Source organism: Homo sapiens, chromosome 10 (assembly GCF_000001405.40).
Source record: "Homo sapiens chromosome 10, GRCh38.p14 Primary Assembly".
In the NCBI taxonomy this organism is placed as follows: Eukaryota; Metazoa; Chordata; class Mammalia; order Primates; family Hominidae; genus Homo; species Homo sapiens.
Window position 1 is genome coordinate 37,393,817 of NC_000010.11, and position 144,179 is coordinate 37,537,995.

General features: G+C 40.5%; 2 long non-coding RNA genes and 2 pseudogenes across 2 annotated transcripts, besides 2 other annotated features; 3 read left to right on the top strand and 1 right to left on the bottom strand.

Annotated features, from left to right (window-relative positions):
- The first annotated feature begins 1,223 nt into the window (after nt 1-1,223).
- LOC107984223 (uncharacterized) lies at nt 1,224-36,748 on the top strand. Its single transcript, XR_001747426.1, has 2 exons — nt 1,224-1,937; nt 36,229-36,748. It is a non-coding gene; the product is annotated as an uncharacterized LOC107984223 (long non-coding RNA).
- Nucleotides 36,749-43,756: 7,008 nt separating this feature from the next.
- Nucleotides 43,757-44,918, top strand: LOC105376497 (uncharacterized). The gene is made up of 2 exons (XR_930827.3): nt 43,757-43,848; nt 44,568-44,918. It is a non-coding gene; the product is annotated as an uncharacterized LOC105376497 (long non-coding RNA).
- Nucleotides 44,919-61,513: 16,595 nt separating this feature from the next.
- Nucleotides 61,514-69,770, bottom strand: LOC124902529 (protein GVQW1-like; annotated as a pseudogene).
- Nucleotides 66,481-66,661: a silencer, noted in NCBI's record as "fragment chr10:37749225-37749405 (GRCh37/hg19 assembly coordinates)". NCBI's record gives its function as "represses an EF-1alpha promoter that drives an FKBP-Casp9 reporter gene in an ReSE screen in K562 erythroleukemia cells {active_cell/tissue: K562}" and the evidence as "EXISTENCE:reporter gene assay evidence [ECO:0000049][PMID:32094911]".
- TACC1P1 (transforming acidic coiled-coil containing protein 1 pseudogene 1) lies at nt 129,194-136,942 on the top strand (annotated as a pseudogene).
- Nucleotides 142,029-142,579: an enhancer, noted in NCBI's record as "NANOG hESC enhancer chr10:37824773-37825323 (GRCh37/hg19 assembly coordinates)". NCBI's record gives its function as "activates a minimal SCP1, AML or CMV promoter by ChIP-STARR-seq in naive H9 embryonic stem cells {active_cell/tissue: H9 hESC(naive)}" and the evidence as "EXISTENCE:reporter gene assay evidence [ECO:0000049][PMID:30033119]".

The window sequence follows — 144,179 nt, forward strand, 5'->3', positions numbered from 1 at the left end:
AAGGCCATGCTGTTGGTTCTAAGTAAAATGATAAAGATGTTCAGCCAGGTGAATTTTAGATTTGTGAATGTTCTGCTGTGTTGGTATACTGTTTAGATTTGTCTTCTTATGTGTAAGGAAGAGTATAGCCTGTGGATGAGAATGCAGACTTTTGAGCTGGACTCTTTGAATTCTGACTCTGACTTAGTGGCTGTGTGATCTGGATCAGGTGAATCAACCTTTCTGTATTTCAGTTTCCTCATCTGTGAAATAGGTACAGAAATAGTGCCTACCTCATAGGGTTGTTGGAAAGATTAAATTACTGAATATATAAAAAGCCTCTTTTAATGCAATACACATTGGCTGCTGTTGTTGCTCCTTCCTGTAATATACAATAACCTTAGTGTTGTTTACATGGTGGAGACATCTAGGCTATCTTCTCTTGTGATTATCACCATATAGTAATCTGGATTTAGAATTTGGTGATCCAATGCTACATCAACAGTCTGTCTTCCTGACAATAATGAATCCAATCTCATTGTTGGTAATATTGATATTTGTAGATCTGGAGTGCATTAAGGTTTGCACCAAGATGAAGCACCTATTGATGGATTCACCCATTGCTTCAAGCTAAGCTCTTTATGATGGCTAAAAGAACCACAGACTATTCCCATTTAGTTCATTTTATATCATTCATGCACCTCTTATCATGCTAGATATAATGTATATTGATATAATTAAACAAAGAATAGTGGTGCTGTTTCTATGACTTAATTTTCTCTCATCCTATAAAGTGGATTTATCTTTTGATCATATGTTCTGGAGTGGAAGACACTCTTAGTGGAATAGGAGTTATGATAACATACATAACACGTTCAAGTCTGCTTTGAAGGAAGTAAGCAGTTTTTTAAGACAACACAATTTGAATGAGCTGCAACTTGACTCTCCTCTTTTGCTGTATCCTGGATGTGAATAGGAGGAGAAACTGGTGCAAGTTGTTGTTAAAAAAATTATTCTCCTTTTTCATTAAGTGCCATCTGCTCTATAATTTAAGGGGTTGTTATGCCCAGAGTGAATCTGGGGAATTCAACAGTCTTCTCCATAACAGCCTTATAATTAGCTGGATGATAAAAGTAAAGGTGTGCTGAGATTTACATACTTTATTCCAACTATCACAGGGAGGGAGGGAGGGAGGGAAAAAAGGGGAAACACTTCTGTTTTGCATTTTGATCAGCTCAGGGAGCTTTCCTTTAATTGGAGGATGGATATAGCAGGAGGGTTGAAGAACTTAGAGCGTAAATGCCTATTTTTGAAAGTCATCTTCAAAAATAAGACAGTTGTGTTGAATGATTTGGGGATCCTTTTTTCTAGCATCTGAAAATTAACCATGTGTTTAATTCCACAGGTTGATTTCTTTAGGTCCCCACCACCCACCATGAGATTGGACAAGTCTAGTGGGAAGTGGTCTAGAGGTGATGGATCTTCTAGGATTGCAATCAGAGCTGGCTTCATGAGTGTGCACAGGGGTCCCACACATGAATGAGTACTTTCCTTCACTGTCTTAAAATTCTTAATAGTGTTTGAACAAGGTATCCCAGATTCATTTTCATTTGCACTGGGCCCCACAAATTATGTAGCCAGATTAGGTTACAGTCAACATTTGGACAATGTTAACTCTATTTATTGCACACTATTTTTCTAAGATAACTAGTAGAAATGCTTGCATGTCAGAAATGTTGTTGTTAAAATATCTGATGACTTAAGCTGTCTTACATTTAGGCTGATATCTCTCCTTACATCTTTTCTGCCATTAACATTAGGGATTAGATAGATCAAACAAGGCAAGGAGAACTCAAGAAAGTCTGGTCACTTCAGTGAGTGTTGGTGTGTGAGGAGAATCAAGTGAGAAGTGCTTTTAGAAACATCCATGCAGGTATGAAGGAGCTCTAACATGCCAGGTGAGTGGACAAGGCTTGGGGAAGGTTGACGATACCTAGAGACATGTCAGCCTTTGGGTCAGAGCCTGCCTAATCTCATGGGGAACTGATGGGTGGAATAGGCACTCTAGGCTCCCCCTGGCATGGGCAGGGTTGCAGAGAATTCAGAAATTTGTGTGTGTTCACGGAGGGGAGGCCAAGCTTCTGACTGTTGAAGTTAGGGTCAGAATGGAGAGGCAAGCATGTGTGTGAGGGACTCTGAGATGGGAGGCTGACAATTAGGACAATGGGCTTTGCCCATGGAGCCAGAATGTTACCCTGCGAGGGTGAATGGCACTGGGCCACATATCTCAGTGGTCAGATCCAGGATCTCAGCAGTCACTCCTATCAATCAGAGATCGGACCATGGCAGGCACACTCAGCAAAGTCCCCCATGATCCAGAAGACATGTGCGAATTCTGCATCATCTTCCCCTCCATAATCCTGAGGACAGTGAGAGCCAAGGTAAGGACCTTGACACACAGATTCGTTACCAGGAGGAATTCTTTGCCTACTGAATCATTCTGAATATATCGGATTTGTCTAAATAGATCCCACCTGCCCTCCCATCTACTCTTCTCCAGTAAAGAGGCTTACGTGGAAGATTAGATCTGTTACCAAAAATAAATTTTAAATAAAAGCCAAACTCTTTTTGTATATTTTGTGACAAAATACCTCTGAAGTATTTGTTTCAAAGATAAAATAATAAATTTTGGCATCTGCTAGGTGTGTCTGGTAGACCTCTTATAATGTTCCCCATGATCCCATCTCCCCCTTTTCTCTCTTCCTCTCTCTTCCTTCTCCTTCTTCCTCCAATGCCCCTAATTCTGGGAATTACTCTGAAAATAAGTAGGAAATCTGTGATCTTCATTTACTCCTTATTTTATTTTATTTTATTTATTTTTATTTTTTGAGACAGAGTCTGGCTCAGTTGTCCAGGCAGGAGGGCAGTGGTATGATCTCGGCTCACTGCGATCTCCGCCTCTTGGGTTCAAACAATTCTCCTGCCTCAGCCTCCCAAGTAGCTGGGATTACAGATGCCCACCACCACGCTTGGCTAATTTTTTTTTTTTTTTTTTGTATTTTTAGTAGAGACGGGGATTCACCATGTTGGCCAGGCTGGTCTCGAACTCCTGACCTCAGGTGATCTGCCTGCCTCAGCCTCCCAGTGTTGGGATTACAGGCATGAGCCACCGTGCCCAACTATCACAGGGAAGGAGGGAAAAACGGGGAAACGATTCTGTTTTGCATTTTGATCAGCTCAGGGAGCTTTCTTTAACTGGAGGAAGGATATAGCAGGAGGGTTGAAGAACTTAGAGCGTAAATGCTCTAAGAGAGAAGGAAGAGAGAGGAAGAGAGAAAAGGGGGAGATGGGATCATGGGGAATATTATAAGAGGTCTACCAGACACACCTAGTAGATGCTGACTCCTTATTTTTGAAGAAAAATTGGCTTTGTTATATTTGTTTGCAGGCAGACTTATTAGGGCAAATATTTGCATAATAAGGGTTTTTGGTTTCTTCCAATTATATCCTCAGCTATGCCTGCAGTGTTTCTCCCATCTACATCTGGGACAATATTTGCATGAGGTTGCAGAAAACCAGTGGTTCTCAAACTCTGCTGCACATTAGGGTCACCTGGGGAGCCTTAAAAGTATAGATGTCCAGGACTTGTTCCTTTCCAATTAAGCCAGAACATGGGATGGGGAGCAGGCACCAGCATCAGGGGTTTTTTAAACTTCCCAAGAGATCCCAGTGTGCAACCAAGCTGAGAACAAGAGTTCAAGACAGCAGTGCTTTCCAAACCTGCTTGATTATAAGAATTACCCATGGTCTTTTTAAACTACGAAAATTACCTGGCCTCTTCCATAGAAATTTGGGTTCAGCAGGTCTAGGTTTGGGGCTAAGACTGTATATTTTTAACTAGCAGGCAAAAAGAACTGGAGGAAGCAGTTTTTGTCTAGTGCAGATGAGTTTTTGGGGGATTGGCGAGAATTTCAGAAGTTGTTTTTTAAGGGATACAAAATAAGAAAGTGAGAAAAGAGAAATGGATTAAGTGCAGCAGTAATTTATGTGTCTGGATTTCCTTCTCACCTTCTGAGAGAAACGCAAGTGAAGGACTGAAGTTATTTTACAATTACTTTTGGAGGTGTGCTGTGCTTTACTGAATAAGAAATTTCTCCCAACTGGACTATATGAGTCTAATGCAGTTTTAAGGAAAAAGGAGGCAGAGACATGTTTGGATGAAGAAGGCTATAGAGAGAGGGTTGGAAGTTTTAGGTACACCGGGAAAGTTTGAAGCAGCTCCCCAGGAGAATCAGGGAGGGACCTCATCACAGATATGGTACAGAGGTGCTCATCTGTGTGAGATAATGACTGAGCTAGAATATCCTCAGTTTCTAGTAGCCCCTGTCTGAATGGTTCTGTGATTTTTTTCACAGGATTGCTTAGCCACACAGGTGTAGCAGTGGGGGAAGCAGAAAGCTAGATGAATCCATGGATGGAATTTTTCAGGAGAGTAACATAGGGCATGAAGGTGAGAGAACCGAGTGTGCTGGAAAGAGGATGATTATTTGGGGATGGTAGTTGCTTTAGCTCTCTATTGCCACAGTGTTGCTGCATAGCAAACCACCACAATCCTCAACTGCATGCATTGGTAAGCTCTTTTGCTCATGGGTCTGGGATGTAGGAAAAGCTGTCATTGCTCATGTGTCTGTGATGCAGGTAGGTGACCCTGCTGGTCTTGGCTGGGTTTGTTCATATGTCATGGATTTGCTGGCTGCCTGCCGGCCCTGGAAGTCCTCAGCTAGGGTGATAGAATCAAAGTATGATGTTGAGACAAAGGTACATGGCAGAGTATGCACAAATGGCAGGTGGAACTTTGGGGCTATTTTTGCTGTCTACCACAGTAGCTGCCAATACATTTTAGCATCCTTTTGAAAACATTTCAACTTATGTTAAATTCTGGGGATACATGGGCAGGTTTGTAACACAAGTATATTACATGATGCTGAAGTTTGGGGTATGGGTGATTCTATCACCTGGGCGTGTGCATAGTACCCAATAGGTAGTTTTCCAGCCCACACCCCCTCCCTTTCTCCCTCCTCTGGTAGTCCCCACTGTCTATTGTTGCCATCTTTATGTCCACATGTACCCAATGTTTAGCTCCCACTTCTAAGTGAGAATATGCAGTGTTTGGTTTACTATTCCTGCATTAATTCACTTAGGATCACGGCCTCCGGCCACATTCATGTTGCTGCAAAGAACATGATTTTATTCTTTTTTAAGGCTGTGTAGTATTCCATGGTATATATGTATTACATTTTCTTTATCCAGTCCACCATTTATGGACATCTGTGTTGATCCCATGTCTTTGCTATTGTGAATAACACTTTTACCATCATTTGAAAGCATACTTTTATAAGGAACTATTTGTACAGATAAAACAAAATATGGAGAAAAGTCATTCAGATCTTTTCTGTTTAAAATGCTTGATATTACTACCTAATAAAACCTCAACCATCTAAAATAAAACCTCAACCATCTTAAGCAACTAAAGCAAGAAATACTATTTTTTCATTGTTCCTTTTTATCATGGGCCATGTGTGTATGTATCTCTTTTATGGATCTCAATCAGGATTCATTCACCATTTTCAAGATATAAAATGTGAGAGTTAAAATTAAATTCTGCCTCTCTCAAATCATTTCTGGTATTAAGTTTCCTTCAGGACATCCTTTTTTTTGAAAAATGAGTTAAGATATGCAAAAGAACTTTGTACTTTGTCTTCACTATAAAAGTGCCTGGAGTGAACTTCTCTACTCAAGCTAAATTGTTAATTAGTTCAAGGTACACCAGAGATGTGATCTTGGAATCTTCTGATAGCCAACATTTATTAAAACAGTAGTCATTGGTCTTGATTAGATTTATGTGTGTATGTGGGTGGGCGGTGGGCAGCTTAGAGTAATTTTAATTATAAAAAATTAAAATTACTTAGAGTAATTTTAATTATAAAAAATTATAAAATTTTTAGTGTTATAAAGACTAGTGTTGGACAGTTGCAGTGGCTCACACCTGTAATTCCAGCACTTTGGGAATCCAAGGAGGGCGGATCACCTGAGGTCAGGAGTTTGAGACCAGCCTGGCCAACATGGTGAAACCCCATCTGTACTAAAAAATACAAAAAACAAAACAAAACAAAAATCAGCCGGGCGTGGTGGCGGGTACCTGTAATCCCAGCTACTTGGGAGGCCGAGGCAGGAGAATTTCTTGAACCCAGGAGGAGGAGGTTGCAGTAAGCCGAGATCATGCAACTGCACTCCAGCCTGGGCAACAGAGTGAAACTGTGTCTTAAAAAAAGAAAGAAAAAAAAAAAAAAACTAGTGTGGAAGAATTTGACAATAGTTGGCTACCTAACAAAACCCACTAATACCACTTTAAATCAGAATTTCGTGAAGGGTACGGCCTCATCTTGAGACATATTCTTTTTCATCCTCATATGCACATTTGATTTCTCTACAATTGACACTGTTTATGAGACCTATTATATATTTTCGTAAGATCTTACCCTTCTTCTGTTATAGAAGTTGCTTGCAATTCTTGGTGTGATTAGACTGGGTTTCCTTCCCTAATGGATGGTGAGATTCATGGGGGCTAAGCTCTGTGAGCTTTGCTCGTGTTGCTGGAATCTCAGCCACTGACACAGTGCAGGGCCTCAGTGAACACTGTTGCATGAACAGGTGCATGAGATGCTTCTTCACAAGGACGAAACAGGTACCTCCTGCCTTGAGTGATTTAAAGCATTTTAAGATATGCTTTGCTGCCTCTAGATATTTCTCTGGTTAGATCCCCACAAAGATACTGTAACATTAAGTTCTGGGACCATTTGAGAGCAAACTAGCTGCTCACAGATTCCTGAAAGAAATGCAAAACCTTTTCTCTGGCCCCAGGTACTCAGCTTACTTTTTTCCCCTTCATCTCTTTTTGCCTTGCCAACCTGGAAACCCCATGGAATTATTTGTCCCAGCTCTTATCTCTGAGGGTAGAACTCAATCACCACCCACCCTTAGTTTCTGTTTCTGCAGAGCCAATCACAATAGAATAGCAATAATTTGCATCTCCAAGCTTCTGTGACCTGGATGCATGGCATTTTCTGAGACTCTGGCCTCAAGGGTGCACAGCTCCCCTGCAGGCTGCCCCTCTGAGTCCCTGCTGGGCTTCAGGCTGGACAGCTCTGCCTTCCTGGCCCTAGGGATATCCCTGTGATCGACATAGCTTGGCTTCAGTGAAAAAACACAAAGTGCCAGGTCTTTCACTTTGGTTTATTTTTTTCCCCTTCATTTGCAAACAGAAGAAAAACTATTTTACCCTTGCGTTTTATCAAAAGATACACATATATATGTTTTATTTGACATATTTAAAGCAAGAGAATAGGATCACTTCTTCCCATAGCCTCTTAGCTTGTAGACAGGGCCTTTTTAAAAATATTCATGCATTTATAGATATGTGGAAACACACAGCTACAACGACAGGTTTTTCAGTTCTCAGATTTTTTTTTTTTCTAATCTGCCTCCAGCACTGGCCTAAGCCTTCCCAGAACCCCAAGTGAATATTACTGGAAGCCTCAGGAGAGAGTCTCCAGCTAGATCTGCATTTGTACAACTGTTGGGATTCTGCCTCCTTTTAGGTCTTAAATCAGCCATTGACAGGTTTACAACATAAAGCCAAGAGGGAACTCTCTCAGGTATTCAAGCCTGGAAACAAGTAGAGATAAAAAAAGATAGTAGCATTTGAGGCAAACGCACTGTCTTTAAGCTAGACTAGAGTACGTTTGGGTGAGTACTTTTCCAGGAGTTCTGTTAGCGATATGGGGAAGGCCAAATACTTTCAGAACTGCATGTTTCCTTCTTTGACCTTTATAAATAGGGAATATCCAAACAGGATGTTAAGGAGATTTCCTGTCAGCTGCAAATAAGCAAAAGGAATGGGATGGAAGGTTTTTATTCCTTAGTCCTCAACTTGTTCTTAGTCAGATATCTCTGCCCCCGTGATAAAGGCCCAAAGGGAAATTTCATCTTCTTGGTGTCGGGTTGGGGCCTGTGGTCTAGAAGTAGGTGGTGAGGTTAAAGAGAAACAGCCTTAAACTGTTTTCCCTTTCCTTCCTTCCTTCCTTCTTCCTTCCTTCCTTCCCTTCCCTTCCTCCCTCCTTTATTTTCCTTCCTTCCTCCTTCCTTCCCTCCCTCCCTCCCTCCTTTCTTTTCCTTCCTTCCTTCCCTCCCTCCCTCCCTCCTTTCTTTCCCTTCCTTCCTTCCTTCCCTCCTTCCCTCCCTTTCTTTCCCTTCCTTCCTTCCTTCCTTCCTTCCTTCCTTCCTTCCTTCCTTCCTTCCCTCCCTCCCTCTCTCCCTCCTTCCTTCTTTCCCTCCCTCCTTCCTTCCTTCCTTTTTGGCCACTCCTTGTTGTCCCCCAAATCATCTTGTTCTTTTATTTTTGGAGGTGGTTGTTATTATTTATTGAAATCTGTAAGATCAAGAGCAGCATGTCAAAAGGGTTGCCTACTAGGTTATTTGATTGAGATGACTTCAATATCCTGAACTCCTGTGTATTATTTTAGGAGAATGCACTGTTAATTATCAGCTAATAACTTATTTATTATGTACTTACTGTAATGTTTGTTGAGCCCTGTAAGAAATATGTAAGTGAATAAAATCTAGTCCCTGCCTTCAAAAAACTTCAATTTAGGGAAGAAAAACAATACACATCTAAAAAGATAACTGTACCAAGACAATTAGTACCATGTGTGGCCTAGACAGGGAGGCGTTTAAGGGCAGTGCTGGCATAACATGGCCCCTCGCAGCTCTGCTGACTATTTTTTCTGTGCTTGTCATCACTGACAGTCTGTGGCCTGGAGCTTCTGTAGGAATGTTAATCATAAATACCAGGTTTCTGTTTGTAGCAAAGCTGTGAAATTCAGCACTAGCAAGGTATTTCAAAGTTCCAGATGAAATCCCTTGAGGTAGCATGTGAAAAGGACCCATATTTGCTAAAGCGACTTGGAGTGAAAATCAATGTCTGGCAAAAGATCCCCACTGGGTGAAGTATGGGAAGTGCTCTCTCGTCTCCCCTCTCTTTTATTCTCATTCCCTTTTTGTCTCATCTCTCCCTCATTTCCTCTGACCCTTTTGCTCATTTTAATAGCTTTCCCAGTCTAATTGGGATCCCCTGCAACAGAGGGGTCAGAAAAGGCTGGAAGAGAAAGGAGGGCTATTCTGAATGAGGAAGGCAGGATCCTATTACAGAGGCAATTTGCCCATAAGTGAAATTTCACGTCTAACAAATATACTTCCCTATTCCAAATTCACTCGATTAAAACTCAACTACATCATCTAACTGTACTCAGTGAAGTAGAGTAACTCTTGGGATATAATTTTGAGTGTTCTCATTATAATTGCTAAATCATAAAATGAGTCAATTCACACTGGGTCTGTAGAGCATTAATATCTAATAATGAAGTTCTACCATGGTGGGAATTCTACTCAGTTCTTCTTCTTCCAAGATATTTCCATTAACCCTTGATGAACAAAATATATAGAGTCTCAAGGAGTCAGATTTTCTGGTTCTTTTGGATGCTCAATTAGTTTGTACAAGGTCATATTTAAGATGATTGGGCAAGGCTTTTGTAGGAGTGGAAAAGGCTGAAAGAATCATAGCAAAGCACAAGACAGGATGGTTGTGGGTGTGTGAGTTGGTTTGTTTTTATTTTAGAACTTTGAAGACAACATCATGGAGCAGAAAAAAGGGGACACAGGATAGGTATATACCTGCTGGAAAGGTATGACCTCTTGGGTTGGCTTTCGATAGGCAATTACAAGTGATAGAATTACATTGTAGAACTTTGAAATCTAGTTATGAGGCTGAAATACGTGGAAGTGAAATGTAAAATGTGACTCTTTTGACACCACTGATTATTGTTGCAGCTAAAATCTAATCCTCTTTTTGTTGGTGATACTATTTACATAGAGGTTGCTTTTCCCTACACATCTTTTTCTTATCATAGCTGTGGGATGAGTGTGATATTTTTTATTTAATAGTATAAACTCAGTGGTGATGTAGCTCCCAAATCCCCCGGGAAGGAGGTAGAAGCCTTAATCTACTCTACCTAAGTGGGTGAGTCATTCTCTGTGTCTCTAGTAATAGTTGTTTCCAGAGCTCTGGGCGTGGGAGAATACATAGTGATCTCAGGACAGGAAATGGCTAGCCCTCAACTGAAGCCATCATCACTGAAGGTGAAAAATCTTAACTTTAACAGTAGAAACCATGTGGTTGTCAGGTTTTCAGGAAAACAAAGAGGAGATTAAATGTGTGGGTGGCATGGGAAGGGTGAGTTGGTATGGGTTGGGAAAGGCAGCAACAACTTCATTTCCCTGAGCAGTTTCCATTGTAATCAATGTATTGGGTCAGCACCAACCTCTACCTGAGGTAAAATATTTAACGCATGTTTCTGTCAGCCTTGGAATATGCTTTGCCCTCTTAGGTTTATATTTGTGAGTTTGGGGTCTGGGTTAGGCCCAAAACTAGTGGCCTAGCCTTAGGCCAACCTCTTCCATGAGGTGTGTTTTTTTTTTTTTTCTTTTGACTGAGTCTCCTCTGTTGCCCAGGCTGGAATGCAATGGTGCAATCTCAGCTCACTGCAACCTCTGCCTACCGGGTTCAAGCGATTCTCCTGCCTCAGCCTCCTGAGTAGCTGGAATTACAGGCACGCGCCACCATGCCCAGCTAATTTTTTTGTATTTTTAGTAGAGATGTCATTTCATCGCGTTAGCCAGGATGGTCTCAATCTCCTGACCTCGCAATCCGCCCACCTTGTCCTCCCAAAGTGCTGGGATTAAAGGCGTTGAGCCACTGCACCTGGCCCTTCCATGAGTTTTATATCCAGCTACAGCCTCTGAGGACCCAATTATATGAAGTTTTCTGAACTGAAACAAAATTCAGGAGCGTGACCAGAGAAAAGGCTCCATTTTCCCCCTCACTGTTGCCCTAGTCCTGGGGAAATTAACATGGTGGACAGTTATCTCTGACCTTCTCTCAGCAGTTGATTGTACAAAATGGGGGAGTAAGACATAACCACAGGTTCTCTTCCTGCAGAAAAGAAGCTGGAAATGGATCCTCTCTTTTATAAAAATATTCCACAATGACCAATGTGAAGCAGCATTATCGAGAGCATGCATTCTCAGCAGGGGCGACTTACCCCTAAGGAGCAACAACTGCTCCTTGAGGATGGGGCAAAAAAAATATCAAATACTCAATGGTGCGTAGGCTTCCAGGGGTCCACAACACACAGCACTGCTACAGAGCACATCACCAGCGTTCAAATGTTATGGATTGTGTGGGGTTGCAATTAGGAAAAACGAAATCTCTGAAAAGGCTCTTTAAGGGTACCATAATTAAAGTATGGTTAAAAATCATTGGTCCAGGGTAAGGTATGATTTTAGGAGCTGCAGGATTGATAGCTATTTGCGTACACTTCTCCATGGAGCATTGACACAATTCGTAACTTTTTCAAAAGAAAATAGAATCCAGGAATTTTTGATATGGAAAGAGTTCAGTATCTAAAACTAACAGTAAGAAAAACCTTTTAAAAAATAATATCATCCTTGAGGCACAGGAGTCTTACTCTCTCTGAAGTATTCCCTCAAGTACATTTAAAAAAAAAGGACAATGTTCAGATCCAAGAGGCTGGACAGAAACAAGTGCCTGTAATTATTCCTGATACGTTAATCCTGAAGATGAACGTGAGCTGTCTTGGTATCTATGGGAAAAAGATCCATTATCTAGTACATAGTTCTGTGTGGGTTTCTGAAAGTGGACACATTTTACTCTGGATCTAGTCTTTTAAACTACATACTGGTAAATGTTGACAATTGAGAACACTGCTTCTGTTTTGTAATGTAGTATAACCCAAGAGATTTGTCTGTATTTATAGAAGTTCTTTTCAGAGGTAACCAAATCAAACTCTTTAAAAATATTGCCATTTGCATTTCCGTGATTTTAATTAATTTAGTTTAGTATTATCTGTCTGTTTTTTATTGGATAATCTTGATATACAATATTCAGTTTTACTCACCATCTATTATTTTGATTGCACAGAATAATGAAATTATGTTATTTTTAAGTATATTCAAAAACCTTTGTTTAGAAATTATTATATTTTTATAAGAAGGTGTTAATTGTTTGGTTCTTATTAAAACCTAGTAGTCATTTATAGAAAAATTATCGATAATGTTGTAGGAGAATAGTATTAAAGATAGAAAGCTTATACCCCCTGATTTCACCATAGGAACTTAAACTTTGATAAATGAAGGCTTGGCTCTACTTCTGCAGAAATTGCAATATAGACAATTCTAGCCTAAAGTGAGGGGAAAGTTGTTTCTGTTTAGGTTTAAAAATTGTGAAGCAAAATCTTGTAGGCCTAAATAGGAGTTAAAATAGACCAGTATCTTTTGCCCAATGGATCTCAAAAATAAATGAACAGGTACTGAAAAGAATATTCTTTAATGTCAAATTTCAATCTTGATCTTTAATAAGGTTATAGCAGGAAAATTATGAAGGGCCTTAAGAAAAATCATTCTGAAAATAAATCAGACCTCTGATTTCCAGTCTGGTATATAAGCTTGGAAGTCATGCCATAGCCCCATCCTAATACCAAGTAGAAAGCAGAACAAACTGAAAATCAAAAACTCTTTGTAGAACCTTCAGACAAGGGAGGACGTAGGGCAAGCCTCTGCATCTTGGATTGGAGAGACAGACAGGAAAATACAGAGAATTACAACCTGCCAGAGTGGAGAGCCACAAGCAGAAACATCCGGGGAAACAAGCACAAGGGCATGGAAACCTGAACTGTAATTAGTGAATTGCTGAAGGCTCAGTGTGGACAAGTCTGAGAGTCAAGAACTCCAGGGGGCCCAGTCATAGGGGCACCCTCCAATCCTTGCAATTTTGTGAGCTTCACCTCTAGGAGCTCAGCTCTTCTAAGTTCTCACAGTGACTGTCTGAGAAAAATCCTCTCATTCTTCCAGCAGAGAAGAAAAAGTAACCATTTTGAAATATGTCAGAAATGTCTGTTCTTGAAAAGGCCTGCCCACAGGAGAAACTATCTTCCCAGTGCCTAACCAACCTGAGGGAAGGCAAATTCCTATTTCCAGCCCCTTCTAGCAATCCTGTCTCACATAAGTGGGGAGAAAACTGAGAAACACTGGTAAAACCCACAGACCAGGGGCACAGGCTCACCTTAACCTAATCATAAAACTACACAGCACTTTCCTTCCCTCTGCCCCTTACTACTACATCATTACATGCCTCATTACCAGACTTCCTTAAATAGGAATAAACTAGGTGTTGATGGAACGTATCTCAAAAAAATAAGAGCTATCTATGACAAACCCACAGCCAATATGATACTGAATGGGCAAAAACTGGAAGCATTCCCTTTGAAAACCAGCACAAGACAAAGATGCCCTCTCTCACCACTCCTATTCAATATTGTGTTGGAAGTTCTGGCCAGGGCAGTCAGGCAAGAGAAAGAAATAAAGAGTATTCAATTAGGAAAAGAGGAAGTCAAATTGTCCCTTTTTGCAGATGACATGATTGTATATTTACAAACCCCCATTCTCTCAGCCCAAAATCTCCTTAAGCTGATAAGCAACTTCAGCAAAGTCTCAGGATACAAAATCAATGTGCAAAAATCACAAGCATTCCTATACACCAATAACAGACAAACAGAGAGCCAAATCATGAGTGAACTCCCATTCACAATTGCTACAAAGAGAATAAAATACCTAGGAATCCAACTTACAAGGGATGTGAAGGGCCTCTTCAAGGAGAACTGCAAAGCACTGCTCAACAATATAAAAGAGGACACAAACAAATGGAGGAACATTCCATGTGCATGGGTAGGAAGAATCAATATCATGAAAATGGCCATACTGCCCAAGGTAATTTATAGATTCAATGCTATCGCCATCAAGCTACCAATGACTTTCTTCACAGAATTGGAGAAAACTACTTTAAAGTTTATATGGAACCAAAAAAGAGCCCACATTGCCAAGACAATCCTAAGCAAAAAGAACAAAGCTGGAGGCATCATGCTACCTGACTTCAAACTATACTACAAGGCTACAGTAACCAAAACAGCACGGTACTGGTACCAAAACAGAGATATAGACCAATGGAACAGAAAAGAGCCCTCAAAAATAACACCACACATCTACAACCATCTGATCTTTGAAAAACCTGACAAAAAAAAGCAATGGGGAAAGGATCCCCTATTTAATAAATGGTGCTGGGAAAACTGGCTAACAATATGTAAAAAGCTGAAACTGGATCCCTTCCTTACACCTTTTACAAAAATTAATTCAAGATGGATTAAGGACGTAAATGTTAGACCTAAAACCATAAAAACTCTAGAAGAAAACCTAGCCTCAATGCCATTCAGCAGGTAGGCATGGGCAAGGACTTCATGCCTAAAACACCAAAAGCAGTGGCACCAAAAGCCAAAATAGACAAATGGGATCTAATTAAACTAAAGAGCCTCTGCACAGCAACCATCAGAGTGAACAGGCAACCTACAGAATGGGAAAACATTTTTGCAATCTACTCATCTGACAAAGGGCTGATATCCAGAATCTGCAAAGAACTTAAACAAGTTTACAAGAAAAAAACAACCCCATCAAAAAGTGCACGAAGGATATGAACAGACACTTCTCAAAAAAAGACATTTATGTAGCCAACAGACACATGAAAAAATGCTTATCATCACTGGTCACCAGAGAAATGCAAATCAAAACCACAATGAGATACCATCTCACACCAGTTAGAATGGTGGTCATTAAAAAGTCAGGAAACAACAGATGCTGGAGAGGATATGGAGAAATAGGAATGTTTTTACACTGTTGGTGGGAGTGTAAATTAGTTCAACCATTGTGGAAGACAGTGTGGTGATTCCTCAAGGATCTAGAACTAGAAATGCCATTTGACCCAGCAATCTCATTACTGGGTATATACTCAAAGGATTGTAAATCATGCTACTATAAAGACACATGCACACGTATGTTTATTTTGGCACTATTCACAATAGCAAAGACTTGGAACCAACCAAAATGTCCATCAATGATAGACCAGATTAAGAAAATGTGGCACATATATATCACAGAATACCACGCAGCCATAAAAAAGGATAAGTTCATGTCCTTTGCAGGGACATGGATGAAGCTGGAAACCATCATTCTCAGCAAACTATCACAAGGACAGAAAACCAAACACCACATGTTCTCACTTATAGGTGGGAATTGAACAATGAGAACACTTGGACACATGGTGGGGAACATCACACACCAGGACAGGTTGGGAGGTGGGAGCTGTGGGAGGGATAGCATTAGGAGAAATACCTAATGTAAATAATGAGTTGAGGGTGCAGCAAACCAACATGGCACATGTATACCTATGTAACAAATCTGCACGTTGTGCACATGTACCCTGGAACTTAAAGTATAATAATTTTTAAAAAGTAAAGAAGAAAAGAAAGAAAAAAAATTGATAGGATCTTGCTTTGTCCCCCAGGCAGGAATGCAATGGCACTATCATAGCTTACTGCAGCCTTGAACTTCTGGACCCAAGTGATCCTCCTGCCTCAGTCCTCTTTGTAGCTGGAACCAGAAGTGTGTACCACTATGCCTGGCTAATATTTTTATTTTTTTATTTTTGTAGAGACAGGGTCTTGTTATGTTGCCCAGGCTGTTCTCAAACTCCTATCCTCAAGCCATCCTCCCATCTCAGCCACTCAACTTGCTGGAATTACCAGCGGAAGCCACTGTGCCCAGCCCAGACTCCCTTTTACCTAGTATATCATGTCTAATTTCTAACAAAAAATTAAAAAAACATTGTAAGAGGAAAAAAAGAAACCCTAAAACAAACAAGCAAACAAAAAACCCAAAACAACAAAAAGTTTCAAGAAACAGAGCTAGCTGACAGAACTATATTCAGATATGGCAGGTATATTAGAATTATCAGATTGGTAATTTTAAACAACTATGACTAATATGGTAAGAGTGATAATGGAAAAAATAGACAATTTGCAAGAACAGATCAGTAATATAAGCAGAGAAATGGAAAGTCTAAGAAAGAATCAAATAAAAATTCTAGAGGTCAAGAAACTAACAAAAATGAAGCATGGTGTTGAAGCCTCATTAGCAGACTGGATGTGGGTGAGGAAAGAATCTGGAGCTTCAGTATATTTCAAGAGAAACTTCCAAAAATGAAAGCAAAGGGAAAAAGACTGAATAAAAAAGGAACAGAATATCCAAGAACAGTGGGACAACTATAAAAGATGTAAGTATGCATAGTGGAACCCCAGAAGGAGAGGAAAGAGAGAAAGGAATAGAAGAAATATTCAAAGCAATAATGAATGAGATTTTTCTAAATTAATATGTGACACGAAACCACAGATTCAGGAAGCTCAGAGAACAACAAACAGGATAAAAGCCAAAAAAAAAAAAAAAAAAAAAAACCACATCTAAGGCATATCATATCTAAACTGCAGGAAACCAAGGATAAAAAAATAAATCTTTGAAAGAAACCAGAGGAGGGAAAAATAAACCTTACTTATAGAGGAATAAAGATGCAAACTGCAGCTGTCTTTTCAGAAACCACGCAAGCAAGAAGAGAGTGGAATAAAAAGTACTGAGAGGAAAATCCTTCAACCTAGAATTCTGTATCCTGTGAAATTATCCTTCAAAAGTTAGGGAGAAAGACTTTCTCAGACCAACAAAAATTAATGGAATCTGTTACCAGTAGACCTGTCTTACAAGAAATGTTAAAGAAAGTTCTTTAGAAAGAAGAAATGTGATGTAGGTCAAGGAATCTCAGATCTACATAAAGGAATGCACAATGTTAGAGAAGTAGTAAGTGATGGTAAAATGGAAGTTTTTACCTTTAAAAATTCTCAGTTTATCTAACAGATAACAGTTTGTTCAAAATCGTGATAGCAACACTGAATTTAGTGATTATAGCTTATGTATAAGTGCAGTGAATGACTGCAATGGTACAAGGGACAGGAGAGAGGAATTAGTAATATTTTGTTATACCCCTGAACCTAAAATCAAAGTTGTTTAACAAAGATATCTGCCCTACTTGTAAAGTCATATTGTACTATTTGAAAGTGGATTTGCGTTAGTTATAAGTATATGTTGGAAACTGCAGGGCAACCACAAAAAAATGTAAAAAAGAAGTGTAACCAATATGCTAAGAAAAGAGAGAAAATGGAATCATAGAAAATGGTCAGTTAAAGCCATGAAAGGAAGAAACAGTTGAAAGCAAAGATAGAAAGATATGGTAGATATATGGTAGATATAAATACAACTATAACAATAATCCCCAAATGCATGAAGATTAAGCAACATAATTCTAAATAACACATGGTTCAAAGACATTTCAAAAGAAATTTTAAAAATTGAACTACATAACCATACACCTGATTAAAATTTGTGGAATACAGCAAAAATACTGTTTAAAGGAAAAGCAGAGGAAATTTTTAGCATTGAATGCATATATTAGAAGACAAGAAAGATCTAAAATCAATAATCTAAGCTTCCACTTTAGAAACTAGAAAAAGAAGAGCAAATTAAATCCAAAGTAAGCTGAAGAAAATAAATAATAAAAATTGGAGAAGAAATCAATGAAATTGAAAACAGAAAATTGATAGAGAAAAATCAATGAAATAAAAAGCTATTTTGTTTTCTTTTAAAAAGACCTCTATGAGGTCAGCATCTATCTAAAATTAAACCAAAGACATTACAAGAAAAGGAAGCTAAAAACCAATATCTCTCATGAACATAGATGAGAAAATTCTCAACAAATTATTAGCAAATTTTATCCAACAATTATGAAAAGAATTATATACCATGACCAACTAGGATTTATCCCACATCGGTAAGGCTGGTTTAACAATCCAAAATCAATTTAAGTAATCCATCTCAACAGGCTAAACAAGAAAAACTGCATGATCATATAAATAGAACCAGAAAAAGCATTTGCAAAATTCTACATTCATTCATGGTAAATCTTCAACTTGGAAAAAGACATCTACAAAAAAACCTATAGCTAACAACACACTTAATGATGAGAAACTAGAAGCTTTCCTGCTAAGATCAGGTAAGAGGCAGGGATGTTCTTTTCTCATCACTCCTTTTCAACACTTTTGGGAAGTTGAGCTAATACAATAATAAAATAAAATAAGAGGTGTACTGATTGGGAAAAAATAAAACTGTCTTTGTTTGAAGAACACATGATAATCTAGGCAGAAAATCTGAAAGAATCAACAAAATACTCCTTGATTATAGCAAGGTTGTAGGATGCAAAGTTATATACAAAAGTTAATTATTTTCCTATATGCCATCAATGAACAAGTAAAATTTCAAATTGAAAACACAAAATCATTTTCATTAGCACTTCCAAATATAAAATACCTAGGTATAAATCTAACAAAATGTGTACAATATCTATATGAAGAAAATGATAAAAATCTGGAAGAAATAAATAAATTGAGAGATATTCCATGTTCATCGATTTAAAGGCTCAATATTGTCAAGCTGTCACTTTTCCCAACTTGAGGTATAGAGTCAACACAATCCCAATCAAAATCCCAGTAAAATGTTTTTTTGGGTATGTACAACTAATATTAAAGTTTATATGGGGAGTCGAAGATCTAGAATTAGCAACATGTTACTGAGGGAGAAGAACAATAGTGGAGGTCTGACAATGCTTGACTTCAAGACTTCCTATAAAGCTAAGTAATTATTGGGGGAAGTTCAGCCCCCGATATTTTAACATGAGTCCTTTTCTACTTTCCCTAAGTGTTGGCTGGTCTGAGAAATAAAGGGAAAGAGTACAAAAGAGAGAAATTTTAAAGGTGGGTGTCCAGGGGAGACATCACATGTCGGCAGTTTCCCTGATGCCCCCCAAGCCACAAAACCAGCAAGTTTTTATTAGTGATTTCAAAAGGGGAGGGAGTGTATGAATAGGGTGTGGGTCACAGAGATCCCACGCTTCACAAGGTAATAAAATATCACAAGGCAAATGGAGGCAGGGTGAGATCACAGGACCGAGGCAAAATTAAAATTGCTAATGAAGTTTTGGGCATGGATTGTCATTGATAACATCTTATCAGGAGACAGGGTTTGAGAGCAGACAACCGGTCTGACCAAAATTTATGAGGCGGGAATTTCCTTGTCCCAATAATCCTAGGAGCGCTTCGGGAGATGGGGGCTTATTTCGTCCCCTATTAACAACCGTAAAAGACAGACAGTCCCAAACTGGCCATTTTAGAGACCTCCCCTTGGGAACGCAGTCTCCTTCTCAGGGATGTTCCTTGCTGAGAAAAAGAATTCAGTGATATTTCTCCTATTTGCTTTTGAAAGAAGAGAAATATGGCTCTGTTCTGCCTGGCTCTCAGGCAGCCAGACCTAATGGTTATCTGCCTTGTTCCCTGAACATTGCTGTTATCCTGTTCTTTTTTCAAGGTGCCCAGATTTCATATTGTTTAAACAATTTGTGCAGTTAACACAATCATCACAGGGTCCTGAGGTGACATTCATCCTCAGCTTAGGAAGATGATGGGATTAAGAGATTAAAGGAAAGACAGGCATAGGAAATCACAAGAGTATTGATTGGGGAAGTGATAAGTGTCCATGATATCTTCACAATTTATGTTCAGAGATTGCAGTAAAGACAGGCATAAGAAATTATAAAAGTATTAATTTGGGGAACTAATAAATGTCCATGAAATCTTCACAATTTCTGTTCTTCTGCTATGGCTTCAGCCAGTCCCTCCATTCGGGGTCCCTGACTTCCCGCAACAGTAATCAAGACAAAGTGGTGTTGTTAAATGAATGACCAGTAAATCAGTGAAACAAAATAAAGATCTCAGAAATAGACCATAAATATCATCAACTGATCTTGGGTAAAGAAACAAAAGCAACATAATGGAGCAAAGATAGTCTTTTCAACAAACGGAACTGGAACACTTGGACATCCATATGCATAAAAATAAATCTAGATATAGGCTTTACGCTCTTCACAAAAAATGCACTCAAAATGGATTATAGACTTAAATGTAAAGAGCAAGCTTAATAAAACTCCTAGAAGATAACGGGAGAAAATCTAGGTGACCTACACTATGGCTATGAATTTTTAGATTCAACACCAAAAGCATGATCCTTGAAAGAAATAATCGATAGGCTGGACTTTATTTACAAACTTCTGCTCTGCTGAAGAGCCTGTCAAAAAAATAAGCCAAAGATTTGGAGTAAATAGTTGCAAAAGATCTATCTGATAAAGGACTTTATCCAAAATAAGCAAAGAACTCTTAAAATTCAACAATAAGAAAGTAAACACTGTGATTTAAAAATGGGCAAAACACTTGAACAGATACTACACCAAAGGAGATATACAGATGGCAAGTGAGCAATCAAGAAGATGCTCCACATCATATCCCATTAAGGAATTGTAAATTAAAACAACAGTGAGATGCCACAACACGCCTATTAGAATCACCAAAACTCTAAACACTGGCAACATCAGGTGCTGGGGAGGAAGTAGAATAACAGGGACTCTCATTCACTGCTGGTTGGAATGAAAATGGTACAGCTGTTTTGAAAGACGGTTTGGCAGTTTCTTACAAAACTACACACTCTTGCCATACGATGCAGTAATCTCTTTAGCATGTACTTGAATGAGTTGAAAACTTATGTCCATACAAAAACCTGCACATGGATGATTACAGCAGCTTTTTAAAGAATCGCCAAGTCTTAGAAGCGACTGAGATATCCTTCAGGAGGTGAGGGGATAAACACATTGTGGTACATCCAGAGATGGAATATTATTCAGTGATGCAAAGAAATTAGCCACAAAAAGACACGGAGGGAACCTAAATGCATAATACTAAGTGAAGGAAGCCAATCTGATAAGGCTGCGCACTGTGTGATTCCAAGTATGACATCCTGGAAAAGGCAAAACTGTAGAAGCAGTAAAAGAGTTGGTGATTGCCAGGGTTTAGTGAGGAAGGAGGCATGAATAGTCAGATCACAGGGGAGTTTTAGGGCGGAGGAAATGTTCCGTATGATATTGTAATGGTAGATACGTATCACTGCCCATTTATCAGAATCCATAGCATGTACACACCAAGAGTGAACCTAATGTAAACTATGGGTAAACCATGGACTCGGGGTGAGGACAATGTGTCAATGTAGGTACATCAGTTGTAACAAATGCACCACTCTGGTGGGGGATGTTGATAATGGAGGTTGGGCATGTTGGGGGAGGGGTAGAGGGTAGATGAGAATTCTCTGTACTTTTTTTCTCAGTGTTGCTGTGGGACTAAAACTACTTTTTTTTTAAAAAAAAAAATAAAGTTCATATAGACTGGTCATGGTGGCTCACACCTATAATCCCAGAACCTTGGGAGACTGAGGTGGGAAGATCTCTTGAGGCCAGGAGTTTGAGACCAGCTGGGCAAAATAGTGAGACTCCAACTCTACAAAAACAAAAATTTAGCCAGGCATGACAGGGTGCATGTGTAGTGCTAGCTATTCAGGAGGCTGAGGTGAGAGCCTAGGAGGTTGAGACTGCAGTGAGCTATGATTGTGCCACTACACTCCAGCCTGGGCAACAGAGTGAGATCCTATTAGAAAGAAAGGAAGAAAAAGAGATAAAGGAGGGAAAGGAGGAGAAGGAGGGGCAGGAAGGAAGACAGGCAAGCAGGCAGGCAGGATCTCTATATAAAGAAGTAAATCAGATGTCACTCTTTTACCGGAAATCTAACAGAACAAATGTCTGCACAGACTTATATGTAAATGATCACAGCCACTTTATTCATCATAGCCCAAAATTGGGGGGATAATTGATCTTTTGGATGACAGATCCCAAAAAACTGTAGAAAAAAGTGATAAAACAGTGATTTTAAATTCTGAGCAGACAGCACCCTTGGTAGATATCCAGCCTGAACCAGAATGATTGCTGAGGATGATCTGTGTGTTCCTGGGCTCATAGAGGTGCAAGGGCTGAATCAGGCTTGAGAAGTGGGGCCTGGATGGCTGTGGAGATGAGCTCTGTTGATGAAAGGCTGCAGCCCCGTGCTAGACATGAGGGTTTGCTGAACTTGCTGCATGAGGGCAGCTGAGGAGTGGCACTTTATACTTGGGGTACACCTTGTGCTCTTCCACATAAAGCATGATTTGATTTTGTATATTTTAATTGTTGGGCTAGCACCCGATGGTTAAAAACCTCACCTTGTCCCTTATCGAACGTGTCAAAGGGTTGTTTCAGTCTTTTAAACTTGGATTTATTTTTGGCCTCTTTCTTCTTATTCTTGTCCCTCACAGTTCATCTTTTATCAAACACTTCTCGACATTTTCTAGCTCATTCTCTCCCTCCTTCTCAGCCACAGCCACCTCAGGCCTAGCTGAAAGCACCATATTGCTCCTAGCTGCCCTCTGCCTTCCAATTTATTCTGCAAACAGAATCCAGGATCATATTGTTCATGCTGGTTTTGATCATGCCCCTGCAATCTGATAATTCCAGAGCACATCCCAAATGCCTTTGGAATCCAGTTAAACTTGAACATGTGACCTCTGTCAACTCTCTCTTCTCCTTCTCTCCATTCCTCTTTCCATATCCACAAAATTGATTTGGATGTCTATGTCACTGCTACTGTTCTGTGATCACAAAGATCCAGTCCTGATTATGCTTTAAACACGCTGCCTCTCAAATCCAGGGCACAGCAAACACCACTGCACATGCAGGCTGTCTGTATGCTGTGCTCTGATACCATATTTTTCTTTACTTCATTTGTCTTCATGGTGAAATAGAGGTATAATGGGATGCAGGGGGCAAGGAGGCTTTCCGGAAAAGGAGTGGTCCAAGCTGACATTCTGTTTTTGTTGCCTGTGAATTTTCCCTGAAGCAAGCTCTGTCTTTGTGGAAGTTTCAGCATAATGGGATATCTGAGCACAACACTCATGGACCTTCAGGATTTGATGCTTTGAGGCTACTCTCCAAGGCTACTTTTCCAGCTTCATTGCACACTCCTCCGGTTTTCTCCCCAAGTTTTGAGGTTCAGCTGCATACTGCAACAGTGTTTTCTTTCCAAGTTTTGAGGTTCAGCTGTACTGAAGTGCTTGTCATTTATTGAGCACTTCATGCTTTCATACATCTCCTTTGCATCTCACATTACGCATTTGACAATTTTGTTTGTTTAGTCTTTCCTGACCCCTCACCCTGCAACCCACCAGCAAGTTAGATGGTGGCCTATAGATGTTTTGCAAAAATCCTATCACTGGGAGTTCTCTGGTTTCTTGGTCCTACCCATTCTGTTCTCACCTGTTCAGATCTTGATCAAGCACCAGGTTTCAAAATCATCTTTCCCTTTAAATCTAGCCCCAGAATGTGTCCCTTCTCAATTATAGTAGCTGTTGTCTTGACTACACATGTAGCATTTAACCATAACACTGTTTCCTTGTTTAATGGTGATGTGCATACACCCTTTCTGGTGGCAGGGACTGTGGCTATATTGTATTTCCCTAAGACAAGGGGGTGGGGCTCTTGATAAACTAGGTACAACAAGCTTATTTTCCTTTCTTTGGGAGGGACATGTTGCTGGTTCCAGGAGCCCCCTTAACTCAGCATCTGATGTCTTAAACACTATCCCTCAGGGGTTCCAGGACTAGAGAACTCACACACTGCATACTCTACTGCTAATGGTTCCTATTGTCGGTCTGTCTCTATCAATTATAAGTTAATCTAATACATCAATGGTAACAATTTCCCATACAAATAATTATCCTATTTAAAATTGAACTCAATTGCATTTATCTACAGTTTCACTAGATCTCTCCATGACACCTGCAGTATTTTAGAAGTCATGGTGATTTACAAGTAGAAGATTCTGCATTTGATAGGCCAGGGTTTCCTGGAGTTTTAATCCAAGCCCTATTCACTACAGATCAAGCCACTGTACCTGCTTTTCCAGAAGGGTAGGGAACTCAAACTCAGTCTGATGTGGTTACACTCAAGTAAACAAACACACACCTTACCCAGGGGCCCAGAACAAATAACAAACAATCGGGGAAGAGGGCATGACCTCTCAGGTAGATTACCTCCTCATTGTCATTTCTATTTTCGGTAGAATGGCTGATTTAACAGGTCTCTATATCCACCGGGGACTCCCTGGTTGTGCTGATGTTTGCTGTAGTTACCAGCCTAATGGCTGCTTTGTAAATTGTTTGGATTTGCTAATAATTCCTAATAAGGATAATTAAGCAAACAAAGCAATGGGTAGAGAATAGAGTGTGTAAATACGGATACATTTAATGATGCACTGACTGATGATTTCTGTTCCTTGGTTGTTAACTGTGAGAATCTACCCCAAAGATGCTTGAGGTGTGAGCAGACACAGGGTGCTGCCACAGTTGCTTTTTCTGGATCTCTGTATTCTCCTCCCCTCCCTTAACACCCCTTCCACTCTCCTTTACTTCTTTCTTTCTCCTTCCCTCCCTCCTCACTCCCTCCTGCCCTCCATCTTCCTCCCTGTGGGAGGAGGAGTTAGGTCAGGTCAATACATTAGCAAGGATTTTAGGAAAAGGGTGGTTATTCTCTATGAATCTAACTAATTAGGCTTCTTGCACGGATGGAGAATTTTAGGGGGTTGGTGTGTTAGAAAGCAGTGTGACTTGGCAACTGCCAAGGGACTGGGGGACAAAACCACTGAGAAGACTGCTGGTCTGGCTGGCAAAGGCAGTGGAGTTGGGAGTCAAATATGGCGAGGTGACAGGACAGGTCTGTGATAGACACCCCCCCAGCAGAAGCACCTGGACCCAGGTAAATGGAGGCTGTTTTTTGGAAGCGATGAAACGGAACTTTGACAAAATGAAATGATTTTAATTTCAAGAACTTCACAGGGGAGTTTGGAAGAAAGCTCCTGTGGAGATGTGGGTTCAATCTACCTCTTCACTGTGGTCAGTGCATCTCACCTGCTAATGGGGTGTAATTTTGTGGAGTCAATGACATATATTAGAGTCCGGCTGCGTGTGGAGCAGGACCTACACATTGTGCAGTGGAGCGAGTGTGGGTTTGGGAAAGAACAGAGTGGAGTCCAGTCTGCGAAAAGAGCCACTGCAGTGCCTTAGGGCACTTCTACAATCATGAACAAAAAGTACACAGGAGTGCTGCCCAGACAGCAGGGGACATGTCTGGTCAGGTGGGTTACCTGAGCTTGTGTGTATGTGGGTCACAGTCATCTGTATTTAACATAGTATAAATTAACACAGAGAAAGATGTGAAGGATCAGAATTCACAAGCACATATTGCATTTGTCAAAGGAGAAACGATATCATCATACACCGTGGAGCTTCTGAAAAACTCCTCTGTGCCCTGGTGAGAGGATGAAGATGAGTGAGACAAGGCAAATAATGTCTTAGGATGATTACAAAAATTGTTTCAACTTTGTACATTCCTTGGAAAGATCTAACTATCCCTGTGGGTCCCCATCCTATGCTTTGAGAATTGTTCTCAGGAAAGAGAGGATGAGTGTAGATTTCCATATGAGACGAGTGATGAAGAAAGTAAGAACTGTTGTATATAGTTTAGCAGCTCAATTATAATTTCCTTCTTGCACCAGATGAGCCTTGAAAACAGAAACCACCACTAGCCTGTTTCTTCGCCCTTGTCACTTACCATCTCCCTTGCTCTAGGTGTCTGGGGCTCTGTCTTTGTCTGTGTCTTTCTCTTCCTCTGTGCTGCTTTTCCCTTTTTCTCACTTCCTTTCCCTCTTTGACTCCCTCTTCACCTACCCTCTCCTCTTTTTTCTCCTCCCTGCTTCTTCAACTCTCTCACTGAATGTCTCTATCTCTGTATTTTTTCTTTCTCCATAAGTAACCAGTATCCCCCTTTCACTCCCAATATTGTTCATTTGCCACTTCCCATATGTTTTCTTGATATACCTTGCCAAAGTTGACAACTGTGTTTGTCTGTTCAACAAACTAACTTTTCGCCATTAAAAATATCCTTTTCTATGACATTAATTTCTCCCCCTTATGCTTCTCTTTCTTCTAGCTTCTTTGGGTGTATTCCAATAGTTTTTTTTCTTCCTCTAAATTTTTAAGTGATACACTTAGCTTATTTTCAGTCCTTCTTTTCAAATATATATGTGTAAGGCTGTAACCCTCCAGGTATAATTTTACCTTTTAAAATTGTCATTTACATTTTAGACTCAGGGGCTATATGTGCAGGTTTCTTGCAAGGACATATTGCATGATGCTGAGGTTTGGGCTTCTGTTGAATCCGTCACCCAAATAGTGAGCCTAGTATTTAATAGAAAGTTCTTCAGCCCTTGCCATTCTCTCCCACTCACCATTCTTGTAGTCTCCAGTGTTTATTGCCTCCATCTTTATGTCTGTGTGTACTTAAGATTTAGCCCCTACTTATAAATGAAAATATGTGATATTTGGTTTTCTGTTTCTGTGTTAATTTGCTTAGGATAACGGTCTCCAGCTGCATCCATGTTGCTGCAAAGGACAGGATTTTATTCTATTTTATGGCTGCATGGTATTCCATGGTGTATATGTACCACATTTTCTTTATCCAGTCCACCATTGATGGGCACCTGGGTAGATTCCATGTCTCTGCTATTGTGAATAGGGCTGTGACAAACACATGAGTGCAGTTACCTTTTTTGGTAGAATGATTTATTTTTGTCTGGGTACAAATATAATTTTAAATGCATCTCACAGATTTCATAAATAGTATTTTTGTCATCATTCAGTTTTAAGCATTATATTTTTATTTCTTATTTGACCCACAAGATATTCTGTTGTGTTTAAAAATTCCTAAATATATATGTGTATATACACATTTTAATGTTATATTTTTAATAATGAATTTTATCCTAATTGTGTTCCAAGCAGACAGAAAATGCAATCTGTATGATACCAATTCTGTGGCATTTATTGAGACATCATTGTGGCTTATTACAGAGTCAACTTTCATAAATGTTTCATGGATGCTTGAAAAGGATGTATATTCTTTATTTATTGAGTGTACTTGTCATGTACATGTACATGAGCTCAAATTTACTAATTTTGTTGTTATGTTGTGTTCTGTATCTTTTCTGATTTTTACTTGCTTGATTTATCAAGTTCTAGGAGGGATATCCTGAAAGTTCTCATGTGACAGAGGATTTCTCTACATTCTGATAATTTTTGCTTAACATATTGTGAATGTTATTATATGTATAGAAGTTTAGGCTTTTTATATATTTCTGGTGAATTGAAACTTTGGTTGCATAAAATGACTTTTATCAAATGACTTGCCCCCATCTGAGGGTATTCTCCTTGAGGACTCCTGGCTATTTGAAAAATTCCTGACCTAGCCTCATATTATTCTTAGAGATCTAAGCATTGTTTCATATTTTTGGAGAAGCTGTGGCATATTTAAACATAGATCCCAGGGCTTCAGAGATTAACAATGTCCTAATGAAAGCTTCAGTCTTCAGACCTTATTCATTTCTCTAAATTCATGCTTGCTTTGTTTGCGTTTTCTTTATCTGTTCCTCCCCACTCCCCTGGCTGGCTTCTGATGATTCTCTTACTTCCCGTGTATTTGAAAAGTTTTAAAAATCATTCCTTGACTATTATATCTGTCATCTATGTGTCCTTTTTTGGAGGATTTCTCCACCCAAACATCTATCATGGTATTTTTTCAGGAATGGAAATCGCATTCTCAATTCTTCACACATATATGGTGTGTGTCTCTGTGACTCACCTTAATTCCTTTACTTTATCCTTTCTATTATTTTAACTACTATTACTAAGGCAATACTTTCTTTTGTATTACTGATTATAAAGTAATTCATATACATGGTAGAAAGTTTGAAAACCAATGCAAAGTATTGAGGAGAAAAAACTACTCATAATAATTATTAGAATCACATAGCATTTGGGGGGGTCAGATTTGTTAAGATACAATTTGTATATCTCAACTTGTATAAGATTTACCTCTTTTAACTGTACAAAGAGACCACTTTTGACAAATATTTACTGCAGTGTAATCAGCACAACAATCGTGATCTAGAACATTTCAGACACCTCAGATAGTTCTTTTATGCCCGTTTGCAATTAATTCTCTCCCTGCAACTCCTGACCCCTGAAAACCACTGATACACCACTGATATATTTTTGTCTGTTCTAGAATTTTACAAATACAGAGTCATATAGTATGAAGTCTTCTGTGTTTGTCTTCCTTCACTTACCATAATTCTTTTGAGAGGCAATGCTGTTGCATTTATTTAGTAGTCTTGTCTTCATTTTAAATTCTGAGTAGTATTACATTGTATGGATATTTTAAAAATTATTTTTCCATTTCCCATTTGGTAGAAATTTGGATTGCTTTCAGCTTTTGACCATTGTGAGTAAAAATACTACTGTGAAAATTCTGTACCATTTTGGATTTCCACCAGCACCAACACTTGGTATTGCAGTTGTCCCTTGGTATCCACCAGGGATTGGTTCCAAGACCCTATGCGTTCCAAAATAAATACTTGTTCAAATCTTGCAGTGGGCCCTGCACAACCAGCAGATACAAACATTCAGCCTCCCATATACACAAGTTTTGCATCCCATGAACACTATTTTTATGCCATGTTTAGTTGAAACAAATCCACATATAAATGGACCTGTGCAATTCAAACCTGTGTTGTTCAAGGGTCAGCTGTATTTTTAAATTTCAGCCATTCTACTGTATGTATATCAGTGTCTTACTTTAGTTTTTTAATTTCCATTCTCAATGAATAATAATTTAGAGCATGGTTTTCATATGGTTATTTTGCATCTGCATATTATTTTTGGTGAAGTATTCACATCTTTTGCCCATTAAAAACTGAGTTGTTTGTCTTCTTAGTATTGAGTTGTGTTTATACATTCTTATATATTTAGATATTTTGTAGGTTATCTCATTACTTTCCCAATAGTGTCTCTTGCAGAGCAAAATATTTTAATTTTGATGAATTCAAATTTACCACTTTTTCTTTCAGACTGCATTGCATCCTATTTTAAAAATACATGGTTAATCTGAGATTATTAAGATTTTCTCCTATGTTTTTAGTAGAAATTTTATAGTTTTACCCCTTCTATTTAAGTCGATGATCCATTTTAAATAAGTTTTCATGTATAATGTGTGAGGTAAGAGTTAATGTTTCTCTCTGTCTCTCTCTGCATGTGGATAACTAACTCTTCCAGTATAATTTGTTAAAAGTTTATTTCCCCATTGAAATGTCTTGGCACCTTTGTTGAATAGCAGTTAACCTTATTTATGCAGGTCTAGTTCTGAACTCTACATTCTGTTCTTTTGCATAATAATCAGTATGCCAACATCACATTTTCTTGTGACAATATGGCTTTCTGGTGAGTATTAGGTAGTGTAAGTCCTCCAACTTTCTTCTTTCTTTACAAAATTGGTTTGGCTCTTCTAGATGACATTTGCATTTTCATGTACATTTTAGGATTAGTTTGCCAATTTCTACCAAAAATCTGCCAAAATTTTGATGGGAATTACATTGAATATATAGATGAATTTGGAAAGAATTGCACTCTTAAAAAAATTGAGTGTATCTCTCTATTTATATAGATCTTTAATAATTTATCTCAGCAATACATTGTAGTTTTCAGTATACAGTCTTGCATATCTTTGTTTAATTTCTAACTAGATATTTCATAATTTTATGAGCAGTATTACTTTAAAGTTTTATTTTCTGATTTTTCATTGCCAGTATTTAGGAATAAAATAAATTTTAGATGTAGACCTTGTATCCCATGACTTTTGTAAAGTCATTTATTGGTTCTAGTGGATTTTTGATAGATTATTTGGGTTTACCAGATAGATCGTCAAGTTGTCTCTTAGTAGAGATTGTTTTACTTCTTCCTTTCCAGCATATATGCATTTCAATTCTTTTACTTGCCTTATTACACTGGCCATTCATTATAACATTGAGTAAAAGTGGTGAGAATATTTTTGTCTTGTTCTTTATTTTGGGGGAAGGAAAATCAGTCATTCTGTAAGGACTACTAAATAGAATAACTACAGCTTTGATGTAATGTCATTTATTAAGTTGAGGAAATTGTCTTCTATTTGCAATTAGCAGTTTTTAAATCATGGATGAGTGCTGAAATTTTATAAGATTTTGTTTGATTGTATCTATTGACATTATCATGTAGTTTTGTTTTTTTTTTTCAGTTTGTTAATACAGCAAATTAGATTGATTGCTTTTTGAATGTCAAGCCAATCTTGAATTCCTAATATAAACCCCCTTTGGTCATGATATATATTAGCTTTTATATATTGCTGGACCTGATTTGCTAATAATTTGTTAAGGATTTTGTGTATATATTCACAAGAGATATTAGTTTGTGGTGCCTTTTATGCGATGTTTGTGTCTGGTTTTGGTATCAGGGCAATGCTGGCCTCATATAAATTAGGATATGGTTCTGCATCTTCTCTTTTCTAGAAAAATTTGTGCAGAATTAGTATTTCTTCTTAATTGTTTGTTTGAATTAATTAGTAAGTCCTAGAATTTTCTTTATGAGTAGAATTTTAACTATAAAGTAAATTAATTTTATTTTTGTTTTCCTTTGAGACTATAGAGGTTATGTCTTGTTATCTATTTTTTGAGTGCCTTGTCTATAAATACCAAATCATTTATCTGTTTTATCAAAAGTGTTGAATTCATTAGCATAAAGCTGTTCATAATACTCTTTATTATTATTTTAATATCTATAGGCTCTGCACTGATGCCTCATTTCTGCTATTGGTAATTTATATCTTTTTTCTTTTGGTTCATGACTAACCTCTAACTAGGTTAGTCATAAACCTGTAACTAGAGCTTTATTAATTTTATTGTCCTTTACAAATAACTAGATATTTAACTTGCTGGTGTTTTCTATTTTTTTCTGTTTGTTTGTTTTAGCTTATTGGTTTCTGTTCTTATGTTTACTATTTTCTACTTCTAATTATTCAGTGTTTAATTTTTCTATTTTTTTTCAAATTTCTTAAGGTAGGAGGTTAGGCTATTGATTTTAGACATTTATTGTTTTCTAATATAAGCGTTAATGCTAAAAAATTTCCTCTATGCACCGCTTTAGTTTCATGTCACAAACTTTGACATGTTCCAATGTTCATTCTGTTTAATGTATTTAAATATTCCCATTTTGATTTCTTTGATCCCATCACTACCCTCTGGTGTTTTACCTAATTTCCAAATATTTGAGGATTTTCTTGATATTTTCTAGTTTTGGTTTCTGATTCCACTGCAGTTAAAGAACATACTCTATATTATTTCAGTCCTATTATTTGGAAATAATGTGTCTCTTGTTGAATTTTTCTCTTTACTATTATGTATTTTTGGCAATAGTTATTGCTCTAAAAGTTATATTTTCTGATATTAATATAACCAAATAAGCTTTCTTTTCAGTGTTAGCACAGTATATCGTTTTTCATACATTTACTTTTAAGCTGTATGTTTTTGTTTGTTCAAAGTGAGTTTCTTCTAGACAACATTTAGTTGGATTTTGCTTTTTCAAAGTTTTTTATTTTATTTTACTCTAAGTTCTGGGATACACGTGCAGAATGTGCAGGTTTGTTACATAGGTATACATGTGCCATAGTGTTTTGCTGCACCTATCAACCCAACATCTAGGCTTTAAGCCCTGCATGCATTAGGTATTTGTCCTAATGTTCTCCCTCCCCTTGTCCCTGACCCCCCTATGGGCCCTGGTGTATGTTGTTCCCCTCCCTGTGTCCATGTGTTCTCATTATTCAACTCCCACTTGTAAGTGAGAACATGTGGTGTTTGGTTTTCTGTTGCTGTGTTAGTTTGCTGAAAATGATGGCTCCCAGCTTCATCCATGTCCCTGCAAAGGACATAATCTCATTCTTTTTTATGGCTGCATAGTATTCCATGGTGTATATGTGCCACATTTTCCTTATCCAATTAGATTGGATTAAAAAAATCCCATCTAACAATCTCTGACTTTAAATGGGATTATTTATATCATTCACTTTTCATTTGATGATTGGATGGTTGACTTTAAATATTTACTTGTAGGATTATCTTGAGGGTTGATAACTTCATATATTAATATATGCAGTTATTAGAGCAGTGCCTAAAACATATGAAGTTCTCACTAAACATTTGCCGTTATTAAATGACTCTTCCAGGGGCAAGCATGTAGTAAACACCAGAGTCTAAATTAACCTCATCTCTCCTAACTTGAATATATACTTTTTCCTTTACATAAAGGTGATGTGACTATTTAAATTATGATCATTAAAAACCTTGATGAATTCTTTGTTGTTTCCTTCTTGGCTGCTAAGCTCATAAATTCAGTTTGAGCTTCAGTTATGTGATTCTGAGCTGTCCAATGATGACAGATTCCTTACATACCACTCTATCATATATTTATGAAATAATTTATATTTTTGTTGTCCTTGGGGCATCAAATATTTCTTTGGATGTCTTTGACACCAAGTTCATTTTCTCTCTCATGATGGCAGAGATACTTTTTGTATATCACTAGAAATACAACTGTCATACTTCCTGGTAGAAAGTAATGTTTAGGGTATGGGCTTAGATATAGGGAAGAAATGATGACAAATCAGATAGTCATGAGGGTTTTGAGCATCGCTGGGCTTTCACGATACCTTCTTCTCTGTTATTAAAGTAGGGCAAAAAGCCATTCATTATGTGATTTTTGTCTAGGCAAATATTTATCTAGTTCAATTGTAGATTTAACCTTGTTGGGGTCCAAGGATGCTTTCCATGGTGTTCTTGAATTGGACTGGCTTAGAGAGCTAAGGATCTCTGTAACTAAACCTTATCCAAATTGACAAATGAGGTAGTTTTTCAAAATTACCTGAAAGCAACACTGGCTTACTTTTTGACTTTGGATATAGTTAGAAACTGGATTTACTTATTTCTTTTGTTTATTTTTATTTATTTATTATTATTATTTTTTAGATGGAGTCTCGCTCTGTCGCCCAGGCTGGAGTGCAGTGGCACGATCTCGGCTCACTGCAAGCTCTGCCTCCCAGGTTCATGCCACTCTCCTGCTTCAGCCTCCTGGGTAGCTGGGACTACAGGTGCCGCCACCACGCCCGGCTAATTTTTTGTATTTTTAGTAGAGATGGGGTTTCACCGTGTTAGCCAGGAGGGTCTCGATCTCCTGACCTTGTGATCCGCCCACCTCGGCCTCCCAAAGTGCTGGGATTACAGGCGTGAGCCACCGCGCCTGGCCTCCTTTGTTTTTAATTAAGGAAAAGGACATCAATATCTTCCATATTGAAGGGAGTGGAAGGCGGGACTAATTATATATATATTATCTTTTACTTCCATGATTTTTTTCTCCTTTTGGGAGTTCGCAAATAGTTTTTTGATGACGGCAAATACTCCTCATTGCTAATTTTTGGTGACAGAGAATATTAACTCTTTCTTCTTTAGAAAATAGGAGGAGGGGAAGCCCTCTCTTCTACTTTGAATTAGAGTACGTGCTTCATTTGTTTGTGACGAACCGCCCTTGGGGAACTTTTCCTTTCCTTCTTTCCTAGATTAACAATGGTACCAGCACGTGCAGAAAAGAAAGAGTCTCCGCTTGTCTTTGTCTGATTCTCCTGTCCTCTCCATGGAAGTTACATTTTCTGTAAAGGATGAGCTGAAAATTCTCCTGGTCGTTGCCAGTTGAACTTCTGCTGTGCTCTGGGAAGGCATTCTCACTCTGTTTATGTTGTCTAAGTGCAGACATGGATGTGCAGGTTTGCTAGAACCTCCTGAGGATGTGCAATGGTTCTGTTCATGCCTGAATCAGTTCTTTTGGGAGTGGACATTCTTTCTCTCCCTCATGCACAGCCTCAGGCACATGGCTTGAGCTATGGCGGCACGCAGTATGGCCATCACCCAGGTACACCCCTTCCCTAAGAAGAGGCTCTTCAGGTTACACTCGGGTACTGTTGTTATCTGGCTTATTGTCCATAGGATCAACATAGAGTCCTGAGGTCAGTTCAAACCATCAAACCAGGGATGTTACTTATTATTTGAAAACTTCTTTGGAAAGATAATCTTGGGTTGTTCAGTGGGACCAGTCTTTGACGGGCAAATCTCCAGAATACATGGGGTCAGTTCTCTCAGGTTCAGGAAGCATGTAATCTCTCTAAGATTCATTAATTAAAAAAAAAAGACACATGCATAGAAAAATAGAACAAAATGGAAACTCTTTATTGGATACCTACTATGGGTTATGTGCCAGGGTTTCCTAATCATTTGGGGACATGTGTGTATAAACAAAACCAGGCTATGTGGCCAGGCAGTGTGTGGCTCACACCTGTAATCCCAGTGCTTAGGGAAGCCAAGTTGCAAGGATCGCTTGAAACCAGGAGTTCGAGACTAGCCTGGGCAACATAGTGAGACCCGGTCTCTGCAAAAAAAAAAAAAAAAGAAAAAGAAGAAGAAGAAAGAGAAAGGAAGGAAGGAAGGAAGGAAAGAAAGAAAGAAAGAGAAAGAAAGAAAGAAAGAAAAGAAAGAGAGAGAAAGAAAAAGAAAGGAAAGAAAGAAAAGAAAGAAAGAAAGAAAGAAAGGAAGAAACAAAGAAAAGAAAGAAAGAAAGAAAGAAAAGCTAGGAAGCTAGGGTGTGGGGGCGCATGCCTGTAGTCCACACTACTTGGGAAGCTGAGGCAGGAGGATTGCTTGAGCCCAGGAGATCCAGGCTGCAGTGAACTGTGATTGTGCTATTACATTCCAGCCTGGGCAACAGAGCAAGACCCTGTCTCTACAAAAACAAAACAAAACAAGACAACAGCAACAAAAAAGACCTGCCTATGTCTTCATGAACTTTGCAGTATAGTGGTAGAATATGTGAGGGCCTGTTCTGTTGTGCTTCTTGGACACTCGGTGGGTTTACGCAACCTCAATCAGGAGCTCTGAACACCGTCAGGCCTTAGCCAAAATCTCTATAAAGTAATTTCTATGTATGAGTGCCAACTGCTAGGGGCAGTTCTGCTGAGCAAACTCTAAAGTTGTATGCACGGGCTTACAGTTATAACTCATTTGGGGCTGAGAGGAGAACCTGTTATTTGGTTTCCTGTCTCCTGATCCAGATGTTACATTTTGTCGTGGGCATGGAAAGCCCCCAAACTCCCCCAAGACAGTACCTAGTTCATTCTGGGAGGTTCCAGGTGTCCTGTCTTTTGTATTTCCAGAGGAGTTAATGGAAGAGTATAGAAACTCTGCTCTCTATCCTGTAGCTTCCTTGCTACACAAGTTAATTTGGGATTAGATATTTTACCTCTTGATAAAGTTTTAGTATTTTGTGAGACAAAAACTGAGTTGAGGTAGAAATATTTTTCTGTCATGGGACATTACTCAGGATGCAATAAACTGTGTTTTGCTTGTGGCAAAATTTGCAAACCTTCACTCAGTGAAAAGGACATGATTTTGTTAGCGATGAAGCCAGTGAAAAGTCAAATTTACCCATTTCTTTCCACATGGGTAATTTTTTGAGCATTGCACTCCCATTTATGGCATGTGCTCTGTTTTCATCGAGGACTATAATTAGACCAACAGGGGTGACTGTTTTAGCAAAAATGTAAAGACTCAGGAAGATACGTACCCCAGGATTGCATGAACCTAAATCTGGAGTCAGTTCTTAGTGGACTCTTTCCTTTCCCCATCATCATTACATTTAAAAAGTATGAACTTACTGGAAGCTTTATATAAACTAACACCTAAAGTTCTCTCAACCCAAGGTTGATTTGAGCATGTGTGTGTAAGTGCGTGGTGATGTCTAGTGCCAACTGATCCTGTCTAAAAGCCATTTCCTATTCTAATTAGTAGGTCAGCAGGCAGGTTAAAATATTAATTATAAAGCTGCCATCACTTATTAGGAGAAATCAGAATTCTTCTTAATTAAAACAGCTGCTAATTAATTTGCCCTTGACAACTCTAAGAAATAATAGAGCAAAAGAAAGAATAATTGGAAGTAAAACTGATGAAAATAGTTTAGATTTCATTTTAATCATTTGAGGAAATGTTACACTAAAAATAAGTAGCATAAATTATCAATTTGTCTAGAAAAAATTAGGACTTTTAGAAAGTTGCCAATGTGGCTATACCATTTTAAAAAATGTTTGTTTTTTTTCAGGCCCATCAATGAGAGAGACAACATTTAGATAGGAGTACTGGACATTTGAAAATTCTTACACCCTGTGATGTGACATGGAGAAGTGACCAACACAACTTTGCCAACTATACTCCATTCTTAGTAACTGCCGATTAGGAAGGATTTCTTTCTAAGTCTGTCACTAATTCAACTGTTATTCACAAGAGAAGTAGAGGCAAATGATAGCAGCTTGATCGTTGATTTTTGATTTAGATGATCAATGATGTTCAGAATAGTGTTTGTATGTGTGAGCATGGATGTGTATGTCGTGTGTGTGTCTGTGTATGTGGTGTGTGTGTCTGTGTATATTGTGTGTGTGTGTGTGCATGCGTGTGTGCAGGGTAGGTATCACCACATTCCCTGTGGTGGTGTGTCTCTTCTCTGGGATTGGTTCTTCTAGAATCTCCCACCTTTTAGAACCACTTTAAGATATTTATTTATTCTCTCCAACCATCCTGGCAATCTTTTTATCCTTAAACAGGAATAAATTCCTACAGCTGAATCTATTCAGGATTTCTGTGTGTATGTGTGAAAATTTATATGATGCTCAATCCTTTAAAAATCTTTTATTCAAGTAACTTTAAAAGTAAAACACAAGGTGTTTTATCATAAAAAGTGAGAGATGTTAGTCCACTTAATTTCTTGCTTGCTTTCTTTTGTGTCCCTAGATTACTTAGCCTCTGTTTCCAGCCAGCAGTGGAAACAGCAAGGGTGAGGGTCTTAGGAGTCGACATGTAACACCTATTACTTCCCTTTGAAGTTCAGAACCAATTTAGAGTTAAGAGCCAAGAGACACACAAATAGAGATCTTATTTCAGCTTTATTACTGATAAAACCATCTGGAGAATGTGTTTTTAAATTTGTGTGCAAATGGCTTGCTCAGACACCCTGATTGGATTAGTTGGATTCATACCCCCAGCCATGGACAGCTCTGGGCATTTCCAGGCACCACCATGGGGCCGGCCTGGCCTGCTAGGCAGAGAGAGAACCATTGTGGTTTGCAGAATATACTGTAATCAGTTTCCTCTACTAACTCCTTTAGTTAGAAAAGTCACTCATCACCTGACGATAGAGGGGCCAGAAGGGCATGTTACACTCAAGTGCCTCCCCATGGAAACATGAAGAGTGAGGAATAACTGTTCCTTCCTAAGAGCAAGTAGGATTGATTAATCCCTTGAACCACAATATGCAGTAAGACAAGCAATTTATGTAGGGACTTGAGTTCTGCAGTTAGTGTACTTATCTCTGGTAGGAGGCATTCCATGTTTTTAAGGCAGTCCTGTTTTTTTACTTAAGCTCCTTTCACTCTCAAACATGTTCTAGTATACCCGGCCTCATGTGGATAATTAATTATATAATGCCCGTAGTGTCTGGGGATAAAGAAGTCAATAGATTGAATCTCCTTAGATAGCCTGACAGTAAACTTATACTTGTGTTATTCTTGGAGTTTGAGATTGTTTTCCAGGATATCCATTTGGTGGAATTTCATATTACTGAGAACTGAAACTATCCATCAGTGTGAACAATAACAACAGTGTTTGCAGCAATGAGAAACCACCACTTCCTATGTGACTTTGTTGAAGACATTTCCAGATTGCATATAATGTCCCTCTGGACTAGACTTTATTTTTTCAGAGAGATGGTGATTTAAAGTGAATTTCCTCCCTTTCCATGACCACACCTGCAGCATTTATTGAAGGTTTTGTCTTTTAAGACACAGGGATTATGATGGTATTAAGTCTCCAGAAAGTGAAGCTTTCCTGGGCGATGGGAAACATAAGAAACAAACTGAGAAATGGGGGTTAAGAGTAGAACCTAAGAAGACTCCAGGACACGTCCTGGAGAAGTGATATTTATAGCAGGATATAGGAAATGATTCCAGCCCCGTAGCATGGGAAGAAATGGCTGTGTGACCGGAATCCAAGGCAAACTGTTTGCCTGCTCTCATGTATTAAGCTATAAGAGGGCAAACTGTTATCAGCAAGACTGCACATGCTCAAATATATTGCCCCTGGTTATTTAAATGTCTATTAAAAGTGTTCCAATTTAGGGTCAGGATTTGAATTTCTTCTATTAATTGATGAAAATTTGCGAGGCTCTGTCAGAAACCATTTTCTTTATCAGGGCTCCAAAGTAAAAGAGGTGTTAGCTGGGTAGCTGGGCTGCTATTCTTAGTAAACCCCCTCTCCTCCTGCTATGCTGATATACTAATATTTTACTTAGCATTTGAAAAATCCTTTGGCTGCAATTAAAAGTCCTGTAAGTCTGAGTGGGTATACAGAGGCTAGGGTAAAAATTAAGTATTTGCTTCCCACACATTTTTTTTTTGAATATGTGACTCTTACTATACTGAGGAAGTCAGAATACCATTCAGATATCAATGAATTTATTTATTTAAATATAATTATAAACATTTAAATCCTGAAGCACTTCTAAATGAAATGTATTTTCAGGTTTTATTTTACTGAGAGAGAAGTGCAGAGCCCAAGGAATGAATTAATTATTAGTCAAAAGATGACATAAGTGTGAAGACCAAGAGGGGAAAGGTGGTATGTTGTATTTAAGATATAAGTGGAAATTCAATATATTTAAAGCATGGAGTTTGAGAGAAAGAGAGTGGTGGGAGGTGAGTCTGAAGAGATGTAGGAACCAAATCTCCATCTACGGGAAGGTCCCGGAAGCCATGGTAAGGATATTGGTGTTTCTAAAGGTGCCCAAGAGAGCAGGAGAGGGGAGGAGAGGTCAGAGGTGCCCCAAAAGGGGTCTGTGTCCAGAGAGCTAACTGAGCACACATGTCTATTTCCCTCTTGGTTCCACTTTCCTTTCATGACTTACAGTGCATCATTAAGAAGAGTATGTCTTAGAGAGAACTGGATGATTAGAGAAGAAGTGGTCATTGAACTAAAACTTGTGATGAATTCTTGGAAGGTAGACAGAGGTGCCAAAGCCCAAGATAGACATCAGAGAAAAGAGAGGGGAAGGTGAGAACACCTAGCTCCCATTCAGGGGAAAACATTTTGGGTAAACAATGCTACATAACTATAGACAAAACACATGACAGTAATTTGCACTCATTAACCTAGTTAACCTCATTTTCCAGTCATCAAAAGAAGGAGATAACTGAAGCTTATTAGATCTTCAAGGAAAACCAAGATCATGGGGGAAAAACGACTGAACAATCACTTAGAAAATAATTATTTAGCATTTAATTATTGCCAGGGACTCTTCTAAAACCTTTTCTTAAATTAACTAATTCAATCCTCAACAACTCTGAGAGGTACTGTTACTATCCTTAAGATGAGGGAACTGAGGAACCAAGAGGTTAAGCAATTTGCCTTTGGTTCACATAGCTAATGATGTGGAGATTTGAACTTAGGCTGTTTGTCTCCCAAGCCTATGTTCTTAAATTTGGGGAAATAGTAAAGATAATTTCCACAATGTGAAGACAGTTAGCAGCCTTAAGGATGAAAGGATGGTGCAAATACCATGCCCAGTGAGTGACAGAGTATCAAGGCTGGTAGAGCCTGATGAAAGCACAAGTTTTCAGAAAAGAGGGAAACAAACAATTCCTATAAAGTTAAGAAAATCACATTGACACCAGACTTCTCATTGGTAGAGACCACAAAGCCCTTTTCAAAAGTGGGTCAAACTGGCAGGCTGAGCACATATCCTTCCTTCCCTTTCTGTCAAAAGATGGGACATTGTCTTCAACTTTGAATGACTTACACAGCAAAACATTCAAATTTATGGAAAGAAATGAAGACAATTTTAGACATGCCAGACTCATGGTTTACTATACAACAACCATCTCAGAAAGAGTTATTCAGTAATAGCATCAAAATGAAAAATAAATCAAAGAAATAAGGTAGTAATCAAAATAAGAGTTAAGTAACTACTGACAGATATAAGGAAAGTAGTAACCATTCGGAACTAAAAACAATGGTATATGTTGCTGGAGGAGCAGTGTGGGGAGGGTGAGTATGGCAGCATAGTGTGATTTCTTTTTGTTTCTGGAGAAAATATAAAAGTAATCAAGCTTAGTTTTGTGTGTATTTTCTTTTAGAGATGGGGTTTCACCATGTTGCCCAGGTTGGACTCAAATTCTTGAGCTCAAGCGATCCTTCAACCTCAGCCTCTTGAGTAACAAGGATTCTAGTCACATTCCACTGTGACTGGCTGCATACAAATATGTGAAGAGCAAGTATTACAAACGCAGTATTAGGATTTATTACTTCTAGACCACTAGAGGGGGAAATGGGATAAAGAAAAAACAATGAAACCAAAGACAAGGAAGTGAAATAAATAAAAACAAAAATTAAAAAGAGAAAACAGAACCAAAAATGAATGTGAAATAGAAACAATAATACAGCAGAATTAAGTTTGAATATAACATTAATCCCAATTAATGTAAATAAGTGAAATTCTGCTCTTCAAAAATGGGTACTCTGAGAATAGACAAGCAAGTCAAAACCCACAAACCGCTGTAACAGGGTGTGAAAAACAATAATAAGTTTTTTTCCTCAAATAAATGATACTCCAGTGTCATGCACAAATCTTAATTCTGTACTTTTAAATAGATATTAAAAATTATTCCTAATTTATTAAAAGAAAAATCTTACTTGATCGTGATGTGTTTTACTCAACAATAGAAGGATGGCTCAACATTCAGAAATATATTACTTTAGCTCAGTATAACATAGATTAAAGAAAAAATCACATTCACTCATAGAAATATATTAGTTGTATTCTTGTAAATGCAGCTCTTTCTCATTGATTTATAAAAGCTCCTTATGTATTCTGGATATTACTAATGGTTCCTCGATGTTTATATTGCAATGATTTCTTCTTTTTAAAGTAATATCCTCTATTTTGAATAATTTAGAATATTATCATTTTAATACTATAAATATTGTTAATACTGTTATTTTATCTTCTGGATTATTAAATATTGTTGAAGATGGGCTTTCCTTATCCTAGGTTTTTAAACAATTCTCTCATATTTTCTTCCACTACTTTTATAATTGTTGGCTACATTGCTGTTTGTAAGACTGATAAACTGGGAACCAACTGAATGTTGTTGGTGAAATCATGGTGCATTCATATGATGGGATACTTCTGAGCTCAAATGAATAATCAGAGTTATATGAAATAATATGGAAAGAGCTCCAAAACACAGTCAGTAGAAAAAGCAAATCACAGAGTAAAATATAATGACTACATTAAGGTAAGAAAGTCTTTATGGAATACAAATGCACAGAGAATGTCTAAAATGGAATATACCAATGCATTTCAAACTGTGGGAAGGGGAATTCAATTGGTTGGTACTCTGAATTCTATATTATTTGAAATCAGGAAGATAATGTTAGAATAATTAATTTAAAAGGAGGGAAATATAAGAAAACAGAGGCAGCTGTTGATCAAGCTTTTACAGCATCTGACTCAGGCAAGGCTCCTGTTATCTAGGCTAGTGCCTCTCTAGTACTTAACCTGGGCAATTGTAAGAGCCCTGGGCCAATAAAATAACCAGGAGGACTGGGGTATCCCTGCTTCCAGGCTCAAGCCATCCCCCCATCTCAGCCTCCCAAAGGGCTGGGATTATAGGTGTGAGCCACTGCAACCACCACATAAGGTTCATGAACCTCTGTGGAGCCTGGGAGAGTCAGCATGGGACAGGAACCAGCTCGACAACTATATGGACCAGAGACACCTGGGTTTAATTTAAATCCAGGCTCCACCCTTTGGAATTTGTTTGCAGGAAACAGACTATGATGCATTTCTTAAGGTGCAGGTAGGTTAAATGTGATGCATTTTCTAGCACAGTGCCTGGTTACTTTATTTTATTTTGGATTATAAAATGAAGATTTCTAAGGCTCTTTATGATTCTAATATTTTTATGGGTCTTTTGAATCTGGGAAATGTGGTTGGGGGAAGAGCTCTATTAGACATTATTGTCAGGTAAATGAAGAGCATTTACTATAGTAGCTTCTTACTGAGGCCTGCTAGATTAGATTAATTTTATGCTGTGGATTAAACTGGATTTTAATTATGAGCGCAAATAAGATCCTGGTGTCATTCATCTATGTTAATGTTAAGATTTTTCTTTTTCTAATGGTTCTGACAGAAAGAGGGAAAGGCTATTCTTGGAACATGAATAAGGCATATATAGCCACAGCTATACATACCTTTAATTACAACCAGGAAGAGTTCAGAGGGGAGAAAAGAAGATGAGGTATATGATCCCATGATATGCTAATTAGAATTTTTCATATATGTTGGTTTGCAAAATACTACTGAATACGCATTAGGTATTTTTGCAAAGACATTGAAGAGGAAATTTGTACTGCTTTATGAGCCTCCAGTCTCTCTGAAGATAGCAACTTTCCAAACCACACTGGTCAGGATGAAAAAATGACTTTCTGCAATTGCTCTACAGTCAGAACTTTGCAATCACAGTGACTGAAGTGAAAGTGCTGACTAAGGGCTCTATAGGAAGGTGACGTGCAGAATTATAATAAGAAGGTGGCAATGATTCAACCATGGGTCATTTGGCAACTCTCATTAGCAGGTGACAGGGCTGTGGTGAAGGGCAAAGGAGAATCATTCCAATTATGTCCCATAGCTTTTACTTGTTCCTCCAATTCCATGCCTTTCTCAATTTTGCTTTTTTTTTTTTTTTTCAGGGTCTCACTCTGTCACCCAGGCTACATACAGTGTGGTGGCACAATGGCAGCTCACTTCAGTCTCAACCTCCTGGGCTCAAGCAAATCCTCCCAGCTCAGCCTTCTAAGTAGCTAGGAATATAGGCACATGCCATCATGTCCGGCTAATTTTCTTCTTCTCATTATTATTATTATTTTGTAGAGACAGGGTCTCATTATGTTTCCCATGCTGGTCTCGAACTCCTGGGCTCAAGCCGTCCCTCCACCTCGGCCTGCCAAAGTGATGGGGTTACAGGTGTGAGCCATTGCAACCAACAATTTTGCTTTTCAGTGTAGTTGTTTGCATACTTGCCTCCCCAGTAAGATTTTAAAGGTGTGCAAAGGCATAAACTAGACACGTATTCATCAGTGACCCCTATAGCACTTAGCAGGATACTTTGCAGGAATATTCTGCAGTAATTGCTGCTTCATAAATGTTGGTTGGATTATATCTTCAAATATCTGGTCCTGTGGATTTATTCCACAGATGCTGCATTAAACATTTGGCTATAAGCATAAACAGACATGTGGGATAGGCTTTGTGCTTGGCCTGAAAGAGTTTCACTCTTTTTAAAAAATTAAAGTTTTAAAATATATTTTGGAGACAGAGTCTCATTCTGTCACTCAAGTCTGGAGTGCCATGATGCTATCACAGGTCACTGCAGCCTCAAACCCCTGGGCTCAAGTGATCCTCACACCTCAGCCTCCCGAGTAGCTGGGACTACAGTTGTGAGCCACCATGCCCTGCTAATGTTTTCATTTTTATAGAGGTCTTGTTATGTTGCCCAGGATGGTCTCAAACTCCTGTCCTCAAGCGATCCCGTGCCACCTCAGCATCCCAAAATGTTGGGATCACAGGTGTGAGCCACAGCACCTGGCAGGAAACTGACTCTTTATTAAATCTGTGAGTCCCATTTTACGCTTAACAGAGTGACTTGAGTGTATTGCTTGTCAGGAGCCATAGTCGGAGAGCTGTGCTCCAAACCAGTATGATTTTAAAAAACTTCCTGAAGAGAAGAAACAAAGGCACTGAAGTCAGCTTTGAGTTGACTTGTTCTAATTTTGAACACCTCTTGTTATCAGTAAATCCTTCAGTCTCCAATCTCACAAGGTGCCTTTTAATCCCCCGTACTCTCTCTTTTCTCATGGGAGAGATGGATTTTGGCCACTTTGCTATGTTATGTGGAACCATTTATGCTCTTGACTGTGGTAGCAGTATGACCTCGCAGCTTCGGGTGAGGTTTGAGCCAAATCATGCATTGGTCTGTTTTCCCCATTAACTGGTGAACTGTAGAGTTAGAGCTATGGATGTAGATTACATTTTGAAGCTTAGTCATCAGCAAGAGCCTGATTAATTTCTTTAGCTCTGATATTAGTCCAAAGCCAGAGGCTTTCAGTTTGGTGAAAAACATTAACTGCCTCCTTCATTTGGGCTGATTGATTGGTGGCTGAACAGAAGGCATTTCTTCCAGTCCACAGTGAATGTGAATTTTCCTTCAGATGCTCCCACTGAAAGCATAAGCTTTGTTTACTCATGCAAGGAGTGAAAAGATCAGATTCCTTTTCTGCTCAACTGTTCCTAACAGCTTTCTCAGAATCTTAATTTTTCTCTTCTACTCCCAGCCAGCAAGGAGAGATGGTGGCAAGACACTGACTTTGAATTGGAGGATGGGATTGAAGACTGCTCCTGCTTCTTCCTTGGTCAATGCATTAATAACCAGCTCAGAAAATAATATGTCAACCAGATTTTCTCTCTCAGCAGTGAATAACATCTCAGAATACCTTGGAGGTGCTCACAACTGCGTGCGTTATTTGCAATTGGTCCTTGCTTTCCCTCCCCAGTGTGAAGATTCATTTCCTCTTCCTTTTCCTTAGCAGAGTTGAAATGTTTCCTGCTTGCCTGAGTATGAAGGGATCACATGTTTGTCCTTGTGTTTCAGCTCTGCAATATAAATGCTTGATGTAACCATTTAACAGGATTGAATTTTATCCGAACCATTTAAAAGTTGGGGCAAACAATGAAAATGACTAAAATAGCTAAGTTATCTTCTAGTCTTAGTAGCTACTTAAATGTCAGTTGGGTAAATTTGATGTAAGCATTTGGTTTTAATTAATATATATATATATATATATATTGGTAGAGGTGGGGTGGGCTCCTGCTATATTTCTTAGGCTGGTCTTGAACTCCTGGGCTCAAGCAATCCTCCCACTTTCGGCCTCCCAAAGTGCTGGCTTTACAGGCATGAGCTACCATGCCTAGACTGTTGGGTAAATTTCCATTGCCTGCTACTTGTACTTAAACCAGAAATATTGAAAGGGATGATTACTACTTTAGCCAAGAATTAAGCTTAAAATCTGAATTGAGGTCAAAGTATAATAATCCTAGTTAACATTAATCTGAGTGATGGTGATAACACATTTTTGAATTATTTTATGTGTATTATTTCACTTCATTTTAGCAACAACCCTAAGGGGTAAGTGCTATCATTATTATTATTACTACTATTTTGCAGTTGAAGCAATTTCAGATTGGAGAGTTAAGTAACTTTACCCAAGATTACATGACCAGGAAATAGAGAAGGTGGGACTCTAACTGCAGTCTACATTTTACAGGTGACTATGGAATGCCACTATATTGTATTTCCAGGTAGACTGTGAATGGTTGAAACATGCTCCTGTTGTCTGCTAACTGCTTAACGCCAGCTTCTGGGGTGCTACTTTCTCAAAAGATGTAATTGGCATCAGGATGGCCCTTCTCATCTTAACATTTGCTTTCATGTAGATTCTAGAATGTTTGCAAATACTTGTATCTTAGTCCATGGGTAGATGATTGTTTTAGCAGAAAAGGATTTATGTCACTTTATAGAAGCATAGGGATTTAAGATTGCCCTTGAAGAATGGGCAGGGCTCAGAACAATTAAATGGAGTGATGATAGTCAGTTGAACTATCTACTGCCACGGGCTGTGGTCTAGATGAACCGAGCCTTTTCAACATTATCTTCAAAAGTCATGATTTTCTTTTTCTGTGAAAGGAGAATATTATTCATTTAACTCATTGCAATGAATTTTCTGTGATTTTTATGCATGACCCTGTTCAATGCTGTGGTTTTGTACAGTGCTATGGTGGAATTAGCTAGCTTTTGGTTTTCTAGCATTTGAATACTCTCTTACTTGGAGACTGCCGTTTGTTATGCAGGCCTTTGTGGGAGGGATGGTGAGATCCCCAAACGAAACAAAAGGAAGGAACAAATATCCTCTCTCCCTGTTCTTTGCTGCTTGAGTAACCTGGACTTGGCCAATCAGATGCTCCTGTCCAACACTGTGAGGTCATCTGTGGAAATTTCTAGCACTGTGAGTATCCAGGGGATGCAGCACCAACATTGGCACCCTGGCCAGACTGTCTGGTGCAGACTTGACTAGGTTCTGAGCTGCCAGGCTTTCTCTGTTTTCTGCCAATATGCTGACTATTATCCAGGCTTCCCAGAGGTTTTGTGAGCTCCCACTACCCAATATTTCATAATACATTCTATTAGCGTTCTCCAGAGAAACAGAATGAACAAATGGACAACAACAACAACAACAACAACAACAACAACACACACACGTTATTTAGTATAAGGAATTGGCTCAAGTGATTTTGGAGGCTTAGAAATTCCACCATCTGCCACTTGCAAGCTGGAGAAAAGCCACTTGCAGGCAAGCCAGTGGTGGAATTCTGAGAACCAGAGGGATGATGGTGTAAGTTCTAGTGTAGGGGCAGGAGACTGATATTCCAGTTCAAGAAGTCAGGAAAAGAGAAGAAATTCTAACTTCTGCCTTTTTGTTCTATTCAGGCCTTCAATGGATTGAAGGCCTCCTTCCCACATTGGCAAAGGCAATTTGTCTACTAATTCAAATGCTAATCTTATCCAGAAACACCCTCACAGACACACCCAGAAATAATGTTTATCCCAAAACCTGGACACCCCATGATCCAGTCAAGTTGACACGTAAAATTAACCATTCTGTATCTATTCCCACCAAGTAAGCCATAATTGGTTTTTGATACATGGAATCAGAAATTCCACTGGTACAAGTCCCTTTCAGAAATGTACAACTATGGTTGGGTGTGGTGGCTCACACCTGCAATCCCAACACTTTGGGAGGCTGAAGCAGGAGGATCACTTGAGACCAGAAGTTCCCAGCCTGGGCAACATAGCAAGGCCCCATCTCTACAAAAAGAGAAATACACAACTAGATTTTAAATATGTAATGGAATTATAAAAATTAATACAAATAATATGACAGAAATTTGTGAAACAGAAAAAACTCATCCATAATCACACCATTCTAATATGATATCACATTTGTGGTTTTAAACTTTTTTTTAACCTATAAACATTTCCATAGTTATTCTCATGCCTCACCCAGCTTCTCAAGGTGCTCACTCTGACATAGCTCTTTCACGGAAAACTCAGTGGGCCACAAGATTCTGGGGGAGCTCAGTGAGAAGTGTTTAATAATGAACCAGGATGAGATGTGCCTCACCCCTAGCCCCAGTTAGCATGTATTGAGTGAGGCATCATCTCACCTTAAGAAAAGTCCTTTTAGCAGGTAATGGAAAATTGTGTATAGATTATTCTGCTTTATTTTTATTTTTATTTTATTTATTTATTTATTTATTTATTTATTTATTTATTTATTTTTTGAGACCAAGTTTCCTTCTGTTGCCCAAGCTGGAGTGCAGTGGTGCAATCTTGGCTCACTGCAGGCTCCGCATCCCGGGTTCATGCCATTCTACTGCCTCAGCCTCCCAGGTAGCTGGGACTACAGGCGCCTGCCACCAGGCCTGGCTAATGTTTTGTATTTTTAATAGAGACGGGGGTTTCACCGTGTTAGCCAGGATCCTCTCTATCTCCTGACCTCGTGATCCGCCCACCTCGGCATCTCAAAGTGCTGGGATTACAGGAGTGAGCCACTGCACCCAGCCAGATGATTCTCCTTTTATACAAAGCTCAAAAGGTAGGGCCTTGAGAGAAGATGGATTTCTAAGGGGGAAGCTCTGTGGCAAAAGTCTGTTACAATGTGTTATAATGCTCACATTCAAGTTGGAAGGTCATATTTAAACCTAACTATGCAGATACGTATCTAATGAGCTGGGCATAGGAAGACACAGAAGAGCTTTGCAGAGTTCCCACTCTCAAAGACTTTACAAACAGCTTGGTGTGACAAGACCTGCAACATTAGGCAACTAGAGAACACAGTATGAGGCAGTGAAAGTTATGGGCGGTGAGGACTGCGTGTCTTATAGCCCCAGGAAGGGCTTCTTGGATATGGTAACACTTCAGATTTGCCTGGAAGAATGGGCAGAGTCTGGATGGATAAAGAGAAACAGGGATAGCAAGTTGAGAGGCCAATATTAGCAAACAGGATGGCAGAGAGGGAATGCTACTTTGGTGGGGGCCATCATCCAGTTCTTCTTCAGTTATATAATAATGAGAAATTGGATTTGCAGTTCTCAAACTTCATGGATCCAGGATCCCTTTACACTGTTAAAAATTACTGAACACATCAAAGATTTTTTTGTGTGTATGTGGGTAATTTTTATTGGTATTTACTGGATTTGAAGTTGAAGTAAGTAACACAGTTTTATGAAAAATAACTCCATTTTTGGAAAAAAAAATTAGCAAGAAGGCTGGTATTGTTTTTGAAAATCTTAATAGAAGACAGCTGGCTTGTTTTATTCACTTCTGCATTTAATCTGTTGCAATATGTTGTTTTGTCTGTAGGAGCTGAAGGAAATCTGACCTCACAAAGATATGTGGTTAGAAAGGGGAGACATAGTTTAACAGTACTTTCCAAATTGTTGTGAATATTCTTTGATAGTATCTATAGTATAGAATTTGGCAAGAAGCGATTTCTTAAATGTTGGTTACAATGTGGAATCTGAAAGTTTATCAATACACCTTCATATTCTGCTGTGTTATAATCCACTGGCCCATCATGCAGTGTGTGATTTTACCTGTGTGTGATTTTGTAACACCATGCATTGGCCATTTGGAAAATATTTGTTCACTGAGTTGTGCAGATCTTCCTAACCCTGACACATTTCATTAAACAGCAGCAAAAGATCACATTTAGGCCGGGTGGTGGCTCACCCCTATAATCTCAGCACTTTGCGAGGCCAAGGTGGGAGGATCACTTGAGCCCAGGAGTTTGAGACTAGCCTGAGCAACAAGCAAGAGCCCATCTTTGCAAAATTAAAATTAAAATATTAGTTGGGTGTGGTGGTGCATGCCTGTGGTCACAGAAACTCAGAAGGCTGAGGTGGGAGGATCTGCTGAACCCAGGTGGTTTGGTGATGCTGCAGTGAGCCATGAGTGCACCACTGCACTCCAGCCTAGGCAAGAGAGTGAGACCCTGTCTCAAAAAAAGTCACATTTGTTAATATCATCCCTCCTTTGTATTAGAAAAGTCTCTAAGTATTCAGAAGCTATCAAGCTGATGGTGGCAGATACAAGCTTTGCAACATTCTAATTTTCATTTGAAATCTACAAAAATTTTACATCATTGGCAGCAAGTTCTGTCAGTCATTTTCCTTGAAATGACAGGGTCATATAATTCATTTTAGAGAGAATGCCTGACAAATACTCAACTCTGAGTAGCTGTAGTTTTCTGTCAATAGTTCTTTCAAGTAAAAATGTATTTCATGAAAAAAGTAGCTAGTTTTGCTCACACTTTGAATGACTGCACAAGTACTCGACCTTCCTTGGTAGGCAGCAAAAGTGTTTTATGCATGCTTCCTGTTTAGACACACTGAATATTAGAAATTGCGCTCACATTGAGATTTAGTAATTAATGAATTTATTTCATTGTATCAAGGAAATTCTTAAGTTCTTAGGTGACATTGACTCCTCCTCCTCCTCCTCCTCCTCCTTCTCCTTCTTCTTCCTCTTCTTCTTTATTTACTGCAACCATGTGGCAGCAAAGACTACAATGAATGACCACCTGTAGTAAAGCATGTGCTGCTGCCTTGATTTTTGTGATGGTGTCACCATTCTACCCACCTTTATTTTTGCACCACCAATGCAAATGTCAACAAAATGAGAAAGAAGCAAATAATTATTTTTGTTATTATAAAACAGTTTGGCCTCATGAAGTCCCTGAAGGGGCTCTGGAGCCCTCAGGAGTCTGTGAACACACTCAGAGAACCACTGACTTAAATTCATAAACAGTCAAGGTGGGTGGATCACCTGAGGTCAGGAGTTTGAGACCAGCCTGGCTAACACGGCAAAACCCCATCTCTACTAAAAATACAAAAATTAGTCTGGTCTAGTTGTGTGTGCCTGTAATATTAGCTACTTGGGAGGCTGAGGCAGGAGAATCACTTGAACCCAGGATGTGGAGGCTGCAGTGAGCCAAGATCATACCACTGCACTTCAGCCTGGTTGATAGAGCAAGACTTCATCTCAAAAAAAAAATTACAAACAGTGCCTTCTATACTAGGCATTTTTTCTTTGATTTAAATGTATTAAATTATTTAATTCTCACAACTCTCTTTAGGACATAAGGTTAATATTCTCAGTTTACACATGAAGAAACTGAGGCTCAGAGGTTTCTCAGGTCACACAGATGTGACATAGCAGAGGCTCACTCTGGCTTTAGCCCATGGTGTACTGACCTAGCTTATGAACTCAGCTGTATCATTGCCATCTGTGTATAACTGAGGTCTAAGTGGATGCAGCCCAAGTCTCAGGTTCAGAGTGGTCCTCTGAATGGAGTGGTCCTGTGTCAGTCAACATCATGATAAGACAGAGAAAGCATTGAAAAAGCATGGACAGTGTGTAGGGAACCCTTGTAGGTTTCTAGTGCTATATGCCTTCTGCTCACCACCTTTCTCCATTCTTGTTGACTGGCACACAGGCAGTTTCCCAGGACAAGCAACAATGGGCCACCTTGCAACCCTGGGCCTGTAAAGAAAAAGATGGCTTTGTGCAGAAGGTCACCTGCAGAACCTTGGTTGTGGGATGTTGTCAGTCAGCCCGTGGCCACGTTGCAGGGTGGAACTCTGGGGATTGTATTCTCTATCTGCTATAACTTAGACATGGTTTGTTTGTCCCCACTAAATCTCATGTTGAAATTTGGAGGTGGGGCCTAATGGGAAGTGTTTGGGTCATGTGAGCAGATCCCTCATGAGTAGGTTAATGCCCTCCTTCAAGGTGAGTGAGTTCTCTATTAGTTCTCATGAAAGTTGGTTGTTAAAAAGAACCCAACATCTCCCCTCTCTTTCTTGCTTCCTCTCTTACCATATGATCTCTGCACACACTGTTTCCCTTTCACCTTCTACCATGAGTTGAAGCAGAAGCCCTCACCAGAAGCCAAGCAGATGTTGGTACCTTGCTTCTTGCACATTCTGCAGAACTGTGAGCCAAATAAACCTCTTTTCCTTATAAATTAGCCAGCCTCAGATATTCCATTAGAGCAACACAAAATGGACTAAGACAGCAACCTGTCTCCCTCCCTCTGGTCTCTGGCTGCATCTCCTGCTGGAAGCCAGGGAGCAGGGGCTAATGTCTTTGAGCTGTTCTCTGATGTTACTGATTGATACAAGTCAGCCAGAATTATGAAGGAGTTAGGTATAGGGCTAGAAGGGAAAGTAGAAGGTATCTAGCACCATGAACTTGTAAGAGTTCCTTCCTTTGATTGCCATATCTTATATTTCAACTTGAGATTAAAGTCTATACTTTATTCATACAGCTGGAGGGTGAACTGGAATTTGTTCACAACTGTGTTGTGGACATATTTCAGACATGACAATGATTTTCATTGGCCTGTCATGCCAAGTAGATCTTTTCATATAGATGTGGCTCTGGCTCCCTGCTTATAGGGTTTGGGACAGAGTTACCCTTCCATTGAGTGTGGTAACCTACTTGTTACTCCTTCCCCATCTGCAGGAATTCAACTCCTTGTATGAGGCATTGCCTCAAGATGAAGAGCTTCCAGCTCCCCACCTGGTGTCCCTAAGTGGCAGCAGAGGCTGCTGCTGTATTCCTGAGTCCTAGTTTTATGCATCCATTTGTCTCAGATCTCATCAGTCCTTCCTCTTCAATTGATTCAAGGCCTCAACCCCAAATGCTTCCTGCATTGCTCTGCAGCACCCTCCAGCCCTACTGATGCCCATCAAGTCATAGGAATCACACTTGTCCTCTATGGAGACCCAAACATTAAATAATTAAAACAATGAGAGAAGATTTGGGAAGCAAAGTCGATGCACTTTTCTGCATAGCCACAGAGCTGAGTCATCTAAGCTCTGTACAGATTCATCAATTGAAATTGTCTGTGATGGTTAATTTTCTGTGTTAACTTGGCTTGGCAATGGTGCCCAGTTGTTGTCAAATATCAGTCTACATGTTGCTGTGAAGTTATTTTTTAAACGTGATTAACATTTAAATTGGCAGACTTTGAGTAAAGCTGATTACCTTCTATAGTGTGAGTGGCCCTCACCCAATCGTTGAAGATGTTAAGAGAGAAAACTGAGATCCCTCAAAGAGGAAGGAATTCTGCCTCCAAATTGCTTTCCTTTGGGCTTGAGTTGCAACATTAACTTTTTCCTTAGTATCTGGCCTGCTGACCTGCCCTGCATATTTAGGACTTGCCAGCCCCTACAATCACATGGGCCAATTCCTTAAAATAATTATCTCTCTCTGTCTCCCTCTGTGTGTGTGTGTGTGTGTGTGTGTGTGTGTGTGTGTGTGCGCGCACGTAGGGTTTTCTTATTATGTTAAATTAATAAGTAAATTTCGATTTAAAAGAATTATCAGCTTTAATTTCTATGATGGAAAATCTTCAGATTTTCATACTGAGATTAAAACATGTTTGGGAATGTGGATGTATACCCTAAGGTGTAAATGGGGAATGTTTGTAAAGTACTCTGACATCATCTGACATGGCAGCTCCCCAGCCATGGTGGTGGTGATAGAAATATAAATGGTGACAGCAGCAGCAGTGTGATAGTCACGGTGGAGGGAGATTGCTTTTCTGCAGCCATGCTTCTGGCATCTCCCAACCTGGGTGGGACCCAGCTGAAGATCTGCAGAGAAACCAGCCATTTCTGAGAGCAAGGCAATCAGTGGGCATTTACTGGAGGGTGTCTAGGTTCTTAACATCTCACTGTTATTTGGGCTCATGGGATCATAAGAATGACAAAATAAAGAGAAGTCCTCATTTCTGACCACAAGAAGCTTGACACAATTCCAGTAAGTCTTGGATTGAAAGGAGAGACATGTTTTCATGTGTTTATATTCCCTTAACAACCAATATACCTTGACATTGAAGAGCCAAGATGTGAGTGGGAGGTAGTGCTATGGTTTGTATGCATTTCCCAAAGTTTATGTGTTGGAAACTTAATCCTCAATGCAATGGTGTTGAGAGGTGGGACTTTTAAAAAGTGATTAGGTTATGAGGGCTCTGCACTTATAATGGATTAATGCTGTTATCATGGGAGATCATGGGAATGGATTCCTAATAAAAGGATGAGCTTGGCCCCCTTTTCGTCTCTCTATTTATCTCTCTCTTTCTCTCTCCACCTCTCTTGTGTGTGCACACATTTTCTTGGGCATATGTGCCCTCTTGCCCTTCCACCTTCTTCCATGAGATGATGTAGCAAGAAGGTTCTCACCAGATGCCATCCCCTTGACCAGTCTCCAGAACTATAAGAAATAAATCTCTGTTTTCTATAAATTACCCAGTTTCAGGTATTCTATAATAGCAGCACAAAATCAACTAAGACAGTGGAGGAGTAGGAGTCTGAAATAGTTTGACATTTTAGTGGACAGTCAGAAAGTATTGTACCAAATGCAGGTGGTACAGAAAGTGAACTTCCTCAGAAAAAAAAAAAAGTAAGATACTGTTGACATCTTATAGAGCTCAGTCTCTGCCAGCATTGATGAAACCTCATGAGATCCAGATGGCTTCAAAACTGACTACAAGCAAGGTGGCTGGTGCAGTGGCCCACCTCTCCTGTAAAATAGGACAGACTCTCCCTTGCGAATAAACATACTGTTTGAAAAGTAAAGTGCAGCTTAAATCCCAATGGGAAGTTCAGTGCCAACAGCATGGTTATGGTGAATCCCATTTTAAAACAAAGTCTTTTTGGAAAGTTGCGTATTTCAGGTTGCAAGTCCGGTCCTATCACTCACTGCCTTAGTCCACCACAACTATGTTGCAGAGAGAAAGGATTCATTCATTCATTGCATATAATTTCAGAGGGTTGCTTTGTAAAACACCTGCTCTGAGCTGGAGGTGGATATAGCAAGTTGGAACACGTTGACTTATTTAGTTTCCAGTAACCCTTGGTAATGACTGCAATAAAGACAAATCCAATTAGCCTGGCCCAGAAGGGTGGCTCCTCTCATGGATGCAGATGAGCTGAGTGGGAGCTCAGAGGATTTCTTTTGCAATTAGAATTTGAGGGCAAGCGAAGTTCTGCCAAAAACCCAGCCCAGTGACCCAAACGAGGTGGTCAGCCTTCTTGGGGGCAGCTCAGCTTTCCCGTAGGCAGCTCAGCCTCTGGAGGCCCCTGACACTCTAGGCTGAATCACTTGTCCCATATGGCTTTCAGTTCTGGTTTTCAGGTAGCCTAGAAGGGAAACATGCAACAGAAGCTGTCTGGACTGTGGATCTCAAACCAGCACTGCATACTTGGCCCCTTTGTGCAGAGCCCAGGCTGCATGCTGTACATGGGATGGTGGCATGTGGGAGATTTTGTTGCACACAGATAATAAAGTGGTAAAGAATCATTCGATAGGCAGTTAGGCCAGCGAGTAGGAGTTCATAAAGTGGGAGAGGAAATTATCCATTCCTGTGGGACAAAAAATTTTGGTCCTGGAGAAAATGAATGCGACAAATTGTTCTAATTCAGGGGCTGTTCCTTCTTCTACACTAGACCAGGGGTCTTAAAAGACAGAGGCCAGGTCTTTGTCACACTTGTGTCCACAAGGCTTGGTGCATAGTAAGTTCTCTATGAATATGTGTTTGCTGAACTCAATTGGAACTTAAAAAAAATGTTTTATTTGGAAATTCAAACTTAAAGAATAGATTCAAGGAAAAGTAAAGAGAACAACTGTATATATTTGACTCAGATTCACTATTGTTTGTTGAAATTTCATTTGCACGTGCTTTTGTCTCACTTTCTCTCTTTTTCTATATTTGTAATATTATTTTTTCCTGAATCATTTGAGAGAAGGTTGCATATATCATGGTTGTTTATCCTCAAATGCTTTAGTGTGTGTGTGCTAAGAATAAACATATAACTAACCTCAGTAAATTTAACATTAACCCAGTACTTTATCTGTTCTATCACTGGTATTTCAACAGTCTTAATTATCCCAAAATATTACTTATAACTTATGTTCTCCTTCCAGTATAGTAGCTGCTCTGGGATCAGGTATTGTCAAGTCTCCTTCCACCTATTAATAGAACATTTCCATAGCCTTTCTTTGTCTTTTATGACATAGATATTTTTTACAAATACACTCATCAATTTTTCTGTACTGCAATGAGTATATATATTATAGATAAGAGTTTGACTTTTTTGCCCACTGTGCCTCAGACAGTAAATCTCTCCAAGGGCTCACTCAGTGTCTGACTTATTGTCATGGGATCTTGAATAAAATAGCATCATCTTGGACCAAGAGACCAACTTTATCACAAAGGAGATGACTCCAGGATCCACGAGTCCTACTATGCTGAATCTGCCAGAAGTTGCCTACCTGAATGCTTGAATGGTAACTTAAATGGGCAGCTAAGGGGCCAGCTTAGAGACGAAACCCTGGGAGTTTGAGGTACTCTTTTTCAAAATGCCATATTTTGAAATTGCTATTTGCTATTATATGATGCTGTGTCCTTGAGAAAGAGAATACATGGATCTGGCAACCAGGAGTGTGTGTAGGTAGAACTGGCTTCTCTCATCATATACCCCAGGGATCCAATGGGAAATGTTTTCTTCCTGTCCTTTTAACTTCAGGTTTTTTTTTTCGGGGGGTGGGGGTAGCGGTAGGGGGTTAGTGAGGATCTTCTAGCAGAGAATACCTTACAAGGATACCACTAAATCTAAAGCTCCAACTACCTCCTGGTCACTTCGGGCTCCTCCTGACACTAGTCCAGCAGGCAAAAAGGTTACTGAACTGGCAGGGGTAATTGCCACAGATTGTCATGAGGAGTTATGGCAGCTACTACATAATGGGGTAGGAAAGGTGTCTTAGTCTATTTGTATGGCTATAACAAAATACTCGAGACTGGGTAATTTATCAAGAACAGGAATTTATTTCTCACAGTTCTGGAGGCTGGAAAGTCCAAGATCAAGTTGCCAGCATTTGGTGCCTGGTGAGAACCTTCTTGCTGTGTCCTCACATGGCAGAAGGCTGAAGGGCAAGAGGGGGATGAACAATGCGTCCTTTACATGGTAGAAGAGTGGAAGAGCTTTTCTATAAGAATCATAATCTATTCATGAAGTATGACCTAACCACCTTCCCAAAAGGCCCACCTCAATTAATTGAATTAAGTCTCAACATAAATTTTGGAGGTGAAACCATTATTCAAACCATAGTGGAAGTGTGTGTCTGGAAACCAGGTGATTCATTGGGAACATACTGGTGCTTCCATACCACTGATTACTGAAAACAGGCAATGGCAACAACCACAGTCTAATAAGGGCATGGTACCCAGGACTCAGATCTCTTTAGAAACGAAGGTCTGGGTTACCCACCATGCAAGCAAACTAGAACAATAGAAATGCTGACCAAGGGTGACAGGAATCTACAATAGGTGGTGCAGGAGGAGAAGATGAGTGTCCATTAGGTTTGAGACCAACTGCAGCAATTAAGTTGTAGCTTGTCCCACTAATACTCCCAATGCAAGCCTTTTAAAAAATATTTTTAATTGTGAGTGGTCACTACCTTGAAGGACATGGTGAACTTGATGTGCAAGAGAGTGGATTTGAGCTGGCACTGTACTTATATCCTTTGGCATTCCTCTAGACACCAAACTGTATACTGTGAGCAACTGTGACTCTCTCTGCCTGAAGACATCTCTTTGTTTGGTGAGCAGACTCAGTCTACTTTCATGGAAAATCAAAAAGTGCTGGAGATTTAATAATGGCTTGGGAGCAGCTCTGGGCCCATGACAGGTGGGGAGTTGGTGAAAAACACCAACTTTCTTGCATCTCCTAGGGTACCCTTCAGCTTCACTGGCCCTCAGTGGTAACTGCACTGAATGTGGATCCTTTATTGGCTTTTTTCCATTCCCTGTATCACTTCCCTATTTTCATATCAGTATTTCCTGGGTTCACCTCTTAAATCTCCCTCTCTCAGGGTTTGCTTCTGGGAACACCCAAGCTAAGACACTTACATTAACTCCAGGCTCCAAAGTTCTAATGATTGTCCAGGTAGATTCATAAAGCTAAGGTACTTTTGCTTAATAATATTCAAAAGGACTATTAAGCAATACATCAGACTTTTTAAAAGTAATATTCATAAAGTAGAGTGCACATAGAAAAGTATACAGCTCAAAAATATTCATGAAGCAAACACTTAGCTGAAGTTATAGAATATTACTAGCATACTGGATGTTTTGGCATATGTTCAGCTTTAGAAGACACTATCAAATGGGCTTCCAAAGTGATTGTTCAAACTTACATTCTCTTCAGCAGTAGCTTTCATTTTTGAAAGATAGTTTTGTAGGGTATACAATCTTACACTGGTAATTTTTCTTTAAACTTTTAGAAGAACGCTGCTCTACTGGGTTCTTCTTTACATTGTTTCCAAAAAGAAATTTGTTATCCTTATCTTTGTCCCTGTGTATGTGATATATGTTTTTCCTCTCCTGGTTGGCTTCAAAATATTCCCTTTATCAGTGATATTGAGCATTTTGATTATAATGTGCCTTGGTGTAGTTTTCTTCATGTTTCTAACGCCTATGGAAATGAAGTTCTTGGAATAGACTTTTGAGACTTGGAGAAACTTTCACTTTGCAGGTTCCAAGGATTTGCTTCAAATCCTTGCCAATATGTGATATGATATAGTTTGCTTTTTTGTTTTAGCCATTCTGGCAGGTGTGTAGTGGTTTCACATTGTAGCTTTTATTTTATTTTATTTTATTTTATTTTATTTTATTTTATTTTATTTTATTATTTTATTATTTCATTTTATTTTATTTTTATTTTATTTTGAAACGGAGTCTCGCTCTGTCACCCAGGCTGGAGTGCAGTGGTGCGATCTCAGCTCACTGCAAGCTCCGCCTCCTGGGTTCACGACATTCTGCTGTCTCAGCCTCCTGAGTAGCTGGGACTACAGGCACCCGCCACCACGCCCAGCTAATTTTTTTGTTTTTGTATTTTTAACAGAGACGGGGTTTCACCATGTTAGCCAGGACGGTCTTGATCTCCTGACCTCGCAATCCACCCACCTAGGCCTCCCAAAGTTCTGGGATTACACCGCACCTGGCCCCACATTATAGCTTTAATTTGCATTTTCCTGGTAAACAGTGATGATGAACACTTTCAATCTCTTTACTAGCATTTGGCAATCCTCTTTTGTGAAGTGTTGGTTCCAGTCTTTTGCCAGTTTTTCTATTGGGTTGTCTTTTTCTTATCAATTAGTAGGACTTCTTGATATTGTCTGCATATAAATTATGTATCAGATATATGTGTTGCAAATACCTTCTCCCATTCTGTGAATTCTCTTTTTGTCTCTTCATAGTGACTTTTGATAAACAGAATTTCTTTATTTTAATATGGTAGAATTTATCAATTTTCACTTGTAAGTTCAGCTTTGTGGGTGTGTTTCCTATTTAAGAAACCTCTGCCTACTCCAAAGTCATGAGGATGTTCTTATATGACTGTATATGTAAAACTCTGCGTGGGTCTTCTATTCCACTGGTTGTTTTGGTCATTTTTGTGTCTATTCTATTCTTATATTACATTAGTAATATATAGCATATATTACCAATACCATAGCTTTAAAATAGGACTTGACAAAGCTTGGAAGTTCTCCAGTTTGATCCATCTTCTTCAAGGTGACCTTTGCTCTTCTTGGCCTCTGAACTTCAGTGAAAATTTTAGAATCTGTCCATTTCTTTTTTTAAAAAAACAACTTTTGGTATTTTGACTGGGATTACATTAAATCTATAGATTCATTAGGGGAAAAATTGATATGTTTATAATATCATGTCCTATAATTCACAACATGCTATAGACCATGATCATTTTAGGATTTTCTTATTTTCTCTCAATAATATATTTTTTTATTTTTAACTAGTTTCAAGGAGTTCTTGCACACTATGGGGCTGTTGAAAGCTCTGAGTTATTTCAAAGGGAACAAAAAGATTAGTTGAGAAGCTGAACACATTCCACTGAGTGATAGTTAAACTATTTTCAATTAATTCAGGAACCACCAAACTACATAGCTATAACCACAGTAAGACTCTGGAGTGCACTTCATTTTTTTCTCATGAAGGAAAAAGGACTGCTGTGGGTTGAATTGTATCCTTCAGAAACATGTCCTGAAGTCCAAATCCTGTTTACCTATGAATGTTACCTTTATAGATGTAATCAAGATGAAGTCATATCAGAGTAAGGAGGGCCTTAATCCAGCATGACTGGTGTCCTCGTAAGAAGAGGAGAAGAGGCACAGACACACACACAGGGAAAGTGCCATGCAACAATAGCAGCAGAGAAGGAAGTTATTTTGCCACAAGCCAAGGAGCACCAAAGCTTGCCGACAACCATCAGAAGCAAGGAGATTTCTTCTCCAGAGCCTCCAGGAGGATCCAACACTACCAACCCCTCAATTTCAGACTTCCATCCTCCTGAACTGTGAGAGAATAAATTTCTGGTTTGTTTGTTCGTTTGCGATGGAGTCTCGCTCTTTCGCCCAGGCGGGAGTGCAATGGCGTGACCTCGGCTCACTGCAACCTCTGCCTCTGGGGTTCAAGCAATTCTCTTGCCTCAGCCTACCAAGTAGCTGGGATTACAAGCATGTGCCACCACACCCAGCTAATTTTTTGTATTTTTAGTAGAAATGGAGTTTCACCGTGTTAGGCAGGATGGCGTCGATCTCCTGACCTCATGATTTGTTTGCCTCTGCCTCCCAAAGTGGTGGGATTACAGGCGTAAGCCACCGCACCTGGCCAAATTTCTGTTTTTTTAAACTGCCCAGTCTGTTGTACTTCATTACAGCAACCATGAGAAACTAACACATATGATGTGGAGCTCTTGGGTCTTTTCTTGTCTCCTGTTTCTCTTTAGGTCCTGTTCTATAATTCCCATGTCACTTATCACAATGTGTGATTTCATGACTCAGGAAAATGTCCTGAGAATTTGGCTTGGGATTTGCTCTTCTACTCCTCCCAAATATTTTTTTGTAAGCCACTTGCAATCTGATGTCAAATTTCTTTCTGCTTAAACTAGTTAGAAATGTTTGTTTTCTGCAACTGAGACTGATACCCTAGCCACCATGCCCCACCCTTAACATATATGTAAATCCTGGGAGACTGGGGACCATCGCTGCTTCTGCCACAGGATAAACACAACCCAGGAAACTCCTGACTGCAGAGCCATCCTGCCTCTGCCATGATCTGAGCCAGCACCGTGGATGCTCCCCACCTCCCATCTCCCCTTGTAACTAGCACGGCATTTATGTCTGTCATGCATGCACTGAATTGGTTGAACCTAAATCATATGCAGGACTCTAGATGCAGGAGAGTCTGAGGAATGATGTCGTTTTTGACATTTGGGTCTCTGTAATAGAGCAAGGCACACAAAGAAGCTGGATTGGATGCCAAGTCAGCCAGCCTTAGCATCTGCCAGAGGTGGGAGGACATTTCTCTCCTGCCCTGGCCTTTGTCTAGAGGAGAAAACCCTCCAGGTGAATTTAGACATCCTCATTTCTTTAGAGTTCATAGTTTCTACTTTTGGCATACCGTTAGGTTCTGCCTCCCTCTCCCTCTTTGTCATCTAGCAGTTTTGGAGTTTGAGATTTAACTCTTTCATGCTCTTTTCTTTGTGAAGCCTTGCTCTGTTGTCCAGGCTGGAGTACAGTGGTGCGATCTGGACTCACTGCAACCTCAGCCTCCCAAGTTCAAGCAATTCTCCTGGCTCAGGCTTCTGAGTAGCTGGGACTACTCGGAAAAAGCACGCAGCACCTTTAATGCTCTTTCCTCAGATACTTGCCAACAATAGGCACTAGTCTAATCTTGTCTTTTATCTGATACATTTTTCTGGTTTTGATATAAACTGGTGTTTTTACAGCACTAACAACTAGATCAGTGTGTACAGAGTAACCTAGAATTGGTTTTCAGTTCCAGGAGAGAATGTAGCAAGAGCTCTGTGCCCCAGGATATGCTGGTGTAAAACAGAAAGCTGTGGTGTGTATTAGCATTGATTTCTCCTTTTGTGCTCTAAAGACAAGTTTCTTAATTGGATAGGGTCTGGGCTTAATGAGGCCGTCAGCCACATTTTACTCATATACCGGCCTCTCGACTCTGCAGCTGTCTTATTTCCTGCTGCCCATTTTTCTCCTTGCTTTCTTCAGGCCTCAACGCTCCTGTTCTTTATCCCTTCCTTCTTCCTCTCCAAACCAGTCTTCAGGAAAAGATCTGGTATCAGCCATTCCCACCTTGACAGAAACTGGAATCAATGAGTGCATTCTTCCAGTTGTTTGCATTTATTTATTTATTTTTGTTTATTTGTTTGAGATGGAGTCTCTGTTACCTAGACTGGAGTGCGGTGGTGGGGTCTTGGCTCACTGCAACCTTTGCCTCTGAGGTTCAAGTGACTCTCCTCCTGCCCTCCCAAGTAGCTGAGATTATACGTGTGTACCACCACGCGTGGCTAATTTTTTTTGTATTTTTAGTAGAGATGGGGTTTCACCATATTGGCCAGGCTGGTCTTGAACTCCTGACCTCAAGTAATCCATCCTCCTTGGCCTCTCAAAGTGCTGGGATTATGGCCGTGAGCCACCGCGCCTGGACAAAAGCATTGTTCTTAATGGAAAAAATATATCAACTGAAGGGTTTTGTTTTTTTTAAAAAACAACTCCTATATGTCAACCACATTAAACCTGGCTACATAGCATTATGATACTCCTGACTACCTGGGGAAGCTCAACTTTCCACATAGACCATTACCAAAGTTGGCACTGAGCAGAAAACAGGAGATAGTGTCCATGTGGGAAGGGTGTGTGATTCTCCTTGTCAAGGGTTTCAGGATCATTCTTCAGTATGCACCTGTGGTACTGAAACCAGTCCAAGAGTCCCAGAAACAGTTGTTTTTGGATAAACATTGAAATGGACCCTTCTGTTATTAAAGCTTGAAACTTGTATTTTTTTTATCTGAGTTCCTTCCTCAGGAAAGGACCTTCAGTCCTCTAAAAACAGGTATCAGCCAGGCCCGGTGGCTCATGCCTGTAATCCTAGCACTTTGGGAGGCTGAGGTGGGCAGATCACGAGGTTAGGAGTTCGAGACCAGCCTGACCAACATGGAGAAACTCCATCTCTACTAAAAATACAAAAATTAGCTTGGCATGGTAGTGTGCGCCTATAATCCCAGCTACTCAGGAGGCTGAGGCAGGAGAATTGCTTGAACCCAGGAGGCGGAGGTTACAGTGAGCAGAGCCGAGATTGCGCCATTGCACTCCAGCGTAGGCAACAGAGCGGAGACTCCGTCTCAAAAAAAAAAAAAAAGTATCAAAGAACTGAAACTCATGGGTTCAGGGTAGCAGATGCCTCTGTGCCTTTCCCTAGTTCCTGTTTTCTTACACATTGTTACATTTCTTCCCTGCTATATTAAAGCCTGGTTTTAGTCAGGGAGATGGATTTGAGACTGAGCACCCATGTGCTTGGTTGCAGCACCCTATTAAAGCCTTCTTCCTTGGCAATAGTTGAAATCTCAGTGAATGGCTTTCTGTGCAGCAAGCAGCAGTACCTGGATGGAAACTGTGGTGTCTCTAGTAACAGTATACTGGTCAACCAGGTCTCTCTGGGAAAAAATAGCTGACATTTGTAGCATTTGTTGATATTCATGGTATAAATACATGTAGCAGATTTCAAGCTACCAATAGTGTAACAACTGGTTCATAGTACTCCTGTTTATCAGCCAGACAGGATGGCTTATGCCTGTAATCCCAGCTCTTTGGGAGGCCAAGCATGGTGGTGGTGTAATTCCAACTACTTGGGAGGCTGAGGCAGGAGAATCACCTGAACCCTGGAGAGGGAGGTTGCAGTGAGCCAAGGTTGTGCTACTGCACTTCAGCCTGGGTGACAGAGCAGAGACTCCATCTCAAAAAAAAAGTATTTCTGTTTACCAATCAGTTCGTTCACTGAGAAAGTCTTAGGGGTTTATTTTACAATAGAATGTTCTTTAAAGATGGTATTTAGGGATCACACCCATCTCACCTGTTTATTATAACAGACATGACTAGAGGCATTGCTTCTCAATATTACATATGTGTTAGGAGCTGTATGAAATCATTATTGATCATGGTGGCCAATGGCTAATATGTCTTGAAATTTAAGCCTACTTTTTTTTGAGACAGAGTCTTGCTCTGTCGCCCAGGCTGGAGTGCAGTGGCATGATCTCGGCTCACTGCAAGCTCTGCCTCCTGGGTTCATGCCATTTTCCTGCCTCAGCCTCCCAAATAGCCGAGACTACCGGTGCCCGCCACCACGACTGGCTAATTTTTTTCGTATTTTTAGTAAAGACAGGGTTTCACCACGTTAGCCAGGATGGTCTCGATCTCCAGACCTCGTGATCCGCCTGCCTAGGCCTCCCAACGTGCTGGGATTACAGGCGTGAGCCGCTGCACCCAGCCCTTTTTTTTTTTTTTTTTTTAATTGAGACAGGGTCTTGCTTTGTAACCCAGGCTGGAATGCAGTGGCACGACCTAGCTCACAGCAGCCTTGAACTCCTGGGCTCAAGCAATCCTCCTGAGTTGCTTGGACTCCAGACACATGCTGCCATGCCTGGTTAATTTTTAAATTTTTCCTTTTGACAGAGACAAGGTCTCACTGTGTTGCCCAGGCTCTCTTGTATACTGTATGGTGCATGACATTTGACTGTAATTTGATGCTCATTGAGGCAGGCTCATAATTCGTTGTTTAGAAAAATTTGGATCCTGCAACTTTGGGAATGGTGGCCTTTCTTTGAAAAAGAGAGTCTGGGCCTGGTCCAGTGGTTCATGCCTGTAATCCCAACACTTTGGGAGGCCAAGTCAGGCAGATCATCTGAGGTCAGGAGTTCAAGACCAGCCTGGCCAACATGGTGAAACCTGTCTCTACTAAAAATACAAAAATTAGCTGGGCATGGTGATGCATGCCTGTAATCCCAGCTACTCGGGTGGCTGAGGCAGGAGAATCACTTGAACCCAGAAGGCAGAGGTAGCAGTGAGCCAAGATCATGCCATTGCACTCCAGCCTGGGTGGCAGAGTGAAATTCTGTCTCAAAACAAAAACAAGAGGCTGTGTGTGGTGGCTCACACCTATAATCCCAGTACTTTGGGAGGCCAAGGTGGGCAGATCACGAGGTTAAGAGATCGAGATCATCCTGGCTAACATGATGAAACTCTGTCTGTACTAAGAATACAAAAATTAGCGGGGCGTGGTAGCACACGACTGTAGTTCCAGCTACTCCGGAGGCTGAGGAAGGAGAATAGCTTGAACAAAGGAGGCGGAGGTTGCAGTGAGCCGAGATTGTGCCACTGCACTGCAGCCTGGCACAGAGCAAGACTCTGTCTCAAAACAAAAAAAAAAAAAAAGAAAAAGAGAGTCTGTGTGAGACCCCTTAATTTTACAACAGTCTGTCAATTCCTGTAGCTAGCTTCAGGTATCTAAAGCATAGGGAACTCTATCTGGCAGTGCAGACAATAAAAAAGAAAATGTCGGCTGGGTGCGGTGGCTCACAACTGTAATCTCATCACTTTGGGAGGATGAGACGGGCCGATCATGAGGTCAGGAGATTGAGACCATCCTGTCTAACATGGTGAAACCCTATCTCTACTAAAAATACAAAAAAGTTAGCCAGGCATGGTGGCACACACCTATAGTCTCAGCTACTCGGGAGGTTGAGGCAGGAGAATCACTTGAACCTGGGAGGTAGAGCTGATATTACGCCACTGCACTCTAGCCTGGGTAACAGAGCAAGATACCATCTCAAAAAAAACCACAATAAAAACACAAAAAATGCATATGGGGCCATACACAGTTATTCTTTTCTACATCATGATGTCTTGAAGTTTAGTGGGCATCAAAATCACCAAGTTTCAAAAATACAGATTTATGTCCTCTCCTCCCAATATTCTGATCCAAAAGGTCTGGGTTGGCTCTAGAATCCATATTTTATAATAATGCAGCTGAATCTGATGCAGAGGCTCAGGGAACACTTGGAGAGGCCCTGGTCTAGATCTTCTGAGTCCTACCCTTACATGAAGATTGGTCAACAGATATGAATACATTCAGACCTGTAGAATCAACCCTGCTCGGGCGCGGTGCCTCACGCCTATAATCCCAGCACTTTGGGAGGCCAAGGTGGGCAGATCACCTGAGGTCGGGAATTTGAGACCAGCCTGACCAACATGGTGAAACCCCGTCTCTATTAAAAATACAAAATTTAGCTGGGTGTGGTGTCGGGTGCCTGTAATCCCAGCTACTCGGAAGCTGAGGTAGGAGAATCGCTTCAACCCTGGAGGCGGAGGTTGTGGTGAGCCGAGATCTCACCATTGTTGCCTGAGCAACAAGAATGAAACTCCGTCTCAAAAAAAAAAAAGAGTCACCCTGGCTCAGCCGCAAGTCATTAGTCTCCCTGCTTGGTTTTTATCAAAGGCCCAAACAAGAAACAGCTATATAAGGAAATGTGTTTTCACTCATTTTGATTTAATAATAAATTCCTTTTAGAATTTTAGCGTGAAAAAGCTATTATCTGAAAAGAGAGTCATCACATTTTTTTCCCTTAGTCCCTATGATGCTCAAAATAAGCTAAATGTAGTGTTCAATAAAAATCTTTTCCCACCCCTGGTTCTTGGCATAATTATGACTGCCTTTTTCTCCATAGTTTCTGATGCCTCAGCTTTTATTTTAAAGTACCTTAAATCCTTTTTGGAAATGCACAATGTGTAACAAAGCAAAAAATAGATAAAACACAGAGAAATCTGTTACGTATCATTACACTAACAAGAGACTATCTCTTGGTCCATCCAAAGTTGTGGACTAGTAGGGACTTTAAAGCACAGTTTTACCATACCATTTCTTCTGCCCTTTAACATCAAATTCCCCTTTCTGCTACCTTCATTAGCATAGGACTGACCAGACCATCAGTAAACAATAAGCAATGTTCTCAGCTCACTGCAATCCCCACCTCCTGGGTTTAAGTGATTCTCCTGCCTCAGCCTCCCAAATAGCTGGAATTACAGGCACCCGCCACCACACCCGGCTAATTTTTGTATTTTTAGTAGAGACGGGGTTTTACTATGTGGGCCAAGCTGGTCTTGAACTCCTGACCTGAAGTGATCTGCCCGCCTTGGCCTACCAAAGTGCTGGGATTGCAGGTGTGAGTCACTGACCCCAGCCAAGTTTTTTTTTTGTTTTGTTTTGTTTTTTGAAATGGAATTTCATTCTTGTTGCCCGGACTGGAGTGCAATGGCTTGATCTCAGCTAACCGTCACCTCCGCCTCTCGACTTCAAGCGATTCTCCTGCCTCAGCATCCCGAGTAGCTGGGTTGATAGGCGCACACCACCACGCCCGGCTAATTTTGTATTGTTAGTAGAGACAGGGTTTCTCCATGTTGGTCAGGCTGATCTCGACCTCCCGACCTCAGGTGATCTGCCCGCCTCAGCCTCCCAAAGTTCTGGGATTGCAGGTGTGAGCCACTGCTCTCATCTGTTCTTTCTTCCACTTGTCCCCACTCCCTGGAATGTTGCAATTCCAACCCTGCAGCTACAGAGTTCTCAGGTATCTATGAAGCCCCTTTCAGGAGGTCGTCACGGCCAGGCGCAGTGGCTCATGCCTTTAATCTCAACACCTTGAAAGGCTGAGGTGGGAAGGATGTCTTAAGGCCAGGAGTTTAAGACCAGCCCTGGCAACATAGCAAGACCATATTGCTACCAAAAAATAAAAATAAACATTAGCTGGGGCCGGGCGCGGTGGCTCACGCTTGTAATCCCAGCACTTTGGGAGGCTGAGGTGGACAGATCACCTGAGGTCGGGAGGTCGGGACCAGCCTGACCAACATGGAGAAACCCTGTCTCTACTAAAAATACAAAAAATTAGCTGGGTGTGGTGGCACATGCCTGTAATCCCAGCTACTCGGAAGGCTGAGGCAGGAGAATCATTTGAAACTGGGAGGCAGAGGTTGCAGAGGGCCGAGATCGTGCCATTGCACTCCAGCCTGGGCAACAAGAGTGAAACTCCGACTCAAAAAAAAAAAAAAAAAATTAGCTGGGCATGGCAGTGTGCACCTGTGGTCACAGCTATTGAGGCTGAGGTGGGAGGATTGCTGGAGCCCAAGAAGTCTTTTTGTTTTGTTTTGTTTTTTGAGATGGAGTCTTGCTCTGTCACCCAGGCTGGAGTGCAGTGGCATGATCTTGGCTCACTGCAAGCTCTGCCTCCCGGGTTCACACCATTCTCCTGCCTCAGCCTCCAGAGTAGCCGGGACTACAGGCACCCGCCACCACGCCTGGCTAATTTTTTGTATTTTTAGTAGAGATGGGGTTTCACTGTGTTAGCCGGGATGGTCTCCATCTCCTGACCTGGTGATCCTCCCTCCTCAGCCTCCCAAAGGGTTGGGATTACAGGCGTGAGCCACCGTACCCAGCCAGAGCCCAAGAAGTTGAGGCTGCAGTGAGCTATGATTGTGCCACTGCACCCCAGCCTGGGTGACAGAATGAGACCCCGTCTCAAAAAAAATAAAAATAAAAGCGGTAATCACTTCTCCCATGCATTCCCATTGAGCTTGGCATACACTCATATTATGGAACCTATCAAAATTTCACTTTATTTTCCCATCAGCCTCCCCAATCTTAATCAGGGGCTCTGTATCTTTCAACCTCTTAGCATACACTTATTTTATACAGTAGGTGTCTCTTATTAGCTGTAAGGAATTGATAATATGAAACTTAGAGCTTCAAATGAAAGCCCCTATGTGAGGAAGCATAAGAGAGGCCGGCTAAGGAATTTACTGTGATTTAACTCCAAAGTCTCCAAGCAGAACATGTTTTTCACTGTCCGTGAATGCGTCTGTGCTAACATACTGAAGGACTGAGAGGACTAACATACTGAAGGACTGTGGGCACCAGGAAGAATGTGCCCCCCACTGCTGACACCTCCTTCCAGACATTTCTGCACTTCTGAAGGAACAGTGCATATTTCCTATTTGAAAAGCCCAAATCTGTAGCATCTTAAATGTAGTCTGCATCAGACTTCCTTTAAGTGGCACTTGGATTTCAGAGAGGGTTTGCATTGAGTGGAAACCCCAGGAGGACGCTAAGAGCTTTGGAAAGGTTGACATGGAACCAGTTATTTGCAGCATGAAGAGCTTCTGTGTAAGAAGGCTGGAGGAAGCTGGTAAGAAAGGAAACCATCTCACCTCAGTTTCATCTCAGACAACTGGGCATCTTTCAGATCCATAGCTGACCCTCAGGAGTGGAGAGGAGAAGCTATTCCAACAGTGTTCTAGGCATTTCCATAATCACCCCCAACCTCATGACAAAGAAGCCTGGCTAAACCCACCCCTGGAAACAAGCCCTTGGGATTACTTGTTTCCTGTGAAATCTCCAACACTTAGCATGGTGCCTAGCCCATCATAGGTGCCCAATAATTGTTGAGTAGATAAATGAATGAAAGACAACCAAACAAAATGGCCAATAGAGCCATTTGGTCAAACTGCTTTAAGGATCAAATCAATCATAATTTTAGGCCAAATAAGCCTCTTGCTTGTGTTTGTTTTAGTTTAGTTTGGTTTTTTTCGAGACAGAGTCTCGCTCTGTCACTCAGGCTAGAGTGCAGTGGCGCAACCTCGGCTCACTGCAACTTCTGCTTCCCGAGTTCAAGCAATTCTCCTGCCTCAGCCTCCCAAGTAGCTGGGATTATAGGCACACACCACCACACCTGGCTAACTTTTGTATTTTTAGTAGAGATGGGGTTTCACCATGTTGGTCAGGCTGGTCTTTAATACCTCACCTCATGATCCACCTGCCTCGGCCTCCCAAAGTGCTGGGATTATAGACATGAGCCACCGCACCCAGCCGCCTCCTGCTTGTTTTATTATGAAGACTAATTCAAGGTTTGATTAGGTCATGTGCTATTTTACTGTATTTATTTGAATAGTTTGGGTCCCAAGCACAGAATTTAGATCTTGAGGGCAGGGATTATACCTTATTTTGCCCTCCTCTTCATTCAAATGCCTGCTGATGATTCTATCAGGTAATTAGATAGAGTAATCTTGAGAGGTCAAATATTTAAATCCAATTTTTCTTTAGTAAATGATCTTTCTCCATTAATTATATTTAACACAGAGTATTTTGCCAATAGAAATAATCTCAAGTGGCCTGGTACAGTGGTTTATACCTATAATCTCAGCACTTTGGGAGGCCGAGTCGGGTGGATAATCTGAGGTTGGGAGTTTGAGACCAGCCTGACCAACACGGAGAAACCCTGTCTACTAAAAATATAAAAAAATTAGCCAGACTTGGTGGTGCATGCCTGTAATCCCAGCTATTCAGGAGGCTGAGGCAGGAGAATCACTTGAACTCAGGAGGTGGAGGTTGCAGTGAGCTGAGATTGTGCCACTGCACTCCAGCCTGGGTGACAGAGGGAGATCCCATCTCAAAAAAAAAAAAAAAGAAAAGAAAAAAGAAAGAAAGAATCTCAAGTGAACTGAGTGCATTGTTGATGTGACCTTTACAACTGAAAAAAAAAGGGCTTCTGTTAGTATTACACACAGAACTTTCAGTGCACTTACGCCTGCAAAACCAATTGTAGTTTTTGTAAGATGCATCTAAGAATGAGAATTTCTCATTAAAAAGGAAAAAAATCAGCCAGGCGCGGTGGTTTATGCCTGTAATCCCAACACTTTGGGAGGCCAAGGTGGGTGGATCACCAGGGGTCAGGAGTTGCCAGCCTGGCCAATACAGTGAAACCCTGTCTCTACTAAAAATACAAAAATTAGCTGGGCGTGGTGGTACATACCTGTAATTCCAGCTACTTGGGAGGCTGAGGCTGGAGAATCGCTTGAACCTGAGAGGCAGAGGTTGCAGTGAGCTGAGGTCGCACCATTGCACTCCAGCCTGAAAGACAAGAGCGAGACTCCATCTCAAAAAAAAAAAAAAAAAAAAAAAGGAAAACATCATGCAAGAGGTAGCAGTTTCCTTGTCTAGGACATAGTAATCCGCCTTGAGAAAATTCTCCAGTTTGTGAGGGTAAATTCTGATTGAATGCCAGGGGATTCCCCTGATACATGTTCTTATAATATTAAGTAGGAAAAAGTTTCCTGACTTGACTTTAATTTGATTCTCAAGAATTTAAAGATGTTTTCTTTGCAACCACGGCAATGAACAAAACTGGAAACTATGAAAAGACAAAATGAAACCATGAGAAGGATAGTCTTATATCCATGTAGAGCGAAATAATATATTTTTGTCAAAATTTGAATCACTTCTGGCCAGGTGCAGTGGCTCATGCCTGTAATCCTAGCACTTTGGGAGGCTGAGGCAGGTGGATCACTTGAGGTCAGGGGTTCTAGACCAGCCTGGCCAACATGGTGAAACCCTGTCTCTACTAAAGATACAAAAATTCGGAGGGCATGGTGGCACACACCTGTAATCCCAGCTACCTGGGAGGCTGAGGCAGGAGAATTGCTTGAACCCAGGAGACGGAGGTTGCAGTGAGCGGAGATTGTGCCACTGCACTCTGCACTCCAGCCTGGGTGACAGAGGGAGACTCTGTCTCAAAAAAAAAAAAAAAATCATTTCAGAATCTGTAGTTTTGCAACCTCCACCCTCAAAACAAAGCCTTGGACTTTGGGAAAACTTGACTACAGATGACAGCTCTGTGCCTCTAAGCAGAACTTTAGTTTAGCTTTCTCAGATGAGTCGTTTTACTCAGTGAAGTAGATTCCACCCCTGTCCCAGGGTGAAAATGTTTCAGTGAATTGCAGTGTTTACAGCCAACAGGTTCTTCCTAATACCCCATGTTCTGGGTCCTTAGTAGATGTTCAATAAATATTTGCCCACTTAGGTAAACCAGATGTCCTGTGTGAGACCCCAAAACTAGGATTTCTGCCTTCTGGACTTTTTTGGTCTTCAATCAGTTGTTGATACATTTAGTCCTCAATAATTGGCTGCTTCACTGCCTTTATCCCCATTGTCTTCTGTGATCAGCTAGATTAATGCTTTCTTGCTGACATTAAACCTCCTGGGAGAAGCTGAGGCTGGTGCTTCCACTTCCCTATAGATGATGGAACTTTTCCTCCACCCTCAGATGGTCTTGCCCGTCACTCCACCCGAACCCCATTCAACTTTGCTTGACCGAATTTTCCAGCCGGGCTTGCTTAAAAGTCATAGGCCGGATGCAGTGGCTCATGGCTGTATTCCCAGCACTTTGGGAGGCCAAGGCGGGTGGATCACTTTAGGTCAGGAGTTCAAGACAAGCCTGGCCAGTGTGGTGAAACCCCATTTCTACTAAAACTACAAAAATTAGCTAGGCGTGGTGGTGGGTGTCTGTGATTCTAGCTCCTTGGGAGGCTGAGGCAGGAGAACCATTTGAATCCAGGAGGCAGAAGTTGCAGTGAGCAAAGATCATGCCACTACACTCCAGCCTGGGTGACAGAGCCAGACTCCATCTCAGAAAATAGTAATAAAAGTCATGGTAAACACCCACAGGCAGCAGCAGGCACCCCTTTCCTCCTCTCCAGTACTCAGCATTTACCCAGTTTTTTGTTTTTGTTTTTGTTTTGTTTGAGACGGAGTCTCACTCTATCACCCAGGCTGTAGTGCAGTGGCATGATCTTGGCTCACTGCAACCTCCGCATCCTGGGTTGAAGTGATTCTCCTGCCTCAGCCTCTTGAGTTGCTGGGATTACAGGCGTGTGCCAACCAAGCCTAGTTAATTTTGTATTTTTAGTAGAATAGGGCTTTCACCATGTTGACCAGGCTGGTCTCGAACTCCTGACCTTGTTATCTGCCTGCCATGGCCTCCCAAAGTGCTGGGATTACAGGTGTGAGCCACCTTACCCCACCCTAAGAGATTTTGCATTGCCTCTTAGGATAGCAATAATTGATGCTAGTCCCCCAAAAATCTCCTGTGCAATGGAAACTCCTTTCTTTCTGAATTGTCTTCATCAGTAAGAGCAGACATCAATTTTCACAAACAATAGAAATGCCAGTGTCAATTTCCCTCCTAGGGCACCCAGGTTAGCCCACTATGCCCTCTTCATAGCTTTCACTGCTTTGGGTATGGAAATGGATCCAGGAACTCATGAGATAAGAGTGGCAGTGTGCAGAGAATGTTCTAGTCAAGAAGAGGACAATTGATGCCCCTTCACGGGAGATGTTGCCTAATTGCTCTAAGAAGTTGGGATTTTGGCCAGGCGCAGTGGCTCATGCATGTAATTCCAGCAGTTTGGGAGGCTGAGGTGGGCGGATCACAAGGTCAGGAGATCGAGACCATCCTGACCAACATGTTGAAACACGGTCTCTACTAAAAATAGAAAAATTAGCTGGGTGTGGTGGCATGTGCCTGTAATCCCAGCTACTCGGGAGGCTGACGCATGATAGTCGCTTGAACCCAGGATGCGAAGGTGCAGTGAGCCGAGATCACACCACTGGACTCCAGCCTGGTGACAGAATGAGACTCTCTCTCAAAAAAAAAAAAAGAGAGAGAGAGAAGTTGGGATTTCTTGGGGAGTCAAAATGAGACAAGGATGATCTTGCAGGGCTCACATTTTCAGCTTCTCTTGTGGTACGTGAAGGCTGTTGGTGGTGGGTGTGTTTTTGTTTTTGCTTCTTTGTTTCTTTTTTTGGTTTTGCTTTTGTTTTTTGAGATAGGGTCTTGCTCTATCATCCAAGCTGGATTGCAGTGGTGCAATCATGGCTCACTGCAGCCTCAAACTCCTGGGCTCAAGTGATCCTCCCAACTCAGTCTCCCTAGCAGCTGGGACCACAGGTGCTCACCACCATCCCCAGCTAATTTTTTTGCATATATATTTTTTTAGAGACAGGGTTTCACCATGTTGCCCAGGCTGGTCTCAAACTCCTGGACTCAAGCAATCCAGCTCCCTCAGCCTCCCAAAGTGCTGTTCTTAACATGGAAGTTACTGATAAACATCGTGCTTATGAAAGCCACTCGTATTTTTCAGGCCCAGAACCTGAGGGGAGGCCGTTGAAGGGATGTCATGGTGCAAATGAGTTCCTTTGCCTCTCCAAGCACTGGTCCTTATTAACCTGGAGGTGACTGCAGCCACAAGAAAAACTCCCTAAAAGCTTTGCTGGCAGGAGGTGAAAGAGAAGATGCACCACGCCTGGAACATCCTAAGTGCTCAATAAATGGCTGCCGTGGGTGGCTGCTTCCCCAAGCCCTCCTCCTTCACCACAGGGTTCTTGTAAAATTCCTAACTGTCCTTGGAGGCCTAAATTCCCTGCTGTAGCCATCCTGATGCCCCTACCCTGTGACTTTGTGGTTTCATAATAAAGATAACAACAGCTGGGCCAGATGCATTGGCTCATCCCTGTAATCCCAACGCTTTGGGTGGTCGAGGAAGGAGGATTTTTGATGCCAGGAGTTTGAGATCAGCCTGGGCAACATAGCAAGACTTCATCTCTACAAAAATAAAGAAATTAGCCAGGTGCAATCGCATATGCCTATAGTCCCAGCTACTTGGGAGGCTGAGGCAGGAGGATCACTTGAGACCAACAGTTTGAGGCTGCAGTAATCATTCCGCTGAACTCTAGCCTAGGGAACAGACTCTGTTTCTTTTTTTTTTTTTTTTTGAGATGGAGTCTTGCTCTGTCACCCAGGCTGGAGTCCAGTGGTGGGATCTTGGCTCACTGCAAGCTCCGCCTCCTGGGTTCATGCCATTCTCCTGCCTCAGGCTCCCGAGTAGCTGGGACTACAGGCACCCACCACAATGCCTGGCTAACTTTGTTGTATTTTTAGTAGAGACGGGGTTTCACCGTGTTAGCCAGGAGGGTCTTGATCTCATGACCTCGTGATCTGCCCGCCTCGGCCTCCCAAAGTGCTGAGATTATAGGCGTGAACCACTGTGCCCAGCCCAGACTCTGTTTCTTAAAAAAAAGAGAGATATAATAATAGCTAATTTATTGAGCACCTGCTCTGTGCTGGGAAGTACCTGAACACTTTATATGCATTAACTCACTTAATCCTTGCAACAGTGCCATGAGATAAATGCACTGTCATTTCCAATTCAGGGGTGATGAAACTGAGGCACAGGAAAGCTTTATTTTGCTGCCCAGTTGCTGCGACTCAGAAAGCAGGGCACTGGCCCCTGGACTCAGGCTCAGCCCCAGACTTTCCCCCAGCTTCCCCTTTAACTCTGGAGTCTTTGTGGGTTTGATCTGACAAAAACCCAACAACTCTTTGGAAGGTGGTTTGGAGGAAAACGTGTTTTGCCTTTCCAAAATCAACATCTCCATGAACTTTTGGAAAAATATTCCTTTGTCCAGTCAGGGCTGTTGGTATTGGAGATGGGGTTGGGGCTCCTGAATAGCTACTGGACTTAGCTGTGCTACAAGGTGGTTGCCCCAACCTCACCATAGAACTGCAGCCCACACTTTGGAGGACTCCTAAGTCAGCGGGTCTGACAGGTTTCCAGCAATTACTTCATGTTTTTGAACTATCTGTCTGGACTTGCCCAGTTTCCAGTGGGTTCCTCCATGTAACTCTCCAGAGACAGCCATGATGTTTCAAGTACTGGGTCCCTTTGAAGGAGGTCTCATTCACATTCACAGACTGGACCTTTAGGTTATCAAATACTGTCACTATGACTTGCATGAAAGCATTTTCCATTTTCCATGTCCCCTTCACATCTTAGCTGCAGGGAGATGGAAGAATGATTTCATCTTTTCTGTCCCTTATTTATTTACTTATTTAATTTTTTTTTTTTTTTTTGAGATGGAGTCTCGCTCCGTCACCCAGGCTGGAGTGCAATGGCACGGTCTCAGCTCACTGCAACCTTCGCCTCCCAGGTTTAAGCAATTCTCCTGCCTCAGCCTCCCAAGTAGCTGGGACTACAGGTGCCCACCACCATGCCTGGTTAATTTTTGTATTTTTGGTAGAGATGGAGTTTGACTATGTTGGCCAGGCTTGTCTCGAACTGCTGACCTCGTGATCTACCTGCCTCAGCCTTCCAAAGTGCTGGGATTACTGGTGTGAGCCACCGCACCCAGTAATTTTTTTTTTTTTTTGATGGAGTCTCACTCTGTCCCCCAGGCTGGAGTGCAGTGGCATGATCTCAGCTCACTGCAACCTTCGCCTCCCAGGTTCAAGCAATTCGCCTGTTGTGAGTAGCAGGAACCACAGGAGCACAACACCATGCCCGGCTCATTTTTGTGTTTTTAGTAGACACGGGGTTTCACCATGTTGGCCAGGCTGGTCTCGAACTCCTGGCCTCAAGTGATCCGCCTGCCTTGGCCTCCCAAAGTGCTGGGATTACAGGTATAGGCCCCTGCGCCCAACCTCTTATTTAATTTTTAATTTTTATTTAATTAGATGCAAGATCTCACCATGTTGCCCAGGCTGGTCTCAAACTTCTGGGTTCAGGTGATACTCCCCGCTTGGCCTCCCAAAGTGCTGGGATTATAAGCGTGAGCCACTGCACCCTGCCTAGTGCCTTATTTAGAAGTGAAGAGGTTGGTGCTTCCTTGGAAGGAATTCTTTGTTGCCACTGATAACAACTATGGTTTCTTGAGTCTGTTCTGACTTGAGTCTGTTCTGTGTCCTCAGCAGCAGGCCCAAGTTACCTGCAGTCTCGCCAGTTTCACAGATGAGGAAACAGAGGCTCAGAGGACTTATGCCCTAGGCGGAGCTGGGGTTGAAACCCAGTTCTGTCTGGGAAAACAGTGCCAAAGACTGTTTTCCCAACCACCAGGCTCTCCTGCCTCCAGCTGCCTGTGGTCCTCCATGGGGATCAAGAGGGTGCATGTGGGGCTAGTCCAAATGGCAGACAACTTTGAAAAATCCTGCTTGCTTCTGGAATCTATTATTGGTGAGATTTACTTGTTCTGTTTAGGCTAATATTGACATTAATTTACATTTTGTGAGTTTACAGGAGCTCATGGAAGTTGGGAGGGGGAATCAAGAAGGAAGTCAGAAGGAGGTTGGAAATCAGCCTTATTGCACCAACAAAGTGGCAGCTGTGGAACTGGGTTAACTGAGGCTTGGCTATGTGTGCAGGTTTTATGGGAGATGATGAAATTATGAATTTCAGTCTGTGATGCAGGTTCATTGAGTTCAGACACTTCTAATTTAAAATTCACAGTGACCAAGCAGTGGCTTATTTAAAGCCTTTCTGTATTTACTTAGCAAAGAAAAAAAAAATTCCTTTGGCTGGGCGCAGTGGCTCATGCCTGTAATCCCAGCACTTTGGGAGGCTGAGGCGGGCAGATCACAAGGTCAGGAGTTTGAGACTAGCCTGGCCAATGTGGTGAAACCCCTTCCCTACTAAAAATACAAAAATTAGCCGGGTGTGGTGGTGCTCACTGGTAGTCGCAGCTACTCAGGAGGCTGAGGCAGGAGAATCGCTTGAACCCGGGAGGCGGAGTTTACAGTGAGCCAAAATCATGCCATTGCACTCCAGCCTAGGCGACAGAGCAAGACTCCACCCTGCCCCCCCAAAAAAAGATTATACAAATGAGTAAGGTAAACAGAGATGTCAGAGACTGTACTGTTTTGGGGGAGTTTTCAGTGGCTTGATCACATGCATTTCTTTCCAGACAACAATCCCTATTAAGTATGTGTCTTATTCCCAGTTTATTAATGTGGTCCCCAAGGATGCCTCTATGAGGCAGCTTTTTGTTAGGCCAGGTTGTCATCCTCCTTTTTAAAATGCTGAGATTAAGATTTTCTCCAATTATGATCTGTCTTCCTTCTGATTTAATGAGGTTTGATTTGTGTCAGAAAATTTTCATGACTGTACCTGACATTCTTTAGCAGTGGCTGACACCTAGCTTGCCATGGTGGAATGCACGTATTTATTGTGTGTATAGAGAGAAGGGAGGATATCACTGTGAACCAAAGAAACTCCAACTAATTGCAACATTTCTGGAAAAGATGAGCTGCCGTGGGAAAGATATTCTTTAGAAACATCGATTTCTGTGAAAACACAATCCAAAGAAAATGCAGGGGAAATCAGATGCCTGTGTGCTTTCCTGGGCCAGTGCTTGTTTTTTGTTTTTGAGATGGAGTCTCGCTCTGTCACCAGGTTGGAGTACAGTGGCACGATCTTGGCTCACTGCAACCTCCAACTCCCTGGTTCAAGTGAATCTCCTGCCTCAGCCTCCCAAGTAGCTGGGATTACAGGCATGGACAACCATGTCCAGCTAATTTTTGTATTTTGAGTAGAGATGGAGTTTGACCATGTTGGCCAGGATGGTCTCAATCTTCTGACCTTGTGATCTGCCTGCCTCGGCCTCCCAGAGTGCTGGGATTATAGGCGTGAGACACTGTGCCTGGCCGCCAGCGCTTGTTTTTAATGGGGGTATCTGATACTTGTTCCCATAAACAGGCCCCTCTCTCTCCTTCATCTCATTCTTATTTATCCATCTGCAGAAAAAACACAAGGCTGCCTCTCTAGCTCCAAGAAGACTTAGATGTGATGTGGCTTGCTTGGCACATATAGCTTTTGTTTGTTTGTTTGTTTTTCATTCTTTGGGGTTGTTCAAGATAGAGAAAAGAAATTACAGGCTGGGCGCAATGGCTCATGCCTGTAATGCAGCACTTTGGGAGACTGAGGCAGGCAGATCACCTGAGGTCAGGAGTTTGAGACCAGCCTGGCCAACATGGAGAAACCCTGTCTCTACTATAAATACAAAAATCAGCCGGGCATGGTGGTGGGTGCCTGTAATCCCAGCTACTCAGGAGGCTGAGGCAGGAGAATCGCTTGAACTGGGGAGGCAGAGGCTGCAGTGAGCTGAGATCATGCCAGTGCAGTCCAGCCTGGGCGACAAAGAGAGACAAAAAAAAGGAAAGGAAAGGAGAGGAGAGGAGAGGAGAGGGGAGGGGAGGGGAGGGGAAGGGAGGGGAAGGGAGGGGAAGGGAGGGGAAGGGAGGGGAAGGGAATTACACACATGTTCAGGCCATGTAAAAATTTCCAAACTGCTAAGATCATGACCTGATATCGATTATTATTTAGCCTAGTGCAGTGGTCTAAGCTGTCTTTGACGTGAATGAAGCCATGTGAAAGATAGTCTAGATGAGTGTAATTCATTCATGCCTGCATTCATTCAACAAGCATGTGCTGATTGACAGTCATATGCCATTCATTGATGGTAAGGTGGATTGACTTCCCTCTTCTTAAGAGGATGAGCACTTCTAGTTGCTTTCTAGTGATGGTGATGGGTTTTCCTGATGCACAGCTTGCCTAGAGACTGCTTGTGAACCAGGATACTCATTTTCCAAGGATAGTTGAGTAAGGAGTGCAAGGAAGACTGTTAAAGTAGAGGGACAGTCAACGACCCAGGCCTCCTGGCCACCATGTTCTGATCAGTTAGGCTGCTGGACTCAGCTGTGAAGTGGCTTGTGATAATGGCAAAAGCTACAAGTCAGGCTGATTTGTAAAATTTTATACATGGATGAAGGAGTCTTCTCTAAGTCCTTGACAGTTGACCCCATATTGAGGGAGCTGCATAGGTGATAGGTACCTACCACTACAAACCCTCTTTATGGGAACATGAGCTCCAGTAGATGACATTCAGTGTGGACTCCATCAGTGATTCATGTGTCACTCCTAAAGAATAGAATAAGTGGGCCGGGCACGGTAGTTCACGCCTGTAATCCCTGTACTTTGGGAGTATAAGGTGGGCAGATCATGAGGTCAAGAGATGGAGACCAGCCTGGCCAACATGGTAAAACCCCGCCTCTACTAAAAATATAAAAATTAGCTGGGTATGGTGGCACACGCCTGTAGTCCCAGCTACTCTGGAGGCTGAGGCAGGAGAATTGCTTGAACCCAGGAGGTGGAGGTTGCAGTGAGCTGAGATCACACCACTGTACTCCAGCCTGGCAATAGAATGAGACTCCATCTCAAAAAAAAAAAAAAAAAAAAAAAAAAAAAAAGAGTAAGTGAATTTATCTCCACTTCTATGGAGTCTATGCTCATTTGGAAAGGTTTCTGTTTAGGAAAGTAAATTTCAAATGATCATAACTTTGGCTTCCTTTACAGATTCAGGTTTACCTTGAGATTAACATATCCATTCTCAAACAAAAAAAAATGAAACAAGCTTATGTTCAGATTTCACTACTTTTTTTTGTTTTGTTTTGTTTTCAGTTTAGTAGTGTTTCATTTTAAAAACCAGACCATGCTTTTTATTTTGTCTGTTTTGTTTTTTTTTCACCCAAGAAGAGGTCCAGAATTGCAAAATCCTTTTCTTAGGTTTAATCCAGATATATGTTTCTCAGAACATTTGCTTTTACATGAGTAATAAGAAAAGAAATGAGAGAAATGGATGATCTTTATTTTCACATGGAATAATGTATAAAAAGTACATGTAAGGCTGGGCGCAGTGGCTCGTGCACTTTGGGAGGATGAGGCGGGCAGATCATGAGGTCAGGAGATCGAGACCAACTTGGCCAACATGGTGGAACCCCGTATCTACTAAAAATACAAAAATTAGCTGGGCATGGTGGCGTGCGCCTGTAGTCCCAGCTACTCGGGAGGCTGAGGCAGGAGAATCACTGGAACCTGGGAGGTTGCAGTGAACCAAGATTGTGCCACTGCACTCCAGCATGGTGACAAAGTGAGACTCTCTCCAAAAGAAAAAGAACACGCATGAGGCCAGGTGCTGTGGCTTACACTTGTAATCCTAGCATTTGGGAAGCCAACGGGGGTGGATCACTTGAGGCCAGGAGTGCCCGGTCAACATGGGGAAACCTCGTCTCTATAAAAAAAAAAAAAAAAATTAGTCAGGTGTGGTGGTGCATGCTTGTAATCCCAGATACTGGGGAGGGTAAGGCATGAGAATGACTTGAACCTAGGAGGCTGAAGTTGCAGTGGGCCGAGATTGCACTACTGCACTCCAGCCTGGGCAACAAGAGTGAGACCGTGTCTCAAAAAATAAAATAAAATAAAATAAAATAAAATAAAATAAAATAAAATAAAATAAAATAAAATAAAATAAAATAATTACGTGCATGAACGATCTTTGAAACAATGAGAAGTTCTGTAGGTGTATGTAAGATTGCAGTAATTAAAGCAGTGTGTTGTTGGTAAAAATAGTAGAACATAGATAAATAGAACTCAGAAGACACCCATGAAGCAGATTCTAGAGCTTGTAATGATAGTTTATGATAAAGGCATTTTACAAACCATTGCTAAAAGGATGAATTATTTAATTAATGATGGTAAGAGAATGAAATATCTGAGAGAGGTCTCAAGTTATGTTTATCTTCACCATCAGAGAAAAAAACCATGTCGGTTGGGTGTGGTAGCTCACGCCTGTAAACCCAGCAGTTTGGGAGGCCGAGGCGGGCAAATCACAAGGTCAGGAGATCGAGACTTTCCTGGCTAACATGGTGAAACCCCATCTCTACTAAAAATACAAAAAAATTAGCTGGGCATGGTGTCGGGCACCTGTAATCCCAGCTACTCGGGAGGCTGAGGCAGGAGAATGGCGTGAACCTGGGAGGCGGAGCTTGCAGTGAGCCGAGATCCTGCCAATGCACTCCAGCCTGGGTGACACAGCGAGACTCCATCTCAAAAAAAAAGCAAATGTCAAAATGAATTCGAGATGGATTAAGAGTAAAATGGAATAATAAAACCATTAAAAAAAATCCAAAAGAAAATCTAAATGATCTCAGAGTCAAAGAGGACATTGTTATTTATTTATTTATTTATTTATTTATTTATTTATTTATTTAGATGGAGCCTCACTCTGTTGCCCAGGCTAGAGGGCAGTGGCGCCATCTCGGCTCACCGCAACCTCTGTCTACCCGGTTCGAGCAATTCTCATGCTTCACCTTCCAAGTAGCTGGGACTACAGGCATGTGCCACCACTTGTGGCTAATTTTTGTATTTTTAGTAGAGACGGGTTTCAAAATGTTGGGCAGGCTGGTCTCCAACTCTTGACCTCAAGTGATCTGTCTGCTTCAGCCTCCCAAAGTGTGAGATTACAGGCATGAGCCATCATGCCTGGCATAACAGGACATTGTAATTTTTAAAAATCAATGGAAGAAATTAAAAAAGGAAAGACCCATAGATTAAATTATATAAACTGTAAAACTTTTTTTGGTAAAAATGTCATAAGCAAAATTAAAACACATATTACAACAAATACCAGTCAGATATATTAAGAGATTTAAAAATATAGAACAGGCCGGTACAGTGGCTCACCTTTGTAATCCCAGTGCTTTGGGAGGTCCAGGTGGGAGGATTGTTTGAGCCCAGGAGTTTGAGAACAGCCTGGGAAACATAGCAACATCCTGTCTCTACAAAAATAAAAAATTAATCAGGTGTGGCGACGCATGCCTCTAGTCCTAGCTACCTGCGGGAGAGTCACTTGAGCCTAGGAGCTCCAGGATTCAATGAGCTATGATTGCACACTGTACTCCAGCCTGGGCAACAGGGTAAAACCCTGTCTCTGAAAAAATAAAAAATTATATGCACATATATATGTAATGAATACGTTGCACCAAGAGAAAAGTAAACGAAAAGTGGCCGGGCACGGTGGCTCATGCCTGTAATGCCAGCACTTTGGGAGTCCAAGGCGGGCGGATCACGAGGTCAGGAGATCGAGACCATCCTGGCTAACATGGTGAAACCGCATCTCTACTAAAAATACAAAAAATTAGCCAGGCGCGGTGGCGGGCGCCTGTAGTCCCAGCTACTCGGGAGGCTGAGACAGGAGAATGGTGTGAACCTGGGAGGCAGAGCTTGCAGCGAGCTGAGATTGTGCCACTGCACTCCAGCCTGGGTGACGGAGAGAGTCCATCTCAAAAAAAAAAAAAAAAAAGAAAGAAAAGAAAAGAAAAGAAAAGTAAGCAAAAATATAGATAATTCATAGAAATACACATTAATGAAAAATATATTTTAAGGAATTCAAACACACAAGGAACAAAATGATGGTTTAAATGCAATTCTGTGATTCTAGTTTTCCCTTATCAAATTAGCAAAGATAAGAAGAATACTTCAATCTAGTGTACCTTTGCAGGAAAGAAAGCCCTTTCATGTACACTTGATGAATGTGTAAATTGCTAAACTCTTTTTTGAAAACAATTTGTCAATATATATCAACAGTCCTAAAATATTTATGCCCTTTTCTCTAGTAATTTCATATCACAAAGTTGTCAGAGAGATGCAGACCAATATTTATATCCTGGGATTTCATTGCAGCATTATTTATAATAATGAACAATTGGAAGCAACTCAAATATTCAACAGAGAGCAATTATAAACAACATTATGATACATCAAGAAAATGTAAGATTATGTGGCTAGTAAACATTTTGTGGTATGGTTTGGATGTGGTCGGTCCCTGCTGGAATGCATGTTGAAATTTGATACCCAATGTAGCTGTGTTGGGAGGTAGAGCCTAGTGGGAGGTGTTTGGGATATGGGAACAGATCCCTCATTAATAGATTAGATTAGTGCTCTTCTGCAAAGGTAAATGAATTCTCCCTCTGGCAGGAATAAATTAGTTCCCTTGAGAGCAGATTAAAAAAAAAAAAATTCTGGCTGGAGGCAGGGCTCACACCTGCAATCCCAGCACTTTGGAGTACGAGGCAAGAACATGGCTTGAGTCCAGTATTTTGAGACCAGCTTGAGCAACATAGCGAGACCTCATCTCTGCAAAAATAAAAATTAAAATATTAGCCAAGCATGGTGGCATGGGCCTGTAGTTCAAGCTACTAAGGGGGCTAAGGTGGGAGGATTGCTTAAGCCTAGATGTTGGAGGCTGCAGTGAGCTTTGACCATGCCACTGCACTCCAACCTGGGTGAGTGTGAGACCCTGAAAAAAACAAAAGTCTGGCTTCCCCAGTTTTTCTTTTTTGCTTCCTTTCTTGCCATGTGATCTTTGCACACTTCCACTTCCCTCCTGTTTTCTGCCTGGAGCGGAGGCCCTCACCTGATGCAACTGTCCAATCGTGGACTTTCCAGCCACCAGAATCATGAGCCAAATACATTTCTTTTCTTGATAAATTACCCAGCCTCAGGTCTTCTGTAATAGCAACAGAAAACAGACAAAGACTTTTTGTTTTCAAAGAATATTCCATGTCATGGGGAAAGTCTCATAATATGGTGTTATGTGAAAATAGATACACAGGTTCCATTTTGAAATAAATATATATTTAGAAATGAAACAGGAAGAAAATATGCCAAAATGTTAACTGGTTTTTCTCTTATTGATAGGATTACAGTGGAGCTTTTAGATTTTAATGTCTTCCAGATCTCCCCTCCCCTCCCCTTCCCTTCCCCTCCCCCTCCCCTCACCTCCCCTTTCCTTTCTTTTTCAAGTAAGGGTCTTCCCCTGTCACCCATGACAGAATGCAGTGGCATATTCGTGGCTCACCGTAGCCTCGAACTCCTAGGCTCAAGCAATCCTCCCATCTCAGCCTCTCAAGAAGATGAGACTACAGATGTGTGCCACCACACCTGGCTAATATATATATAGCATCTGTTTCTGCAAGTGGATTGCAAGCACCTTGTGGTGTCTAGTGTGATACTTAGTATATAAGAGTAGTGTTAGTACACAGCAGGTGCTCAATAAATACTGCAGATTATCTCATTTCTAAGCTACCTGTGGCAACATGGTTCTCTATGCATTCAGGAATTTTTTTTTTTCTTTGCGTATTTCCCGTCTACCCTCCCCAAACAAAGCCATTTAGAGACAGATGGACCAGACCTTCCGCAATCTCAGTGAGCCCATGAGCATCCCAGACTGAACAGAAATTCAGCTGTAGACCTAGCAGATGTTTATTATCCTCCCTCCTTCTTTTGTTGTTTTTCACACACCTCTGTGCTGGAAAAGAGCCACCTGGTATATTAACTCTACACAGATGCTTGGAATTTTCTGTCCTTTTAACCTAGCAAAGAAAGGAGTTGTAAAACATAAAGACTTCTTTTTTTAACTTTTAAAATAAATGAAATCGGCTGGGCATGGTGACTCATGCCTGTAATCCTAGCACTTTGGGAGGCTGAGGCGGGGGGATCGCTTGAGGTCAGTAGTTCTAGACCAGCCGGGCCAACGTGGTGAAACCACATCTCTACTAAAAATACAAAAATTAGCCAAAAAATTACAAAAATACAAAAATTAGTGTGGCCTGTAGTCCCAGCTGTTCAGAAGGCTAGGCAAGAGAATTGCTTGAACCTGGGAGGCAGTGGTTGCAGTGAGCGAAGATCGTGCCATTGCACTCCAGCCTGGATGACAGAGCAAGACTCTGTCTAAAAAATAAAAATAAATAAAAAATAATAAATGAAATCATCTTTCATTTTAGTTATGGAGATAAAGGGAGGGTGAGGCCTTCCTTACAGAGCCGGGGCCAGCTGTGTTTATACTGAACATCAGGGCCAGGGCCTAGGAATAGTGACAGGCACAGGTGGCCATAGGATATTGGCAAGAGGTCACAGACCCAGACACGTGCATGGCCAGGCATGTAGCAAATGGGGCGTGTCAAATGGTAGCCGTGGGTGGGACCAGAGGTGGAAGTACATGATTTAAGCTTCCCGAGCCCTGACTTGCTCAGGCCTCTGGAGGGGCCTTAGCAATTTTGTATTTATAATTTCAATTTATTTTTCTTAGAGAAGTCATTCCAACTAATATAAGCCTCAGGCCTGATAAAAACCTATCTTTGCCTCTGGTGGAACTCTCGTACCCAGTGTGCCCTGGCCTAAATAAGTTGGACCATTCGGCCTCAAGTGATGACAGCTAATCAGAAGTGTTGCTAGGGCTTTTGATTTTTCCAGAGCAGGAGGAATCCAGGTTTTTGTATGAAATCTCTGACAGTTTAAATGTCAGTAACTTACAGCCAGGCATGGTGGCTCACACGTATAATCCCAGCACTTTGGGAGGCTGAGGCAAGTGGATCATTTGAAGTCAGGAGTTCGAGACCAGCCTGGGCAACATGGTGAAACCCTGTCTTTACTAAAAATACAAAAGTTAGCTGGGCGTGGTGGCATGTACCTGTAGTCCCAGTTACTTGGGAGGCTGAGGCAGGGGAATCACTTGAACCCAGGAGGCGGAGGTTGCAGTGAACTGAGATCATGCCACTGCACTCCAGCCTGGGTGGCAGAGTAAGACTTTGTCTCAAAAAAAAAAAAAAATTGTTGGTAACTTACAACAAAATAAAAAACCACTGTGGCCAAACAAGTTGTATATATATATAGGCTGGAGTGAATTCATGGACTGCCAATCTGTGACTTCTGGTTATTTGAGTTGAGGAATTACAGAATTGCCAAATTCTGTCATTTGGCTCCATGGCAGGGTCTACCTGTCCTCTGTCCTCTGCCCATTAGAACAGGTTTGGATAGGTCTCTACCAGGGAGTTTTGATCTTTTCTGCAGCTGCAGCCAACAGCCAGACATCCTCTAAATGTCACCCGCTGGTCACAACGACGGAAAGCCAACCGGGGGTGCAGCTAGACAAATTGATGTAAATTCATTTCCACAATTGGCAAAGCCAACCAAAGCACATGGCCCACTGACAGTGATGTGGCAGCAAAGTCACTTGAACATGTGAAGACCACGTGGGGTGGCTATTGTTCTTTCTGGGCACTAATTAATCTTGTGGGTGGGTAAGTAACTGTGTTGTGCTCCTCCAGATGGCCGCAGCCAGTGAGTTCAGGGGAGATTTATATAACTGATCAAACAGAGAGCAAGTCACTTCCCTCGAGCCCCCAAATCCACTTGAGGCCACACACCCAGCCTTTCATAACTGCAGGCTTTCCACCATGTGAACACTATTCAGAAACTGCAAAGGCCCCCCAGTTAAAGGAGTGACTTCTGCATGTCATTTCATATGTAGAAGATGATGGTTCCTCTTAAGTTCCCGGGATGACAGGTGACATCAGATGGGGTCACCGGCTGGTATTTAGGGCAGAACACAGCTGTCAAGGATATTGGGTAGAGGGACGAGGCTGTTAAGAACAGTGGATTGCGAGTGATAGCCTGTGGGCTTCCTTCTGTTGTTAGCTCAGATTGGCCATAAAGCTGCTTTGAGTGGCTGTGTTTCCATCACTAATTAGCATGCCGTGGGAGCTGCTTTGGCATTGCCATAGAGAGGTTTCAGGGCTGCTGCTTGGCATTTTTTTTTTTTTTTTGAGACAATCTCGCATCTTGCTCTGTTGCCCAGGCTGGAGTGCAGTGGTGCGATCTTGGCTCACTGCAACCTCCATCTCCTGGGTTCAAGCAGTTCTTGTGCCTCAGCCTCCTGAGTAGGTAGGACTACAGGCACGTGCCACCATGCCTGGCTAATTTTTTTGTATTTTGGTGGAGACCAGGTTTCACCATATTGGCCAGGCTGGTCTTGAACTCCTGACCTTGTGATCCGCCCGCCTCAGCCTCCCAACGTGCTGAGATTACAGGCCTAAGCTGCCAGGCCTGACCTGCTGCTTAGCTTTTAAGTAACTACCAGGATCTGTGGTAGTGGTGAAGCGTGCTTTGCATAAGCCTAGGGATCTGTTGTATAAACTCCACTACTCCTGCTTCTGATCAGGGGTGTCAGGGGGTGAGGGAATTGCATAACATTTAAGGGAGCATCAACCCTTCCCCCCATGCATGGGCTTCTTCCGGAAAGGGCCCATCAGAACCACCACCCCCCACCAGGGAAGGGGTGTTATTTATTTATTTATTTATTTATTTATTTATTTATTTATTTGAGATGAAGTCTCGCTGTTGTCATCCAGGCTGGGGTGCAGTGGCACAATCTCAGCTCACTGCAACCTCCACCTCCTGGGTTCAAGCAATTCTCCTGCCTCCCTCCCAAATAGCTGGGACTACAGGTGCCCGCCACCACGCCTGGATAATTTTTCTATTTTTTAGTAGTGATGGGGTTTTGCCATGTTGGCCAGGCTGGTGTCGAACTCCTGATGTAAGGTGATCCGTCTACTACCACCTCCCAGTGACTACAGGTGTGAGCCACTGCACCTGGCCAAAAAGTCTATATAGTCTTAGAAAAAGCTGCAGGCTGGGCATGGTGGTACACACTTGTAGTCCCAGCTACTTAGGAGGCTGAAGCAGGAGGATTACTTGAGCCTAGGGGTTCAAGGCCAGCCTGGGCAACATAGCTAGACCCCATCGCCTTAAAAAATGCAGAAGTTAGCCAGGCATGGTGGTGGGTGCCTGTAGACCCAGCTACTTGGGAGGCTGAAATGGGAGGATCCCTTGATCTCAGGAGTCAAAGCTGCAGTGAGCTGTGATCATGCCACTGCACTCCAGCCTGGGCGATAGTGTGAGCCCCCATTTCTAAAAAAGAAAAAAAAGAAAGAAACTGCAGTAGATAATGTATAATGGAAGACAATAAAAGAAGGAAGATGAAGCGTTTTTCCCCAGGGAGTTAGGCTGTCAGTGTGTCTGTCTGAAACCTTCCCAGTAAGTCAGTATTTCTAGTGCATGCCTGGTAGAATTACCTTGCTTTGTCTTCTAATTCATTCACTCACAAATTAATATATGAATTCCTATTATAATCCAGTCCCTCAGTCAGATGCTAGGCACACGTGATGAGTGAAATACAGTCCCTGCAGTTTGGAGCATACATAAAGAAGAGTATAAAAACTAAATGTCAGCCGGGCACAGTGGCTCATGCCTGTAATCCCTGCACTTTGGGAGCTTAAGGCAGATGGATCATCTGAGGTCAGGAGTTCGAGACCAGCCTGGCTAAGATGGTGAACCCCCCCCCCCCCCACTAATAATAATAAAAAAAGTTAGCTGGGCATGGTGGCACGTGCCTGTATCCCTAGCTACTCGGCAGGCTGAGACAGGAGAATCGCTTGAAACTGGGAGGCAGAGGTTGGTTGCAGTGAGCCGAGATCATGCCACTGTACTTCAGCCTGGCGACAGACCAACACTCGTCTAAAAAAAAAAAAAAAAAAGGAAATGTTCTAGATTCTAATGAAGAATGATGACATAGTTTGGATTAATTATCTTGGACTGGTTTTTTTTTGTTGTTGTTGTTGTTGTTTGTTTGTTTTGAGACAGAGTGTTGCTCACTGCAACCTCCGCCTCCCGGGTTCCAGATATTCTCCTGCCTCAGCCTCCTGAGTAACTGGGACTACAGGTATGTGCCACCACACCTGGCTAATTTTTGTATTTTTAGTAGAGACCGGGTTTCACCATATTAGCCAGGATGGTCTCGATCTCCTGACCTCATGATCTGCCCAGCTCACCCTCTGAAGATGCTGGGATTACAGGCCTGAGCCACAGCGCCTGGCCTGTCTTCAGTTTTATACATTGTATCCAGGTGTGGACTTTTACAAATTTATATTGCTTGGGATTTGCTGTGAGTTGATGTCTGTCATCAGCTCTGGAGAATTCCTGGCTATTATTTCTCCAAACATTGGCTTTGCTCCAATATCTCATTCTTCTTTCTTCCTGTATGTCGATTAAATGAATGTTAGATCTTTTTAACCACTCTCCTTTTTATATTTTCCTTCTTTTTTTTTCCTTTTCAAGCTGAATTATGGATAGTTTTTTCCTGACCTGTCTTCTGCTTCACTAATTCTCACTTCAGCTGAGATGATCTGCTATGAAGTCAGCCACTGGCTTTTTAACTTCAATGACTGTATTTTTCAGTTTGAGAATTTCTAGTTGGCCCTTTAAAAAACTTTTGTGTCATTTTCTATAGTTTCCAATTGCCATAATTGTCAAGTGTGGCTTTTATGTTTCTGAAGGCAGTAAACAGAGTTGTTTTATGGCCTGTGTCTAAGAATTCTCATTTCTAAAGTCTCTGTGAGCCCGTTTGCACTCTTGGCTGTTCCTGCCATCCTAGCTCTTAATGTCTTGTTTTATTTCTTTTTCTTTCTTTTTTTTTTTTTTTGCGACGGAGTCTTGCTCTGTCACCCAGGCTGGAGTGCAGTGGTGCAATCTCTGCTTACTGCAACCTCCACCTCCCTGGCTCTAACAATCCTCCTACCTCAGCCTCCCGAGTAGTTGAGATTACAGGTGCACGCCACCACGCCTGGCTAATTTTTGTATTTTTAGTAGAGACTGGGTTTCACCATATTGGCCAGGGTGATCTTGAACTCCTGGCCTCAAGTGATCCATCTGCCTCAGCCTCCCAAAATGCTGCAATTACAGGCATGAACCAACAAGCTGGGCTGTAATGTCCTGCTTTCTTGAGTACCTGAATTATGTTAGATGGTATTGGGCATTACATATGTATGAATATATATGTATATACGTGAATAATGGTGGAGTCTTCCAGATAGGTTTTTAGCTGTGTCTGCCAGTGGGGCACCACCAGTCTGGAACCACCTTAATCCAAGTTCAAAGTTTGAGACTCCTGGACCTCCCAGATGATCTGAACTTGTCTGTGAGCCTGAGGGCTGCATACTTGCCCTCCTCCCTGACCCTGCGGACCCTGCTTGACATGGGGAGTGGTGTATCTGAATCCCTAAATTTGGCAGACCCTGGGCTTTGAATTGTGTTCTTTTACCCTGTAAGACTATGGAAAAAACAGCTCATTTTCAAAGCTATTTTTTTCCAGATTGAAAAATGCCTTAGGATAAAAGCTTTGTGGGCTGGGCGAACCTCTTCTGGGTTTGTCCTGGCCTCAATTTTGGCAGATGTTTCTTCACCACTTTATTATCATTTTGATCCTCTTAAGGAAATTAAACAAATCTTTCAGCTGGCTTTTTAAGTTGTCTTTTGTAGAAGAGTTTATCTAAATTACTTAACCTGCTGTTAGCAAGGGAGAAGTACCAGGTGACCTAGGTTCAAATCCCAGGTGTGTGTATCACTTACAGCTGGCTGGTGTCAGCCAAGTTTGTTTGCTCATCTATCTGATGCACACATTAAACCCGTACCTACTTGATGTCGTGGCTGTAAAATTTAAAAGTGAACATTGTTTTTTATAAAGGGATATAGTCACAGATTTATTTATTGTGTGTGTCCCACACTAGAATGTCAATTCCAAAAGAATGGCACTTCACAGCCTGGTGTGGTGGCTCATGCCTATAATCCCGGCACTTTGGAAGGCTGAGGCAGGCAAATCACGAGGTCAGGATTTCAAGACCAGCCTGGCCAACGTGGCAAAACCATGTCTCTGTTAAAAATACAATTAGCTGGCTGTGGTGATGGGCACCTATAATCCCAGCAACTCAGGAGGCTGAGGCATGAGAATCGCTTGAACCCGGGAGGCAGAGGTTGCAGTGAGCCGAGATCACGCCATTGCACTCCAGCCTGGGTGACAGTGGGAGACTCTGTCTCAAAAAAAAAAAAAAAAGACAAGTGGCACTTCACCATTATTTGTTATTTCCCTAATAATGCCTGATACATAGTAGATGCTCAATCAGCATGGACTACAGGAAGGGTTACTTTGTAAAGATAACCAAGTACTTACCCAGAAAACATGTATGTAGGCTGTGTACAGTGGCTCATGCCTGTATTTCTAGGTTTCTGGGAGGCTGCTGTAGGACCACTTGAGGCCAGGAGTTTGAGACCAGTCTGGGCAACATAGTGAGACCCCATCTCTACAAGAAGAATTTTTTAAAAAATTTACTGGGCATGGTGGCATGCATCTATAGTCCCAGCTACTCAGAAGGCTGAGGCAGGAGGTTCACTTGAGCCCAAGAGTTTGAGGCTGAAGTGAGCTGTGATGGCACCACTGCACTCCAGCCTGGGTGACAGCAAGATCTTGTCTCTGAAACATTTTTTGTAAAACCAAGATTTGAACTTGGATTAAGGTGGTTCTAGAAGGGTGGTGCCCCAAGGCTTGGCAGACAGAGCAAGAAAAAAAAAATCCCCGCATGTATTTAAAGATAAAACCATATCAGAAAACTGCATTCTTGGGGATCAAGATCAAATCTTCATATCAGCATCTACTATCTATGTAGAAGGTCCTGTTCCCCTTTGTTAATTTCTAAACCTGGTTGTTAGATTAATACAATCATTGTTATTTCGTTTTAATTTTTTACTTGATATGATTTTTTTTTTTGAGACAAAGTCTTGCTCTGTCACCCAGGCTGGAGTGCAGTGGCAAAACCTTGGCTCACTGCAACCTCCACCTCCCAAGTTCAAGCAATTCTGCTGCCTCAACCTCCTGAGTAGCTGGGATTACAGGCACATGCCACCACACCTGGCTAATTTTTGTATATTTTAGTAGAGGTGGGATTTCGCCATGTTGGCTAGGCTGGTCTTGAACTCCTGACCTCAGGTGATCCGCCCACCTTGGCCTCCCAAAGTGCTGGGATTACAGGCAAGAGCTACCGCGCCTGGCCCCCTGATATGATTTTGAACAGGATCTTTATCTTCAGTGAAATGCTGATACTCCATTTCTTTGTGGAAACAGTCTTGACTTGTTGGGCACTTGGGCTGTTTCCAGTTTTGGGCTATTAGAGATAATGTCAGCTTCTTTGTCTACTGACGAAAGTGAAAATGGTGAAATGTGTCTATAGTCGAACCTTGACACTGTGTTCAGGCTCATTTTGGATGTATCTTTCAGTGCTTGAAGTTTGGCATCCTCTATAGTATAAACAAGATCAACAAAAATTGATTCCTGAGCCTCCTTCAGTGCTTGAAGTTTGGCATCCTCTATAGTATAAACAAGATCAACAAAAATTGATTCCTGAGCCTCCCAAGGGAAAAATTCAGACGATTTCCAAAGGAGATCAAAGAAAGATGTTCAATATAGAATTCAGGGTCACTGTGGAATCTTAATGATAAACTTTGGTATTTCCTTTGACCAAAATTATTTTAATAAATGCTCTAGCAATCACTGCCACCGGTACATTTTTTTTTTTTTAACCGAGGAGTGATTTAGGAATGGTAAGGTGATTTGCCTTGAGCCATAGAAGCTGGGGTGCTGACTGACTCATTCTGTATTCTGCAGCTTTTTAGGTAAAGAATTACCATGAATTTTTCCTTTTTTTTTCTTTCGAGATGGGGTCTCACTCTGTCACCCATTTAAGAGTGCAGTGGCACCATCATGGCTCACTGCAGCCTCAACCTCCCAGGCTCAAGCAATCCTCCCACCTCAGCCTCCCCAGTAGCTGGGACCAAGGCGCATACCATCATGCTCAGCTAATTTTTTGTATTTTTGGTAGAGATGGGGTTTTGTCATGTTGCCCAGGCTGGTATCACTCCTGGCCTCAAGCAATCCTCCCATCTTGACCTCCCAAAGTGCTGGAATTACAGGTGTGAGCCACTATGCCTGGCCAAGAATTACTATAATTTTATAATCAGAACAATGAAGTAACCAAAGTATACTTTTATTTGATGCTCAAATAAAACTAATCAAGTGATCTTGTTTTACAAGTGAAAAAGTCATGACAACAACAGTAGCTACTATTTATTGTCTGCCTTTGGTTTAGGTGTTTTACAGTCACTCACTGTCTATGTTCTTAAAACAACCTGGCAAAGTAGATAAAAGATGCTTCCTGACTTACATGATTCCGGTCTGTCCCAACAAACCATTGTAAGTTGAAAATGCTTTTATTTCATTAATTAATTAATTAATTTGAGACAGAGTCTCTCTCTGTCACCCAGCTGGGGTGTAGTGGCATGATCTCTGGTTACTGCAACCTCCACCTCCTGGGTTCAAACGATTCTCCTGCTTCAACCTCCCGAGTAGCTGGGATTACAGGTGTGTGCCATCACACCTGGCCAGTTTTTTTTATTTTTAGTAGAGACAGGGTTTCACCATGTTGGCCAAGCTGGTCTCCAACTCCTGACCTCAAATAATCTGCCCACCTTGGCCTCCCAAAATGCTGGGATTACAGGCATAAGCCACTGTGCCCAGCTGAAAATGCATTTAGTATAACTAACCCACCCAACATCACATCTTAGCCTGGCCTAACTTACATGTGCTCAGAACACTTACATTAGCCTAAAGTTGGGCAAAAACATCTCACCCAGAGCCTATTTTATACTAAAGTGTTGATTTGGGAGACCGAGGTAGGTGGATCACCTGAGGTCAGCAGTTGGAGACCAGCCTGGCCAACATGGTGAAACCCCGTCTTTACAAAAAATACAGAAAAATTAGCTGGATGTGGTGGTGCACACCTGTAATCCCAGCTACTCAGGAGGCTGAGGCAGGAGAATCACTTGAACCCAGGAGGCAGAGGTTGCAGTGAGCCGAGATCGTGCCATTGCACTCCAGCTTGGGCAACAAGAGCAAAACTGTGTCTCAAAAAATAATAAATAAATAAAGTGTTGAGTGTCTCATGGAATGTATTGAACATTGTACCAAAAATGAAAAGTGGAATGTTTTTATAGGTACGCAAAGTACCGTTTCTTTTTTTCTTTTCTTTCTTTTTTTGAGAAAGAGTTTCGCTGTCTTGCCCAGGATGGAATTCAGTGGTACAATCACGGCTCACTGCAACCTCCATATCCTGGGCTCAAGTGATTCTCCTGCCTCAGCCTCCTGAGTAGCTGAGACTATAAGCACTCACCAACACGCCTAACTTTCGTATTTTTAGTAGAGACAGGGTTTTGCCATGTTAACCAGGTTGGTCTTGAACTTCTGGGCTCAATTGATCCACCTGCCTCAGCCTCCCAAAGTGCCGGGATTACAGGCATGAGCCACCACCACACTCAGCCTCAAAGTACAGTTTCTACTAAATGCAGATTGTTTTCACATCATCATAAAGTTGAAAAATTATAAGTTAGGCTGGGCGCGGTGGCTCACACCTGTAATCCCAGCACTTTGGGAGGCTGAGGCAGGTGGATCACCTGAGGTCAGGAGTTCAAGACCAGCCTGGACAACGTGGTGAAACCCTGTCTCTACTAAAATACAAAATTAGCCAGGCATTGTGGTGGGCACCTGTAATCACAGGTACTTGGTAGGCTGAGGCAGGAGAATTCCTTGGACCTGGGAGGTGGAGGTTGCAGTGAGTTGAGATTGTGTCATTGTATTCCAGCCTGGGCAACAAGAACAAACTCCATCTCAAAAAAAAAAAAAAAAAAAAAAAAGAAAAGAAAAATAATAAGTTAAATTATTGTAAGTAGAGTACGATCTGTACTACTGTTATTTCCATTTTCCAGGTAAACAAAACTGAGGCTGAGAGGAGTTATGCAACTTGCTGCCCTTAAGGCCACAAAGCTAGAGCGTGGTGGAGGCAAAACAGTAGTGCCTAATTTACCACTTGCTTATTACCACTGAAAGAAAAGATGACATTTCCAGGTGTTTTGGGTGCTAATTCAATTCTTAAGTGTTTGTTTAGGATCTAGCAATGTTTGTCCCCCAGGGTAAGGGGTAGGGTATCTTAAAAGGTGACAAGTGGTATCCTTATATACAAGAGAGATTTTATCTTTTATCTCAGCCTTTTTTTTTTTTTTTAAGAGACAGGATCTCAGTCAGTCACCCAGCCTGGAGTGCAGTGGCATGACCTCAGCTCACTGCAACCTCTGCGTCCTGGGTTCAAGCGATTCTCATCCCTCAGCCTCCCAAGTAGCTGGGATTACAGGAGTGTGCCACCATGCCCGGCTTTTGTATTTCTAGTAGAGACGAGGTTTCACCATGTTGGCCAGGATGGTCTTGAACTCCTAACCTCAAATGATCCACTCACCTCAGCCTCCCAAAGTGCTGGGATGACAGATGTGAGCCACCGTGCCCAGCCTCAGCTTTTATGTCTATAAAATAGAGCTTTTACGGCTGGGCGTGGTTGGAAAATAAAAGATGTGAAACTATCCTCGGCTAGTATCCATCTGCCCCTTCTCTCAACCATGCATCATTTGTCACTTGCGGGGAAGGTGGAGGGAAGATCAAGATGGCAGATGGAGGAAGAGAGGACTTGGAAACCCTCGTTTCTTCTGATTTGCCTCTGACTTGAACTGAAGCTCATGCTCCCGTGAACCTGGAAACATTTTGATTTCTGGAAGGAGCTGCGTGCAGAAAGTCTGACTGGACCAAATTAAAACTTTGGGTTTTAGGTAGGCACAGCCACAAAAAAGTTGAAATTGGCATGTCTTGTCCAAGGCTACCTATCAATACAGAAATAGAAGTGGCTCTCTGGCCTGGCTGTCTGGGATTGTGATGCCTCATTGTGGGGCCTGCCTGTAACTGAAGGTTCTGCATGAGTCACAGATCTCCCTGGTGCAGGGCAGCAACCCAGTGGCTTGGTTAACTGGGGAGGGAAAGAGAGAAGTTTTTGTTTATGATCTCATTCCAATCAGAATGTTTCCAGACACCCAAATATTTGATTTGAGCCTGATTGCTAAGAGACCTCCCACTGGGACCAGCTGCCTGCAGGCAGGAGGGCAGTATTGGCGTCATTTCCGATTTCTGCCAATTTATTTTGAAACCAGAAAACCTAGAACCTCGGCCTCCTCAAGGCAACCAGGGGGAGAGGAGAGATCTGAATCAGAGGAAATACAGAGAGAAAAACCCGCTACCAGCGGGAGAGGAGAGATCTGAGTCAGAGGAACTACAGAGAGAAAAACCTGCTAATCTTCTGCCAGGGAGCTGTAGGAAGGTTTGGGATAGAATGATGACATCGTGCTTACTTACTTCATGGGAAATAGGTTGGTAGGGTAATGAAGAAGAAATTGAAGCTTTGTGCTTAGAAATGCAAGTTTCATCTTGAAGAAACCTCAGGGATTCCATAACAATGCTGGATTTCTGACTAATAACTGGGCGTCATGAAGGCTGCCCTGATTCACATTTGGAACCATACACCCAGATCTTGGGTTTTAATTGCCTAGTGACTTAAACCCCTTAGGGAAATGGCAGGATTAACACTGTCATGTGTAAGCCTGTGCAGGGTCAGTGCAAATGGGAGAGGTGGGGAAACCTGCTTCTGGCTTCCCTCCTTTCTCAGCAGAAGGCAGACAGCTGAAGGGAAAAGGCTTCACATCTGTATGGTATCAATGAACATTGGGCTTTCCCACACTAGTAGCAGCAGAACAGAAACTCTGGATGTGACCTCTATCCCCAGTGCCACTCTCAGGACCAAGTCGTGATAAATACAGACCTATAACTTTTTCCAGGGTTTTGTTGTTGTTGTTGTTGCCCAGGCTGGAGTGCAGTGGTGCAATCTCGGCTCACTGCAACCTCAAACTCCCAGATTCAAGCTATTCTTGTGCCTCAGCCTCCCATGTTGCTGGGACTGCAGGCACATGCCACCGCACCTGGCTAGTTTTTGTATTTTTAGTACAGATGGGGTTTCACTATGTTGGCCAGGCTGGTCACGATCTTCTGACCTCAGGGCAGGAGAAATTGGATGTCCCAACTCCAACAATCAGGCAGGAAGGGAAAAAGGAGCAAATTCCTCTTTCCTCCATCTGTTTGCTCTATTCAAGCCCTCAATGGATTGTTCAATGCCCTCCCACACTAGAGAGGGTTTTCTACTTCACCGTGACCCCATGGTGCGGTCAAGTTAACACATAAAATGACTCATCACAGTCTTCCTCTCAATGACATTCTGCGGAGCAGGACAGCACAGTGGGTTTTGCTTTCAGATGCAACCTTATTGCAGGCTCCACTCTTTTCTGATGAGCCATGTGATCTTGGGCAAGTTCTGATGCCTCAATTTCTCCAGCTGTCAAAACCTATCCTGATATAAATTGTTATACCATAAAGACAAATGCACTCATAGGTTCATCGCAGTACTATTCACAAAAGCAAAGACATGGAATCAACCTAGATGCCCACCAATGGTGGACTGGATAAAGAAAATCTGGAACATATGCACCATGGAGTACTATGCAGCCATAAAAAGAACAAAATCATGTCTTTTGCAGCAACATGAATGGAGCTGGAGGGCACTATCCTAAGTTAATAACACAGGAACGGAAAACCAAATACTGGCCAGACGTGGTGGCTCACACCTGTAATCCCAGCATTTTGGGAGGCCAAGGTGGGTGGATCACTTGAGGTCAGGAGTTCAAGACCAGCCTGGCCAACATAGCAAAACCCCATCTCTATTTATAAAAATATAAAAATTAGCGGGTAGGTGGTGCATGCCTGTAATCCCAGCTACTCAGGAGTCTGCGTCAGGAGAATCGCTTGAACCTGGGAAGCGGAGGTTATAGTGAGCTGAGATTGCACCACTGCACTCTACCCTGGGCCACAGAGTGAGACTCCATCTCAAATAAAAATAAAAGCAAATACTGTATGTTCTCACTCATAAGTGGGAGCTAAACATTGAGTACAGATGGATAAAAAGGGAACAACAGACAGCAGGGCCCACTGGAGGGTGGAGGGTAGGGAGAGGGTGAAGATTAAAAAACTACGTATCAGGCTGGCATGGTGGTTCATGCCTGTAATCCTAGCAATTTGGGAGGCCAAGATGGGTGGATCATTTAAGGCTAGAAGTTCGAGACCAGCCTGGCCAACATAGCAAAACCCCATGTCTACTAAAAAAAAAAAATACAAAAATTAGGCCAGGTGCGGTGGCTCATGCCTGTAATCCCAGCACTTTGGGAGGACAAGGTGGGTGGATCATGAGGTCAGGAGCTTGAGACCAGCCTTACCAACATGGTGAAACCCTGTCTGTACTAAAAATACAAAAATTAGCCAGGTGTGGTGGTGGGCACCTGTAATCTCAGCTACTCAGGAGGCTGAGGCAGGAGAATCACTTGAACCTGGCAGGCAGAGGTTGTAGTAAGCTGAGATTGTGTCACTGCACTCCAGCCTGGACAACAGAATGAGACTCTGTCTCAAACAACAACAACAACGATGAAGAAAACTACCTACCACATATTATGCTGATTACCTGGGTGACAAAATTATCTGTACACCAAACCCTTAGAACATGCAACTTAGCCATGTGACAAACCTGCACATGTACCACCTCAGCCTAAAATAAAAGTTGGAAAGAAAAAAAACCACGCTATCCTGAAAGAAGTATTTGCTGGGTTTTAAAAGGATGGGTAGTAGTTTGGCACTTGGAAAAAAAAAGTCACGGGAGGGAGCTTTAAATTAAATATGGAAATAGGAGACAGAGGGACAGGGCCTGGGTCTAGCACCATATGGGCCACCCAGGAACTAGCTTGTAAATCCCTCTGATTTGACTTTTATTTTTTTAGAGGAAGTCTCACTCTGTTGCCCAGCTGGAGTGCAGTGGCATGATCTTGGCTCACTGCAACCAACCTCTGCCTCCCAGGTTCAAGCAATTCTCCTGTCTCAGCCTCCCAAGTAGCTGGGATTACAGGCACATGTCACCACGCCTGGCTAATTTTTTTGTAGTTTTAGTAGAGATGGGGTTTCACCATATTGGACAGGCTGGTCTCAAACTCCTGACCTTAGGCAATCCACCTGCCTCAGCCTCCCAAAGTGCTAGGATTACAGGCATGAGCCACCGCGCCTGGCCTGGATTGACTTTGAAGGGCTCAAATCAAGTTTGCTTGACTGGGAAACAAGATGAGAAAGGAAATGCATGCACAGTTCCATGAACAAGGAAGTCTGGAAACCTAGAATGAATAGTTTGAACGTGATATGGAAGGTAATGGAGAATCACCAATGCAGTGCCCATCTGGGTCTCATGGTTACAGAAGGCATGAAATCAGCAGGCTCTGTCATTTCCATCTTGCAAACCAGCAAAAGATACCCTTACCATGTGGAATACTTAAGTATTAAATCCAGGGAGAATGTCCCTCAATAGATAAGTTTTTGCTGGTGAAGTCTGTGTGCCGAGAAATTCTGCAAGACATGCTTAAATTTGTTCCCCAGTCTTTGGTTAAATAGACCATGTCATCCAAGGTACCAACAACTTGCTTCCACCACGGAAGCTATTATGTCAGTGGTGCTGCATGATGACAGATATCCTTGCTAATGAGGAACATTGGCATGGAGGAGAAGGCCACTCCAAATAAGATGAATTGCTGCAGATGGAGAGCCAAAGTCTGCATGGAGATCTTGAATATTCCATAGGCTGTTCAGCCAAAATCTGTCTCTTAGTTTTTCAGTAATGATAGATGACAAAGCCTGGGGTAAAAATAAATCCACTTTCATGTTAGTTGTTTCTGGCTGGTTCAGCGGGAAACAGCATCGTTAACCTTCAGGGGACTGGGGGATGCCTGAGATCTGGAAGCTGGGGCCTCTTTAGGAGGAATGGTTGGGGAAGGCTGAGGGGCTAGAGAGTCACCCTAGGCTAAGTTCCTCCTCACTGTTCTCTTTTCTTAGTTATTGTGTAAATTTAATCAGGAGAAAAGCTCTTGTCAAGGCTGGTAATTGAAACATCTTTCTTAAATGCATCAGTTTAAGGCCAGCGATTGCATTAGGTCAGGTGTGGGGAAAAGAAAGAGAGCTCAGACTGTTACTGTGTCTATGTAGAAAGAAGTAGACATAAGAGACTCCATTTTGTTCTGCACTAAGAAAAATTCTTCTGTCTTGAGATGCTGTTAATCTGTAACCCTAGCCCCAACCCTGTGCTCACAGAGACAGGTGCTGTGTTGACTCAAGGTTTAATGGATTTAGGGCTATGTAGGATGTGCTTTGTTAAACAAGTGCTTGAAGGCACTATGATTGTAAAAGTCATCACCACTCTCTAATCTCAAGTACCCAGGGACACAACACACTGCGGAAGGCCACAGGGACCTCTGCCTAGGGAAGCCAGGAATTGTCCAAGCTTTCTCCCCATGTGATAGCCTGAGATATGGCCTGGTGGGAAGGGAAAGACCTGAACATCCCCCAGCCCGACACCTGTAAAGGGTCTGTGCTGAGGAGGATTAGTAAAAGAGGAAGGCCTCTTTGCAGTTGAGATAAGAGGAAGGCATTTGTCTCCTGCTCGTCCCTGGGCAATGGAATGTCTCAGTGTAAAACCTGATTGTATGTTCCATTTACTGAGGTAGGAGAAAACCACCTTAGGGCTGGAGGTGAGACATGCTGGTGGCAATACTGCTCTTTAATGCACCAGCAATACTGCTCTTTAATGCACCGAGATGTTTGTATACATGCACATCAAGGCACAGCACCTTTTCTTTACCTTGTTTATGACACAGAGTTCACATGTTTTCCTGCTGACCCTCTCCCCACTATTACCCTATTGTCCTGCCACATCCCCTCTCCAAGATGGTAGAGATAATGATCAATAAATACTGAGGGAACTTAGGTCTCAGTGCCAGCTCGCGTCCTCCGTATGCTGAGCGCCGGTCCCTTGGGCCCACTTTTCTTTCTCTATATTTTGTCTCTGTGTCTCTTTCTTTTCTCAGTCTCTTGTTCCACCTGACGAGAAACACCCACAGGTGTGGAGGGGCTGGCCCCCTTCAGTAAGGTACCTACATTTCATCCTGAGTACAGTTGTCATCCAAGCACCCCGCAGACTGGTTTATGTCCATCTGAGGTGTAAATTCCACAGAAACCTCAATTGGTGAGCAGTGGAAAAAGCAGTTGGACCTGAAATGCTGAGAGGCACTTAGCATTTGCCTCGAAACATTTTGGATGGGTATTTTCCCTTTATCCTTCCTCCATTTTCAGAAATACTTGGAGAAGTAGAAGACCCACAGTGGCCCAATAGCGGCAATATCATTAAAAAATAAAAATAAAAAGCTACAAGTCATTCACCTTTATAAAATATTGGTCTTTACTTACAGGTCTAAAATTAATTTTTTAATATTTTTTTTTTAGACAAGGTCTCACTCTGTTGCCCAGGCTGGAGTGCAGTGGTGCGATCTCGGCTCACTGCAACCTCTGTCTCCTGGGTTCAAGCGATTCCCCTGGGTCAGCCTCCCGAGTAGCTGGGACTACAGGTGCCTGCCACCATGCTCAGCTAATTTTTGTATTTTTAGTAGACACGGGTTTCGCCATGTTGGCCAGGCTGGTCTCAAACTCCTGACCTCATGTGATCCACCCACCTCGGCCTCCCTAAGTGCTAGAATTACAGGCGTGAGCCACTGTGCCCAGCTGGGTCTATACTTTAAATAAGAAAACTGCTATATGTTTCTGGTGTTAAGAGTCCAAAAGTTTGGGATCAGAAGAGTTAATGTCCACAGTTCCAAGGCATTCACAGGGAATAACATATTGGCAGCATCTTTCTACTTAATAGATTTTCTTGGCCAGACGCAGTGGTTCACACCTGTAATCCTAGCACTTTGGGAGGCCGAAGCGGGCAGATCACGAGGTCAGCAGTTCGAGACCAGCCTGGCAAACATGGTGAAACCCCATCTCTACTAAAAATACAAAAATTAGCTGGGCGTGGTGGCAGGCGCCTGTAATTCTAGCTACTCAGGAGGCTGAGGCAAGAGAATCACTTGAACCCAGGAGGTGGAGGTTGTAGTGAGCCCAGACCATGCCATTGCACTCCAGCTGGGTGACATAACAAAGAGACTAGTGATATTGTTCCCTTTCTCTATGAATCTGTTGAAATTTGAACTTGAAAGAGACGATTTAGGGTATCTGGTGGAAGAAATGTCTAAGCATTAAACCATTCAAGAGGAGGCCTGGTTTCTTCTAAATGCCTAGCTCATTTGCATAAACAAAGAAATGACCTGAAACTAGAGCTTATATTTATAACAGAAGCAGAGCATAAAGTTTTGGAACATTTGCAGCTCCACCTTGTGGTAAAAAAGAAAAATCCATTTTCTGGGGAGGACTTCAAGGCTGCAGAAATTTGCATAAAGAAAGAAGAGCTGAATGTTAACAGCCAAGACAATGGGGAAAATGCCTTCAAGGCATTTCAAAGACCTTTAGGACAGCCCTTCCCATCACAGGCCTGGCAGCATAGGAGGGAAAAAATAGTTTTGTGGCCCAAGTCTAGAGCCCCAGTGCTCTGTGCAGCTTTGGGACATGGTGCCCTGTGTCCCAGCTACTCAAATTCCAGCCATGGCTAAAAGGGGCCAACTTATAGCTTGGGCTGTTGCTTCAGAGGGTGCAAGCCCCAAGTCATGGTGGCTTCCTCGTGGTGTTTGGCTTGTGGGTTAGCAGAAGGCAAAAGCTGAGGTTTGCAAGCCTCTGCCTAGATTTCAGAGGATATATGGAAATGCTTAGAGGTCAAGGCAGAAGTCTGCTGCAGGGGTATAGCTTTCATGGAGAACCTCTATTAGGACAGTGCGTGAGGAAATGTGGACTTGGAGCCCCCACAGAGTCCCCACTGGGGCACTGCCTAGTGGAGATGTAAGAAGACAGCCACCATCCTCCAGACCCCAGAATGGTATATAAACCTACAGCTTGCACCATGCACCTAGAAAAGCCACAGACACTCAATGCTAGCTTATGAAAGCAGCAGCTGGAGCTGTACCCTGCAGAGCCACAGAGGCCAAGCTACCGAAGGCCTTGGAAGCCCAACCCTTGCATCAGTATGGCTTGAATTTGAGACATGGAGTCAAAGAAAAGCATTTGGGAGCTTTAAGATGTAATGACTGCCCTGCTGGGTTTCAGACTTGCATAGGGCCTGTAATCGCTTGGTTTTGGCCAATTTCTGCCTTTTGGAATGGGAGCATTCACCCAATATCTGTAACCCTATTGTATCTTGGAAATAACTTATTTGGTTTTGATTTCACAGGCTCATAGGTGAAAGGATTTGCCTTGTCTCAGATGACACTTTGGACTTGGACTTTTCAGTTAATGTTGAAATGAGTTAATACTTTGAGGGGGTTTGGGGAAGGCATGATTGTGTTTTGAAATTTGGGGAGGACATGTGATTTGGGAGGGGCCATTGTTGGACTGATACAGTTTGGCTCTATGTCCCCATCCAAATCTCATGTCAAATTGTAATCCCCATGTGTTGGATGAGGGGCAAGGTGGGAGGTGATTCAATCATGGGGGAAGACTTCCCCATTGCTGTGCTTGTGATAATGAATGAGTTCTCATGAGATCTGGTCATTTCAAAAGTGTGTAGTGCTTCCCCCTTCTCACTCTCTTTCCTGCCACCACGTGAAGATGTGTTTGCTTCCCTTTCACCTTCTGCCATGATTGTAAGTTTCCTGAGGCCTCTCAGCCATGATTCTTATATAGCCTACAGAACTGTATAAAAGGTGAGTCAATTAAACCTCTTTTCTTCATAAATTTTCCAGTCTCATGTAGTTCTTTATAGCAGTGTGACAATAAACTAATACAGAGGGAAATAATGAAATAACATCACTCTATCTCTCTGCTTTCTCTGGAAAGAATACATAATACAACTTAGATTGTTACTAATGCTTTAGTAAAATAAATTGAAGCTCAGGCCCTTCAATTAATGAAAGAAGTGGCATTGAGGTTGAATCCCAACTATTGGTGTTATGCAGGTAAAGAGAATGTCATAACCACATTTGCATTTAGTTTTCCAATTATGCCTGAATTCTGGAGAATGGACAGGAGATCATCAAAATGGAAGACAAGAAGATCATATAGGATAGCCTAGAAGTAAAAGGCCAGTTAATAAGACATGTTTGAAATAGTTTACGTGGAGAAAGAGAATACTGCTGGAAAAATGTAGCAAGATGGGTGGAAAAATCTGATGTCTATAACTGGTAATTATGAGGCTCAATATCTGATTTTATTGAGCTTGGCATGTGAATATATGGTTTCCAGGAAAGAGTCAAAATGAGTCAAAAATGATTTATAGGTTTCCAGTATGGGCAACTCACAGAAACAGAGAGGGTCATGTTATTGACTGAGGTAAGGAATGATGGTGAAAGTTTTAATCACATTTATATTTAAGAACCAGCAAGGTATTAAAGTCGAGCTCTCCATTGGGCATTTGAATATATGAGTATGCATTTTCGAGTTTTAATTGGAAATACAGATATTGGTATTGTTGAAGCCTGAAAATAAATCATTACCCAAAACTTTTAAATGAAAAAAAGAAAGGTGATTAACTTTATACTAATATTTAAGGTCAGAAAAAAAGGAGCAAGTATAAAAAATACCAAAGAAACATCAGAGACCTAAGAAGAAAGGCAACATAGTACCACAAAAGCCAAGAAGAGCATTTTATCAAGAACAGAGGAGCCAAGTAGTAAGTCAAGTAGGATAAAAACTATATGAGTCAATTAACTTTAAATGTGAAGGATTTACTTCATATGTTGGACTTGGACTTTTAAGTTAATAAACTTTAAACTTTTGATAATAAACGTTATTCTTTTCAAATTATAGGTTGAGAAGTTGCATCACATATTGTATAGAGCAAACAACTTGTGAAATTGCTCTACTCTAATTCTCTGGCTCTTTTCATTCAGATATGTTGTCTTCTTCTTGGGGGCAAAATATTTTCCATATTTGGGAGAACAAACTTTCAATCTTCCATAACATGAATGTTCCCTGGAAAGGAACTCTTGAGTCAAAGAGTTTCATTGACCCAGGCTAATATAAGGCCATGGTACCTATAACCATATGAATGGAGGCCTCGTGTATTTTTAAAATGAAAATCATAAGAAACGGTATACTCCATTGCCTTACACTTGTGCTAGGATCCAATAAGGCCATAATTAAAAGAAATGTGGAAACTATCACATCTCTTGTAATTATCTCAAGATTTTGTCACACTTCTCTAACTCAACTTAAGCTCAATAATTCAAGATTCATTAAAATATAAAATAATAAAGCTATACAATTGGCATATCTAAGTAATGATATTTAAATGTTCCTTCAAGATAGTAGTTAATGAAACCTAGCTATGCCTCTAATCCCCAGAGAATTTCTGTATATATATATATATATATATATACATATATATATATATATGTATATATATATATATGTATGCCATGTAATCACATATTTCAGTGCACTACCACTAAAATAAATCAATACAAAGAAGATAAAATAAACTGAAAGCCATAGCATCTCAGATATTTTATCATCAGCAATAAATTAGCACTGTGGTATCTACTAGCCACAGGTGTTTTTTGAGTATCAGAAATGTGGCTAGTCTCAGTTAAGAACTATTGCAATGGTAAAATACTAGATTTCAAAGAATAGGGTAAAGTAAACCTTTTAATAAACTTCGAATGGATTTTATGGTTAAATTATAATAAATTTACATATGAGATTAAATAAAATATTTTAATATTGCTATCACATAATTCTTTTTACTTTTTAAATATGAATACTAGATAATTTACATATATGGCTCACATATATTGGACATTGTGCCTGAAGTATCATCTTACTAGTCTTATTGATTTACATAGTTTTAGTCCTTCTGAAAAAAATCTTAGAAACCCTAAAGCAATCTTATCACTTTAGTATCACTGAGAAAATTGGAAAATCATCTAATTAACCAGAGGAGCTTAACAGAAAAGGAATAATAACAGGGATATTTTGAAAACCACTGGTCATATTTCAGAAAGAATAATAAACAACTAGACTACATAGGGAATGAATTAGAACATTAGTAACCGCCAGATGTAGCTAGTTCTGATCCTAGAGCTTTAGAATCTATCCCTTGACTTAACCAAATAAGTGTTCTTATTGTGTTTATAACTAGTTTTAAAAGCCTAACATGGAAAGCAAAGTCTAATTTGAAGAGGTCAAGCCAGATGTTTTTGTTGCAAATAACTAAATGTATGTATGTATGTAGTTAAGAAACAGAGAGAATTCAGGCTCGGTCATCATTTATGATGACAGGCACCTCCATAATAAGACAGGTGGCCTCCATGTTTATTTCATTTAATTTTTAATTAAAGAAAACTTTTGATTATAAACGTTATTCTTCTCAAATTATAGGTTGAGAAGTTGAGTCACATATTGTATAGACACAACTTGTGAAGTTGTTCTACTCTAATTCTCTGGCTCTTTCCATTCAGATATGCTGTCTTCTTTTTGAGGTCAAAATATTTTTAACATTTGGGAGAGCAAAATTTCAATCTTCTGTAACATGAACGTTCCCTGGAGAGGAATGAAATTTAAATTCAGAAAACAAAAATGATTGTATCAAGGGCAGAGCTTACATATAATCAGGCTTCACTTGCCCAACACTGAACTCAGTAGAGTACTATATTCAAACTTTTTTTTTTTTTTTTTGAGTCGGAGTCTCACTCTGTCCCCTAGGCTGGAGTGCAGTGGTGCGATCTTGGCTCACTGCAAGCTCTGCCTCCCGGGTTCACACCATCCTCCTGCCTTAGCCTCCCGTGTAGCTGGGACTACAGGTGCCCGCCACCACGCCCGGCTAATTTTTTGTATTTTTAGTAGAGGCGAGGTTTCACCATGTTAGACAGGACGGTCTCGATCTCCTGACCTTGTGATCCGCCCGTCTCGGCCTCCCAAAGTGCTGGGATTACAGGCGTGACAAACTTATTTTTTATCTCACAAAATAAATTATTTTACTTAACAATTAAAAAATTTAAAGGTGTGTATCCATGGCTAATTGACTCTCATAAATAACCCTGGCAACAAAGAGACTTAAATTTTAATTTTCTAACTGAAGAACGTGAGCATACATGGCACATGGCTTCTAAAAGACCAAAATCATTGTCTTATTTTCTTTCCCTAGGTTCAACTTCTGCTAATAGTTACAGATTCTAATTTAATTTTTTAAATACATTCCTTTGTTAAATAAATAATGTAACAACTTTACCAAAAAAGAAATATTTTTGAATAAAAATGTTGAGATTAAAGACATGCAAATTTTGAAAACTTGTCTTTGTGAAATTTAGGTGCATAAATAAGCTTGATATTGAACTTATGATACACTTGAGAGACACATATGACTATGTAACTCTTCATCATTTGCAGAATACTATCACATAATTTTATTAAATTTGATGCACATAAATTACCCTTATTTATTATGCAATGTTGCTTCTATAAATGCCAATATAATGAGATTTAAGATGTACTTGTTATTAATGAATATTTAGCCTAAGTTTTAATTTACAACTGGTGACCTTTTTCCACAAAGAAATTTTTCTAGGGATGTGATATATGCATTCACTTTCACATGTATTCACTCTAGAATCTTCAAGTTCATTTAAGTGTCTAAGGCTATTTAAGGGAAAGTGAATATGGCTTGAGTTTCAGACTATGTTAGAGCTCCTGATATTCAGTCTCATCAAATTCACTGTGACGAGTCCTGTCAAATTCTTTGCAGGGTGCCACATAATTTCCAAGGTCATTCATGCTTATACAGGCAAGCTGCCTGATAGCAGACTGGTCAGATATGTAAGAGTAAAAACAAGGAAAGAGCTCTATGAAAGGTGCTTTAGAGGCACGGCACTGATCGCAAATGAAAAACATTTTCTATGTATACAAGGGAGCACATTGATTCAATGAATTCTCTGGTGAGTGCTAAAGTTGGTTAATCATGCTAATTAGGTGCCACTTGATGACATTCATTTATTATCACCATCACAAGCACTGTCATAAGCACAATTTTCTACAGGTCGTTAATGAATATCTGTGTCATCACATCTTAGAAACTTTATTATTACCTTGTATTCTTTAGGTTTAATGATGGCTTGCTCCTACTGAAGAAAGATCATTCAAGAATACATATGCTGAAAGCTAAAATGTTTTTAATCAGTTATTAGCATCTCACAATTTATTTTTTCTGTTCCAAAAGAACATTTTGATTTACCAAGTAGTAACTTTTTGAATTTTTTGTTTCTTTCTTGAGTGTTCCCCTTAGGCTTACTATTTAAGTATCATTCTATTACTGATGACTTAGTGATGATCATTTAATGTTTATATTATCTATTGTGTTACAGACAATCTAATATACATCAGATTCACCTGGAGAAATTTTCAAACATACACGCAGATGCCTTGTTTAATGTGGCTAAAAACAGGGCTGGAGGACATTTGTATTTCTTAAAAACTCCAAATATGAGGCCGGGCATGGTGGCTCGTACCTGTAATCCCAGCACTTTGGGAGGCCGAGGTGGGCGGATCAGGAGGTCAAGAGATCAAGTCCATCCTGGCCAACATGGTGAAACCCCCGTCTACTAAAAATACAAAAATTAGCTAGGCATGGTGGTGCACACCTGTAGTCCCAGTACCTCAGGAGGCTGAGACAGGAGAATCGCTTGAACCCAGGAGGCAGAGGTTGCAGTGAGCCGAGATCTCACCACTGCACTCCAGCCTGGTGACAGAGCGAGACTCGTCTCAAAATAAAATAAAATAAAATAAAACAAAAAACTCCAAATATGAGTAACCTTCCATATAATATATTACCTACCATTTTATCTGTCTTGGTTGCTGGATTTAGTGATTCTACAAGTACTCATTTCATGTCTACTGTATTCTGTGTGCTTAAGGCATTTCAAAGATCTGCCCTCAGGGAACATACATTCTCAGGCCAGATAAAACATAAAACGTAATAGGCTAATCACACAAAATATTGAAAAAAATGAGATCCTCTTAAGAAAATAGATAGCATTATAAAAACAATCGAAATCTGCAAAACATTCACTGGCACAGCCACACATACACATATGTATATATGGACTTTTCCACAAACATGTCCACATACAGATTCATGTCCATGTAAACATCCATATCATTTCTATACCTATTACCTTTATCTCTAACTGCCTCACCTGTATTGTACCTATATCTACATGTACCTGCCAAACCCCCATACTTACTTTCAAAATGCAATTAATTCCAAATTGTTAAGGTTTTGGGGGCACCTATTTCTTTATTCTTAGATGATGTATTTATACTGCTTTTGATATGTCAGTTTTAAACATCAATTACTTGCTTTCTGTAATGATAGTTGATGATTAAGCTCCTAAGTCACCTCTAGCTATCTGCTCACAGTTGATAAATATAACTCAGTATATATATATAAATATTATATATTAGTTTAGCTCAGTATATAAATATACTGAGTATATATATAATATACATATATATGAGTATATATACACATATACATATACTAGTATATATACATATACTAAATTAATAAACTCTTTATGACTGTGTAAACATTAATGCAGGATCAAATAGTATGTTATGATTGCATGTTATTTTTTATAATTTTGCATGTTTTCATAGATAGAGTTCAGTTAATGAAAGCGTATTTTTTCTTCTCACAAATTTGTGTAATTCTCTAAAGTTTTAACATGACTTTTTTTTAATGTTCTTTTAAGTTTCCTTTCTCTGTCCTCCTTTTCACTGAAAAGAACAAAATATCAGTTCCTCAGGCCTGTGCTCCTGTGTGGCTGTACTCCTGGTCCTGACTTACTTCCCTGATTTGTACACATTGTTTTTTGGATTCCATGCTTTTTTTTTCTGTTTACTGTCTGGCTTTAATGGTGCATATTATTATGCAAAATCTTAAGAATTTGTATATTAGAAGTAAGTTTGTGCTTTTATTCATCACTGAAAAAGAAACCTGTTTATTCTACCTTCACATTAGATTTTCTTGGTTTTGTTGGAATTTGAATTCTGGGTTGAAAATATTTTTAAGATATTATATCCTAGCATTTCGGTATTGAGATGAGAATAGTAGCATCTGTCTGTTGAAAGACAAATCCTTATGGGTGTCTCATATATGTGTTACAAATAGAGGCACTGACCACCCTGTTCCTAGCTACTTCTTCAAGGACATTTTTAGAGTAAACAGCCATGGAATATAGAGATAATGTCTCTTTCTGGGGAAGTGGATATGCATATTTACTGCCCATTATAAAAAGATTCCTTTTCCTAAAGCAGTCTACTGTGTGTGCAATTGTCACATGGTCCCCTTCACCTTACTTTTTAAAAATTAAGGTTGGGTGAACTGTGCAAGACAATGCTGCTACTATGGCTAATGCGATCGCGAGTAATAAAGTCCTTTGTTTCTAACCAAGGAGCCTCATATCTTCTACCAGCATTCGCAAATTTGTCACAGGTTTGCATGCTAGCTTGCAAAAAGGGTAAAATTTAAAGACCCTTCAAGGTTCTCAACAATATCTTAGATAGCCTCCACTTCTTCCAGCACCAGAATTTGCCAACATCAGGCATAACTTTCCCAGGCCTGATAGAGGAAAGGCACAATCTCTCATTTCCTCAATAATTGTTCTGGAACATATAATTTTTGCAAATTATAGGACCTACCACTTCCCCTTCATCTCCAAGATAATTATAATTTTTTTAATCTTTAGAATTTCAATTTCTGAAATAAACTTATTAAACATTTCTCAAATGCCCCTTACTTATTAATACTTTCTCTTGACATATACAGTTATTAGCAAACCAACAAGGCAGTTTATTGTTTTTCTGCCAATTATCCTTTATTACAAAAATGTTAAATTTTCTATTACAGTTTTTTCTAAGTCTGTTTTAACTACAGTTCATCAATGTTCCTGAAACCATCCTAGGCTACAGAATTTCTACCTACTGTTGTTCCACTCCATGGTATGGTAGTCATATCCTTTCTTTAAAAATTCTATTTTTTTTTTTTTTTTGAGGCAGAGTCCCGCTCTGTCACCCAGGCTGGAGTGCAGTGGCACTATCTTGGCTCACTGCAACCTCTACTTCCTGGGTTCAAGCAATTCTCGTGTCTCAGTCTTCTGAGTAGCTGGGATTACAGATGTGCACCACCAGCCCCAGCTAATTTTTGTATTTTTAGTAGACACGTGGTTTCGCCATGTTGACCAGGCTGGTCTCAAACTCCTGACCTCAGGTGATCCGCCCTCCTAGGCCTCCAAAGTGCTAGGATTACAGGCTTGAGCCACTGCACCCAAAAGTCTTTAAGGATTCTTTTTTTTTGAGATGGAATTCTCCTTCTGTTACCCAGGCTGGAGTGCAGTGGCACAATCTCAGCTCACTGCAGCCTCTGCCTCCTGGGTTCAAGAGATTCTCCTGTCTCGGCTTTTGGAGTTGTGCAACACAAGAGTCATGGTATTATGCCAGCAATGTACATTATGCTACAAGTTTACCTGTGAGAAAACATGCTTACTAAGACTAAGTAACTTGCCTAATGTAATCTTTTTTTTTTTTCTTTCCAACAGAGTCTTGCTCTGTCACTCAGGCTGGAGTACAGTGGCACAATCTCGGCTCACTGCAACCTCAGCCTCCTAGGTTCAAGCGATAATCCTGCCTCAGCCTCCCAAGTAACTGGGATTTCAGGTGCACACCACCACGCCCAGCTAATTTTTGTATTTTTGGTAGAGACAGTGTTCACCATCTTGGCCAGGCTGGTCTTGAACTGCTGACATTGTGATCCACCCACCTTGGCCTTCCAAAGTGCTGGGACTACAGGCGTGAGCCACCGCGCGCAACCTCTTTAAGGATTCTTAAACATTCCAGACGAGTTCTGCCCTGTGAATGGTACAAGTTTTATACCACAAAGTTCAATGTGTAAACTATGTAATTCTTTTTTTTTTTGATGGAGTCTCACTCTGTTGCCCTGGCTGGAGGGCAGTGGTGCGATCTCTGCTCACTGCAAGCTCTGCCTCCTGGGTTCACACCATTCTCCGGCTCAGCCTCCCGAGTAGCTGGGACTACAGGTGCCTGCCACTACACCAGGTTAATTTTTATGTAATTTTAGTAGAGACAGGGTTTCACAGTGTTAGCCAGGATGGTCTCCAGCTCCTGACCTCATGGTCCACCCGCCTCAGCCTCCCAAAGTGGTGGGATTACAGGCATGAGCCACTGCGCCCGGCCCAATATGTGATTCTTAAAATGTTTCCATGCCTCCACTTATTATCTATTTTAAGTACTAATGTACCTAATTTGTTTGAATTATACTCTTAGAAAAATTCAAGTAAAATATAGTATGTTTATTATTTTTTCAAGTAATTAATAATCCTAAAATTGTTCCAATATTTACTTTAATAATAGCAGCTGACATATGCACTACTCAAGTTTGAGGCACTTTTCTGAGTGCTTTATATATACGTAGCTCCTTTAATTATCACAACAATCAGAAATTAATTTTTTTTTTTGGTCCAAGGACAGTGGCTTATGCTTATAATCTCAGCACTTTGGGAAGCAGAGACAGGAAGATAGCTTGAGCCCAGGAATTCAAGACCAGCCTAGGCAACACGGCAAAACCCTGTCTTTACCAAAAATACAAAATTTAGCTGGGCATTGTGGCACATGCCTGTAGACCCAGCTACTTGGGAGGATGAGGTAGGAGGATCACTTGAGCCTAGGAGGTAGAGGATGTAATGAGCTGTGATCATGTCACTGCATTCCAGCCTGGATGACAGAGGAGAACCTTGTCTCAAAAAAATAAAATAAAATAAATAAATGGATAAATAAATTTGCCTTCTAATTGACATTGATTTGTAAGAAAAACTTTCAAATAGACATTTCTGTAAGTATTATATGTTTCATCAGGTACATTTAAAGACTATGTCATATAATTTATTACAAAGCACTTGAATTATATAAGACATAATGCAAATGTTTACAAGTATAAGAAATTTTATAGCACATATTCCATTTATAAACTCATAGATTTTTGTGTCCAGATGCAGACTCAAATAATCATAAACATTTCCATTGAAATATGGTAATAAAAGTATTAACATTTATGACACAAATCTAAAAATAGAATTGTTTCTCTTAATATGAAATTTAAAAGAAATTATGCAGAATTGGATTTGCAAGTGAGGCCCTACAGTACAATCCTGATCATCCAAATAGACATGCATATATTTCACATTTAATTAGTGATCCCAAATTGGGTAGTCGTTTGCAGAGTTCTAGGGCAATCTTCAAGACAAGTATCCTTTGAGTTTATTCCTCTGATTTTTTTTAAGTTTAATTGGGAGTTTGAATCCATGTTGAAAGTATCAAGGGGCACATATAAATTGTGAGTAAGCCTGCTTTCTGGATACGAATAAAATAGTATAAATTGAAAAGTTTTGTTAGAGTGAACTTTATGGTGAGAAATAGTGAAACGAATTATAGGAGATGCCAGAGCATTGTTTCAAGTAAAGTTCCTTGAGAGCATTTTTCTGATCATGTTCTTTAGTGTTATTCAAATATAGAATGCAGTGAAGACATGAAAGAAGAGGCAATGCCCAAACAGTAAAAAAAAAAATTTATATAATACAAAGTGGGTTTGATTCATTATGTACAGAAATAGAAAGTAGTTAAATATGCTGAATTAGTCTATGGCATTTATTTATTATTTATTTATTTATTTTGTTGAGACGGAGTCTTGCTCTGTCACCAAGGCTGGAGTGCAGTGGTGCAATCTCCGCTCACTCCAAGCTCCGCCTCCCGGGTTCACGCCATTCTCCTGCCTCAGCCTCCCGAGTAGCTGGGACTACAGGCGCCCACCACAACACCCGGCTAATTTTGTTTTGTATTTTTAGTAGAGACGGGGTTTCACCATGTTAACCAGTATGGTCTCGATCTCCTGACCTCATGATCTGCCCGCCTCGGCCTCCCAAAGTGCTGGGATTACAGGTGTGAGCCCCCACACCCGACTGTCTATGGCTTTTAAATTTGAAGGCTATAAAGATTATCCCAGTGGCATTATGACAATTAAGAACTGCAAGAGTTGGCTAGAGTGGATAAGTTGAATTTGTTCCAACTTATCCACAGCAGTGGCTGTGTGTATGGAGGGAAGGGAGAGATTTCTTGTGTGTTTTCCATATATGGTGGCATGATGGGCTCGAGAAGGCTTTTTGAACTTGTGGTCTGTAGATCCCTGGGGCTCTGCTAGGCACTTTTAGGACTTCCGTGAGGACAAAATTAATTTAAAAAGCTGTTATCTTGTCCTTTATACTGTCATATTATCAGTTAAGTTTCCCAAAGCTACATTACTTGTGTGACATTATCATTCTCACAGGTAATGGAATATGTGATTAGGTACTTTTTTGTGTTTTAATATTTTCTTGTTTAACATGTGGCATCTATCTACCAATAGAGCATCAAAGTTGATCATATTTTGTTCTCAGTACCCCTTTTTAAAACTCTTAAATTATTGATGACCCCAAAATGACTGATGGCAATTGAAAGAGAAGCCTAGGATTTGTAGACAGAGAAATGGAGATAGATAGATAAATAGAGAAATAGATTTTTTTTCTTCCCTACCCATCTCCTGGTAACAGAATCTCTACTGTGTGGTTTAAAGAAGCTTACCTGATTCTCTCCGACATAAGGTGAAGCACAGAGTCTCAAGAAGCAGATCAGAGAACAGACATTTCCTGGCCTTTATGATGGTTTAGGTTTGAGACTTGACTCAAGTCAAGGCCAACCAAAGCTCTTATTCAGATTTTTTCTAGCCACTGGGGAGTTCTGTGCTCTAGAATTTCTGAGAAACAGATAAGCCTGAACAAATGACTAAGAAGTTTACTATAATATGGAGACATCTTTACTGAGAATAAAGCCAAAAGATACAAAGACTCAAGTGAGGTATGAAGAGAGCTATTGTGTTTTTTACTTTTTTGTTTGTTTAAACTATTCTGAATTTGATTTAAATGACCTATGAATGAAAGAACTCTGACAAATATAACTTGATTATTTGGATATTTTAGGCCTTATGATATTTTATTTTTGAACACATATTGCGTTGAATGCATTATATGCAGTAAGCACAATCATCCAAACTACAATGTGAAAGGAAGATCCTCATTTTGAAAATAAGCAAACTGAGACACACAGTCATAGAGGTCATTAGTTGTGCAGCCAGATTAAAAATCCAGAATTTTCTTTCTCTAGAGACCTTGGCTTTATTTACCCACTACAATTCCTTTTATTTCATATATTAAATTATAGAAAGTAAAATCCAACAAATGAAGTATAAAACTTTGGGAATATACCAAATCCTCACTGTTTATGCAGTGCTGTGCATCTCTTGCTGCAAAAGTCACATAACAAATTCATTTTCCAAGTTCAGAGCATGTGAATCTGGTTGTTTTTAGTTAGAAAAATTGCAGGCAGCATTATGTAACTTATGTTTAAGACTTAAGGAGAATTATAAATTTCAGCCTGAAGTGTCCTGAAAGAAAATTAAAGTGGCAATTTTCTAAGCCAGGAAGTTCAAGTGATCCCTTAAGAACCATTAAGGACTTGTTTTTATAAAGCTATAAACAACTTTGTTGGTATCTGATCTAAGTTTGCACAACAAGTGCAATCTCAGGGGAGTTCTGATAATATTTCTATCTCGTTGTATAAATGAAGAAAACAATGGCTTAATCTCTTTTTCTTCAGCCAAGGAAGGGCATGATAAAAGTCTCAAAAGAGTCTATCCTATAAGAGAAATAATTCAAATGAGTTCTGAAAATTTCACAGAAATTGTTTTTCTAAGAAGTCAAACAATTTAACTTCCACATTGGAAAATTGCCAACAATGTATTCTGTGTATATATTCTGCTGTAACCAAGATATTTGTGGATGTCTTTAAAAAGTTCCTTAAAAATCTCAGCAATTAGATCTGCTGTAAATCCAGTTATATTTCTGTGGGTGTTTGGGGAAAGTCCTGGGAGGCAATTGGGTGGACCACTATTTGAAACTCAAACTTTCTTATGTTCTTGTAAATATCTGGAGGAAAACAACGTGACAATACCATTCATATTATTAACTCCATTGATGTAGCAAACATATTTATCTGCATTAATTTAAGATAATTTCTACTTGTGAGAAATAATGTCAGACTAATAACTTCTTAATATATATGGTCATCTGATTATTTAGGAAAAGAAAAAACATCGAGGCCATGGTTAATGTGAGGTAAGTCAGTTCCTCTGGGGAATATTCATCTTCTCTAATAGAGTTAATCAGAAGGAATGAAAAGGGACTTCTAAGTCCAGAAACATTTTCTCTTTGACCGCAACATTTACAATTCCACCAGCCTCCCAATTACATCCAATTGAGGTAGTGACATCTGTCCTCCAGAAATGTATGAAATAATCAAATCTCTTTATTTGTGAATTACTGAATGCCTTTCAGGATGTAAAGGTCAACAAGTAAAACTCTCTACCTTTTATCTAGTGACACAAGATTGTGTGCACGTTTTAGAAACTAGTGAATAACTGTGTTACTCATTATTACTGATGGTGCTTCTGCTCTGATCCTCTAGGAAGCCTTTTATTCAAATTTCAAAATAAACGTCTTTGAGTATAGAGGTGGAAGTAGAGGAGGGAAGCATTCTATGATGCAGGTTTCATTTTGTGCTATAGTTTTATATAAGTGCATCTTGAATTCAGACAGTTCTTGATGTCATTTATACTATGGGCAAGGTATGATTCTAGTTCCTATGGACAAAACTCTAACGAAAAATAAAACTCTAAAGATTTTCTCATAGAGTTAACCAGCTACTTTGGGCCATAATTATTTTAGAGTTTGTCAATTCTGTTTCACTTCAATAATTAATAAATATAATAAGAATCAAAACATTTAGATATTTATCATGGATTTACCACTATATATTTGTTTACATTATTTTTCCCAAATCTCTTAACCATTCCATATCCAGATATTCAGAATATACAAAAATACTATTGATATGGTTTGGCTCTGTGTCCCCCCACAAATCTCATCTTGTACCTTCCATAATTCCCACACGTTGTGGGAGGGACTTAGTGAGAGATGATTGATTCATGGAGCGGGTCTTTCCCATGCTGTTCTTGTGATAGTGAATGGGACTCCTGAGATCTGATGGTTTTAAAAACAGAAGTGTCTCTGCACAAGCTCTCTCTTTGCCTGATACACATCCATGTAACATGTGACTTGCTTCTCCTTGCCCTCCGCCATGATTATGAGGCCTTCCCAGCCGTGTGGAACTGTAAGTCCAATAAACCTCTTTCTTTTGTAAATTGGCCAGTCTTAAGTATGTCTTTATAAGCAGGATGAAAACTGACTAATACAGTAAATTGGTATCAGGAGTGGGGTGTTACTGAAAAGATACCCAAAAATGTTGAAGCGACTTTGGAACTGGGTAACAGGCTGAGGTTGGAACAGTTTAGAGGGGAGACAGGAAAATATGTGAAAGTTTGGAACTTCCTAGAGACTTGTTGAATGGCTTTGACCAAAATGCTGATAGTGATATAGACAATGAAATCCAGGCTGAGGTGGATCTCAAATGGAGATGAGGAACTTGTGGTGAACTGGAGCAAAGGTGACTCTTGTTATGTTTTAGCAAAGAGACTGGAGGCATTTTGACCCTACTCTAAAGATTTGTGGAACTTTCAACTTGAGAGACATAAGTTAGAGTATCCGGTCAAAGAAATCTTTATGCAGCAAAGCATTCAAGAGGTGACTTGGGTGATGTTAAAGGCATTCAGTTTCAAAAGAGAAACAGAGCACAAAAGATTAGAAAATTTGCAAACAGACAATGCAATAGAAAAGAAAAACTCATTTTCTGAGGAAAAATTCAAGCCGGCTGCAGAAATTTGCATAAGTAAAAAGGAGCTGAATGTTAAACACCAAGAAAATGGGGAAAATATCTCCAGGGTATGTCAGAGGCCTTTGCGGCAGCCCCTTCCATTACGGGACAGAGGCTTAGGAGTAAAAATGGTTTCATGGGCTGGGCCCAGGATATCTGTGCTGTGTGCAGCCTAGGGACTTGGTGCCCTGTATCCCAGCTGCTCTAGCCATGGCTGAAAAGGGCCAACATAGAGCTTGGTCTGTGGCTTTAGAGCATGCAAGCCTCAAGCCTTGGCAGCTTCTATGTGGGGTTGAGCCTGCAGAGTGCATGGAAGTCAAGAATTGAGATTCAGGAACTTCTGCCTAGTTTTCAGAAGACATATGTAAATGCCTGGATGCCAAGGCAGAAGTTTGCTGTAGGAGCAGTGTCCCAATGGTGAACCTCTGCTAGTACAGAAGGGAAATGTGGGGATGCGAGCCTCCACACAGAGTCCCTCTTGGGCACCTCGTAGTGGAGCTGTAGGAAGAGAGCCACTGTCCTCCAGACCCCAGAATGGTAGATCCACCAAGAGCTTATACCATGTGCCTGGAAAAGCCATAGACACTCAACACCAGCCAATGAAGGCAGCTGGGAGGGGAGCTGTACCCTGCAAAGCCACAGGGGCAGAGCTGCCCAAGACTATGGGAACCTCCCTCTCACATCAGCATGACCTGGATGTGAGACATGGAGTCAAAGCAGATCATTTTGGAGTTTTAAGATTTGACTGCCCTGCTGGATTTCAGACTTGCATGGGGTCTGTAGCCCCTTTGTTTTGACCAATTTCTCCAATTTGGAATGGCTGTATTTACCCAATGTTTGTACCTGCATTGTATCTAGGAGGTAACTAACTTGCTTTTGATTTTATGGGCTCATAGGCAGAAGGGACTTGCCTTGTCTTGGATGAGATGTTGGACTGTGGACTTTTGAGTTAATGTTCAAATGAGTTGAGACTTTAGGGGACTGTTGGGAAGGCATGATTGGTTTTGAAATGTGAAGATATGAGATTGTGGAGGGGCTAGGGACAGAATTATGTGGTTTGACTCTGTGTGTCCACCCAAATCTCATCTCGTAACTCTCATAATTCCCATGTGTTATTGGAGGGACTCAGTGAGAGTTGATTGGTGAGAGAGTGAGAGTTGATTGAATCATGGGAGCAGGTCTTTTCCATGCTGTTCTCATAATAGTGAATGGGTCTCACAAGATCTGATGGTTTTAAAAATGGAAATTTCTCTGCACAAGCTCTCTCTTTGCCTGCTGCCATCCATATAAGATGTGACTTGCTCATCTTTGCCTTCTGCCATGATTATGAGGACTCCCCAGCCATGTAGAACTGTAAGTCCAATATACCTCTTTCTTTTGTAAATTCCCAGTCTCAGGCATGTCTTTATTAGCAGCGTGAAAATGGACTAATATAACTATCAAGCACTATTTTTTATAATTGGAAGTATATTTGAGTTTTAATAATATATGAAGTTTTTGTAACATAACAAAGTGCAAGATAATTTAAAAATTATATAATTCATGTTTTCTATTAAGGATGATCTCTGATAATATGAAAATTGTAAAATGATATAGCTACTATTTGGTGCACAATCAGTAAATAAAAAGCACTAGTTACCATGATATATGGTTACTTTATAGAATTATTTAAATGAATGTAATACATTATTTACATTGGCATAAAAGTTTTTCTAAATATTTCTAATATTTCTTGAACTGCACATGGAAACAAAATGCTACGATAGGAAGATGAGAGAATATTTTTGAAGTACTTACAATGAGAGATGCTAGATAGAAAAATACATCACAAAAATATTAGATATACAAAACTATTAAACTTTAACAAAACACTCAAAAGATTATTGTGCTACAGAATGTTTGGCAGAAATGGTCTAGACCAGTGCTTCTCAAACTTTTGCATATTTAAGAAACTTTAGGGGTGAAGTTCGGCAATCTATTTGGGTAAGCTCTAAACAAAATATACACTAATTTAAAACTAATGATTCATGTTGAATCTTTTCTTCTCTGAATTGATTTAATTAAGTCATTTAGTACACATAATTTTCTCTCTTAAAATCTAGACTCATTAAACCAAGATGTCAATCTGCAAGTCCTCCTGTGTAGCTAAAATAGGCATCCCAAATTTAACATTTCCAAACGCTAGACACATGATTTCCTCACCCAAACCAGCCCTTGTTTCCAGTTTGTTATACCTCAATAATAACCATCTGATTGACTATTTTAGTCTAATCTCTTTGAGTCATCTTTCACTTATTTCTGCAAATCAATGTGAGAAAAAAATACCAATGGCTCTACCTTATAAATAGATCTATAGTTTGATTGATACTCAAAAGCTGGACCACTACTTCTATGAATCCAGGCAACCATCATATTTCAACTGGACTACTGCAGAAACCTTCTAGTTGATGTCCTGTCTTTCATCTTTATTCTAGTTAGTGTTTTGACTGTCCCAGAGTGAAAGAAATACTTTTACATGTAAGTCACATCATTTCTCTTCTTTCTTAACCTAAACTTTGCAATGGTTTTCCAATTCACTCGGAATGAAAGTTAAATAACTTGCCATGGCCAAAATGGTCCTGCCAGATCTGGCTCCCATTAACCAGTAAGAAATTCTCTCGTCTCAATATCATCTTACTCGTTCCAGATTTGCAAAAGAGAAGCCTTTTATATTCTTTTTTTTTTTTTTTTTTGAGATGGAGTCTCACTCTGTTGGCCAGGCTGGAGTGCAGTGGCGTAATCTAGGCTAACTGCAAGCTCCGCCTCTTGAGTTCATGCCATTCTCCTGCCTCAGTAGCTGGGACTTCAGGCGCCTGCCACCACACCCGGCTAATTTTTTGTATTTTTAGTAGAGACGGGGTTTCACCATGTTAGCCAGGAAGGTCTCAATCTCCTGACCTCGTGATCTGCTCTCCTCGGCTTCCCAAAGTGCTGGGATTACAGGCGTGAGCCAGTGCGCCTGGCCTGATATTCTTTATAATGATTCTCTTCTCAGAATAATTATCTTCTCAGAACCTCTCTGTCTATTCTTCTTCCTACAGTGGAATTCCACCTTAAATATCTGTAGCTATTTCTCATGGTATGGTCAAATAACATACTCAGTGGTACTTTATCAGAAAGAATTTTCCATGACATCAATACAAAATAGCACCTCCCATCCTTATACTGTCCTTTCCCCCAAGTTGGAGTAGGTTCCAGAAAAGTAGGGTTGTTGTATTTCTTTTTTTTAATGGTTGTTGCTCTTTGTTGGAGATCAAGAATCTTAAAGAGAGTCTGAAACAAGTCATTGCTTGTTATGAGTTGGATTGTGTACTCCCCAAAAATGCATAGGTTGAAGTATTAGACCCCAGGCCCATAGAATGTGATGTTGTTTAGAGATAGGGTCTTTAGAGTGGTAATCAAGTTAAAATGACGTTATTAGATCAGGCTTAATATATTATGTCTAATGTCCTTATAAAAAAGGAGAATGTGAACAAAGAGATGTGGATAGGAACAAGTGATATAAGGAGAAAATAGCTACCTACAAGTTGAGAAGAGAGGACTTGAGATGGATTCTTCCCTCACAGCTTTCACCAGGAACCAATCCTGCTGTCTCCTTGATTTTGGACTTCTATTCTCTAAAACCATGAGACAATAATTTCTATAATTTAAACCACTCAGTGTGTGGTACTTTGTTGCAGTAGCACTGGCAAACTAATACATTGTTCAATAAGTACGTATCTGTTGAATAAATTGAATGAGAAAATATTCTGAAACCAGGTTTATAAAATGAACTGGATGCCTCTCCAGCTTTCTCACATTTCATGTCTGTTCACAATTATTTAGTAAATACTGCAACTATACATAAGTCCTTCCAGCGAAACAGGTAAAAATTATAAAGAAATCAGAATGGTGCATATGTGCTGATACCACCAAAAAAAAAAAGGGGGAAAGAAAACAGAAAAAGAAATGCAAACATACTTGTAGATGAAAATGAAAATCATAAAATTATATAATGATATAGAAGAAAATTTTAACACAGGCACTTTTCCATGAGCTTAACAGTCTTGAAGAAGATAGAGCTTTTGAAAAGAAGAGCTCAGATACACAAGAAATATTGTTTTAAAAAATAGAATAAAAAACTGGCAGCACTCAGGAAAGGAAAATTTAAAAATTATAAAAATGAAAGCTGCACTGGAGGAGTAAAAGAGTTAAATATGAATTTCTGAATGGATTCAGGAGTATGATAAGAAAACTTAGTAAACTTAAATACTTCTCAATTAAAATGAAACCATTTTAAAGCAAAAAAAGAAAAAACCCAAGGAAACTGTGAACATCTCCATAATCGTTTCTCTTGAAGTAAATACTGTAATAATGGAGCACATGAAACAGAAATATGGTTTTAAAGATAGGATAGGCTATTAATAAAAACATACTATCTGAGGGCATCTCAGAGCTGAAGGATTGAAGAATAATTAGCGGCCAGGTGTGGTGGCTCATGCCTGTAATCCCAGCACTTTGGGAGGCCGAGGCGGGTGGATCATGAGGTCAGGAGATCGAGATCATCCTGACTAACACAGTGAAACCCCGTCTTCACTAAAAATACAAAAATATTAGCCAGGCGTGGTGGCAGGCGCCTGTGGTCCCAGCTACTTCGGAGGCTGAGGCAGGAGATTGGCATGAACTCGGTAGGCAGAGGTTGCAGTGAGCTGAGATCACACCACTGCACTCCACCCTGGGCGACAGAGACTCCGTCTCAAGAAAAAATAATTACAAGTAATGTAGGTTGGCAAAGCATAATCCTAAATTGTATTACCATGCCTACCACATTTTTAGTTTGTAGAAATTTAACTTAAGAGAGAAATTTTTATTTCAATAAATATGTAGAAAATTTCAATACATATGTGATGACTCTCAATAGAAGTTGGTTTACAAAAAAAATACAAATAATACTTTTATTATATATAATTCATTCCTCTACATGTATAATTTTTAAGAAAATCTTTCTTCCTTCCCGCATGCAATCTTTCAGGTCACACCATAAAATTATCATGGTTCTTTTTAGGCTGATATCTTAGTTCAATTCCAATGGATAACATAAAAATAAACCCCTACAAAGTTTATTTTTTAATTTTCCTTAATACTAGAGTGTTCTGTACTTATTGGCATTCAGAGATATAATGTAAATATATTGTCCAGAAGGCAATGTCTCAAATAAGAAAATGAAATATGATCTTTTATTTCAATTCTCTGTCAAATATGTAAAAGTTGATGCATAATAGAGGAAGTATGGCAGAAAATTTTCTTCCTTTATTTAATATAAATAACTTCTCCATTGGATAAAAAAAACTTTACAGAAAACATACATACTGAACAGGCAGGATAAAAGTATTATCAGCAGTAAATCTGGTATCTATCTATCTGTCTATCTATCTCTACTATTTTCCATACTCTCTATCTGCATATTTTATTCACATTTTAATGAGAGAGCTTATATAACCTTTTGCGGGTATTTCTAAAGTAAAGAAAGAGAAGTGAAATAATATAAATTTTGCTTAATTTGATAGATGTTACTACCCTTGCATTTGGTCAATTTACTAAATCAATTATTAGTTTCAATATTTGGTTAATTTTATTAGGTAGACCATGTACATAATTATACACACAAATGCTCATGCACACATATACACACATATACCCTCATATAAAATGTTGAATTACATCAACTTTTATCTAGGCATTTACTGAGATGTTAATTTGCCAAGGACATTTATTCAGCTCTTACTGTGTTCAGTATGGATTTTCCACTGAACTTCCTCTAAAGGAATATTGTTGAGTAATAATTTTTGGCCTTATTGTGTTTCCTTTCCTTATTCCTCTGCAAGGCATGAGGCAGCAATATTTTAAGTGGTGATTTTGAGAAGAGAAATTGAACATGCTCAGACCAACCTTTTTTCTCACTCTTTGTGTGAGCCAAGAAAAAGGAGAAGGAGAAGGAAAGAAAAAGAGATATGAAAGACAGGTAGAAGCTTAAGAAGGAAGAAAAGGATGGAACAAAAGAATGAGGGAGGTAGGAGAGAGAGCACTCACACACATAGCATATATAGTTCAACAGACACTATCCTAAATGCCTTGCATATATTATCTAACTTAATGCACACAACAATTCTCATGGACTATTATTATTCTCATCTGTAAATAAGAAAACTGACGCACAAAAGGATATAGTGTTTATACAGCTAGTAAGTGATAAAGCTGAGCTGGTAAACCAGAGAGTTTGAAGAATTACACCTAAGTTTTAATAATTCCTTTAATTGTCACAATTCCCTAAATTTTATGAGTTTATTCCTTAGTTCCTGTCAGTTTTTCATTAATAAATATATACATACTTTTTTTGGATATACTTGTGGTTTTTAAGCTTCTCACTTCCGTCACGTGTGTTAAAATTATCTTAAGGTTGAGAGCGATGGTTCATGCCTGTAATTCCAGCACTTGCAGAGGCTGATATGGGAGGATTGCTTGATGCCAGGAGTTCACAGCCAACCTGAGCAACAGAGCAAGACCCCATCTCTACAAAAAATAAATTAGCCAGGCATGGTCGTGTGTGTTTGGCCTATAGTCTCAGCTATAGGCTGAGATGCTGAGACAGGAGGATACTTTGAGTCCAGGAGATTAAGCCTGCAGTCAGCTTTGGTTGAGCCACTGCAGTCCATCCTGGGCAACAGAGCAAGACTCTGTCTCAAATTGTATATAGATATATTTAATTTGTGCTATTATATCTGATTCTTAGAAGAGTCTGATTGCACACATGGTTTTTTGCATTATCACTGATTTTATTGCACATATATCTCCTAGAAATCAATGCTAGAGAACTGTGATGCCAATCTGATTCATATTGCCTTATAAGCGAACTGATATTTTTCTTTCATGGTTATTGGAAATTTCTTGTTCATTTTTTTTCTGTATCATCAATATGTAATTGGGTATTGGCTTTGTTTTCCTCCCATTTGATCCTATTTGATATGAGATTGACTTTTTTTAAATAGAAGATTTATATCCCAGCTCAAAGAAATTTTATTATTTTGATTATATTCTTTCAATCAAATTGGAAAAAAGTATTTATCCTTATATAGTCACATGGCTACATCTCTCAAGTCTCCCAATACCATAAATTTTACTCAAATATTGCCCTTGTCACCTTTTAAATGAAAGCTATCACACCACCCTATTTAAAATGCAAACTGCCTTCTACCCTGTCACATGCAAACCGCTTTCATCTGTTCTACTTCTTTTCTATTCTCTAACATTCTGTGACGTTTACTATTTAGTGTATCTATTGTTAATTGTCTGGCTACTCGTATTACAATATAAGCTTTCTGAGAGTAAAGGTCATTATCTTTTCGGATCCATTAGAATCATGTCTGGCATCTAGAAGGGTCATCAAGAATATACAATGAATAAATGAAAAACCAATGAGATTTTTGCATCTTACGTCTATGAGCCTTAAATGTCCTCTCACATTTTCTTTGTGTTCTGTTCCATAATTATCTCATTATTTGGGCATTTAGTTCATTACATTAGTAATCAGGTGTAGCTCCTCTACTAGCACTTTGCTGCTACTGTTTGTTTCACTGTTAAATATTCAAAATACATTGTTAGACTCCTAGCCTCTTGAATGTTAATTTTTCATTGCAAACTTGTTTTATTGAGTTACAGATGTGGTATGCTTTCAATTCTCTTTGTTTGCATTAATTATATTTTATGTTATATGTTCTTGTTTTCCATATCACCTCTTTATTTCTCTGTTTTTTTTGTTGATTGTGGTGGGGTTTTTCTTTGCCATATTTAAAGTTCTTTAGAATTTGTTAATCTGAGTTATCTGTTCATACTCAGTGATGAGAAATAAGTAAGCAAGGTTAGCAACCATGGAAAATTTTTGTAGCCTTCCTAAGCATTCACTTTTCATAATTAATGAATATGATTCTGTTGACAGCACGCAAAGGGGAGAAGGCATAGTCAGGTAGAGTGTGCACATTGCTACTCTCTATTTGAAAGTGCCCTCATCACAGGGTGGTTATAAGACTCCTTGAATACTAAGCCATTCTCTGGTGGCAAAATTCTCTTTGTTTACTATCTAGATAAAAAGAGCCAATTGCTCAAAGTTTAGCAAGTATTTAATAGATGCTTAATAAGTATCTCATGAATTAATTATTGATGCACTAATACCCCAAGTATGAGTTGCCCAGAGCAGCTATTCCTTTATTTTTTTTTTTCTGGATAACCCTGAGTAATACAGACAGAACTATTGATATGACACCTTCATGACCCTACAGTACTATCATGGAGTTCTGTGAAACTGATGGTTTGACTGATTCACAAAATGAGCCTCTTATTAGTTATTATTATTTGAGCCACTATCTTCCTAGGGCAAAATCAGTTCATGTGGGTCTGGCTTTTCACCATCTGAAATTTTTTTTTTTAATGAGCATATAGCAAACCATAAAAGAAAACCAACAGATATAAACCAAAACACAGTTTTTGTTTTTTTAGGGATCTACTTACTCATTTAATAAATTATGTTAAAGAAAATGAAACATTGAAATATTAAATTTTCAGAAGAACTGTTTATTCATTAAAGTTGTTAGGCAAAATCAATGGGAAAATATTTTAGGCAAAGAAACTTTGATTCCATTTTGGTTTTGTTGTTGTTGTTGTCGTCATGGAAAATTCTACCCTGTTATCATTTTAAAATTCCTTACCTCTCTTTCCTTCAATGCTATAATTGCTATTTCATTGACTGGTTACAGCCTCAGAAGCTGGGTTGTTACCATCTGTTTTAGCTTTCTAGAACTGCTGTAACAAAGCACTACAAACTGAGTGGCTTAAACAACAGAAATATATAGTCTTGCAGTCATGAAGACTAGATGTCCAGACTTGAGGTTTTGACTGTGTTGGTTCCTTCTGAGACTGTGAGGAAACAATCTGTTCCAAGGCTCTCTTCTTGGCTTATAGAGGGCCATATTCTCCCTGTGTTCCTCTGCATCATTTTTCTTTCTGCATATCTGTCTCTGTGTCAAAATGTTTCCTTTATATAAGGACACCATCCTTATGCAAGGATGTTGGATTATGGCTCATCCTAATCCCCTCATCTTGACTTAAGCAATTATGTCTTCAAAGATGTTAAGAGAGAGAGATAGAGATCAAGAGTGATCTTTACTTATATAGAGATCTCTCTGTATATAGAGAGATCTATATAGATCTATATATATGTATATATTTTTATACCACCTGTGTTGAATCTAAAAAGCTGACAATAAACATCAAAACTTAAAAGGAGTGATAACTATCTAAACCTTGATATAATCAGGATTCAGTGTTACACAACTGGCCTGCCTTTTAACTGAGCCCGTTGCACATGGACACACATGGATATTTATAGCCCTAGGGTGTTGATGGTTTATTTTTAGTTGTCTACCTCCCCCTCATCAGCACAAAGAAACAATAACACATTTATGACAGTTCAAATACATGGAGAGGGATAATGGAATCTGCACACGTAAGTGAAATTGTTAGTACACTTTAAATTGTTGTTGTTAAAATTTTGTGTGTAGTGCAGTTGAGTTTTTAAATTTTTTTAATTACCAAAATTTCATGACTGTAGGACAGAGAACATAGTACAATGGAAACTCCCGTATACCTATCCCTGGACAACAGTTACCAAGATTTTGCCATACTTACTATCTCTATTTTTAAAAATCCTCCTGAAATATTTTAAACCAAATTCTAGTTATAAAGCATTGAGAAGTTTTAACACATTATGGTATTAATAATATTTAAACATATATTTTAAAAATTTAAACTGGACATTTGCAGAATATCTGAAGCAACTCTGTGGAGTATAATTTATAAACCACTACCCAATAATAATCATAAAATATTCATGAGAAAGGTGTGTGAGTGCTTTAAAAAACTTCCAAATCCCAGTTACTCAGACAAATGAGGTGAGAAGATTGCTTGAACCCGGGAGTTTGAGGCTGCAGTGAGCTATGATCACACCACTGCACTCCAGCCTGAGCAAAAGTGAGAGACCCCTTAAAAAAATAAAAACAGGCCGGGCGCGGGGGTTCATGCCTGTAATCCCAGCACTTTAGGAAGTGGAGGTGGGTGGATCACGAGGTCAGGGGTTCAAGACCAGCCTGACCAACATGGTGAAACCCCATCTCTACTAAAAATACAAAAATTAGCTAGGCGTGGTGACAGGCACTTGTAATCCCAGCTACTCAGGAGGCTGAGGCAGGAGAATTGCTTGAGCCCGGGAGGCAGAGGTTGCAGTGAGCCAAGATCACGCCACTGCACTCCAGCCTGGGCGACAGAGCGAGACTCCATCTCAAATAAAATAAAATAAAATAAAAACAGGCTGGACACAGTGGTTCATACCTGTAATCCTAGCACTTTGGGAGGCAGAGGCAGGCAGACTGCTTAAGCCAGCGAGATCAGCTGGGGCATCATGGCAAAATCACATCTCTACATTAAAAATAAAAATAAAAAATAAAAAATAGCCAAGCATGGTGGATCATGCCTGTGGTTCCAGTTCTTAGGAGACTGAGGTGGTAGTATCACTCGAGCCTGAGAGGTCAAGGCTGCAGTAAGCCATTATCACGCCACTGCACTCTAGCCTGGGTAACAGAGGCACTGTCTCAAGAAAAAAAAAAAAAGCAACAACAACAACAACAACAACAACAACAAACAACAAGCTATTCTAGTGATATTTCTGGTACTGGACTCTGATCCTGGATTAGGATTATGAAATAGGATTTGGAGGGTTATCTCTTATTTTCCTTTAAAATAATGAGATATTATGTACACCTATTTACTGAGTTTTCTCTACCACCCTTGTTTCAGGTATCTACGTCAGGAAATCACTTTAGTTTAACAAAATTACCTCATTTACAGCTTCCTAATATTTGCAGCTCTTATCCCAGTATGACCCCAGTCAAAAATGATTTTTATTTTTCACAAGTGATTTAGAGAATTCCTGGCCTGGCTTAGAGACAGTGGTTCTAAAGAAAAAATAACTTCATTGTTTTATAATTTGTGTCTTAGTAAAATAAGGGCTATTTGTTTTAAAACCATTTCCGTATCTGGTTTTTCAAATTAGCTTTCTTGGTTCTTTTAGTTTTCAGGTCTACAGAGAGATGATTTTGAGCTGGTCACAGTAGGTTTCTTAATTTATTTTTTAATTTATTTTTGAAACAGTCTATATAAATTCTGTTCTGTGAATACTTGTGGTTTTAACATCCAAAGATTCAAATCTGTTCACTCCATAAAGTTCTGACCCTGAAGCTGTCAGGCTGTGCCTAGGAACTGTCTCAGTGCCAATATGCCTCCCTGCACTGAAGCTGTTGGTTTCTAAAAATTCGTTCAGACCAGTTTTAACCTATAGAATGTTAACATCACATAATATGCATTGCAGCATATAGACTCTTGCTCTATCATTTTTCTAAATAGCTCTTTTGGTGTACTTGTTATTCATATCACTTGGATAATGCGCATACACAATTTGGGATCAAGAATTCATTTTAGGGTGCTGTGCCAGCTGTTCTCTTTTAGGCTGTGCTGCCGTCCTTGCTGAACTTTAGAGATGCTTAATAAAAGCAAAGAGGGAAGAACTTGCTGTTTGCTTATGTGAACTCAGGTAGGAGAGAATATTTACCAATGCCAGAAAGACAATTCTTTAATGGACGGTTTTGTGTTTCATTTTAGAATCACAGGAAGCTGATGAGGAAAGCTGGTAGCAGAAGTGGTTGAAAAATGTTCATCTGAGACTTGTTCTAAACTGTCAGAAAATGAGGCACCACAGAAGGCCATTGACTCTTTCTCAGTCAAGGATTTCAAAGAACCTGAATATGATTTTAGCAACATTTCCATCGTGAGGCCATTTTCAATAGAAGCGAAGGATTCCACGGGTATCCTGGCAGCCGTCAGAACAAAACCAGCTCATGGCTGTGTAACTGCAGTCTCAGGCAAGGCCTGCCTTCTAGCCCTCCAGACGCCCTCCAGGACAAGGCAATGACAGAAGGTGACATGGGAGTCACCCTAGAGGCTTCCACAGAAGCTGATCTAAAAGTTGGAAACTCCTGTCTAGAGCCTGTGCCCAGCAGAAGAAGCAAGCTGAGAAAGCCCAAGCCTGTCCCTCTGAGGAAGAAAGCAATTGAAGGAGAGTTCTCAGATGCCGGCACTGCTGTGGAAGGCACACCTCTCCCCAAGGCATCCTACCACTTCAGTCCTGAAGAGGTGGATGAGAACACAAGTCCTTCTTTGTTAGGAAGTGCCGGGTTCCAGAAGTCTCCTCCTGACCTTAAAGAAACTCCCAGCACTACGAAAGCCCTTCCAAGGAAACTTGGCAAGAAACCGGGTAGCAAACTGACTCACAAGATACAAAAAGATGGTATCAGTAAGTAAGCAGGTGTCGAAAAGCCTACAGACACAGTGGCATAAGATGGGCCTCTCTCCCAAGTGTCTTCCAAGCTAGATCCTAGTCAGTGGGATAAGCCCAGCTTCAACCCCTTTGGGAGCCACTCCATTCTGCAGAACTCCCCAACCCTGTCTTCTGAGGGCTTCTACCACTTTGACCCAAATAACTTTGATAAATCCATGGATCCCTTTAAACCAACTGTGACCTTAACAAGCAGTGACTTTTGTTCTCCCACTGGAAATCATGTTAAAGAAATATTAGAATCACCCAAGAAGGCAAAGTCACATTGAATAATGAGTGACAGTGGGTGCTGGGTGTCACGCTCTGTGTCTTCTCTGTGAGTTTGTCAGATGGCTACTTTTGGCTTTGGTGAACTGAATTTACCTTTGAGGTCCACCAAGGTTGATACAAAGCTTATAACATTATCCTATAGTCTTCCCTATTTGGCCTAACTTGTGTAGAATCAGAAATACCATGTGCCATGTTGGTGTGCTGCACCCTAAAACTTAGAGTATTAAAAAAAAAAAAAAGAAAAGAAATACCAGACGTTTCCTTTTCAGATTGTTGTCTTGTTTCTGAATCCTCAGCTTAATGAGGTAAGCTCCTTTCCCTGGGCCTGGAGACGTCTTTATGTTTAAAAAAAATAAAGAGTGGCATAAGATAGGTAGGTAGAGATTCGACGGTTTTCAGAAATCCTGGCGAGGCTGTCAGGAGTCACATTATAGACAGAATTCAAATGTCAGTGCTGGCCACTGTCTTCAGATTCTTTATGGAAAAAACAGAAATTCCAGTCCTATAAATTACCTATGTAGTATCAATAACGTGTAGAAAATGGCTCAAAAGGGTCTTGTAGAAAGTCTTTTTACATAAACAGAAAACTGTGATCTTTTGTTGGAAACAAATCTACCACTAAAATTTGGTGAGCATTCTTGTTTCCATATGTAGTTTCTAACTCATCAGCAAGGAGGTAAATTTCCAATTAGAATCAAGAATATTTTAAATGATCAGATAAAACTGAGTAAATTAGTTGGTTTAATCAGTCCCCCCATCTCTCATCTCTCCTGGGAAATCATCTGACTTTTGCAAGGTCCTTGGAGTTTTCAGCGTAATCACTTAAGGTCACATTCTATATCAAGTTTCAGTTTAACTTTGCTACAGGATTAGTTTATCACAAAACTTTAGTTGAGTACATTATAATACAGTCATACATCGCTTAGCCACAGGGTAGTTCTGAGAAATGCATCCTTAGGTGATTTTTTTGTGTGAACATCATAAAGTCAACTTACACAAACTTAGGTGATGTAGACTATTACACACCTAGGCTAAATGGTACAACCTATTGCTCCTGGGCTACAAACCTGTACATCACATTATTGTACTGAATACTATAGGTGTTAGGTGTGATGCCTCACACTTATAATACCAACATTTTGGGAGGCTAAGGTGGGAGGATCCCTTGAGGCCAGGAGTTTGAGACCAGCCTGGTCAACATAGTGAGATGCCCCCCGCTGCCAAAACACACCTCCTGTCTCTTAAGTTTTTTAAAAAAAATAGCTGGGAGTGGTGGTGCATGCCTGTAGTCCCAGCTACTCAGGAGGCTGAGGCAGGAGGATTGCTTGAGCCTAAGAGGTTGAGTCTGCAGTGACCCATGATTTTGCCATTGTACTGCAGCCTGGCTGGCAGAACAAAACCCTGTCTAAAAACAAACAAAACAAAACAAACAAACAAACAAAAAAACAAGAAAACAAACTACTGTGGGCAATTGTAACACAGTCGTAAGCATTTGTGTATCTAAACATATCTAAGCATAGAAAAGGTACAGTAAAAATATGGTATAAAAGATAAAAAATAATACACCTGTAGAGGGCGCTTACCATGAATGGAACTTGCAGGACTGGAAGTTGCTCTGAGTGAGTCAATGAGTGAGTGGTGAGTGAATGTGAAGGCCTAGGACATTCCTGTACACTACTGTAGCTTGTATAAACACTGTATCCTTCAGGTACACTAAATTTATTTTTAAAAACTCTTCCTTCTATAGTAAATTAAATTTACTCTTTTACTTTATCAACTTTTGAACTTTTAAAGAAGCTTTGACTCTTTTGTAATAGTAATTAGCTTAAAAAACAAACACATGGAACAGCTATACACAATATTTTATTTCTTTATATCCCTAGTTCATAAGTTTTCTTTGTTTAAAATTACTTATTTGTTTACTTTTTAAACTTTTTTGTTAAAAACTAAGGCACAGACACACAAATTGCCTAGGCTTACACAGGGTCAGGATTGTCAGGACATCACTAGGCAATAGTTTTTCTGCTCCATTATAACCCTACGGGACCACCACATGACCGAAAGTTTATTACGTGGCACATGACTGTACTTCCTTTTGCGGCCCTGTGACATTTTGCTAAAACGTTTCAGTAAAATGTAGATATAAAGAAGGACCAAGGAGTTGCAGCATGAAGTATGGAAAAGGAGTGCAAGAAGCACTGTGTTTGTAGTTGTCACTATAGATCAGTTGGGGAAATGCTTCTCAGTGTTGCTATGACTTAAAGAAAAACTCCAGATGCCATGGTGAGTTACAGCAGAAAGGAAGACACCCAGAAGTTTAAAGAGCAGAAGGATGGACTAAAGTACCAAGAAAATAGAGCGATGTAGGAGTCAGTTCTTCAGCAGCCCCAGAACGTCTAAGGGGAGTGAAATGTCATTAGTAACTCTGGATCTGTTCTTTGATTATATATCAGCAGTTAAATGGTTGTTGAAAAATATTATTGACTTGGTGCCCTCTTTTGTGGCTTTTAAGGTTATTTAGTTCTCTCTAGACAGTAGTTGGGGTATGTACTGGGCACATCACTGCCTAGTTACTTCCTCCTCTAAATGTGAGATGTTTCAGCCTACTGAAGTCGATAAGGAGTCGTTTGTGAGCCTTTCAGTTGCATGCAAGCAGTGCATTCATGTCAAATAAGATGAAATCTGGGCCAAAGAGAGGGTAATTCATTCTACACTTTATAATCAGTAGCAAGAAATACCATCTTTCGAGTCCTACCACCCTCACCTGGTAGGTAGCCTTTTTCCCCTATTCTGTTTTTGTCAAATGAACTTCTTGATCTAATACACTTAATAGGTTTTTTTAAAGGTCCTTATGCAACCAAAAATCTTGTTTTCTTGTTCTTTATACAAGAAAGCAGTGCTAGACCTCTTGGAAGTTTACTTTTCATCTACAAATTTGAATTTGCGGCATTTCTGAGTGTTTCTACCAGTCTCTCTTATGGTTGAGGTCTGTTAATCATTCACTCACTAGTGATAACATTCATGAATATGACATTTTAAATTAGTATCTCACCTCATAGAAAGAATTGTGCAGCTTTTACATCTGCAAGACTGGAGTTGAATATTCCAGTCTTTACATGATTTTTTTCTCCCTCTGTGTCTTTCCTGTCTCTTAATTTTGTTGGTGCATCGGGATTATTAAACAAGTGAAATTTCTCTGTTTTCTGTTGTAAGTACTCCTGCTGTTTCTGTTTGTCCCTGGGACCATTGGCAGTTTTCTCTCCCATCCTCCCTGAGCCATCTCTCCATAGCATGGTTTGCTTCTGAGTTTGATCTTTTGATGATTTTTTGTATTTCACTGGCCACTTCATGAGTTAGCTAAGCTTTGTAGGTGTCCGCACCTCAGGGAGTGGGGCTTGGCCTTTACACCTTAGGTGTGAGAACTTGCACTCCCTAGCCTGGCAAGTGTCACGTGGTGCTTTGACAATACCAAGAGCTGGCTTGGCCTCAAGCAGTGGTTTGAGGGACTGTTCTGCTATTTAATATTGGAAATCATTGACTTTTGGTAAGATAAAGCTACTGGCTTGGAACAGTTAATTTTACTGAGTCAGCTCAACTTGAGTTTGGTGGCAGAGGGTGGCACTCAGTAGGAAAACTAGGGAAAGAAGATCATGAAGTAATGATTATGCACATTCTGGTAACTTATGTGGTTGTCTTTTTATTTTTTCTTGCAAAAGAAAGAAGTTGCAAATTTTTTTTCTTTTTTTGGTCACGGTGTTTTTACTGAAAATTCTAAGTTTATTAAAACAGAACAGAATCTCAATTAGTCCTGTAATCACAAATTTTGTGCTAGTCTACAAATAACAGGTGGTTCAAGCTTTCCCCAGCTTCAGGCTTGGTGTAATATGTGGCATTCATCTTCCATCTTACTACTTAATAGGAATGGTAACCGTTTACTCACATATTTTTATTTTTACACTTTTTATTGACCACAGTTCTTGTCTGTGAACACACAAGTCTAACTGGAACTGTTTTATGAGACTTCTGTGGCTTTTGGTGAAATAAAGAATTTTTAAAGAAACCAGTCCAGCGTGATGATTTTTCTAATGAATGTCAAAGCCAAGCAAGGGAGGCTCAGAGGAACTGAATGTCTCCAGCTGCTAAGGCTCTACTGTCTGAAAAGCTTTTGGTGGTGTGTAATTAAAAACCATAGACATCAGAGTGCTAGTGTTTGAAAACTCACAGAAGCAAGCAAGGGGGTCTTTTCAGAGAATGAGCCCCGCTCTAGGTCTTTGCTTACCTCTTCTCTCCAGAGAAAACTCAGAGGCATAAAAGGTGTCCCTGCCTCTCTCACAGGTAGATGTATGGTGTGTGTGGTGCTGTACGCTTTGGCTTCTATCTGCACACACTGCTCTCTGTCCCATTTCATACCTTGACAGTTGTCAGTGTGGTTCCAAATTAGCTTTTTTATGTTTCTTCTCTTGCCAGGAGTGGCTTTAAGGTGAAGAAGCATGAAACTCAGTCTCTTGCCTGGGTGCATGTTCTCAGGTGAGTCTGTGCTCATCCCCAGAATGTCTCTTAGACCAGGGGTCCCCCAGCGGGAGTGGATCATAAGGACTTTCCAATGAGTGCCTGAGAAACCAATTTCCAGATCCTCACTGTCCCTGAAGAAAAGGCGCCTGAAGAAAAGGGAACCCTTTCACAATGACTCTCTCTCTCTCTTTGTCTCCATTTTTTTTTTTTTGTAAAACTCTCACTAAAAGCTACAAAGATGCATCACCACAGGGTGTGAAAGTCTCCAGGGCACCAAAGGGAAGATCTGAAATATTGGTATAGGTTCTAAGAAGATAATTGACTCTAATAACTGAAAGATATTTTTCTTAAGTCAGATGGTTTCCCAATTCATTGGTTTCGACAAAATAAGAAGACCTGAGTTGTTAGCTGATAGATCTAAAAATAATCTTTGATGATAGAATTTTTGGGCACATGACTTGGAAAGGGGTTCAAAGAATTGAAAGTCCTTCTGTTACAGAACTACCTTCTGTTTCATCTATCGTTTATATAAATAAGGTTTCTTAATAATTATAATTATAAAAATAGAAATCATGAATAAAATTGACATTGACCTCTGTTACATTCTAGCAATAAACAGTATGCATCCATGACCATATGAACTAATTGCAAAACACACATAAACCAAAACCCAAGCCCATCTGATTGCAACGAGATCCTTTTGTTCTTTTTAAAACTTTATGTCAGTATGCTTATGATTTTAGAAATACATTCATATTGGCTAATAGAATTCAATTTTAACATAACTTATTCTGTACAATTTGGACCAGAAATTTGGTATATGGTGTAAGATGTAAAAAAAGGGGTGCAGTGGGGGGAAATTTGCAATCTGAGTTATTTTTCATCTGTTACAAATGTGTAAAAGATTCTCCCTCAAATTTTGCTAATGTAGGCAACAAGAACTATGAGAAATTTATCTTTTGTTTTCTTTAAAGAAAAACCCAAACCCACATATTTTTGTACTGTAAAAGTTTTTAAGAATTAGTGCAATAAAACATTTTGTAGATGATATAAAAATTTACTTTTGTGTCTAATACTTATCAAAACTTGCAATATTTTGAAAATAAGTTGTGCATTAGTAAATGTAACAATAACTCATCAGCAGAAAAAAAAATTTAACACCTCAAGACTTATAGTCAAAGAAAAAAATGTAACAGAGGCATTGGATAGAGACCTTTAAAAGACTTTCAGTCATGCAGATGTTTTTCATTGGGATAATTTCTTGATGGAAGTGGAATGAATAACGTAATGGAAAATGAATAACGTAAATTTCTGACTTATTCAGGAACTTGTTTGTGTAAATTTAAAATGGATCATATGGTATCATATCACAAAGGTAACTAGATAGCATTAAGCAAATTCAATATTTAGAATAAGGCAGATATTACATTCTTTGCAATTATTTAAACTTATGCTGAAAAGTGTTTAGATGTCATTTGAAAATGAAATGGGGTACATAGATTTAAAAAAATTAGGAGGTATCTGATCAAAAAAAATTGAAAACCACTGTCTTAGACCACTTAAACTGCTTGCTGATAAACTTAGCCTAGAGAAGCTCATTTTTTAAAACCTCAGACTCAAATTACAGAACCTAGGTTCTATAAAACAGCATGTCACAATTGAAAGTTCCAGCTTCCTCCTTGCTTTGTACCCAGATCTGTGGCTAACTCCCTCAGATATCTTTATGGAGTTGTATCCACTTGGTTCCATTCATGAGATGTCACTTTTCCCCATTGCTTGCCCTCCTAAAGGGTAACATCTTCTTTGTTGTGTTTCTCAGGATGAAGGGGCAGTGATCTACCAGATTTCAGACATTTCTAATAGGGATGTCCACGCTACCAATGAGGAGAAACTGACATCCACGTCATGTGGTCAGAAATCAGGTGCGGGCAAGGTGAAAGGTGACCAGAGGGAGACCTGGAGTACTTTGAATGTTCCAGTGCTCCCATGTCTACCATAAATCATGCGTTTTCATCCTCAGAAGCAGGTATGGAAGCATATCTTCATCTTTCTAATGTATATATGCATAGAAATGCCTGAAAGCCTAATGAAGCAGGAGGCACCTTACAGAGCTTAAAGAATTGGGTCACTGGAAGGATAGATTTAGGATTATTGACCTATGCTTTTGCTTCTTTATCGAGAAAGTGGACACTAACAAAAGTGCTTATTGAAGTACTAGGAACATAGGGATACTTGTGGCAAGTTGTATAGGAGACGCTGATGTGTGTGAGACTGCTTGAATTTCTTTATAATTTTCTGTCAATATGGCCATATCTTGTAGTGGTGTGTTAGTTCATTTGCGTTGCTGTAAAGGAATACCTGAGACTGGATGATTTATAAGAAAAAGAGGTTTATTTGGTTCATTTTTCTTCAGGCTGTAGAAGAAGCATGGCACCAGTGTCTGCTTCTGGTGAGGGACTCAGGAAGCTTCCAATAATGGCAGAAGGCAAAGGGGAGCAAGTGGTCACATGGCGAGAGGGAAGGAGGAAGAGAGAGGGGTAGGAAGATGCCAAGCTGTTTTTAAGAGACATATCTTGCAGAAACTAAGAGACCAAGAAGTCACTCATTACCACAAGGAAGGCACCAAGCTATTCATGCGGGATACGCCCCTATGACCCAAACACCTCCCATTAGGCCTCACTCACCTCCACCATTGGGATTAAGTGTCAACATGAGATTCAGAGGGGATAAATATTCAAACTATATCAGATGGCCTATAAATATGTCATACATTATGCAGCCATAAAAAAAATGGGTTCATGTCCTTTGCAGGGACATGGATGAAGCTGGAAGCCATCATTCTCAGCAAAGTAACAGAGGAACAGAGGACCAAACACCACATGTTCTTACTCTTAAGTTAGAGTTGAACAATGAGAACACATAGACACAGGAAGGGGAGAATCACACACCAGGGTCTGTCAGGGGGGTGGGGGAAAATGGGAGGGGGAGCATAAACACAAATACCTAATGCGTGCTGGGCTTAAAAACTAGATGACAAGCTGATAGGTGCAGTAAACCACCATGGCAGATATATACCTATGTAACAAACCTGCACATTCTGCACAAGTATCCCAGAACTTAAAGTAAAACAAAAAATAAATAAAATAAATATGTCATATGTCTGACTTTTTATGATTTTTATGTTCATTGTTTAACTTACAGAAATAATAACTAATACATATGGTGCCTTATCATGTGCAGGCATTGTTCTAAGTGCCTTGCATATACTTATTCATAGCAAGGTGTTACTCTTTTCTCCTTTTTTCAGAGAAACAAAGAAGGCAAAAAGTTAAGTAACTTGACTAAAGTCTCTTGGCAAGTGTAGGAAAGAAAAGTGGTATCTTTCCTCACTCATCACAAGGTTCATGGCTGAGACATCTCTAACAGAAGACAGATCAACAAGACAAAAGCATACAAATATATTTAATATAAGTTTTACATGACATTAGAGCCTCCAGAAATGAAGACCCAAACAGGGAAAACTGTACTTTTATGGAGAGTTGTGCAGAAGTACAATTGGAGGACAGAAGGGTGTGATCTAATGGTAATAAACTAGGGGAACTTAGTCAATCCTGTTTATTTCAATTCCTCTTAGTGTCTGTGTCTTTCAGGATAAGGACTTTGTTTTTCTCTGGGTGTAGGGAGGACCCCTCTGTTATTAGGTCTTATGACCTATTTTCATGGGAAGGTCTGAGGGATTCCTTTATGGCCTGCTTCAGGGGAGAGGGCAGGAGAGGTGCCAAGAGACCTTCCTGCTTCTGCTGTGTCCTCAGGTGCGAAGGCACCAGATTTTGGTGAAGTGTGTTCTGAACCTTGTCAGTAGTAAATGGTAGAACTACATTTGACTCTAAGCAGTCTGGTTCCATGATCGTTTAGCCACAATGTCAAAGTGTGAAGAGATTATCTTAATGACCCTAGGCTACTGTAAATTTTCCTGGTACAGTGTGTTAGGTTGAAACTGACCAGTGCACTGTAAAATCTTTCTTAAAGTGCTAATGAGGAAGTTGGACTAAGCAGGGCTGAAGCCTCTTACTGATGGACTTTTCAGATCATTCTAGAGCTAAGCCCCTCTCCTGGGTACCAAGTTAGATGGATGGCTTTAAACTTTACTTATGAAAAGTTTAGAAACATGTTCCTGACTACATTAAACATTATTAAAAACTTAGATCTTCTTAAACAACATAATTTTATTTGTGGCATTTTATGCACAGAATTTTAAAAGTCATGATCTGCCATTAAGCCAGGGAAGCAGATGGAAAGTCAGGACTTGGAGCAATTTATTCCCCCTGGTCTCCTTCCCATCTCAGATCCCAGTCTCTCTTCTATAAAATATTGGGCCAAGCATTGTTCCTGATTTTGTCCAACACTGCCTTCTGCCCTGACATCTTTCCCAAAGACCGTGTTCACCATTCTGCCGGTTTCTCTGGGTTAATCCTGAGTATTCTTGCACCTGCCTTCATTTCGTCCATCTGAAGTGTTTTCCTTTGCTGCCTCCTACACAGATCTGCACATCCCTTCAGGTCTCTCCTGCATGCTTTATGCTCCCATGACATTTCCTATTCCCCTTCCTGTTCCACAGCACCTAGTGCAGTGTGTCAATTACAGGAAAGTAATATTATAAACTTACTGAGGTTAGAGACTAGGAGACGGTCATTTTCGAGTCACCTTTGACACAGTACATGGTAAACATTTATTGAATTATATTCTTCCTCACCCGAGGAAATTCCTTCAACGAAAATTTATACAGACAGCTGGGACACTTGTTTACATCTCTTCCCCCTACTGTTTGCTAACTTTGAAGATAGTACTGTATGCTATCTTCATACTGAAAGAAACCTGAGCCCAACCTGTCCCTCCACGTTCAGGAACTTATAAAGCATGGCGGACACGTCTTCTTCCATCCTTTGGCACGTCTCCTTCTCTATGCCTAAGACAGAAAGTCATTTTTATAGTTATCCCAATAAGTTGGTTCCTTATTGGGAACCAGATTTAAAAAGGGGGAAGAGATTTAAAGAACCGGCTACACTGTAACTGATCAGCCACATCACAGGCAAGTGGAGGCTGCTGTACTGGTGTGGGGGTGGCTACAGGCCCTGTTAGGTGAATCCAGACCATGTCCTGGGGAGTGTCCACTTGGAGTTGGGTCCTGATGGCTACTTACCTAGATGTTTTCTGGGAAATGAGACCCTCACACAGCCATGGGGAGGAAGCCGCCATGTTGGTAAAATGCCCAGTTTCTTTCTCTGAGTACATGGCAAGTGGGAAACAAGGTCATACCATGGAATCTGGGCTTGAGCCTTTGGTAGGGAGTGGGGAGGTTGAAGGTTTTTGAACAAGGGAGTGAGGGTCACATTTGTGTTTTAAATAATTAACTGACAACAATAGTAGTTAGTGATTGCCATGTGGAGGATTGTAGCTTTAAAGTTTTGTATGCTTTTCTGTATTTTTATGTTTACTTCAATGAGTGCATCTTCTGGTTATTTTAAATGTCACCCTCCACCCTAGTAGAGTAGAGGATAGACCTGAGATGAGGAAGCCCATTTGAAGGGTATGGAGGAAGAATGAGTTTAGATTTGCTGGCTTAAATTTTAAAGCTTATTATCTTATCTGCTGCATTAATTAGATCAAGGCCACTCTTCTGGGCTGGAATTTAAGTTCATTCAGACTTGATGATAAAAAAAAAAATCAGTGTTACAGTGTGTTCACTTTCTGCCGTAATGCCATGGTTAGTCCAGTGCATTAGCCAAAATTGTAATGGACACAAGGGTGCAGGCTTGCTGTTCTTTCTGCCTGAAGGTTGATGACCTGTTTGTGGCTGACTAACCTGTGCTCTTCTTCTGAATGTCATGGACTTGTAATGCTGAACTGCACAGCGCTCAGCAGAATGCCAGCGCTCCTTTTAAATAAAATTTTGGAATGCTGTTTATGTGTTCACTGTCATTCTTGGCCTGCACTGGGGTTTCCAAGAGCCTTTCACTAGGGGGAAAAGCAACCAACTTATTGGGATAACTATAAAAATGACTTTCTGTCTTAGGCATAGAGAAGGAGACGTGCCAAAAGGTGGAAGAAGACGTGTCCACCATGCTTGTAAGTTCCTGAATGTGGAGGGCCAGGTGGGGCTCGGGTTTCTTTCAGTATTTGTTTTGAAGCCCATGTGAATTTGTTAAACTCTGGTCAGTGTTAGGTGATGAGGATAAAATACAAATAAGACACAGTTTCTTCACTTGAGGAACATGTAGTCTCTGCAGTGTTCTGTACAGTAGCCCTAGCTGCAGGTAGCTGTTGAGCACTTGAACCATAGCTAGTCAGAATTGAGATATCCGGTATGTGTAATGTGCAACCATTTTTTGAAGACTCAGTACAAAAAGAAGCATAAAATGTCTCAATATTTTATATTAACTACATGTTGACATAATATTTTGGATATATTGGGTTAACTAAGGTATATTATTATTATTATTATTATTAGAGACAGTCTCACTCTGTCACCCAGGCTAGAGTGCCGTGGTGCAATCTCAGCTAACTGCAACCTCCACCTCCTGGGCTCAAGTGATCCTCCCACTGCAGCATCCCAACTAGCTGGGACAACATGAGCATGGCACTATACCTGCTAATTTTTGTATTTTTTGTAGAGATGGGGTCTTGCCATGTTGCCTAGGCTGGTCCCAAACTCCTGAGCTCAAGTGATCTGCCCACCTTGGCCTCCCAAAGTGCTGGGATCACAGGCATGAGCCACCACACCTGGCTGGTTTACTCAGTTCTTGAAACAAACTTTAAACTTCCTGATTCCCAACTTATTCACCCATAAAATGAGCAGCACCCATCTGCCTCTTCAGAGTAGTTGTGAGGATAAGATGAAATGACAGTGTGAAAGATTTAAGCTGTAAAGTGCTAGAATACACTAGTGGTGTGCTAGAATACACTGGTGTAATGTTGATAGGAAATACGTGGGAAAGAGTGTGAAAAAAGACAGTGAAAAAGAAAAGAGTGAAAAGGAAGAATGACAAACACTGTCTCTGGAGCCAGCTGGTGAGTAACTTATATGCTGTGACCTTTTAAGAGCAACTCCCTTTGAACTTCCCAACATAAATTAATTTCTACATCCTTAAAGCACTGAATAAACATTGTATAAAGAAATTTCAGCAAGCAAAACATGGAATGAAGAAATCTGTTTAATCCAGCATTTACTTTTTAAGTTTCTCTGTGTCACTCTGAAGTCCATTCCTATGCAGTTTGTGCCCAGCAGTAGGTGGTGGCTGGGACTAAGGCCAGAGTACAGTCAGTGGTGGGGAGTCAGTCTCACCTTGCTTTTCAGCTGTTGTTCTGCAGCATTTTTGATGTAGGAAGTTAACTTTTCTTTTTAAGTTTTAAATTTCTTAAGAGCTGAGTTCATTTGGCTTTTCTGGGAGTGTCACTGTTAGAGTACAGCAGGGGCTGGTACTGCTCCATTGTGATTGAGGACAAATGACAGGATGAGCACAGTCAGCATATGGCCACAGATCAGTGATGCAAATTCTCCTGCCATGAGGACATAGCCACAGGAATCTGTGGCATCTGTGCTCACTATAGATTTGCAACCGGGAGTCCATTGAGTTCTATTGTCTATACACTGGTCTTTGTTGGTCTTCAATTGTGAACGTTTTGAGGGACTGGGAGAAGCATTTGGCAAACATGAAATGAGGCCCTTTTGGAAGGATATGATTGATTGATTTAGCATGTTAATTAAAGACACACTGGATGGCCCAGGCCTGAAAGAGATCTTCTGGTCAATTCTGTGTGATGGTAGCTTCTATAATAAGGTTGTCCAGCTTGCTTAATTTTGTTGTTGTTGTTCTGTTTTGTTTTGTTTTAGGCTTTTATCAGCCTGAAGCCATGGTTTTTAGTTTCTGTCTCTAGTGATAAGCAGAAAAGACGGATGAGGAAGGAGCTTTACTGTCCCAACCAGAAACAACAACTAAGAATCCATGACTGTATTCTCTCCCTCGGATACTCCTGTTAGCTATTCTGCACTTTTTGGTAAGCAACTTCAAGGACTAAGGAATATAAAAAGTTAAATCCTAGGAGACTGGAAAAGATGGCTAAAGTAGGCCGTGTCATACATTCCTGCCCTTACACCTGTGAGAGCTGTTGCATTTTGAGTAGTGAGGCTTGTAGATGTGGCCAGGCCAAGAGAAGAGTGGCCGGGGAGAGCTGCCAAGCTGAAGAGTCCACTTGCCTGGAGACATCAAAAACCATCCAAAGTCTGATCTCCCACCTCCAGCTCAGTATGCTGCCTGTTCTGACCCCACATGTGTTAGCATTAAGTTGTTAAGCAGATAGACTGAATGCATTTGCCCCCTCAAGAAATGACTGAGATGCCAAACTCTGTAATGGACATTGATGTTTTCCTGGCTAAGAAGATTTTTAGGAGGCTTATTTCCCAAATTCTCATGAACCTTGTAGCCATGGGAAGCCCTGAGAGTCTGTTTCCTAAAGTTGACTTAACCTGGGGAGTCTGGCTTAAACTAAGAACTCACAAGAGACTGACCAACGAAATGCTATTAATTTAGACTTGGAAGTGTAACAGCAAGGTGAATCAAGTGTCAACTTGACTTCCTGTAATACCTCCCTTTAGGCAAGTTACAGTTTCTTGATAAGAAATAAGGCACAGGAGGTTAATGAGATGGTGCATATGTCTAGGAGTGTATCAGCTATCTACTGCTCTGTAACACATGCTAAAATTCTGTTTCTGAGTGTTTCCTAGAGAAAGGGTAAAACTATAATGACTGAAAAATTTAAAAGCCACTGGTCTAAGTTCACCTTAGACTTTCTGTTTAGTATTTGTTCACACAAGATATAACTGATTGATTATAATCAATAATTGATCAGTTATGCCCACATTTAAGATTAAGATTATTCCAGGTCACTTTGGCATTTTGGATTTCCCAAAGTATTAAATGACTCATTTATATAAAAAGTTTACTTCTGTAGGTGGGAGGAATAGCCAGCAAAAAATCCTTTTGGGAAGGAAAAATACTACAAAGTCCAAGTTCTTGTGAAAAAACAAACAAACAAACAAACAAAAAACAACACTTGCCAGTGTTTGGCTCTGGAACCTTCTGGAACCTGGGTTTATAATAGAAGGGAGCCACCACCTCAGAAGGCAAAGTGCTGCCCGGAAGGGAGTGAAAAACTTAGTAGCAAGGAATAACCAACACACAGGCATGGACCTTGACTTATATATGGCCGTTTTGCATACAACCAACAATGGCGGACACCCAGCAAGCTGGGTTATGGCCGGAGGTCGCTATGGAGCAGTGGAAGTTCATTATGATCCTGAATCATCTGGGTGGAAGAGTGGTTCGGAGTTCAAATATATCTGCTATTTCTGCCTCCTTAGTCCTGAAAGTTAGTATTTTAGAAACATTTCCACCTGCAGGGGGTGGAGCCAA